General features: G+C 36.7%; 4 protein-coding genes and 5 long non-coding RNA genes across 15 annotated transcripts; 2 read left to right on the forward strand and 7 right to left on the reverse strand.

Moving 5' to 3' along the window:
• Window positions 1-4,472: 4,472 nt before the first annotated feature.
• LOC125276717 (eukaryotic translation initiation factor 3, subunit 6 interacting protein) lies at window positions 4,473-11,594 on the reverse strand. 2 transcript variants are annotated; one of them, XM_048204510.1, is made up of 15 exons: window positions 11,441-11,594; window positions 11,206-11,248; window positions 10,776-10,989; window positions 10,614-10,693; window positions 10,437-10,498; window positions 10,251-10,320; window positions 9,905-9,978; window positions 9,564-9,735; window positions 9,320-9,474; window positions 7,405-7,575; window positions 6,871-7,004; window positions 6,008-6,181; window positions 5,440-5,629; window positions 4,920-5,000; window positions 4,473-4,789 (listed from the first exon to the last, which is right to left on the reverse strand). In XM_048204510.1, the coding sequence occupies exons 1-15, from the start codon at window positions 11,465-11,467 to the stop codon at window positions 4,712-4,714; spliced, it is 1,725 nt and encodes a 574-aa protein (XP_048060467.1). In that variant the 5' UTR covers window positions 11,468-11,594; the 3' UTR covers window positions 4,473-4,711. The 2 variants fall into 2 exon arrangements, with proteins under 2 accessions (XP_048060467.1, XP_048060466.1); XM_048204509.1 differs by having other exon boundaries at window positions 11,435-11,594.
• A 10,966-nt stretch (window positions 11,595-22,560) lies between these two features.
• LOC125277624 (kelch-like protein 10) lies at window positions 22,561-27,964 on the reverse strand. 2 transcript variants are annotated; one of them, XM_048206105.1, is made up of 8 exons: window positions 27,627-27,930; window positions 27,000-27,492; window positions 25,126-25,545; window positions 24,675-24,872; window positions 24,427-24,576; window positions 23,572-23,688; window positions 23,218-23,309; window positions 22,561-23,098 (listed from the first exon to the last, which is right to left on the reverse strand). In XM_048206105.1, the coding sequence occupies exons 1-8, from the start codon at window positions 27,773-27,775 to the stop codon at window positions 22,966-22,968; spliced, it is 1,752 nt and encodes a 583-aa protein (XP_048062062.1). In that variant the 5' UTR covers window positions 27,776-27,930; the 3' UTR covers window positions 22,561-22,965. The 2 variants fall into 2 exon arrangements, 1 of the variants encoding a protein (XP_048062062.1); XR_007186946.1 differs by having other exon boundaries at window positions 23,051-23,098; window positions 23,567-23,688; window positions 27,627-27,964.
• Window positions 27,965-29,763: 1,799 nt separating this feature from the next.
• smoc2 (SPARC related modular calcium binding 2) lies at window positions 29,764-66,640 on the forward strand. 2 transcript variants are annotated; one of them, XM_048204511.1, is made up of 13 exons: window positions 29,764-30,099; window positions 39,856-40,018; window positions 42,880-42,986; window positions 43,351-43,450; window positions 44,270-44,314; window positions 49,486-49,569; window positions 49,901-49,975; window positions 54,313-54,499; window positions 58,239-58,321; window positions 64,061-64,160; window positions 64,802-65,049; window positions 65,845-65,882; window positions 66,090-66,640. In XM_048204511.1, exons 1-13 carry the CDS (start codon window positions 30,028-30,030, stop codon window positions 66,111-66,113), a joined length of 1,326 nt encoding a protein of 441 aa, XP_048060468.1. In that variant the 5' UTR covers window positions 29,764-30,027; the 3' UTR covers window positions 66,114-66,640. The 2 variants fall into 2 exon arrangements, with proteins under 2 accessions (XP_048060468.1, XP_048060469.1); XM_048204512.1 differs by having other exon boundaries at window positions 29,767-30,099; window positions 49,519-49,569.
• LOC125276719 lies at window positions 35,530-42,991 on the reverse strand. Of its 2 annotated transcripts, XR_007186718.1 has the most exons (5): window positions 42,863-42,991; window positions 40,824-41,863; window positions 40,396-40,466; window positions 39,001-39,094; window positions 35,530-36,912 (listed from the first exon to the last, which is right to left on the reverse strand). It is a non-coding gene; the product is annotated as an uncharacterized LOC125276719 (long non-coding RNA). The 2 variants fall into 2 exon arrangements; XR_007186717.1 differs by lacking the exons at window positions 35,530-36,912; window positions 39,001-39,094 and adding an exon at window positions 40,029-40,300.
• On the reverse strand, window positions 47,763-54,306 carry LOC125276720. Of its 3 annotated transcripts, XR_007186720.1 has the most exons (5): window positions 53,774-54,306; window positions 52,440-53,613; window positions 48,275-48,413; window positions 48,125-48,182; window positions 47,767-48,007 (listed from the first exon to the last, which is right to left on the reverse strand). It is a non-coding gene; the product is annotated as an uncharacterized LOC125276720 (long non-coding RNA). The 3 variants fall into 3 exon arrangements; XR_007186719.1 differs by having other exon boundaries at window positions 47,763-48,007; window positions 52,440-54,306; XR_007186721.1 differs by lacking the exon at window positions 48,275-48,413 and having other exon boundaries at window positions 47,763-48,007; window positions 52,440-54,306.
• A 4,709-nt stretch (window positions 66,641-71,349) lies between the features above and the next one.
• Window positions 71,350-79,826, reverse strand: LOC125277625. The gene is made up of 5 exons (XR_007186947.1): window positions 79,048-79,826; window positions 78,779-78,901; window positions 76,006-76,091; window positions 74,877-75,151; window positions 71,350-72,145 (listed from the first exon to the last, which is right to left on the reverse strand). It is a non-coding gene; the product is annotated as an uncharacterized LOC125277625 (long non-coding RNA).
• An 11,292-nt stretch (window positions 79,827-91,118) lies between these two features.
• LOC125276722 lies at window positions 91,119-112,707 on the reverse strand. The gene is made up of 6 exons (XR_007186722.1): window positions 112,595-112,707; window positions 110,275-110,414; window positions 110,021-110,166; window positions 102,701-103,029; window positions 91,940-92,075; window positions 91,119-91,189 (listed from the first exon to the last, which is right to left on the reverse strand). It is a non-coding gene; the product is annotated as an uncharacterized LOC125276722 (long non-coding RNA).
• dact2 (dishevelled-binding antagonist of beta-catenin 2) lies at window positions 110,119-116,952 on the forward strand. Its single transcript, XM_048204514.1, has 4 exons — window positions 110,119-110,510; window positions 112,601-112,733; window positions 113,978-114,271; window positions 114,442-116,952. The coding sequence occupies exons 1-4, from the start codon at window positions 110,256-110,258 to the stop codon at window positions 116,271-116,273; spliced, it is 2,514 nt and encodes an 837-aa protein (XP_048060471.1). The 5' UTR covers window positions 110,119-110,255; the 3' UTR covers window positions 116,274-116,952.
• A 9,504-nt stretch (window positions 116,953-126,456) lies between these two features.
• Window positions 126,457-137,958, reverse strand: LOC125277644. Its single transcript, XR_007186955.1, has 4 exons — window positions 137,775-137,958; window positions 132,333-132,445; window positions 126,770-126,992; window positions 126,457-126,662 (listed from the first exon to the last, which is right to left on the reverse strand). It is a non-coding gene; the product is annotated as an uncharacterized LOC125277644 (long non-coding RNA).
• Between the last annotated feature and the right edge of the window lie 6,221 nt (window positions 137,959-144,179).

Genomic DNA, 144,179 nt, shown 5'->3' on the forward strand with positions numbered 1-144,179 from the left:
GCATCCCATACAGTTCTCCTGTCCGCTATTGGCTGAAAAATGGATAGCCTCAACCCGAGCGCAAGCCGTTGGCTGATCCCAAGACAGCAACATAGTGTGGCCCAGATCCAGTCCACATCTGATACATGTGGACCAGATGTGGGCTGGATCTGGGCCGACACTATATTGCTGTCAGGGGACTTAATGGCTGCGTTCCACTCCAAATTTTTACGCCCTTCACTCGCTAATTTCCCTCCGTCTCGTGGACTCAGAAGTGGGTCATTGTTTATGTTGCAAGAGTGCCCACTACTGGCGGAACTTGGGCATAAGCAAAGACTATAGAATAACACAAGACGTGTCACTCGTATTGTTTTGAATGGGAGAAAGTGTAACACGCAATATGGCGGAATAAGTCCCGCCTTCTAAAGCCAAGAGCCAATCGCCGACTGGTAAAGTCATCGCGTCACCTCAGCGGCCGTTAGAATCACCGGTTTCTATAGAAACAGTCAGACGCGCGCCTCCAAAGAGACGCGCATTTAGGTCTGCGCATGCGCATTAGCTTGATCCAGCCTGAAAAAATAGTTTTTTTTTGTCATGATTCGACCGTTTAGAAACTAAATTTATGAGTCGGTTGTTGTTAGATTTCATTGGTGATTTCAAATATGAAATTTAATCGTAAGGTTGGCGAACAGTTTTGGAGAATCTGATGTTTCCCCATTCAAAGAGATAGGAGCTGCATGATGCCCAGGATGCCCGAGAGGCGTTTCAAAGATGGCCGCCGAGTGAAATGACTTGTCTTAAAGGGACTTTGGCATAAGGTTTAAATGAAACGCACTAAGCCCTTGATCACTTGGAATTCACTATGGAGCTGTTATTATTTAAACCCCTTCTCTTCTTATGAATTTTTTTATGCACCATTCTATATGCTTATAAGTTGTTGGAGAAAATATAGCTATAAAATCCTGTAGGTAAATGAGCTGTTGGAGAAAAATAAAATTACACAAATGAAACAAAATATCAATAGTATAAACTTTGACTGTGAATATTAGGTAGCTACAAATATTATGCGATTAAATATCAACATAATTAATATATTATACACGATTATGCGATTAATTCCCAAAATAATCAATATCTCATACACTTAAGTTAAGCATGATTTGCTATGATGTCACAGTCAAATTGTGCTTGAAGTGTACATCACTCCCTCCGTCAAAATTGAGGGGACGAGGGTCTGTCCATATAAACTTCCCTCATCCACTTCACGAAGTGGAACACACTTCAAAATGGCGGCAGGGATTCCCCCGAGGGGAAGTGCTTAGGGAAGTTTGCGAGTGCGTGTCTAAAATTGAAGTGGAACCCAACCTATATTGCCTTTTCGAGGGATCTAACCTACATATGGCTGACTGGCTCTGCTTCAGAATATCACTGTTCACATACTTCAAAATACTAGCGGTATCACAGTGTTTTCCAAGTAGTAGTTCTGTGATATAAATGAGCTTGTATTACGTGCATTAGGTGCCATTTATAAAGAGCGAAGCGGATTAGGACAGAACAGATTTTTTATTTTTTTCATTAATCAAAATAAATTCCCCTCCCTCTCGCATCAACATCTCTTCTCTTCTCTGAATACGTTTATTGGGGTGGGACAACCTGTCACTCACATGAGATCAACCAATTGCAAACCATAACCGTCCAATCAATTCCCCATGGACAAAATCAAGTCCCGCCCTATATTTTTTCTAGTTTGAGAGGCCGTTTCACTAGGATATACACATCACAATAGGGAAGAATTCTATCGCATCCTACATTTCATGCCATCTTTAAACTTTTTTTTTTTTTTTTTTTAAATGACACTTTAACTTTAAGACAGTGGATTTTAGATGGTGACTTTCCACAGATGTTTGTAAAGCAGGTTGCGTGCTATATTTGTCTGATCAATGTTATGAACAATGTGAAAACATGCATTGAAATTTTTTTTTTTTTTTAGCCTGGGTTAACAGATAAGTGTGAAAAGCCCATCTGATATAAAGAGGAAAAGACTACAAAATAGACTGTTCTGCAATGTCCTTTACAGACAGGATTTAAGACTTTACAGAAATGACCTAATGAACTCTATTTAAAAATGTGAACTGTCTTGAAAAAAAGTGGAATCTGCATTCAACAAAATGGACAAAAAGATGTTTCATGGACCAATGAGGAAACCCAGTCAGCTGACCAAACACTGTTTCCACTTGAACTTATTGAGGCCAGAGATTTGTGTCTGGTCAAGTGAACTACAACAACACTATTCATTTAGTTTTTGCTTGAACTGAGGGACTTGTCATGTGTGTCATGGTTTTAATAAAAACGGCAGTGAAACTCGTGCTTGTAAGGTTCATGAGATGCCATAACTCAATTTGAACTTTTAAAAAAGAAGAAAAGTCAACCTGTTAAAATATGACAGAACACTAACAGAACACTGCCACCTAAGAGGGGGGAAATGACATGTTTTTATTTTCTTTTACTTTTTTGATATATAAAAATAAAGAATACAAACGATATTTTTGGAAAAGAAAAATGCTGACCTACCAAACAGAGTTGAGTGTAAATGGTTGTATTTAAGTGTATTTATTTTTCAACATTTTATACCAGATTATTTAAGCGGTGTGTGTTGTATGGCATTATTTTTTTATATTCCTCTTTTTTGTAACTTTTCTTTGTCATTATTGTCTAGTCACCAGCGTTGAGGCTGTGGATGAAAAATCTTTGTGGATCTTGTTTGAATAAAGGAAATATGCAACGGTTTTGCCTCAAGGACCTGAAGATGATGATAACATACTGACCAAAGCAACAGTCGCCAAGAGGAGGGCATTCCTTTATGTATTGAAGCCCAGCAACAGGATATTAAAGAGCGTAAAGTGGCCCTTACAAGATACACGTACACGCTGCACTGACACAAAACATACATTTCTCAGACGTCACGTTACATATAGAATCATGTATTTATCAAAATCGAACTGAAAAAGATTAAAAACATCCTGAGCCCCATTAAAAAAACTACTGTTGTCAAAGTGCAAGACATATTTTGTTGTATACTAATCTATTGTAAACCCAAAGTTGTCTTGGTCCAAAATAAATGGAAAGAAAAGTTTAGTTTGGTATCGTGTCATATGCTCCTGCTCGATAATATAAGTGACTACATACAAAGATGCCACCTTCTGGCAGTTATAAAACACAGATGCTTGAAATCACCATAATCAAAACGGACAATTGTTCATTTTTCTTATGGAATTTTGCAGTGTATATTAAATGATTTTATCAGTGCACCTCTTGTTTTCTTTTGTGCCCTCATAACCTTTCATCAAAGTAATATCTGGTGCGTTCAAGTCCTCCTGGGAAGTTCGTGTTTACGACGTCAGGTGCGTTAAGATGGTGTACCTTCTCTTAACCAACTACACAAAAATACAGCAAGGTTCTTAAACTCTGATTGTAGAAAATAAAGAACAAAGAATGTGCATCGGCTGCGTTTTGCTTTTTATGTTTTACTTTATGAAGCCATTGTATCGTTAGTGCAATTCACTTATTTTGTTGTAAATAAAAAAAATTCTGATAAACTCATAAATTCGGGGCTTAAAGAAAAAATCCAAGCTTTCCACTCGCATTTACACTGTGCTGGCGCTCAACTCGTATATGATCTTTCTGACATGACTTGAACGCAGCGCACCCTCCCTCTTGCAGCGAGATCAGGGCGGGGCTAGCTGTCAATCAAGTTTCGTCAAACCACAACGATCCAATCAACACTCAATGGACAAAATTATGTCCCACCCTACTTTTTTTCCCTCGTTTGAGAAGCTGTTTCATTTGGATTATTAACACCTTACATTGACAGAATCGCATTTCCCGTTTCATGCATGTAAATTGTTTATAAAACCATTCTTATGTCAGTTGTCACAGAATTCAATGTGATAATTTATGCAATGGTTTGTGAATAATTACCAGAACTTTTTCAGGTCCACTATATTTAAAGCAGAACTAAGTAACTTTTTTTACCTTCATAAATAGTTTTCTAAGTCCTTGCGATGGTTAATTGACTTGTAGTGGTGTGTTTGAGGCGAGCACTAACCCCCTCTGGCACGTCTACGCCAGAAAACAGAACTTGCAAGTTGAGCTGCACGACCCGACACAATCTCGCCTCATGTTCACGCGAGAGTGACAAAATGCTTTACGGTAATTCAAAAACAATGTATATATTATGACTTTATAAGACAATTTCGAAAATTACCCACCTCTATCGAGTGTACTGTATTTGCAAATTCCCCACCTCCTCTTTCTTGTACTGTATTTGCAAAACTACTGCGCTGGTGAGCGTTGTAGACGTTGTAGTCCAGAGCTGCACTTGGAGTATTTACGACAGTGTGATTCACTGAAGGAAACTGTAGGGGGAGCTTCGCAAATCTTACCGAGTTCCGCTTTAATATGCATACTCAAAGAAAGACAACTCCAAACTAAAGTTCAGCCACATCAAACTTTATTGACTTAGAAAAAAAGCATTAGAAAGACTTCCAACAGCTTTGCTTGTTTTTGACAGACCAGAGCAAGTCAGTGAAACTGAACGGGATGACATTATAGTTCAGAAACAGTCTCCGACTGGTTCAGTTGAGAAGTCTGGGTTGGCCTGTGATCGATGGAGATCAAGGTAAGATCAATCAGGTTCTAATTAGTTGTTGAGAAACTTCTGGTAGGATCTGCATTATGTGGCACGTGATGTGGAGCTGGTCGAAGCCGAGGTGCCAGAAGTCAGAGGCATTTTCTTCAGCGTTCGGTTAAGCTAGAGAACATGAAAAAGGTACAATCAACATGTGACAGTGTAGATGTTAAATTCATAAATACATTTACATAAAGTTTAATTACACAAGGAAATGACTAGAATGTATGTTTGAAAAATAATTTAAGTGTACCTCCTCAAACTTGTGGATCTGTCGGATAAAGAAATCTCCATAGCGACGGGCAACCTTGGTGTCTGCGATATGGATCATATCCTGATGGAAGACAAAGTGATCTTTTTAGTCACTGCACTCACAAAGATCATCATTTCATCAGTGAAAATATTCAGAACTGGGTAAAACTTGGAAATAAACATATTTGCTATAGATCTTTAAGACTTAAAATATTAAATAATGTTCAAGACTTTAAAATTCACTAAAATTTCCAAAACATTTTCAGTTGTTTGTGATAATTTAAGATCATTTCATAGAGAAACATCCAGCCAATTAAATATTTACGAAAGTATAATATTTAAAAAAAAAAAAAAAAAAAAAAAAAAAAAATTACTGTATAAAATGTCCATTATGTAAAAGAAATAATTAAAAGCTAGAATTGAAATGAAATGTCCAAGTTTTCATGACTGTATTTAATCTCATAATTTAAAGTGTTAACTTTAGCAGTTCTAGTGTAAAGGAAAAAAAACTTGACACTCACCTTGTCGATGTAGAAGTCAACCTCAGATGCAGACTGAAACTCTCCGTCCAGAGCAGAGATGCCACTGGTCCACACCAGGTTCTTCATCTTGTGTTTGAAGACCAGCAGCTGGATCCGGAACTCCTGCTCAGTCATGTCCAGGAATCCGGCCAGCTTGGCCACAGGCATAGTTGTGTAAAGCTTCAGGAAACTGAGAGAAACAGGAGTCAGCTGAGGAGTTTTTCTAATAACCAATGCAACTGCACAAGCTGTAGGAATATAACAATCAGCTGCAAGTTGAGCTAAGTAACTAAGTAGATTTTTTTTTTTTTTTTAATGTAGGAACTAATGCATTTGAACTGATTTTAAGATTTTTACTGTTTACAGCATGCTTTCCACCTTTTTTCATTTAATTAAGTTTTAAATCACAAATATAACAAAACAGTATCAGGAAAACTAATTGTCAAATAAAATTTAAGTATCACACTATTCACAATGTTTCATATTTATAAATATATAATGAATATCTGATGATTCCATGACCAGAGCTCCAGTTCATCCAGACAGCTGAGACAGAAAACTGTTGTACCTGCGGATGGTGGAGAGCTGCGCCTGCTGCTGCACCTCCTCTGCAAACACTTTGAGCTGCTGCTGGAATGGCTCTTTGTGGTAATTTGGATGAACGTTATCATAGTTTGGAACTACAGGTGACAGGAACTTGGGGCAGGCAAAACTGAACAACTCCTCAAACACCTGAAGATCTCTGAACAAGAGGGGACATTTTTTTTTAGATGCTAGTTTGTGTGTGATTTTATATATATATATATATATATATATATATATATATATATATATATATATATATATATATATATATATATATATATATATATATATATATATACACACACACACACAAACATAAAAACACACACTTTTAATACTTTCATTCATTTCATTCATCAAAAAGTGTATCAATTGACAGTAAAGACATTGATAATGCTATGTTACAAATAATTTCTATATCAAACAAATGCTGATCTTTTGAACTTTCTATTTTTAAACAAAGAATCCTAAAAAAACAAAACAATTATCACTGTTTCCACAAAAATATTAAGCAGCCTGACTGTTTTCAATTTTGATAATAATCAGAAAAGTTTCTTGAGCAGCAAATCAGCATATTAGAATGATTTCTGAAGGATCATGTGATAATTAAGACTGGAGATGCTGAAAATCACAGGAATAAATTACATTTTAAAATTTATTTAAATAGAAAACAGTTCTTTGAAATTGTAAAAAAAAAAAAAAAAAAAAAAAATCCACAATATTACTGTTTTTACAGTAAACAAATCAAATAAATACAGCCATAGAGAGCATTAGAGACTTCTTTCAAAAACATGATTTTATTTTTTAACAATCCCAAATATGACTTATTTTTAAGCATATTCTCACCCTTTCTGCATGCGGAGCATCTTGTCTCCATATTTCTCGCGGAGCTGTGTGTGAATGCTCTCGTCGATGCGCATGGGGTACATGGTGAGAGCGATGGCCAGCAGCCCGTGCATCTGCTCGTTCTGTTTATTAATCTGAACATCACACGATACAACGTTTTGATTAAATATCACACCAATATGACAGCATATAATAGACAGTACAGCAGTATCTTCAAGTATAACACCAGGAATATTAATGCACAAATAACAGGACTGGTTGAATGTGCTCATGAGATTTTATTCAGTCTCACACCCCAAATTAAAAAAAAAAAAAAAAAAAAAAAAAAAGCAGCACCTTTAAGATGTTTTGCACTATTTTCATGTCAATGAAATTTGCATTATCCTTATTACTGTAAACCAGTAATTGTACAGTAAAAAATATATTATAATACACTGCTTTTTTATTTAATTTAAATAAGCATACAACATAACGCAGCAATACAACAAATATTACACAAATAGGACAAAGGCATTTGAATTTAGATTCACTGACCATCTCATATTTGTAGGTGGTTCTCTGGAACATGTTTCTGGTCCTCTGGATGTAGAGCAGGATGTTGGCGAAGACGCGGATGGCGTCCTGATAGCGTCGCATCATCAGATACGCAAAACCCACATAGTAGTAGGTGGTGATCTGACATTCAGGCACACGTGAATACATGCTCTGAAACACAATCACATCATGAATACAACATTAGCATCATGACAAAGCCTTGAGACATCGGTACATGGGGCAGGGTTATTACCATTAACTAAAACTACAACTATTAAAAACATTCTGATAATTGAAATAAATGTAATAAAAATATACAATATACAACCTACAGTTGAAACTTAAAAAAAAAAAAAAAGAAAGAAATGTTGCCTTTACAAACTAAAATAAGTTGAAGCTCTAAGGGTGTGTTCACACTTGTTGCATTTGGTTCGATTAAAACGAACCCTGGTGTGATTGCTGTTAGTGCGGTTCATTTGAGCAAGTGTGAAAGCTCCCATCTGAACCCTGGTGCGCACCAAACAAGTGGTTCCAAAATGAGCTCTAGTGCGGTTCGAATGATATATGAATGCAACACCCACCAAAGACATGTAAACGAACCAAAAACAGGAAGATGAGACCTAAAAAGGTCAGAATCCTCATGCATATCGATTTTCCTTGTCATAGTCGTGAGTTTGCCCATCACAGGCATCAGACGCGCGTCTCCATGCAGATCATTTGTGTGTGTGACGGATGGATTCCCGCCACTGTTTTGACACCTTTACACATTTTATAAGCTCTTCACGAGTTCCCAGCTGGTCAAAACACCATCATATGCAGGCTACGCACACACAACAAGCGCATTTACCTCAGCACACAGCATTGTTTTGAATGTTCGGTAAGTTCCGTCTCAAAATAGGCAATACGTCATAAAATCCGACCAATCAGGTTGTGAACGTATCCCTATGCCTTCAAGTTCAGTGTCTTTTGGTTCAGTGATAAAATTGCCAATCTGAACGCAAATCGGACCAGGACTAAATGTTTTTGTTTTGTTTTTTTTGGGTTCAGAAATAAACAAACCAAACGAACCAAACTACAAGTGTGAGCACACCCTAAAATAATTAACTGGAAATAAAACTGAAATAAAAATAAACAGCAATATTTAAAACAAAAAAAAGAGTCAAATTTTAAAAAAGCACATAACAAAATTGATCCAAATTAAACTAAAATTAACATGAAAACTAATAATATAAAAATAAGAGCTAATTCATATAGAGCCCCTAAAAGGGACATGGTCGTGGAACAAAAATATGTTTTAAAACGTTTGCGTTCGCAAAGTTTCTCAGGGGAAAGCAAAAGTTTTGCGAGCGAACACAAAAGCAGTGACATAATTTTTCCTCCCATGATCTCATACTTTTTCCCTATCACCATTTCCCTTTAGGGGCTCTATGAATTCAAAATATTACCAAACTATAATAAAACCAAGGATACATTTACACAACAACAATGTACTAAAAGCTGAAATTTTTCCTTTGTGTTTTCCGTGTAGATTACAACATTGTCAAAACTATCCCCGTACACATGGATCCACAAAAACGATTAAAAACGCTGTATTCTACCGGCAGGCCAGTAGTTGGCGATGTCACTTTGTAAAGAAAAACTACGGGCCTATAGACTGAACACGTAATATGCATGACGTCACCATTTTCACAAATTCGTGTTTTTGTAGTTTCCAGAGAGACGATAATGTCTCTAATAACTTGCACCTTGAAACCTGTTTTCATAAATTTGCATTTTCAGGCTCCCAAAACGCTATTGTCGTGTAAATGAACAGCTAAAACGCCTTAAAAGATTTCCATTTTTAGTTGAAAACTGTAAATGGCCCCTCAAATAAAAACAACAAAAAAAAAAAACTGGTACAAGGCTATTTTAATACCTTCTTGTTGAGTTCGATGTTCTCCAGGACTTTGATGGCCTGATAGTAATCTCCCAGCAGAGAGTGAAGCCTCAGCAAACCCACCAGACTGAAATAACCCAACATCTTATAGAGCGAGTGACGGCCGTATTCTCCAGCCACGGACTCAGGGTCACCTGTGACAGAAACACCAGCGTCATTCTGAGATCTGAACTGGATAAAGAAGAAGAAGGTCAGTGCGTGAGGGCCGGTTGATGTCTTTCACCTCCACTGGTGTAGACCTCCAGCTGACGGTTGATGTTGCTCTTGTCCACCAGAGAGTGCAGGACATTCAGCACACTGTGAACGTTCCAGATCTTGGGATTGTTCCTCAGGAATTCAATCTCTTCTTCTGATTTCTTGGCAGTCTTACAGCGATACTGACTGAATGACTGGAACTGCAGAACACAGAGAGAAAATACAGCACCTGAGATTCTGCTAAACAGGTGGATTTCATTTGAAACGTTAAGAGATATAGAGCTTTTCACTTCTACATGAACACATCAGTAACACAGAAGGACTCGTGAGGACCAAGAGTCTCCTTAACCTCACGCGGTTCGCTCTTACCTGATAAATGAACTCATCGATGATGTCCCAGAGCCACTGGTTCGGAAGCTCCAGAGGTGCCGGTCCATCGGCATCTGAGAAAAATAATCCACATTACATATTCTGATGTAAAACAAGTTCATATTTAAATCTACTCAAACTCAAGATCTACGACTGGGCGATATAAATAAAAAAAAAAACCTTTTGACAATATTCACTACTGTTCAAATGTTTGGGGTCTGTATGATTTTTTTTAACCAAGGCTGCATTTATTTGAACAATAACATTCAAAACAGTAATGTTGTGATCTATTATTCCAATTTAAAATAACAGATTTCTGTTATAAAATATTTTAAAGTGGACTCACTGAGGATGTAGTTGAAGAGGTTGCAGTAATTGTAGTAGGACTCAAACCTCTGGTCAAGAGTTGGACCTCCCTACAGATGAGAAGACAGGAAAAGAGCTGAGACTCAATCTAGTGATTAAATCTATTTTCACAAAAACTTCCTTGACTATAAAACGCATTCAACAAGACATGAGCAAACACACTCACGCTGACTTTGGCGTAGATGTGCCTGTAGTACAGCTCCTTGTAGAGGATCAAGAAAACTGCATCTGTACCAGACAAAAACAAACATGTGCAAGTCAGCAAAGAAAAACCTTACATCAAACTGTTCGGTTCAAAGCTTCAGATTCCTGAATGCGACAAAAGTTAAATAGACTCACTCACCATTACCAACCAGAGAAGCGATGGCTTCTGCCTCCGGCCATGGAGACGTTTTAAAGAAGCGATCTGTAAGCTTGTTCCAGCTAAAATGAAATAAAATACAAAGATACGTCAAGATTTCTATACATGCATCAGAAAAGTGTATGTAACCGTACGGCCGCACACCTGTTCTCATAAACATCCTGGATCTCGTAGATCTTCTGCTCAATGCTCTCGCTGGACACACGGTTGGCCTGCAGCTCGTAAACCTTCTGATCGATCAGGTCTGAGATGGTTTTATGAAAATATTGCAGGAAGTTCTTGATGACCTCAGGGATCACATGGTATGTCTGCTGGTGCTCATACTGACGTTCATAAGCCAGATCAGCTTTAGGGTCGCCTGCAAAAGATACACTTTATATAACTTTGGCCCCCTAATAGTACACAAATAGTGTATGAATATTTCATATATTTTATTGTATGAATTTATATATTATATACATATACACATATTTATTAATTTATTGTGTGTGTGTTTATGAGTATAAAGAAAGTGTCCTTTGTTAGTGTTTTTGTCTTTATCTGTCATCTAACGTTAGCAGATAACGTTACTCACCGGTATGATAGTCATAATCACTGGGGTAGGTATAAGGATCATACTGCAGAAAAATGAGAACATTTACAATGAACAATCTGACATGTTGACATTAAAATGCAGGGTGAGTTTTGTAATTAACAAAGGGAATTAAACTTTAGTCTGATCGTGATGCTCAATTGATTAAGAGCAATACACGCTACACGCTTCAATCTCTCACACACGCTCTCAAGTCAAAACTGTCACTCACGGTCACCTCTTCATCCTCAATCGGGTAAGACATGATGGGCGTTTATTCCTGTAGTTTGAGTTTAATCTGTTAATAAACCTTTAATAAACCCCACAGCTGCCGCAAAGCACGCGCGGAGGAGAGAGAGGAAGTCCACCGCACATACTTCCGGTGACGCAGCCGCACCGCACAAGGCATTGTGGGCCAGTGGCGGACTAATTTTCTAAATTATAGTAGCTCTTTCTACAGAAGACGTAATTCACCGTCTTTCTTTCTTTCTTTCTGGACATTACATACACATATATATATATATATATATATATATATATATATATATATATATATATATATATATATAGCTGGGTAGATTACTTATAAATAATAATCATTATATATATATATATATATTCCAAAAAAAAATATTCTATTCACCAACAAGAGCCTCAACAGATTCTTTTTACAGTGTTTCTGCTGATAGTAACACTGAATAAAACAAAATAACATCTTATGATTTTAAAACATATTTACTAAAAAAAATTTAAAATTTAGAAAACAGCAACATTATAAAAATAAATATTGAAAAACATGAAATTCACAGCAATATCGCTGCTACATCAAATATTTCATTTATATTTCATATACATTATTATTATTATTATTATTATTTAATATATATTTCATATATATTTAATCTATATTTCATATATATTCATCCATATTTAATTTATACTTCATATACATTATTATTATTATTGTTATTATTATTATTTCATAAATATTTCATATATATTTAATCTATATTTCATATATATTCATCCATATTTCATTTATATTTCATATACATTATTATTATTATTATTATTTCATATATATTTAATCTATATTTCATATACAGTACAGTCCAAAAGTTTGGAACCACTAAGATTTTTAATGTTTTTAAAAGAAGTTTCGTCTGCTCACCAAGGCTACATTTATTTAATTAAAAATACAGTAAAAAACAGTAATATTGTGAAATATTATTACAATTTAAAATAACTGTTTTCTATTTGAATATATTTCACAAAGTAATTTATACCTGTGATGCAATGCTGAATTTTCACCATCATTACTCCAGTCTTCAGTGTCACATGATCCTTCAGAAATCATTCTAATATGCTGATTTGCTGCTCAATAAACATTTATGATTATTATCAATGTTGAAAACAGTTGTGTACTTTTTTTTTCAGGATTCCTTGATGAATAGAAAGTTCAAAAGAACAGCATTTATCTGAAATACAAAGCTTCTGTAGCATTATACACTACCGTTCAAAAGTTTGGGGTCAGTAAGAATTTGTATTTTTATTTTTTTGAAAAGAAATTAAAGAAATGAATACTTTTATTAAGCAAGGATGCATTAAATCAATCAAAAGTGGCAGTAAATACATTTATAATGTTACAAAAGATTAGATTTCAGATAAACACTGTTCTTTTGAACTTTCTATTCATCAAATAATCCTGAAAAAAAATATTTTACACAAATATTTTGTACAATTGTAAACATTAAATGTTTCTTGAGCAGCAGATCAGCATATTAGAATGATTTCTGAAGGATCATGTGACACTGAAGACTGGAGTAATGATGCTGAAAATTCAGCTTTGCCATCACAAGAATAAATTACTTTGTGAAATATATTCAAATAGAAAACAGTTATTTTAAATTGTAATACTATTTCACAATATTACTGTTTTTACTGTATTTTTAATTAAATAAATGTAGCCTTGGTGAGCAGACGAAACTTCTTTTAAAAACATTAAAAATCTTAGTGGTTCCAAACTTTTGGACTGTACTGTATATTCATCCATATTTCATTTATATTTAATATACATTATTACTATTATTATTATTATTATTTCATATATATTTCATATATATTCATCCATATTTCATATATATTTTATATACATTATTATTATTTAGGGCTCAAGCCACTCAGGCACAGGGCCCTTTTGTTTTTCTAAGGAGAATTATTTTTTTTCCGTCATCTGGGGCTTTTTGGGGGCTTTAACGTGCTCAAAAACTCTTGAAAATTGGCACACACATTGGAATCTGCGGCCGCATGGCAGTGGGGCTCGACAGCGCCCCCTTGAATGGTGTCCGAAAACTTGGTCCATATATCAAACACGCTTGCATGTATTAGTATGAAACTCGGTACACATATAGACCTCATCGGGCCAAACAACTTTCATGCTCTAAGTTATATGCCAGCTCAACAGGAAGTCAGTTATTATGGGCAGATCAAACTTCAATACTTGTTTTGGATGGGTTTGAGACACTTAGCATGCTTCAAATTGCATGAAACTCGACTCATATGTCAGGATTGTCATCCAGTAGACATGGGCAAAGCCTCAGAAAAGGGCAGGAAGGAGGGCCTCTATAGCGCCACCTCTTGAAAAAAGTGGTGGTTAGTTTAACCTACAGTCACCAAACTCGGTACACACATTGTTCTCATTAAGCCGGACAACTTTTTATTTTACAGTCATTAGCTCTGACCAACAGGAAGTCTGATATTTTGGTTTGAATGTGGATTTTTTCACCCTCTCTCTCCCTCTCTATGTGGCACCCCCCTCCCCCCCACATCCTCCTCACTCCTCAGTCTGACTCTTTCTGTGTGTGCGTGAGTGTGTGTGTGTGTGTGTGTGTGTGTGTGTGTGTGTGGGTCTCTGTCTGTGTCCCTCTCTGTACTTGTTTTGACTATACTTGTGAGGACCAAATTTCCTCACTTATTTTGTGGAATACTTTCACAACCCACTAGTGAGGACCAGTCAATCCTCACTATTTTTAAAAGGCTTATAAATCAGCCAAAATATGTTTTTATTTAAATCTAGTGATGGTTACATGTTTCTGTGATGGTAGGTTTAAGACCCCAGTATACTTCAAACAAAATCGAAGAATGAGCTGATGTGATGTCATTTCGAACAAAATCAGGCCAAAACAAAGTTTGTTTTGCATTCTTTTTGGAAGTTCGAAACGGCTTGCCAAAGCGAACATTCAGGAAAAGTTCGCTCCAGCTGCAAAACACCTTCGTACTACCATTGGTCCGTAACGATAACGTAATAGGAGGTGTGTGCCGAGGCATCGCCTTCATTCGCGTGGGACGCGTCCTTGACTCATTTTGTGTGTTTGAGTTCGTCGAGGTAAGAGCTCCGCGGGTGAAAACATGAACACACTGGATAGCCACTTTATAGCACAAAATGAAGTTGTGCTTGTAAAAATAAGGGCACTAACACTGTTTTTCATGTTTGATACTGTAAAGCTGCTTGATTTTAAGCAATCTACTGAATAAAGTGCTATATGAAGACGTGACGTGACTGGAGTGCTACTCTTCTGCCCTCAGCTTGCGTTTTTCTTATTTTACTTTGGCAGCGAGCTAAACAAAGGCTCAGTAAAGGTCGCAGACGGAAATCAGGGTCAAACTTTCTTTACTGAAGACCAATTTGTGAAACTGTAACCAAAATGAACAAAGATATTGAAAAAATGCTATCTTTACAAAGCTATAGTTACCTCACATATCTCAAAACAGTATGTAAGATACATATGAATCACCTTTACATAATCTAGAATATAACAATGGTGAGATATACAATCAATCATAAACAGAATAAACAATAATATGTTACTGGATAGATTAAACTTACAGATTGTGCCTTTTCAAGAGTAAAACAACAAGGATGGACATGGATGCACCTCTACACTCTGCACCATGAGCTCTGAAATCCAATATGGCTGCTGTATTAATAAAATGACAGAGTTCTTAAAGGCACCACTAGGTGTCAGTATGTACAAAGTAAATTAAAATATTACCAGGGCCAGGATACTCCCCGCCTGACATCAATAGATGTCACACTAGACTTACGGAACAGTAATTAAATGTCAACATCGTACAGTCAAGATTGTTAGGCTACCAATCTAACTTGTTTCCTTGGAAACCAAAAGAACCACCTCTGTGACTGGTCTCAGGAAGAACCTTTGTTCACCTTTCTTTATGATTTTTACTTCAACCTTTCTAACTTTGCCGTCTTCACTAGGGTAGGTTTTAGTTATGATCCCAACTGGCCAGTCATTTCTTTTCTCCTGGGCATCTTTCAGAAGCACAACATCTCCATTCTGTAGGTTTGGCTTAGCTGTACGCCACTTGCGACGTCCTTGAAGTCCACTCAAATATTCATTCTTCCATCTTCCCCAGAAGACATTGGCTAAATACTGAACACGACGCCACAGAGCTCTGCATAGATCGTGATTTTCAATTTGACCAGGTGGTACTGGTGGGGCTCCAACTTTTTGCGTGAGCAACATTGCTGGCGTTAGTATCATCGGTTGTTCTGGATCAGTGGAGACTGCAGTTAAGGGACGAGCATTCACAATTGCGCTCACTTCTGCCATGAATGTTACCAAAACTTCATGTGTGAGCCTAGCAGGGCTATGTTGCAGGAGCATGGCATCAAGAATACGTCGGGCAACTCCAATCATGCGCTCCCAGGACCCTGCCATATGTGAAGCATGTGGAGGATTGAACTGCCAACAACATTGGTTATCCGATAGGTAAGCTTGGATGTTTGTGTTTTGGCAACCTCGCTTATCAATTTGTAGCTCTTTGCAGGCTCTCACAAAGTTGGTTCCACAATCAGACCTCAGGATCTTAGCGGGGCCTCTGATGGCAAAGAAACGCCGCAGAGAATTGATAAAACATGAAGCACTCATAGACTCGATCACTTCTATGTGAATCGCTCGTGTGGTCATGCAAGTAAATATGACTGCCCATCTTTTAGCTTCTGCTTGGCATCCTCGTGTTTTTCTGGCTGCGACTGGCCATGGACCGAAGACATCCAGACCCACAAATGTAAATGGTGGGTCTATGTGTAATCTGTCGGCTGGTAAATCTGCCATGATCTGCTGCTCTTGCTTGCCTCTCAGCTTGCGACAGGTGACACAGTTAAAAATGGAGCTGCTAACTGATCTCTTACCTCCAACAATCCAGTAGCCACCTGCCCTGATGGCACCTTCTGTGAGATGACGGCCTTGGTGACACACTTTCTCGTGGAAGTGTCGAATCAAAAGCTGGGTAACATGACATTTACCAGGTATGAGAGCTGGATTCAGTTCTTCAGATGGTAGTTGAGCTCTCCCCAGCCGACCTCCTACTCTGAGACACCCTTCTGTGTCAATGAATGGATAGAGTTTGTTGAGAGGACTTGACCTTTGCACAGATCGACCTTGTTCTAGGCGTTTAAAGTCATCTCTGTAGACTTCTGTCTGGACAGTTTGAATGATCGTAGCTTTAGCCTGTTTTAGCTGCTCTTCCTCCTTATGCTTGTTGCAAATGTGCCATCCGTGACAGACATTTCCTGTACCGGGCTTGAAAGATTTGGCTATGTGTTGCAGTCGTGCTACAGCCTTTAACAGGGAGCTCCATCTGGAGAATCTTTGGAACCTTGCACTTCCAAGGTTTCTTTGTGACAGGCTAGTAACACAGGTAACACACTCAGGACGAAGCTCTGCATCTGTTTCAGGACTGACAAGGATGTAAGGCCTTTTATCAAGTTCGTCTTGCCTTGTGTGAAGGAGAAATGGAGGCCCTGTAAGCCAATATGATGAAGTCAGTTGCTCGGAGGAAAGCCCTCTGCTAGCTGCATCAGCTGGATTAAGATGAGTGGGCACAAAGTTCCACTGATGAGGTTGTGTAGAGTGCCTAATGCGCTGCACTCGGTTGTGAACGTAAACATAGAAATGCCTTGTTTCATTGAAGATGTATCCAAGCACTACCTTGGAGTCAGTGTAGAATCTCAAATCATCCAGCTTTGTATCCAGCTGTTCTTGAAGCATTTCTGCTACTTCCACTGCTAGTACAGCCGCACATAACTCAAGTCGAGGGACAGTGACATCTGGCTTTGGGGCAAGTTTTGCTCTGCCGAAGAGGAAACCAACTTCACTAAAACCATCTGCGTCAGTAACTTTCAGGTAAGCTACTGTACCTACAGCCTTAGTGGAAGCATCGCAAAAAATGATGACCTCTTTCTTGTGTGCAGTAGATAATGAAGTAGAGGTATACATTCTTGGGATTTTCAGCCCTTGCACATGTTTGAGTGAATCTTTCCATTTTTGCCATCGCTCCTGTTTCTCTTCAGGCAGAATAACATCCCAATCATCTGCATTTCCAGAGATGTCTCTTAGGATGGAGCGACCCTCGATGCTTACAGGTACTATAAATCCTAGAGGATCGTACAAACTGTTGATGGTAGAGAGCACTCCTCGCTTAGTGTAAGGTTTGTCACTGATGGAAACTTGAAACACAAATGTATCTGTTGACAAGTCCCAGCACAATCCTAAGCTTCGCTGAATGGCTGGTGAGTTTACACCAAGATCAAGGCCCTGCAGAGTAGTTGCTAAATCCTCATTCGGAAAAGCTCTCATGACGACGTGGCTGTTGGATGAAATTTTGTGTAGGCGGAGGTTGGATCGTGCTAGCATCTTTTGAGCTCTGCTCAACACATCAACGGCCTCCGCTTCCGAACTGAATGATTTCAGCCCGTCGTCCACATAGAAATGGCGCTCAATGAAGAGCCTTGCATCACTTCCATACTCCTGTTCTCCCTCTACAGCTGTTCTCTTGAGCCCGTATACAGCTACTGATGGAGAGGGACAATTGCCAAAAACGTGGACCCTCATACGGTACTCCACAATGTCTCCATCAAGATTGTGACCCCGAAACCACAAGAAGCGCAGGTAATCTCGATGTTCTTCTTTGACCAGAAAGCTGTGAAACATTTGTTCAATATCCGCCATCACAGCATAGGAGTCTGATCTGAAGCGGATGATCACACCTATCAGGCTGTTGTTCAAGTCTGGACCTTTAAGGAGAACTTGATTTAAGGATATGTTGTTGTATTGGGCGCTTGAATCAAACACTATCCTGAGCTTCCCTGGCTTTTGTGGGTGATAAATACCAAAACTTGGGAGGTACCAACATTCCTTGTTGTCTTTAAGAGGGGGGGCAGTCTCGGCATGTCCTTTTTTGAACATTGTCTCCATGAATTCCACATAATGGTGCTTCATGTCTGTCTTCCTTTTCAGAGTACGACGAAGTGATAAGAGACGACTAACAGCCTGATCTCTATTGTTGGGCAAACGCGCTCTGGGACAGCGAAACGGGAGTGGAGCCACCCAACTATTTGCATCGTCTTTGGTGAATTCATTGTCCATAATGTCCAGGAAAGCCTCATCTTCTTTAGATAGTGCAAGCATATTATCTTCATTGGTTTGTTTGAAGATATGCTTTCCAATGTCATGAGATCGTTTTGTGCTCTTTATAAAGAGCCTGGGATCTTCACTAGTGAACCTTTCTTTAGAACAGATGCTGTTTTTGCAAGGCATGAGAAAGCTGGGCCTGCCGTTCTCAAGCACACTAGTTTTGAATGTGCTCACCATGGGTATGTGAGCTCCACTGAGGCACACATCTCCTACAATCACCCATCCCAAGTCGAGAAGTTGGGCATATGGAGCATTGTGGGGCCCATTGCGCTGCTTGCGGACCTTGTGTGCACGGATAAGATCTCTCCCTATGAGAATGAGAATATCCGCTGCAGGATCCAGTGAAGGTATCTGAGAGGCAATAGTTTGAAGATGAGGGTAGTAAGCAGCGGCTTCAGGAGTAGGAATTTCCATTCTATTGTCAGGGATCGAGTTGCACTCTATGAGTGTCGGAAGATTCATTGACACTTTCCCATCCAAGGACTCGACCACAAAGTCTTTTGCTCTCCTCCCACTAGTATCAACTGTGCCTGAACATGTTCTCATCGTGTAAGGGAAGACTTCACCTTGAACATTGAACATGCGAAAGAAGGCTGATCTCGCTAAAGAGAGGTTACTTTGATCATCTAGCATGACGTAAATGCGCTTCTTTTCCTCAGGACGACCGGCAGGGTAAACATTGACTAGGCAGATTTTTGAGCATGACTTTCCTTGTAGCCCTGTTCCACATATTTCTGTACAGACGGATGTGGTCACTGTGGAGGTTGGTTCCTCTTGCTCCCCGCCTTGAGCCTCTGTTGGTACAGTAGGTTCATTTTTGAGCCATGGAGCTGGACCATCATGAAGTGCAGAGACATGATCATTGCTATTGCATTCTGTACAGTGGATAATCATCCTGCAGTCTTTAGCCCTGTGATCTGAGGAAACGCAACACTTGTAGCAGATAGAGTTCTCCTTGAGAAACTTTTTTCTTTCAGCTAAGGACTTCATTCTGAAACCTCTGCATTTCACTAGTGAGTGATTCCTTTTATGGATGGGACAATGTCTTGTCAGGTCAACTGGACTGATGTCGGAACTTACAGACGTGTTTGATTGAACCTCCGTTTTGCTGGCAGAGATAGAAGATCTGAATCTTGACTGCTTTATTGGGATTTTTTCAGCTTTAAGAGGCAATGTGTTGGAAGATTGAAAATCGAAGCTGGGATCTGTTCTCATTTCAGCATACTCATTAACAAACTCAACAAAGAATGAAAAAGGTGGATAATGAAATAGATAGTCTTTCTTGTATTTTGTTCCCTTAACTATCCATGCTTCCTGAAGATTGTGAGGCAGTTTCTCAACAATAGAGTTTATACCCTTTGATGTGTCGAGGAATCCAAGACCAGGTAGATTGCCTTCTTCTTTCACTGCTAGCACTTCCAGGAGGAGATCTGCGAGTGCTTGCAACTGATTGAAGTCTTTGTGAGAAATCTTAGCAAAATTCTCTAAACGTTGGAATAAAGATGCTTCAATTACCTCAGGGGAACCATATTTTTTGTCTAAACGTTGCCACAAGTGCCTGAGGCCTGCTTCAGGATCATGTGCATGGGCTGCTCTTATTCTCAGAGCATGTCGAAGGGACTCACCTTCTAGCCATTTGGTAAGCAAATCAAGCTCTTCATTGCCTTTTAGATTCAGACCATCAATGGCATTCATAAACGCTGTTTTCCAGGGTATGTAATTCTCTGGCTTGTTGTCAAACACTTTAAAGCTGCTAGTGAGTAGATCACGGCGTGCAAGAAACACTGCAAGATCAGACACCTCACTGGATCGAGGTGCTGGCGTACTTGAGGAGCAGGGGTTCCTCACAGGAGAAGGAAAGTAATTCGGCTGTCCTTGTATGCTGATACCCCATTTGTTCATGTCTGCTCGTGTTATTTACAGCATCAGGAGTAATCTGGATGATTCCAGGAATGTCTTTGTGCTCAGCACTTGCTTGATCATCTTCTTTCTTCTCATTTTGATTCAGAGAAAAGTGCCTTCTAATGTATTCATCAGTACGTTCCACAGCAACGGAACTGCCCCTTTCAGTTTCATAATTTGAACAAACTGCTGCAGATTCCAACACCCTTGCTGCTGCGAGAGCTGCTTCAGCTTCACCCTCCTCTTTCAGAGCGTTCAGCGTTGCTTCGATCCTAGCCTTTTTCGATCTCCATGTCTATCTGACGCTTTGCAAACTCAGCTCTTGTGCGTGCGGCCTCTGCCTTTGCGCGTGCTTCAGCTGCAGCTTGGCTTGCATTAGATTTATGGGAGCGACGTGAGGATGAAGTGTTACTGGCTGAAGATTTAGCCTCTGACCTGGTTTCCAGCTTAGATGCCTGGCTGTGCTTCGACGAGTGTGACATTCTGGATCTTTCAGAAGATAGTGTGCATGTAGTCCACTATAAGGCTCTTGATACGAAGTCAATCTTTTCACTCTTCTGCCCTCAGCTTGCGTTTTTCTTATTTTACTTTGGCAGCGAGCTAAACAAAGGCTCAGTAAAGGTCGCAGACGGAAATCAGGGTCAAACTTTCTTTACTGAAGACCAATTTGTGAAACTGTAACCAAAATGAACAAAGATATTGAAAAAATGCTATCTTTACAAAGCTATAGTTACCTCACATATCTCAAAACAGTATGTAAGATACATATGAATCACCTTTACATAATCTAGAATATAACAATGGTGAGATATACAATCAATCATAAACAGAATAAACAATAATATGTTACTGGATAGATTAAACTTACAGATTGTGCCTTTTCAAGAGTAAAACAACAAGGATGGACATGGATGCACCTCTACACTCTGCACCATGAGCTCTGAAATCCAATATGGCTGCTGTATTAATAAAATGACAGAGTTCTTAAAGGCACCACTAGGTGTCAGTATGTACAAAGTAAATTAAAATATTACCAGGGCCAGGATAGCTACTTTGCAGAGCTTGTGCTAACATTCCCATGCTGTTATGATTCGACGTTTTTCTTATGCTTTCTATAATAAATGCTTGCTGTTTTCTCATTTTTGTTGTGTTTATTTTGTTACTGAACTTGAACTTCGTTTTACTCCTAATCGAAGAACGAAAAAGAACTTTGTTTGAAGTATACCCGGGCCTTTAGGAGTAGGGGTTGGGTTAGGTGATAGAAAATATCATTGACCTGATTTTTGGCCCTCTAGCGGTCAATAAACAGAACTGCACGTGTCTTGCGGAAGAACATTGTAGCCGGAGCTACTTTTCTCCGTGTATGTCTATGGCGAGTCACTCAGTTACTGTGATACTCTGAGTCCTACCAGTCTGGTCTGAAATAGTCCGAATATAAACACTTATTATAAGTGTACCATAATGATTCAGGATAAGACAAAAACACGGTTTGGAAAATGGATTCATGTTGTATATTCTCATTATATCATTTTTGTAAATTTTTAACACAAAAAAGTTGCAGACTGCAGCTTTAAGTAAATTTCACTTGATTTTATAAAAGTGGCTGTTTAAAATAAACTTGCATAAGTGAGCAGAAAAATTTAGACATGTAGCTTACTATTACCTGAGACTGATATTAAAATCGTCTTTGCAGGTTCTGTGATTTGGCTCTATTTATTAATTTCATAATTTTATTTTTTATACCACACATATTGAAATTTAATGAAAGCATGCTTTTGGAGCATAAGACTGTTGCACAAACGATAGTTCAGGGAGGTTTTAAATGCATATTGCCCACTGTGCACAGTTGCCCTGAAGCCACCGGGTTGGCAGTGCAACCGGGCTTGGGCCCGCCATCGCTGCTTGCAGCTATATTAATTATTATTATTTTCAGAAGTCAATAATGACACTGCAAAAATGATTGTAGGCTCAACTTTTTAATGTAACACAAAAGTTATATTTCCACGTGTAGATTATGCCTAAAACGCCACATAATCAATGCTTCTCACAGAGACTGTTTATGAGTTAAATCAATCATACACAATCTATAATCATAACACAGACCAAGACACATTCACCGGCCACCCTGAAAGACCAGTAATGACAGTAAAAGTTTAATAAAGCAATAAATAGTTTACTCAGTAAACAGAATTCTCAATATTAGATGTTGGTTTGTTGAGCTCCAGAGATCCCTTGCGAGATTTGAACAACACTACACCTGAGAGGAAGTTTAACATTTAGAATACATACTCTTTTTTTGAATGCATTTATTCAGGAAACGTGACACTCCTTTTGTAACCAGACTGTCAGATCTGCTAGAAGGAGATCATTCACTGTCAGACTCGTCTTGTGTCTGTACGGCGTCTCGTAGGGCAGCATACTCTGCCATGTTAGGCAATCCTGATACTACACAACAACTCAGGGCACTGCGGTAAATGGTCATTTCATTTGCATCAAACCTGTGGAGAAAACAGATGCAGTGAATGCAATGAAATATAGCCTACATAATACTTATAGACTTATAGATATCTAATGCAGTCTGAAATGAAATGTGAGATTTAGTGTTTCTGGAAGTTACCATTCATCTGTCTTCTCATCGTAGGACTCTACATCACAGGTGGTGCCAATTCCATTAAAGCCTCCGACAGCAAACAACTGACCATCAACTACCTGGATTTTGAGGAAGGTAAAAGGAAAATAAATCATGTTTAACTTTACATGAATAAATCTTAGTAAGATGCAACACTTCAATTAAACAGGGTTGAATTTTTTAACTGTTGGAATTAGGTAGATGTTTTCTTAGTCAAACACATTGATCTTTGAAGATTGCTACAATTTTACGGTGTAGTTAATATGGGATCCACCATATTCATTATCATAAAATCATTATTGTCATTTTACCAGATGCAGATATTAATTGTCCACACCTCACCTCAATGCCAAAGTTGCTGCGTGGGTTGTACATTGCTGCAACATCACGCCAGATGTCAGTCAGCGGGTTGTAGGCCTCCACACTCCGCAAACGACTGGCACCATCATAACCACCAACCTTTAAATAAATAATTTTTTTATTATGTATTCTGTGCATTTGTATGCACATCCATGCATGCTATTTACACATTTGCAACCTTTAAACTGTGATTGTTCCATATTTCTATATTTGTGTCAGGGTTATTATAAACTAAATTATTTTAAAAATTATTTTCATGATTTGTTGTCATAAAATCTTTTCCTTTGTCAAATCAACTTAGATAATTAATGTAGTTCAGATAACATAATATTCTGAGTTTCTGTACATTAACCCAATTGCTTTCGTTGTATGAAATCAAATTTTTATTTTAAATAAACTCAAAATCTTAATGCAACCAGGTAACTTACTTTTTTAAGTTAAACCAACAATTCTTTTTTACAGTGCAGTTAACTGAAATATAATAAACTTTAACTAATTAACTTTAATAAATTATTAAAATATTAAAAAAACTTATTTATTTTAAACTTTAAACATATTTTTAATCAATAAAAACTATATAACTAATGAAAATGACAAAACACAACAAAATTACAAACATTTTAAATATATATATATATATATAACTTTCACAGATTATAATATATAAAACTGACAGAAATTACAAAAACATAAAATTACATTAATACAAATATTATTTAAAATATAATTAAAAATATAAAATAAAACTAATCAAAAACATTAAATATATATTCAAATATAAAAACTATAATAGTATGTCAATGATACATAACACTGATATGCGTGTTTAATACTCACAGCATACACTAGATCTCCGTAAGCGATCACACCGACACCACTGCGGCGGCTTCTCATGGGAGAGATGAGAGTCCACTGATCTGTTTCCGGGTTATAACTCTCAGCCGAAGAGAGACACTCGATCCCAGTAAAACCACCACAGATATAAACCTGACAAACACACACAAACATAACATACATGATGTTTGTGCACAATTATCACAGAGTCTCCAGCAGAAGAGTGTGGAGTCATGGGTGAGTGTTCTTACCCTGCCCTGCAGTGAGGTGGCGCTGGCGTCACTCCTCCGTTCATTCATGGGTGCTGTCAGTGTCCACTGATTGGTGTTTGGATCATAACGCTCTGCTGTTTTAAGGCGTTGATATCTATAAAAACCACCAATTGCATATATGAGCCCGTCCAGAACAGCCACACTTACATAGCATCGGCGTTCATGCATGGGGGCCACCTGCAACACATCAGATACTTTACATCAATGTCCAAACACACATCAATAGACCATCACATTGGTTCTGCCCTATCAGTTGCAAAAATTACAATGGTATTTACACAATTTTTTTAATAGTATTTGGAGAACCATTATTCAGTACTAAGGTCCATGACAATATCAAAGTAAAATCTGACACCGTGACTGGACAATGGTACTTTTTTTGTAAAGGAAGCTGAATTAAAGTTACACGTTGACCTACAACATTACTCACCTCGTGAAAAGTGTGAGTGATGAGATTCCATTTCCTCACGCTGTTGAAATACTCCACACCATCATAACCACCAACACAATAAACAAACTCCTCCAGGACCGCTGTACCATGATAGGCTCTGGGACGCTCATCGTCTTGAGTTACATTGACCCAGCGGTCCGCCTTCACATCATATGCCTCAATCTCATTTGTGGGGTTGCCGCCGCTCCATCCTCCGACGGCCAATAGGATCTCTGAGGGCAGACGTGGGCGTGTCAGTTGATGTATGAGCTCTTGGTTGGTGGATTCATCCATGCTGAGGTCAAACATAGTCTTCATTGCATTGATGATAACAGGCTTGCAGGCTTCATTCTCCATCACCAGTGGATTGTTCTTCACATTATTGATGAAGTAGTCTGATGGCATCAACCCCAGTCGAACCTGAAGCACAGTGAAGGGAGAGTTTAGACTTTCAGAGCTGCTAGACTGTTGCAAGGCTGTTGCTAAGCAGTTCAAAGTTCAAAAATGAAAAATTATTTTCCAAAATTTCTTAAGATGTTAAGACTTGTGTTCTGTAAAATGTATTAAAATGTAAGGATTAGTTCACTTTAAAATGAAAATTATCCCAAGCTTTACTCACCCTCAAGCCATCCTAGGTGTATATGACTTTCTTCTTTCTGATGAACACAGTCAGAGTTATATTAATAAATATCCTGACGCGTCCAAGCTATAAGTTATGAAGTAAAATATCTAGCTTCTGCAAGACCACCTTCCATATTGAACTTATGAAAAAAGCTTTTTCTGTAAGTTGAATACAAAAGGTGTAGGACGTAGCGAAAGCATTTTGAACTGGAAGAGGCATTAAACTTTCTTTGTAAGTTGAATACGGAAGGTGGTCTGGCAGAGGCTAGATATTTTACTTTATAACCTGTTAAATATGCATATTTTTCGTACACAAACGCATCGCTTTGCTTTAGAAGGCCTTTATTAATCCCCCGGACGTATGTTTATGATGGATGGATGCACTTTCTTCAGCTCATACTCATTGGTCCCATTTACTGCCATTATAAAGCTCAGATGCGTCAGGATATTTATTAATATAACTCTGATTGTGTTCATCAGAAAGAAGAAAGTCACCTAGGATGGCTTGGGTGTGAGTAAATCTTGGGGTAATTTTCATTTTAAAGTGAACTAATCCTTTAAGCGAGTTTATGCTTAAAACAAGAAAAATATCTGTCAGAGGAGGAAGAAAAATAAACTTGTTTGCCATTTGAATTAAGAATATTTTCTTACCCCATGCCAGGATTATTGTAGTTAAACTAAAACTAAAACCCTAAAATGAAATGAGGATAAACTTTAACTTAAATAAAATATTAAAAAACGACACCATTTCTCATTTTCATTTAGTCTGATGTATACTAAAATAACTAAAACTGAAATAAAATGAGATAGCTACAAATTATAGACACACTTAAACAAAAAAAAAAAAAATATATGTTAACACTTTAGTATGGGGAACAATTCTCACTTTTAACTGGGTGCTTATTAGCATGCATTTTAGCTGTTTATTAGTACTTATAAAGCACATATTAATGCCTTATTCTGCATGACTTTATTCTACATCCCAAAATCCTACCCCATACCTAAACTTAAACACTACAACAACTACCTTACTAACTATTATTAAGCAGTAAATTAAGAGTTTATTGAGGCAAAAGTTGTAGTTAATAGAGAATATGTGTTCCCCATACCAAAGTGATACCAAATTAATATAAATGACAAAACGACAAAACAAAATTACTACAATTTTAAATAAAATTATAGCAGAAATGTATCTTGACTGAAGAGTTATTACATATTTGTAATGTAAAACAAGACAAAACTCTCTGTTTTACCTTTGGCAGAAGCATGGCAATGGTTTGCTTCCTGTTTTCAGGTGCATAATTAATCCATTGGAGGACTGCTTCAAAAACCACCTTCTCCTGTTTAACATTCAGCTCATCCTTTCCAATGATTTCTTCAAGTTGTTCCAGCAAGAGCTCCAGGAACTCCTCAGGTTTGAGCAGAACCTCCTCAAAGTTCTGCAGGATGTAGTGCATTGCTTTATGGTGGAGCTTTGAGCAGGAAAAAAAGTCCTCTGTAAACCTGCAGATGCCAATGCAGTTCTCTGGGCATAAATGTTCCTCCAGGAACTGGCAGCAAGCATCAACAAGACCCCACACCAAAAACTGATCAGCCGCCAACAAGAGCTCTGTCACATTTTCTTCTGTAATGAGTGAAGATCCTGTGTATGCAAACTGAATAATCTGAGACAGGGAGTCTTGGGACATTCCTGGAATTTCATAAAATTGTTTTTCTGTGCTGCTCCAGTTGTTGGAGAAAAGAGCCCTGTGAACAAAATTCATTATTTGGACCGCTTAGGCAATTTCAACAATATGATGCTGGCAGTGGAAATTATGTATGTAATTATAATTATTTCTTGGTAATTTGCACACAACTGCAGTTCAAATGCTTCTCCTCACCTAAAGTAAGGGCTGAAGGCAGACAAGATGATCTTGTGCGCTCGAAATTCTGTGCCATCTGCCCTGATGATAACGTCAGTGTGTTCGCCCTGGAAACGTGCTTCATCAAACAAATTAAACGCCGTTTCACTTATGTTAGTGTACTCCATGTTCTCTCTGATGTTGGTCTTTAAATGTATTGAGTCTTCTCACCTCAAAACTGAGATCAAAGTAATCTCAGGTTTGTGTCTTTGTGGCGACCCAATGCTCAGCAGAGTTCTAGAATGTCTTTGTGACATCATAGTTGCAGAGCTTGAATATCAGTTAGTGTTGGCTACATAATTATCATGGAGAAAATTCTTTTTGCATGAAACATTTTCACAGTCACAAAGATATTAAAATTCATCTAATAAATTATTTTATTAGATTACAGTGACCTAAGCATGGGATAATTATTCATTTGAATATGCGATCACCATTTTGATTGCACAAAACACACACAATTTTTGACAGCAGGAGTTTTCTTGCATAGTGTGACCCCAAACAAGTTTAACAGAGGCCTGTATGAAGAGGTCACACAAGGTCACACATAAATAATCATTTTCAATCAGTATCTAGGGCATGCTGTAGTCCAGATTAAAATGTTAAAATGTTTACATTTGAAAATAAATAGCCTATTATGTTTCTAAGTATTTAGTGCTGAGGTGAACACCATTGCAAAAACAAAAATCTGAATGGCTGTTTAAAACATTCAAATATTGTTCAGAAACAGATTAGCAACTGCTTTGTTTATGATATAATATGTAATCATGTAATCCATAAAAAAGTAACTGTAGTCTGATTACGAGTATTTTAAAAAGTAGTTTACATTAATTACAAGTACTTGAATTTTGGAATCTGATGATGTAATCCAGATTACATTACTACCCAGCTCTGTATATATATACACAGAGCTTTTATTCATATATGAATAAAATGTGATAAACAGTGTTATTTCTCGAAGTAAACTTTCAGATTTTAAGTGTGTGAATATGTAATCTTTCAAGCAAGGATTTTTAAATGACATACATGACATAAAAAATGAAAATTATTATTATTACTATTATTGGACCTGCATATTCGTATTTTAAAAGCCATTTTTCTATGGTGAATGCTCGCTGACACCGAGCTGCATTACCATCTGTGTCCAGTAGAGGTCCAGATGTTCCTATAATTGAGCAGCATTCACATCTACCCATCAGATTCACTTTAACACTTTGCATCTGATTTATTTCATGACGCTTTTTTGTGGCTTTTATAATGAGGTGTTTCGTCAGCTCACAAGATAAGTAATGAAACACCACGGGTTACTGCGATTTTGCCTACAACAAGACACTCAATCAATATCTAGTGTTGGCTACTGAAGATCTGATTATTTCAACGAGTGAATTCATGCTTCACTGAGCACCGCTGAGCACGCGAGGCAAAAATAGAGCGTGTGCCCTTTGAATTAACAATAAATAAGTGAGGTTTTAAAATCCCACATGTGTAGTTTTGTCTCTGCAGTCGTGGGAATGGAGGCTGTTATGAGTTTCAATAACTGCTGCCATATGTCTACTTATTTGGCTTGAAGAGAATAGGAGAAATGCGGTTCAAAGTGTTTGTTTTGAATTACTTTAAGCCACTCTGGCATGTCAGTGCAAACAAGCCAAAGTGTTTAAAACATTAAAAACACACGCATAATGAGATGTGAGACCAGAGGTATTTTAGTGATGATGATGATGATGATGATGGCTTTCAAGTCTGAGTCTGCAGTGATTATTAATTGAGGAGATGCTGCTGCTGCTGCTGCTGAGGGGGATGATTTTCTGTGGATGAAAAGTGTAAATGAACATGAAAAAGCGTCAAACATCATCACCTTACATATTTCTTAATAGATCGTGTGTTCATGCACATCCAAATAGTCAGAAATGCCATAATTTTATGTGTACCACCAGTATATCTTATCACCTTTTCCCAAACAAAGAGTGATTTACGTGTGTTGTTGAAAAGAAAGAACATAGGGAGGGAGAAGACAAAGTGTTTTCCCCCTCAGCTACCAGCATCTGTAAGAGATTCCACCCAAACTCACCTCCCGAATACAGCACGGGCATCCGATAAACACACACACACACACACACACACACACACACACACACACCCCGAGTGAAAGAGGGAGAGTCACAGACAGCAGAGGCACTTGAGCAGAGGAGAGGGTCAAGACAGTCCAAACCGAGCGCTTCACTTCATTACGCAGACAGAACTCAACTCACGGCAGCACTAGAACTGAGCACACTGCAAGAGCTGAGAGGGGACGGGATTTAAGGAATTAAGCTTCACTTTGGAAGATCGATCGTGTCTGAACAGAGTTTTGTGGATTTGGTGCGTCTGGAGATCTGTGAGGATGCGCGTCTCGGTCCTGCTGCTGCTCTGCGCTCTTTTCGCAGGAGACGCGCACAAACTCTCCGCGCTCACGGTGGGTCACCACACACAACACTTTACAGTCATCGATAGTTTGTGCACAAATATAAAATAGTCTGTATGTGAAAATATATGTTTTATAGCATTTCTGACTGTTTAATGTTATTTAACCGACCAAATGTTTTGTGTTGTCATCATATTAGTAACAGACCTGAAAATAGAACATTTATTATTAGTATGAGGTTCGTTTTCTATATCTTTCTTTATTTTTTTTCTCTTTATACACTGTAAAATCAGCTAGCTTTTATGTGGCACCAAGAAAATTAACTGTTAATTAACAAGAAAAATATATAATTTACCCAAGCAAACATTTATGAGTAAAATCAGGTAGAAACTTTTGGTAATTTTAACAGTGTGGTAAAATATAGTAATTCTAATTTTATCATCAGAATGTTTAGTGTTTTTCTCTAAATATGCCAGTTTCACATAGGGTTATTTCAGGTTTCACACTGTTAGTTTGGGTTCATACTCAGAGCATCTTTGTGCTTGTGCTTGTTTTGTAAAGCGAGAAGCTCAGATACTAGAGTAAGGTGAGATGAGTAATCATGGGAATCCTATTTAGGCTCAAGAGTAGTGATGTTTGTGCACTCGCAATTCAGGAGGGTAACCAGAGATCCACAAGCTTTCTTTCAAACAAACACACACACACACACACAGAGAGAGAGAGAGAGAGAGAGAGAGAGAGAGAGAGTCTTTGACACAATGCAATCTCTAGCTCCCTAACATACCCTTAACCTAATAACCTTATCCCTAAAATCAAGTCTTGACCTTCAAACAGGCCTATTAAGGGGTCTCAGCAGTCAAAATGTTCTCACTTTATTCTCTTTGTCCTCACTCTGATTGTCTAAAACTCAAATTGGTCCTCACAAAGATAGCTGAACAAGTACAAACATACACACACATATAGCGAAAGCTACAGGTGCACACCCACCTCATGCTTTCCCTTATACTGTATGTGACAGGCGCTCGGTTTTGCCCGCTAAGTGCTGGGAACAGGCGATTTTCTCCCCTCCCTGCGGCCGCTGGCCTCTACATGGACGCCTGCCTGTGTACACAAGGTTAGGGCTGCTGATTGCGGGAAGCCGCTCCCCATTAACTGAGTGAGAGAGTGAGTGTAGCTTGTCCCGGTGGGACATGACCACTAGAGAGAGAGAGAGATGCACAGGCACATTGGTCCATCCAGAGTCTGGACACAGAGCAGCTTTGACGGACCTCGAAGCCCAAGCATTTATATGTCCAACCTGCCCGGCCCTGCCGAATGCCAGAGAGGCTTTGCACTTTCAATAGTGAGACAGGAAACGGCCCACTTTCTAATCCATAAATGTTGGTAAATGGTCAATATTTGTGTACCTGTCAGGAATTGCAACAAATGTAGTATATAATCAAATGTGCTTTGCAGCTGTTTGAGACGATGATATTTACATTTGTGGACACATATTTTGTTCTTTAACAAATGCACTGATAATATGCAAAGAATATATGCAATATTTAATGCTATACTACTGGATTTTTGCTGAATGCACAAGTAAAAATCACATCAGCAGAGCAAAAAAAAAAAAAAGGAAAAAAGTGCTATATATGGAACTATGTTATTTTAGTGTCATTGGGATACTATCATATTTTTTGATTTTCATTTTGAATTAGTATTTTCATTTTAGTTAAAGTTTTAGCAAGTTTTATGTTTTTTTTGTGTGTTTTTTTTTTTTTAAATATGCCTGTATAGTTTTATTAATTTTTGTTTTAGATAGTACATCAAGTAAATGAAATGAAAATGAGAAATATTGCCTTGGCAACTAGCTTACATTTTTAATTTTTTTTTAATTTTTATTTTATTTCAGTTATAACATTTATTTAAATTTTAAGTTATGCCTTTTTTTGTGGGTTTTAGTTTTAGTTAACTAAAATAACCCTGATATGGAATCCCAGGAGTGTTATTTTCTCACTGTGTTGAAACCGCTCAGCGCTCTGCTGTGATTTTACGCCCCTTCTGGGCCATAAGCTGCTGAGTTTTCACCTGGCATAGTGTTCCTGGTGCTGATGGAGGCTGTTAGCACCACAGCCAGAGATACAGTTGCTGTCAATGTTTCTCTGCTGGCATCTGCTTTTGCTCGGCCTTCTGGGATGGCAGCTATGTGGCACAGGCATGAATCAGAGCCTGTGATGACGAGGTCTCCTGGGCACCTGCTGCAGTTCGTGCCGGAAAAGGAAGATATGCTGTTATTTGAGAGCGAGTAAACAGGGGAATTCATTTCACGCAAACTTCTAGGTACGAACCTCTCGTTCCAGAGCAGCAGGGCTCCGTTTAAATAAACTGGCCGTCCTGAGGTGTCAGATTCACCTGTACTAGTCTGACGTTAGACACAGTTCAGTCAGTTGCTAAAATTACCATCTTAATCCCAGCAGAAAATCTGCATCCTGAAGCAAAACAAAATGGATTAGAAGACAATATTTCAGTTAATTTTATTTGTGGGCAAAAACGGTCAATTGTCTATTGTCAAAGCAGGCCTCAAAGTGAAGGCGCTTTCAAAACAAGCAGATTTCAACGCAGCAAATTCGTTTGACCAATCCAAAGCGAAATCAGCATTAGGAAATATTACATCCTCGACATTCCCGATCACGTGGATTCCTATTGAAATGACGGAATTTTACCTGAGAAAAATTTGCGAACGACAATAAATGTGACCGCACCTTAAATCAATCCATGAAGTGGATTATGGGAAGGAATGCACAGTTGTCAGGGTCAGAGTGCTGTGATTTACGAAGAAAAGCTCTGGTTGACACCCCTTCGTTCATTATTTACAGGTTGAGTGGGGATGCCTCTACATCTAAACTTTAACAAATGTCTGTGCTAACCTGGAGGTCAGAGGTCATCCCATCTCACTCCTCTTACTCAGCTTGGCAGAGCGGAATGTGGGAGGCAGATCAGTGCAGAGCAAACCCTCATCTACTTTCTCACACATACACACACACAGAATCATTATGCCTTGGCTTCCTGCGGCACCTTTCAACATGGTTTGTGATGAAGGTTGCTAAAAGAGGCTGTAATTGAAGGATGGGACAGCAGTTATTAAACATAATTGACCCAAAAGCATTATAGAAAATAATACACACATAATATTCATTTCATATGCAAAGAAGCTTTTTAAATAGACTTAAAAGGACAGTAGTAAAAGCATAAGTTTAGCTGTAAGGGTCAGAGAGACAGGGTGGAAAATGGTCATAAAAACATGATTAAAAAAACATTACTAACATAGAATCCCCTTTTTGTGAAGCAGAGTTTAATAAACACATTCTCACCCTGTTTGCGCCAGTAAAACTGTTCTGCATGAATATCAGATGCACATTTGCATAGGAGACGACTCGTAACTCAGCTGTGCCAAATACCTTTGAAAATCATTAGGAACAGTTCTGTTTTCTGCACCAGTTCCACATATAGCAACACATTTTCCACATTTGCTTTCCTGAGTATGACAAGTTTTTTCATGAGGTGAATTTTGAGCTACTTAAAGCAAAATTGCACACTAAAAGGGACAGTTCACACATGAGTGAAAATTCTGTCATCATTTAATCATCCTCATGTCGTTCCAAACCTGTACGACTTTTTTTCTTCTGTGGAACATAAAAGAAGAAGCCTTTTTTATACATACAATGGAAGTCAATGGTAACCAAAAACTGAAAAAATACTGTAGGTCAAAATATTTTATTTTATGTTTCGAAGAAAAAAAAAAAAAGGCAATACAGGTTTCAAACATGAGGGTGAGTAAGTAATGGCAGAATTTTTTTCATTTTTTTGGGTGAACTGTCCCTTTAACAGACAGAGAAGGCCAGTAAAAACGAATGTTTTGGTGGCTTCAGACAGAATAAAAGACAAGCATTTTGTTTGTCGTTCCTCCGTGATTTTCCATTTTTAAACTGCTTGAACCCGTCTTTCCTTCCACACCTCCCTGCTGAAATCCATGTATATCAGTCACTTCATAACAGGGGCTGTTCAAATGGTGGCCGTTATTCATACGCAAAACTATGCACCTGCACGAGAAGAAAAAACATCTTTTTTCCCCCTCATCCTTCACATGACTAGCAGCAGGCTTTCCCTTTTCTTGCCGATTTTTCACAGCAATTAAAGGCTTTTCTCTTTGATTGAGTTAATAGCCTGGATCTAGGCTGTCACTTTCTTCCATTTCCACTATGCTGGAGACTAACGATGCCTAGCCAATCCCAGGAAGCCCCCGTCGGGACCCTTTCACACGTCTGCGGCCTCTCTCTCGCTCTCCGCCGGGCCCCCATTGACCCTTTGCGGCCAAGGTGTGAGGGGCCTCTCTGGGTCCGTGGTCGGAAGGCCCCCCCTATCCTTTCTGGGGCCCCTCGGCCCCCATGTGGCCCTCTGTGGGACACAATGCACTCTCTGCTGGAGGCTGGCCCCTGGATCACTGCTTTCAATCCCACAATGCCTCACTGCCAAAAGGGCGTAATAGGATTTGAGGTTTGTGAGCTGGTGGGTCTTCTGAAAAATGTCATTTTTCTCTCTCCTCATTTCTTTCGGTTCCTCCAGCTTAGCTTTTCATCTATATTGTTTTTTTCTTTGAGAGGGAATGATAAAAACGGAAGAAAAGGGAAAAACAAAGGGGCGGGGCTGCTGTGGAGGACTAGAAAAGCGGTTCAGGAAAAACAGACAGTGGTTCGCTTTGTTTGCCCTTCTCTGCAGTAGGTTAGAAAAGACATTATATGTCATGAAAGAGACATGTTAACATGATGGTGGTCATACATCAGTGCCACATACACCCACAAACACTGGTGATGGCTTTTCAATCTGGCTATATAAAGACTTCATCAAGGTCTTTCTGCCATTTATCAGTCTTCTCACAGGAATGTTATATGCATCACTGTCTTAACTCCTAAAATTAGCTCCAATTAGAACCAAAAAGTCCTTCTACAACCTGAAACCTTTTTAAGTTTCACAAAGGATTAGTTCTCGCCAAGTTCTTCAGAAATACTGGTTCTCAAAGGTATCTAGAAACCAAACTGACCTGAAGAACTTTTTACTCTCCAAAGAGCCATTTAGCAAACTTAAAGGGATAGTTCACCCAAAAATGAAAATCATCATCATTTACTCACCCTCAAGTTGTTCCAAACCTGTATGAATTTCTTTCTTCTGCTGAACACAAAAGAAGATATAACCAAACAGTTGATGGACGCCACTGACTTCCATAGTACTTTTCCCCCCATACCACGGGAGTCAATGGAGTCCATTAACTGTTTGGTTTCTGACATTTTTCAAAATGTCTTCATTTGTGTTCAGCAGAAGAAAGCAACATGTTCTCCAACCAATACGACCATATAGGTCGTTTGTCACTTCCCTGAAATACGACTCATAGGAGCGTTTACTAAAGTGGCGCCCCCATCGACAACAGGACACTTTCATGAAATACGACCCATAGGAGCATTTGCTTTCATTTTAATGCATTGTTCCCTTTTATCTGCATCATATTTCAATTTTGCGTAGCTCAGCTGGTAGAGCATTGCAAAAGCAATATGCAATCATGTGATCATGCGATCGTGGGTTCAATCCCAGGGAACGCATTTGCTCATAAAGTGTAAATGCACTATAAATCACTAGGTTTAGGGGTGAAGTCATTAATAAAATTTAATTTTTGTAAATGGAAATAGTAGAAATAGTGTAAAAAGTCCACGCATTTTAATTGGTAATGACAGTCATACGTAATTTCATGACGACAGACGTAACATGACACTGTCATTATTTTTACGCCCACTAGAGGGCGCATGACTTCAAAACGTAAATATAGGTCGTAATATGGTGCTTAAAAAACGACCTATAGGGTCGTTTTTCCTTTAATCAAGCTACACAGTGAAAAAATGTCTAGGAACATTTATCTTACTCATTAATTAGTGATGCTTGCTAAAGCAAACATTTCAATTGTTCATACTTAGGATTAGTGATTTGAACAAACTGCTCACATTATTAAACTTCAGAGCATAACTTGCCATGCACGTTTAAGCAAAATACTTAATGCAAAATATAAACCGTACAATGCTTTTTCTAGGAGACTGGAATTATGGTTTTCAAAATAGAGAAATTATAAAATTATCTTTAGGCTTTGGCCTGTATGCAACACCTAGCAACCGCATATATGCAACACACAACAAATACTATTTGAAAACATGAATACAAAATATATTAATAAATAACACTGCTAGTGGCACAGAAATCGCACAAGTCTGTAATGTTTGTTCCGAAACAGTCCTGAATGTGATCCTGTCAGTGTTCTCATGGTGCAGAAAGCATCTGAGGTCTGTTTGGACTGGTTCTGGTGGTCCTCTGGTGTCTCTGTGACCAGCTGTTGATGCTGCATACAGACAGCGGTCGTGGGTGGTTTCAGATTCCCCCGGAGATGTTCAATGGACGTGTCTCGGTTTGGCTGCGGCTGAATTGATTGGTGATTATTTGGCCGTGTCTGGTTTTGTGGGGTCTCGTTTGGGTCGATTTCAACTGTTAAAGTGTTGAATCGCTAAATGTGTCTTGGCTATGATGAGATCTCTGTGGTGGCCGTGTTGGTTTTGTCCATGTCTAGGACGCCGACTGTGACCGAATTGAACTGCGTTGGCTGCGATCGCTTGGCCTGGGTGTGAGGATTGTGAACTCTGTCTTGGCGGAGATCGAGAGATGACCATCGTGGCCGATTGTGGCGGCGCTCCGGGCAGAATCTGTTTCCTGACATCTCTGTCGGGCCTCCTGCGAGCTCACTGACAGCAGCGCTGAGAATGACGGAGCGGAAGGGGCACAGGGTCACAGCTGCAGAGACGAGAGGGAGAGGGCGAAGGGAAGATAAAGAAAGCGCATGTGTGTATGAGAGACACAAAGAAAACGCAAGAGAGCGAACAGGGTGAGAACAGAGAGAGAAAGACTGTGTGTTTGTCGAAGAAAGAGAGAGAGGGGAAGAAAGAGATTTTGTGGTGGGACTGAGAGTTTCGAGGGGGGTCAGTGTTAGCCATGATCTCAGACAGCGAGAGTCTGTCAGTCACAAACCGACACACAGACCCCAAACAACGAACTCCAGACATGAGACCCTCTTATTCACAACTTAATGTTCATTCATTCATAAATATTCTGAATTAAGAGTAAAAAGCGGCCCGTCGTGGCAGAGAAGAGGATGACGAAGAGGACTGTTGTCCTTTTGAAATGCATTTTCTGTCGCACACAGAGACAGGATGTACTGCAGCCAATCAAAACAAAATTGAAATCACTTTTGGCCAAGTGCAATAATTAAACCTCAAAAGGGGTGTGATTTAATGAAATAAATATATTGCCTTCATGCATGTGGCAAAAAATAACTGTGTGCGGACTGAGAGACTTCACTTTCAGTCCAATTTGAAGGTCAAGTAAAATGTGAAAATAAAGTAAAATAAAATAAATAGTGACACCCAAAAAAAAAAAAAATCAAAATAAGTTGGCAATTTTTAATAAAATAAAATATGAAATGAAATATAATAAAATAAAATAAAAGCAACACCAATATATTTATATATAAATTACAAAAATAACTGTGGACTGAGAGTTGAATACAATGTGAGGCAAAATTGGTTCCCTTTTCATTCAGTGCGATTTTGAAATAATAATGACATGCATTGACTAGAGACTGTTCTTATATAGCTCCAGAGATTTTAAGTTATGTTTCATTTAAGCATCACCTTTGTCTCACATATTTCTCCTAGAATGCCTGAGGAAAAATTAAAATAGTCATAAATTAGACAATTGTTAACATTGTTAACATTGGTAAATTGGTAAGAGTAGAGCGATAAAGGATCTGTAAAGCAGTTCAGATCATTTGGACTAGGGAAAGTTAAAACTCAGACCTAGTTTTTATTGACTAAAGTATTTTAGCAAATCTGAACATATTTTCAGACACTGTTGAGAATCTTTTCTCCTTTTGTGAAAATTTTGAAGAAAAAAAATAAAATAAATAAATAAATAAATATATATATATATATATATATATATATATATATATATATATATATATATATAAAATTTTACAAATGAAAATACATTATATATAATTTATAAAATATAACCTTAAGTCACCTGATCTGCTATCCACATTTATTCTACAGCAGAGACAAAGGTCATACTTTCACAAAACATCACCAAGATATTAATTTAGTCTCATAAGCTATGAAAGAGCAGCCTCTGAGCAATAACATTTTCCTGTACATACAAGGGCATTCAGAAGAGAAGGACTTAACCAATAACTCATGAACAAAACAAAGCAAGTAAAAAAGGTTAGTTTGGTCTCTGTACTCTCACAACACCTCTTCCGATATGCCTGAACCAGCTTTGTTCGTTGCCTCACATTCATCTCAAACACACACACACACACACACACACACACACACACACACACACACACACACACACACACACACACACACACACACACACTTCCTCAGCATTCATCAACTCTAGATTTACGATCAGAGATGACAGCAGAGCTGTCTCCTATCGCCAGGGGCAAAGGGCTGATCCTTAAACCCCCTCTGAAACCATCTTCCAGGTGCAGAGTCCCTCACACACACACACACACACACACACACACACACACACACACACACACACACACACACACACACACACACACACAGAAAATCATTTGTAGGATGCCAGACTGTGCTAATTTTTGAGTGGGTAATGATCCTACCCATCAGCTTTATATGAAGAATCTGTTTCCTTTCAACACCACTTTCATTTGCTGTTTTCCGGCGGCTGATTTATTGTCCACAGGTGAGTGTGCAAGTGTGTGCTCTGCGTGTCAGTCCCTTTTCAAGTTATTTTTGTATTTGCCAGGTTAACCGATTATAACTCATCCAAACATTAAACACACACCTGTGCAGATAATGTCCCAACACAAAGCAAGTCGATTTCCTGTCCACTCTTGAATTTGACGATGAGGTGATGTTTGCAGTGTCATTGAACATTCCTGTGGTGCACAAAGAGCAAAATACACAGTATTCAATCAATGCGAGTGCGCGACTTGTTTGTGGTCGTACCTGTGCAGGTGTGAGAGTGACAGACAGATAAAAGCGCTGCCCGAGAGGCCGTCAGTACCTCTGCCTTTCTCCCACAATCCCTCATTCACAAACAAGACGTGACATGGGATGGGAGTTGTACAGGGGTTTGTGAATGCCATTTGTCTCTGTGTGTTTTGTTTGCACTTGTGTGTGTGTATTATGTGATATATGTGACGGAACAATGGAACGGAGTGTCATGAGCTCAAAAGATGCCAAGCCCTTCACTGGCGACCAAAAACATCATAACATAATATAATACTTGGAATGTATTTGTTTGCACAAAAATGTTTATGCTGCTTTCTAAGACACTTTCTTTAGGACAGAGATGTATCCTTCCTGGAGATTACAATAATAATAATATCTGATAATAAATATATTTTATATTTTTATTAATGTATTATTATTAATATATTGAAATATAATTAAATGTTATATTAAAATTATATTATAAAATTCTATTTCTGTTTTTTTTAAAATATATAATAAAATATAATTATAAATTAAATCTAAATAGAATATCAGTTTGAACATTAAACTGAAATATATTTTTAAATATAAATAGGTTATTTGAATGACATTAATTATTTTATGCATTGTTTGTATTTTTATGCTTATTATGAAAGAATCACATTGTTAGCTTAGTAACATCTCTCTCTGTCTATCTCTACAGTTTCTGCGTGTGGAGCAGGATAAAGAATGCAATACGGATTGTTCCGGAGCTCCTCGCAAGCCGCTGTGCGCATCAGACGGACGGACCTTCAGTTCCCGTTGCGAGTTTCTCCGCGCAAAGTGCCGTGACCCTCAGCTGGAGGTTATCCGGGGGCCATGCAAAGGTCAGAGTTCACCAATCATGCGTGAGCTGCTGCTGGTTGGCCTGATGCCCTTTGTGGGTCAGGGTCGAGGCGAGCGGGGTTAAATCCATCCAGGGATAAATCATTCTTTGAGTGGGATTTTACAGAGTACAACACATTATCCTCTATGATGTTTTGAATTGTATTCTTAAGAGGCATTCACACTAACAGCGATTTAAAACCACAAAGCTAGTCATGCGACACGATTAATGCAGACCGTTGGTATAGCTCAGCTTTACTCCTTATTTTCCGTATCAATGCATCCTAAATTAGAAAAAAAAATTGTTAAAAAAAATTCAAATATTAAATAATAATAATATAAAATTTAAATAAAAATCCATTAAAATGCATTAACTTACTTTTTATGCCTCTGGAACAACTTTTCTTTTCTGATGGTGTAACCAAGGCCACATCGGCAAGGAAAAAAATCCTATGATCCAATAATATCAAAGCATAACATTCACTATCCAATCAAAACCTGATGGACCAAAGCAAGCTCTACAGTGTACTACTTCTTGTTGATTGCACATGCCATTTTATGTTGTCGATAAAATCACTATAATTGTACTGGGAATTAAGTAGGAAAAATCTAGCAGTACATAAAAATATACAATGACCGGTGCATTTTTACTAAATACTAAAAAAAAAAAGTAATTAGCTTGTGTGCTTTTTGAAAATCTGTGCTAAGATCAGGATGGAGATCTTGTCCATGTAAAAATAAATGTACAGTGGTGCATTCATATCTGTGAGAGATCAGTGGTCATTTGTATGAGAGGAGGGGCAGTACCCATTGAGGTCAAAGGTCAAACAGCTCACAGACACTCTCATTGTATTGGGCTCAGCCGGAAGACTCCCGTGCCCTGCATCTTTTCTTCTTCTTCTGCTCAGAGCTGTCTTTCTTTCTGTCTCCCGTACACTCTTTCTTTCCCTACTAGTAAGCACAATGTGTCATTCTTGCATTGGGATTAAAAAGGGTGTGAGAAAGAGGGAGAGAGGAAAAGTGGTATGAAAAGAGGATGAATTATGTTCTGCTAAAATAAAAAAAGAAAACCAAAAAGGAATGATTAGATTGGAACGGGAAGTATATAAATAATAAAAGCATAAATAATAATTGTTGCCGAGCATAAAATACAGCTATTGAACCTTTTCTTTTGCTCTGACCTATTTTTACATTTTTCCACTCTGGAAACACTCAGCGATCAGCGTCCTTGCTCTTTTATTTAACATATTTATTTAACACATTTTCCAACATCTATCCATGGCGATAAGCAAATGCCATGAGACTCTAATAAGCAATAAAATACATGATGCACACAAGTATTGTGTAAAATAGCCAAGTTTAAACAGACTGGAGTATATTTTTGTAATATTTTTCAGTACTGAATGATAAGGTATCCGCATATATATATATATATATATATATATATATATATATAGAGGCTATACCATCTTTTTTTTCCCTGCAATGCATTTTGGGATTGTCTTATTCACCTTTTTTCATTGCTTTTCTTTTGGTCCTCTCATGCCATCCCAGACAGAAAGTGTTTTAATGATTTGCCCAGTGGAGAGTGAGTTTACGTCTCCATTGAAATGAAATTTTGAGACAGATCAGTGACATACACAAATTCACAGATGCATTACAACCTGCTGGACACCATCACCTCACACAGACTCAACACAGAGATATCTGTGATCGTTTTACCACTGGACTGGCATAGAGATACTGATGACTCCAGTAGAACTTTTGGTCCAGTTCCCAACCACACACATGGATCCACCACTTCCGAAACATCTTGAATTATTCTGTGTCTAAGAAGTCACATGTCACTGCAAAAGAAACCAAGTCTTATTTCCTGCTTCATTTTCTTTCACAATTACCATTCTTTCCTTTCCTCTGAAATAATAAAAGAAAAAACACCAGTGCCACATCAGTCAGAGAGAGAGAACGCCAGAGGACTCGCCTGTCGGTTTGAATTTAATGCACTCGCTCTCTGTGGACTTTCTGTTTTCTATATTACACTGACACGATGAGCAGAATATTGACTGCGTGTTTAAAGTAAATGATGAGAAATAAAGGTTGAGGTTATATATAGAAAAGAAAATGGACAAATGAATCATCAAGTTTATAGTACTTTTCAAGATCTTGCTTTGGAGATCTTGAAAAGTACTATAAAGTTCAGGAGTCATGCATTTTTAAAGGGGCTCCAGTGGCAGGCCTGACAGATGATGATTGTATGAAAGTGGATAGATAATGGAGAATTTTCAGTTTACAACAAATTACCTAGAAATGTCCTGACTAAATTCAGACATGTGAATGCATTAATTCTGCCACCAAGTTTTAGACAAACACTTTTTATTTTTTTACTTACAATAATTTTGCACATTCATTTTCAGGTATACAAATAATTTATTTTGGAAGTTGCATTTAAAAATGTTTTAATGGTCATGTTTCGTAACACTTTATTTTAATGTGTTATAACTAGTTGTTTATTAGCATGCATATTACTAGAATATTGACTGTTTATTAGTAATTATTAAGCACATATTAATGCCTTATTCCGCATGACCTTATTCTACATTCTTAAGTTTAGGTATTGGGTAGGATTAACAACTAACTTACTAACTATTAATAAGCAGTAAATTAGGAATTTATTGAGGGAAAAGTCATAGTTAATAGTGAATACATGTTCCCTATACTAAAGTTTTACTGCTTGTTTCATACCTCACCTAATCCTAGTCCTGCACCACCTATGCGTGGGGAGGACAGTAACTGTTAATTATAATAACATGGATGGCTATAAAATTCATCTAACTTGCTGGATTTACCTGTGTTGTGTCTCCAGATACGTCCAGGTGTGTGGCAGAGAAGAAATACACAGAGCAGCAAGCTAAGAAACTCTTCCCACAGGTGTTCGTCCCTGTCTGCAACCCTGACGGAACCTACAGTGAGGTAAGAGATGGACGGATGGATGGATGGATGGATGGAACAGACAGACAAATAGAGGGATAGACAGACAGACAGATAAATGGACATACAGATAGATGGATAGACAGACAGACAAAAAGACAGACAGATGGATAGAGGAATAGACAGACAGACAGACAGACAGACAGATAGATAGATAGATAGATAGATAGATAGATAAATAGACAGATAGATAGATAGATAGATAGATAGATAGATAGATAGATAGATAGATAGATAGATAGACAGACAGACAAACAGATAGTTTACACCTTTAAGGATTTCTCTGTCAAATTTTTCTGCCTCTCTCTATCTTCTTTTCTATATTTCTGCTGTATTTGAATAACAGGTTCAGTGCCACAGCTACACTGGTTATTGCTGGTGTGTAACACCCAGTGGCAGACCCATCAGCGGCTCAGCAGTAGCCAATAAGAAACCCCAATGCCAAGGTACCATACTTCTACTTCTACTTTTTCCCCTTTATTCCAATGCATTCTTCAATCACGTTATCTTTCTTTGTTTGCAAAAGAGATTTTCACAACATAAATAATATTCCAAACTGATTCCAAACTGTAATCTCAACATTGTTTTGGCACAGGAAAGTTATGGAATATAAATCAAGATAGTAAGGCATCCAGAGCTCCTTGCACAGGCTGGAAACGTGGTGTCTAAGCCAGTGATAGCACTGAGCGACGCCAGAACAGAGCTAATCCTAATCTACAGAAACATTCCAGCATAACAATACCGCATAACCAAAGCCACATGCAGTAAACTACCATAGAACCATTGAACGCACAAAACTGAAACTCTATCACTGCAGGCCATGGGATCCTGGATCATAACGTTGTTGGCTTGGCTTTGTACAACAACCACAACTTCACTAGAAAAGGACCAATTAGATTTAATTGCACATGCAACAGCTTAATCAGTTAGGTCTGGGGGAGCATCACAAAACAAATGCACATTTGGCAAGCGAAGCGGCCGAGCTCAAACATTCTTGCTCTTTTACTCCAAGATAGTGTCATATGGCTTTTACCCCCTGCAGCCTCCATAACATTATCATGTTCCCCTTTAGAGGCTTAAAAGATAATTAAAAACGTAAGTCACTTTTCAAAAATAAAATCAACCATTCCTGGAACACTTGCTCTGATCTGCGGCACATATTTGAACATTCAAATTTATAGTCCAGTTAGAACGTACAAACTTCTAGGTGTAGGTTTGCTAAAATGTCAGCGTGAGTAACCTGTGATTGTCCTGTTGATTTTCAGGGTCCAAGAATGGTAAAGTTAATCCAAAGGAACCAGGAAAATCAGGTAAATAGCCTCAATGATTCCTTTTGATATGGTAAAGACTTTCATGAGGGACAGTCTGCTCTGGCAGCTACGTTTTAATGTGTGTGTGTGTGTGTGTGTGTGTGTGTGTGTGTGTCTGAACTGCAAGTTACGGCATGCCATTCTAATATTTTGTGAATTGAGAGTGCTGAAGTTGGTTCAGGGCTGAAAGTAAATGGTCGTATGTTGGAGTCGTTAAACAGAGAGACGCCATAATAACAGCCTTTTTGCCTTTCACAGTCGTTAAAACGAAATCGAAGGGCTTCACGGTTTTGTCATAGTACCGCAGTGAACATTAACCACTTCACCTGGATGTCATTTCTCTTCTTTCCAGATGAAGACCTTTCTCATGCACTACTAATGCCACTGATTTCCCTCCTTTCACAAAACAGAAGAGACTACCTGATCTTTAGATAATCACCTTGTTTTTTTGGTCTTTTTTTCCTTAGTTTTAAGAGGAATGTCCTTTTCATTTGAAACACTCAGATATGGGAGATGTGAAGGTTTTTGTTGAAGTTCATTCCTTAGATGTCTTACCTATTCCGAAGAGCTTATTGATTTTACTTACAAAAAAGGCACTGAAATATAATTAATAACTGAATTATGCTTAGAAACAGCAAGTTTGGTTTTGAATGATTCACCAGGCATTTTGCTTGAAGTTTTGTAATAAAATGCTAAAAATATGATAGAATCACTCTAATTCATTAACAACTTTCTAACAAACTTTCACATCAACAGAATCAGTTTTAAAACCTAGTGAACTGCCTCAAAAATCCTTACGAGATATATCATCAAAAAGTTGATTTATTTCACTAATTCCATTCAATAAGTGAAACTTGTATATTATATTCATTCATTACACACAGACTGATATATTTCAAATGTTTATTTCTTTTAATTTTGGTGATTATAACTGACAACTAAGGAAAATCCCAAGTTCAGTATCTCAGAAAATTAGAATATTGTGAAAAGGTTCAATATTGAAGACACCTGGTGCCACACTCTAATCAGCTAATTAACTCAAAACACCTGCAAAGGCCTTTAAATGGTCTCTCAGTCTAGTTCTGTAGGCTACACAATCATGGGGTAGACTGCTGACTTGACAGTTGTCGAAAAGACAACCATTGACACCTTGCACAAGGAGGGCAAGACACAAAAGGTCATTGCAAAAGAGGCTGGCTGTTCACAGAGCTCTGTGTCCAAGCACATTAATAGAGAGATGAAAGGAAGGAAAAGATGTGGTAGAAAAAAGTGTACAAGCAATAGGGATAACTGCACCCTGGAGAGGATTGTGAAACAAAACCCATTCAAAAATGTGGGGGAGATTCACAAAGAGTGGACTGCAGCTGGAGTCAGTGCTTCAAGAACCACTACGCACAGACGTATGCAAGACATGGGTTTCAGTTGTCGCATTCCTTGTGTCAAGCCACTCTTGAACAACAGACAGCGTCAGAAGCGTCTTGCTTGGGCTAAAGACAAAAAGGACTGGACTGCTGCTGAGTGGTCCAAAGTTATGTTCTCTGATGAAAGTAAATTTTGCATTTCCTAGAGTCTGGAGGAAGAGAGGAGAGGAACACAATCCACGTTGCTTGAGGTCCAGTGTAAAGTTTCCACAGTCAGTGATGGTTTGGGGTGCCATGTCATCTGCTGGTGTTGGTCCACTGTGTTTTCTGAGGTCCAAGGTCAACACAGCCGTATACCAGGAAGTTTTAGAGCACTTCATGCTTCCTGCTGCTGACCAACTTTATGGAGATGCAGATTTCATTTTCCAACAGCACTTGGCACCTGCACACAGTGCCAAAGCTACCAGTACCTGGTTTAAGGACCACGGTATCCCTGTTCTTAATTGGCCAGCAAACTCGCCTGACCTTAACCCCATAGAAAATCTATGGGTATTGTGAAGAGGAAGATGCGATATGCCAGACTCAACAATGCAGAAGAGCTGAAGGCCACTATCAGAGCAACCTGGGCTCTCATAACACCTGAGCAGTGCCACAGACTGATCGACTCCATGCCACGCCGCATTGCTGCAGTAATTCAGGCAAAAGGAGCCCCAACTAAGTATTGAGCGCTGTACATGCTCATACTTTTCATGTTCATACTTTTCAGTTGGCCAAGATTTCTAAAAATCCTTTCTTTGTATTGGTCTAAAGTAATATTTTAATTTTCTGAGATACTGAATTTGGGATTTTCCTTAGTTTTCAGTTATAATCATCAAAATTAAAAGAAATAAACATTTGAAATATATCAGTCTGTGTGTAATGAATGAATATAATATACAAGTTTCACTTTTTGAATGGAATTAGTGAAATAAATCAACTTTTTGATGATATTCTAATTATATGACCAGCACCTGTATATACACACACACATCATTAGATATTGTTATATATAAAACTAAAGTAAATTAAATGACTATTATCTAAAATTATTGTAAGCTTAAATATATATAAATTAAATACATATAACATTTAATAATTTTAATAAAGCATCAATAAAAACTATATGTGACCCTGGACCACAAAACCAGTCCTAAGTCACAGGGGTATATTTGTAGCAATAGCCAACAATACATTGTATGGGTCAAAATGATCAATTTTTCTTTTATGCCAAAAATCATTAGGATATTAAGCAAAGATCATGTTCCATGCAGATATTTTGTAAAATTTCCTACCATAAATATCAAAAAAAAAAATTTTTTTTGAGTGGATATGCATTGCTAAGGTCTTCATTTGGACAACTTTAAAGGCGATTTTCTCAATATTTTGATTTTTTTGCACCCTCAGATTCCAGATTTGCAAATAGTTGTATCTCGACCAAATATTATCCTATCCTAACAAACCATACATCAACTGAAAGCTTATTTAGTCATTTCAGATTGACCCAGAAAAAAATTGACCCTTCTAAATGGTTTTGTGGTCAAGGGTCACATTTTACCCAAATCTGTGTGTGATATTTATTTTAATGGTTACTAGAATACTACAGAAAACTAAAGGCTCATTCAATTGCTTGATCAATTACCTAGAGCATTCCAAATCAGTCACTCCTAAGGTTCCATGATTATTACTGTAACGTATGGGGAGCGGGACAACGGAGTTGGAGATCCAAGTGCAGGCTTTATTAATAAGAGCGTTGTCGTACAGGCAGTAGGTCATACACCAGCAAACAGATCCAGGAAAGGCAAGGCAAAAGAGTAATCCAAACACAGGCTATGGTCAAGGCAGGCAGCAAACAATCATCAAACAAGGAAACAGTCCAGGGTCAAAACACAGGCAAGGCTAGGCAAAGACAAGGAACACAGAGACAAGACAGAACAAAGGCTAAACACAATACTCAGCAATCTATGTGTGTTTGAGTGCAGCTTATAAAGGGTCACCGATGGGAAACAGGTGGGAGTGCATGATAGGTTCCTAGGTGAGGAATTGTGGGAAATGGAGTCCATATAATGAAAATAGAGCACGGACCCAGGGCACATGTAACAATTACTATAATACTGCATATATATCGTAACCATATGAGGCAGCTCACTAGGTTTCGGAACAGATCTATTGTCAGAGGTGCGGCCAGGTCAGTAGTGCACATAGCACGATGTTGACCGGGTTTCGTGTCTTGGGTCATTTCCCGATCCCACGCCTTCTCCTTCTTCCCACCATTTCCTGTTGCTGCTGGGCCGTCCTATGAAATAAAAAGGCAAAAAGCCACAAAAACATGGAAAATCACTGATGTGTTGAGCTACACTGAAATTTTAGAGTCATATAAATAACAGGGTCAGATCTCATAATACTTTATCACCTCATCAGAGTGCTGACAGTGGCTGTTCCCCAAGTTCCCCAACTGTTTCCCAAGGATGCTAGTAAAGAAACAAACACCAAAAGAGAGAAGGGGCAGTTTGTCTTCTGGCCTCTGATGAGTTAATGGTGACCCTGCTGAGGTTAACCACACCTGCGGCTCTCAGCATTTTAGATTCCTGTGGGCAAAGCGTCTAGTGGTCTTCCTTCATCCCTGTCTGATACATCCAATCTGTTTGTATGTGTTTGCATATTATTTTGCATGCCTGATGTCCAGATCGTTAAAGTCTGAACTAAACAAAAACATATTTTTAGTTAGTTTTTAACAGGGAATTAATGTTTTGCCAGAAACAGTTGACCAGCCATAAATATTTCTTATCAGTCATGAAAATGTATTTTGCATGACTGATTATATGACCTATATTATTGTATATCATTTTCCTTATGAATATAAGGTTAAGGAACATAATAGTTATTCTCACTATTAACTACAACTTTTGCCTCAATCAACTCCTAATTACTGCTTATTAATAATTAATAAGGTAGATGTTAAATTTAGATAGGACTAAGAGATGCAGAAAAGGGTCATGCAGAATAAGGCATTAATATGTGCTTTGTAAGTTCTTAAAAATAGCCAATATCCTAGTAATATGCATGCTAGTTAATAGTGAGAATTGAACCCTAAACTAAATTGTTACCCATTGTCTTGAATGAATGATTTTTTTACTACACTTGCAGCATCATATACAGTACAAACAAGTCTCCATCTCACAGTGAAAGGACACCAGTCACAAAAACATTATGACACAAAATTTGATCTTCAGATTTCAGTTTTGATGGCTTAATGTAAGGACATATCACCACAAAAGTTCAGAAGGGGAAAATACTTCCTAGATAAACAATATTCCAAAGCATATTTCTTAAAACGCCATGTATTATGTTGCAGGTCATTCTAAAGTTATACTGGCAAACTAGAGAGTAATGTTTTTTTACTCACTCTAGCAAATTTTTACTCATATTTGGTTCTTGGAGTGTCCATTTTGGGTGCGGTTTGCATATGTTTAACACCTTTGAGCATTTACAGAATTCTATATTTAAGCGCACTGCTTTTTGCCTTTATAAAGATGTTTCATGGTGTCAAGCAAAGAGATTAAATGTTTGAACTGTGTTTTTCTTTCAGCGAGTCAGTTATAACCACTAAACCTCTTTCCATCTCTCTGTATGTAGCCCTTTGTGTTCTACAGTTTGTCTTTCTTCTCTGTTTTATTCTGATTCTCCATCTCTCTAATCTGTCCTGGCCGGGCAATGTGCAAATGCGTTATGGCTCATGTGATGTGACTGTCTAGCTGACACTCGTAATTGTAGTTTCCTTGCAAATATTCTCCATTCTAAACGCAGATCCTTCAGCGGTTTTAGTAGTGGAAACCCAGCCGTCCACTGATGAGGAAGGTGAGTGTCACTGATGCATTTAAATACCGTTTAAGTCAAGCGTTCACTACACTCTTAGAAAAAGGGTTCTGTCAGGCATTTCATAGGCTATATAGAATCTTTCAGGGGTTCCCATCATGGGATCAACAGCTCATTAATATACTTAATCATCAGAAAAAAAATGGTAAACATGAAAGTATTAAGCAATCATTTAACACATTTCTCTTTATATAGAACCTTTTTGGCATAAAGCGTTCCTTAAAATTTAGTCAGGACCCCTATTGAACCTTTCTTTCTAAGAGTGTACGGTTTGGAACAGAACTAATGTTTTGTGCATTCGTGTGTGTTTTAGACATCATCTCTCAGTACCCTACACTCTGGACAGAACAGGTCCGCAGCCGAGAAAAAAACAGTACCAGAATACCACGTGAGTTACCGACAAACATCTGTTATCACTTTTCAACACAAAATGCTAACTGAGCTGGATTGGTTTTGGTATTTAGGGGAAGACAGAAAAATGTAACATCTGAAACATTCTCATTTATATATAGTTCTAAAACAAAAAATAGTGAGGTTGCACTTAAAGGTGCAGTGTGTAAATTGTAGCAGCATCTAGCGGTGAGGTTGCGAATTGCAATATAGAGAAGCAACACAGGACAAAGATGTAGTCATCTGAGACAGCAGAGAGTAGCCAGTCAAGCAAACACGCTCTGTAGAGCAGTTTGTCCGTTTAGGGCTACTGTAGAAACATCCCTGCGCAAAATGGCGATTTAACATGTAAGGGGACCCGCGGTGTATGAGATAGAAATCGCTCATTCTAAATGAATAAAAACATAACGGTTCGTTATATAAGGTCTTTATACACCACTGAAAACCTAGTTATGTATATTATATTGCATTTCTGTCAATAGATCCTCCTAAAATGTACACATTGCACCTTTAAGCCTGGTGCACACTGTACGATTTATAATAGTCCTTTACGACTGTTGTTTGTCAGACTGTACAGACATGATCCCCGCTGTAAGCCCTGTCACACTGTGGGATCTCAGTTGTCATTTAAGTCAAGACATTTTAAAAGCGGACACATGCAAGAAGACTCGTCCGGAGTTTTACATCATCAATCCGTGACACATTCAGTGATGTAAGCTGCATATACATGTGGGATAGAAATGGTGGCTAACAAACAAAAACAATCTCTAGAGTTAATTTTGATCATGGCTTCTCTTGAAAAGATCTGTAAGATCTTACCTCATGCTGTGGAAATACAAACCGGAAGACAGAACACAACGAGCGCAGAGCTGAAAAGGGGCGGGGCTACATATGGTCTATGGGCTATAACATTAATATGGATAGCTAAGATCATCTGATCTTGGAGGAAATGAATGAGAAATGACTGAGTGCTATTCTGAAACATTAAGAGAGAGACAGAAAATTACTAGGAGAAGCATCTGAGAAGCAGGAGACTGTCGGAGACAGTGTTATTTTTAGTATTATTTACGTACTGTACTATTATAGTATTTATTAATATTTTAAATTAGCTTTATATTGTAGCTTTATATATTTATATTTTTAGTTTTCTTAATTTTAGATTAAGTTTTACTTATTTTGTTATGTTCTTTTTAAATAATATTTCTAGCTTTAATTTATTTATTTTTTTGTCGGTTTCAGTTTTAGTCTTTTTAGTACTCATTTCAGTTAGTTGTCAAGGCTAATTTTTTTTTTTCTTCAGATTTTTTTGTTTGTTTTCCATCTATTATTTATATTTTACTTAATGTCAGCTTTGTTTCAGTTCCTGAAAATGGCTTTTAATAGTTTTAGTTAACAATAACAACACTGCTAGGAAACAACTGAGATCAAAAGCAAAAGAGACATATGCAGATTCTTATCTTTAACTTTGTATTATGAAACTCTGTTGCTATAGTGGCTCAAACACACACACACACACACACACACACACACACACACACACACACACACACACACACACACACAAGCACATATGTGAAGATCCAGCTCAGTGTGGCACTCAGCCATTGCCTGACATGTTGATCTAATGAAGGAATCATCAGAGATGTCATTAAAACCCATCTGGGAAAAAATGACGACATGAACTCAATAACAGATCTAATTCTGATGACATTATTACAGAGTTTGTGTGTTTCTAAATAGACTCATTTGTGTGTGTCAGTGTGTGCGTGAATAGCTTGACTGTAAAGTTCTCTTGATTTACAATCAATAAAACGTCAGCGCAGTGCAGTGAAAGCTGATGGTTTTGATTATGGCTGATTCGTTGAGGTCTAAAGGGTGATTATCACTATTCAAGCTCAGAATAGAACTGTAAGAAAGACAGAGACAAAGAAAAGATGTCTCTAGGTTTAAAAAAAAAAAAAAAAAAAAAGAAGCATTTTCTAAAACAATGCTCACATGAAGCCAAACACCTGACAACACCACAGAGAAAGAGAGAAAAAAGGGATAACTATAAAAGGATGTGGGCGAGAGAATACAGAACCTTAGAAAATGCATAGCAATGCACTAAATACCACTCAGAACAGCTTAGCAACACCCTGGTAACTAGGGCTGCACAATTTAAACCATTGTGTAAAATAACAGAGCCATGCCTGACTCTGCCCATGCATTCATTTAATTACATTGCATCCTTCCAGTCATATTGAAATTTTGGTTTTATTTCGATTAATCATGCAGCCCTACTGTTAACCACCTAAAACACCCTAGCAACCACCTTAGCAAATACACATTTAAAACCAGTCAAAACACCTTAGCAGCCACATAGGCCACGTACACACTGTAAGTTTCAGAAGTGACAACCGCATTTAAATGCGGGAGTGAATCCCCTAAATTATCGTTACGTGTGTGTACGGAACACGACTCACTCTCAAACTGCGATGATTGACAGCTTGGAAACCATAGCGACGTTCTGGCGTCTCTCATGTTTGGTATCCGTTATCGTGACCAAAGTAATATTAAAGTGACAAAACACTCGTTATTTTCAGCAATTTAAACACACTAACACTGTCGACGGAGGCGTCGTGTTTTATGCTTGGACAGCCTGTTTCACACAGCGCGCGCTCTTTCTGTGTTGCCATGGTCACTCACTATAAGCGTTTTTGGGCTTGTTGTTTAAGCTCGTCTCATAAAGCAAACGGGTTTATGGAGTTATTAAAGTGAGCAAACATGAATCGCGATTTTCAGCATAAAGCATTTGGATAGGCTTGTGCTTTCCCTGTGATTCGCCGCGCATACACGAGAGACAAACGTTACACCGGTGCACGTAAACGTCATTAACAACTAGTTGTTCAGTTCGGTTCCGTACACACTGCATAGAATTTCTGTTAATGCGGTTGTCACTACCTGTATTTTTCGGGAGTAAATACGGTTGTAGAATGCGGTTGTCACTCTCGTATTTTACTGAACTGTGTGTGTACAGAACGAGATTAAGCACTAAAAGGTGAACTGACAACCGAATTTAGCTGTAGTGTGTACGTGCTCATAGCAACACCCTGGCAAACACTTACAGGCTCTTTAACAGTCACTCCAAACAGCCTAGCAACGCATTAAAAATCACTCAAAACAAAAACAGCATAGCAATACCCTGATAACCACCCAGAACACCCTAAAAACATTGTGAATACCTTAAAAACCACATATCATATAGGCTATGCCCTGGCAACCAGTCACACCACCTTAGCACCCCTTTGACTTTTGAACTACACTCTCCCTCATTTCCTTTTTATCTTTCCTTCTTTTTTTTTAAACTCACATAATCTTGCTTGCATTAGATGAGGCGGCTCAAAGCGTTGCTGGAGAGCTGTGTTGTGGCACATGAGATGATTGGTTCCTGATGCAGAGAAATCTCACAGCTGTAAGGTTGCGCTCCATATGGATCATTCATGTGTTTCGAGCTGTCGTTGTGTGTGTATATCTGAGCTTCATGGCTAAGCTCATACTCAGGATTAAAAGAAAGCATTAAGATGCCATTGTTTTCCCAAAACGATGTGTTTTATGCAGCGATTCTCTGCCCAAGGTCACTGTCTTCATTCAAAGGCACTGCAAACACAGGCACACAGAGACAACGTGTAAATATTTATGCTGGTCGCAGGAGCCCCGTGCAGACGTTAACTTCTTAATGTCATAAACATTTCCACAGGCCCACCATAAAGCACAAGCTCTCACTTTCACTCTCTCTAACTGTATTTTCTTCTCTTACCCCCTCCAACATGCTGTCCATTCATCTCTCCATAGCTGAGGCATCACAGTCCAGTCAGTCACACAGACAACGTTCTTTAATCGGCAATTAAATTGTATTAATTTAATTAAAATGTGATTAAATTATATCAATTTAAATATAATTACATTTTAATTCTTTTAGCATCAAACAGCATTAACCAATACGTTCTTTTATCCAGCCCAAACACATGCACAGGATCATGTATATCACAAGCAAGTGAAGTATATAATCAAGGAATAATCAAGATGAAGACATATTAGTAGACAAGATATTAGTCAAACACTGGATTTTTTTGTATCCTTATTTTAGGTTGGAGCTTGTTCTATTTCATTCTATTCCTCTCAAGCTATTCAAAAAGATTTTTTTGAGGCTTGACAGCTCCTGGTCACTGTCTACTTTCATTGTACAGCAACACAGATGCTTGGCCTCTCTTCACCGCAGAGAACACTGACACTTACTCATTCAAATTGTGTCTCCCGCTGTATTTCACTCCTTTCTTCTGTCTACCTTTACCTCAGCAACCTCGTGTGATCAGGAGCAGCTGTCGGCACAGGAAGAAGCAAGACAACATAAAAACGAAGCAGTTTTTGTACCTGACTGCGCTAACGGAGGCCTCTACAAACCCGTCCAGTGCCATCCCTCCACCGGGTACTGCTGGTGTGTCCTGGTGGACACCGGACGGCCCATACCTGGCACATCCACAAGGTAATGTACTTTGCTTAAAAAAAGTATGTGTAGTGCAATTCTGCCATTTTAGCTCGGAATTCCTCTTTTTACATAAAAATCAGGTGGAAATTTCTCCAATACAACTACTAGGATGTTATTTCAGCATGTCTCTTTTACATCAGCTTTAACAAAATGGTATTATAAACAATTTAAAATACCTCTGGCGCCTCAAAGAAACAAATCCGTCCTTATTTAGTTGCCAAAATACAACTTAAGCAGTTTGTCTCTTTTGAAAGGAAAAACCCACCACTTGGCTTTTAAAATGGTAAGTGCCAGTCGACTTTCTCTTACAGTACATCTAATATACACCCGGGGCAGGTCTCTTTATTTGACTTACTATGGGGTACAAAATTGAGCTTTGGAGTCTCTCAGGGACCAATACTTGGCCCAATCTCATTTAGTCTCTTCTGACATTTCAAGAGCAACTTGATAAGAACAGCATCCTTTATGTTAAATAAACCATCAAATCATTTTGATTAACTGGTTGCACAACCAGCTCAAATCTGATCAAGAAACCTGGCAGAATGACAAAACATTGTGAGTGTGATTGTCAGGGGTCAGTGACACCCGCTGTATTCGGGGGCACCTTTAATGAGCTGCAGGAGTGTAATGGAGTGATGCTGTGGATTTCTGACCATCGCCAAATGTGGTATTGAGTTAACAAAGCCTCAGGCAATGTGCCAGACAGCGCATTAGAGCGCGCATGGAAGTGCTACCTTCCCATCATCCTCCTCTCTCTCTTTCTCTGTTCTTGGGGCAGGTCGCCTGGCAGTGATTGGAGCACATTTACTCTCCTAATGGGGCCATGAATGTTTCTCTTGTCTTACAATTCTTACTCACTATTTCTTTTACTCACTTGTCCACTTTTCTTTCAATCCATTCCTCTGTTTCTGGCATCTTGAGGCGAACTTCTAGTGATTGCATCCTAGTGCAGTCGTTGTATCTATGAAAAGATAAAGTGATCAAAAATTCTTCAACAGCAATATTTAGTCAGAATCACTGAATGATGACCCTGCACTGTATATATACAGTGCAATATATACTGTATACTGTGCACAAGTCTTAGGAACGTTAGTATTTTTAAACACACACACACACACAAAAAGGTTTTAAACCAGATATTTATATATTTATAAGCGTCTTGGAGACGTTGCCGAAGTTCTTCTGGATTTAGTCTGTCTCAGTTTTTTCTGTTTCTTTCTTTGTGTGTGTGTGTGAAAATACTAACATGGCTAAGACATTTGCACAGACAGACAGATAGATAAACTGAAAGACATACAGACAGACAGACAGACAGAGATATATAAAATAAAAATAATAATGAAAGTTCATTGTACTTAATATAGAAAAAAGTTGAGTGTACTCAAAATTTGATTGTATTAAGCTGAACTTAATATTACTGAGTTGTAGCAGATTTCTAATTCCCAGCCTATGTGCGTCAGACTGTATAAGGAAAATAAATGTTGCAATTAAGTGTTATTTTGTGTGGGGAGATTGTAACATAGTGTGACATAAATTAGTGTTTAATGTTTGTTATGTTGGGATTTACAGGGGGTTCTGTTATGTTAGTTTTGTAGGGTTACCATTGTGGTGAGGAGTAGAGCCTGTGGTTAGGTTGAGGATTGGCTGTAAAACTTTAAGACCATATATACTGTATGTTGTTTGATTATATACATGCAGGTATATAATAATAGTCTCTTTGATAGTTATAATAGCATGTGTTATTTGCTATCTAACATTTAACCATGAAGATCTGAATGTGATGTTTATGTAAATGAACTGTATGTAATTAACATTATGATGAGTTGGGCGAGGCTGAGAACTGTAAGAGCGAAGGGATGCCGGTGACGTGATTGTTAATGAGAGACACCTGTGCACCAAACTGGCCTTGCTCCGCTTCCATTGCTCTCAGTTCTACTAAGTTCTACTAACTTAACATAATGAGTTAATTTACTTAAATGTTTTGAACTTAAAGGTGCCCTAGATTCAAAAATTGAATTTACCCTGGCATAGTTAAATAACAAGAGTTCAGTACATGGAAAAGACATACAGTGAGTCTCAAACTCCATTGTTTCCTCCTTCTTACATAAATCTCATTTGTTTAAAAGACGTCAGAAGAACAGGCGAATCTCAACATAACACAGACTGTTACGTAACAGTCGGGGTGTACGCCCCCAATATTTGCATATGCCAGCCCATGTTCCCAACATTATGAAAGGCATTAGACAAGGGCAGAATGTCTGGATGTGCACAGCTGAATCAACAGACTAGGTAAACAAGCAAGGACAATAGCAAAAAATGGCAAATGGAGCAATAATAACTGACATGATCCATGATATCATGATATTTTTAGTGATATTTGTAAATTGTCTTTCTAAATGTTTTGTTAGCATTTTGCTAATGTAATGTTAAATGTGGTTAAAGTTACCATCGTTTCTTACTGTATTCACGGAGACAAGAGCCGTCGCTATTTTCATTTTTAAACACTTGCAGTCTGTATAATGCATAAACACAACTTCATTCTTTATAAATCTCTCCAACAGTGTAGTGTTAGCCAGTTAGCCACAGAGCATAACCTCAAACTCATTCAGAATCAATGTAAACATCAAAATAAATACTGTACTTACGCGATTAGACATGCTGCATGACGAACACTTTGCAAAGATACATTTTGAGGGTTATATTAGCTGTTTGAACTTTTTTTATGTTGTTTAAGGCAAGCGCGAGCTCTTGGGGCGTGGAGCACGAGATTTAAAGGGCCACACACCCTGAACCGGCTCATTTCTAATTATGCCCCAAAATAGGCAGTTAAAAAAATGAATTTAAAAAAAATCTATGGGGTATTTTGAGCTGAAACTTCACAGACACATTCAGGGGACACCTTAGACTTATATTACATCTTTTTAAAAAATGTTTTAGGGCACCTTTAATGAGTTTTACAGTGCTCCTGTTCTGTCATCATTTTATGCCAATGTTAAGTTTTGTTTAGTCTTATGTAACTTTATTACTTTGAGTTTGATGAACTTAAACCATTTACGGCAATCTGTTTCCTCAAACCATTTAAGTAACAATATAGTTGTTAAGACTTAGATTTGTTACCTGAATTCAAATTGAATGAATAAAATAAACTTAAAATCTTTAAGTCGAGTTAACTCTAATGATTGGCTAAACCACCACTAAAATATAAGTGAATTTAACTCAATGTAAATGAGTCTACAGTACTGGTTTTAAAACTTAAATGGTTTACAGCAATCGGTTCCATCAAATGTTTTGAGTTACCGTAACTTATCGGGTTTTACTGTGCATTACAAGACAGACAGACAGATCTATCTATCTATCTATCTATCTATCTATCTATCTATCTATCTATCTATCTATCTATCTATCTATCTATCTATCTATCTATCTATCTATCTATCTATCTATCTATCTATCTATCTATCTATCTGTCTGTCTGTCTGTCTGTCTGTCTGTCAGATAGATAGATAGATAGATAGATAGATAGATGACTCTTTACTTATTCAATATTATTATATTGTCTCCCTGTTATTTAAAACAAAACAAAAAATCTGAACATTTTTCTCAGCATTGGTGGAATATTTTAGCTGTTGGCCTTGCCTTTGTACAAACAATAATGCTTTGTATTTCACTGTTTCTCTCTCTCTCTCTCTCTCTCTCTCTCTCTCTCTCTCTCTCTCTCTCTCTCTCTCTACTGTAGATTTGAACAACCAAAATGTGATGGAAATGCCAGAGCCCATCCAAACAAACCAAAGGACCATTACAGGAGCAGACATCTGCAGGGTGAGCATAACTGTGTGCTTCTAAGCAGATGTGAAAATATTGTGCAAGGTTTGCTATGAGAGCGAGATACTTCACAACTCAAAACTAGCAAGTGGACAATTTATAGAAACAAAGCTGCAAAAAATGAGAAAAAACACCTTTTTACCAAACAACTTTACTAATATTATAAGAGGACCTAAAAGAAATAAATAACAAAAAATGTACATTTAATACATTACGTGTTATTTAGTAGGTGCACTACCAGTTTGTGTTTGATCTAAATTTTCATTCTTATTCATTTAGGAAAAATGCATGTAAACATAAAACACAAGGATGTATGTGTATCTATATGTTTGTGTTTGCATGTGAGCTCAAGTCTGCACAGGTATGTGTGTGACATCTAAAGTCTAAAACCATCTCCTGGTTTCCCACGACCCTGCGGTCCGCATAGACGACAGATGTTAACAGATCATCTCACTGTGGAAAGGGGAGGTAGAAAAGATAGATTACAATAGATAGCACGAGCCTAGGAGGATGACAAGGAGGGATGAGTGTGGGGGAGTGGCTGTGACGAAGAACAGAGGAAAAAGGAGTGGAGGGCAAAGATAAAAAAACAGCAAAAAGGAAACGAGGGAGTGACTTCCATTTCCAGCATGAATTAATTAATTGATTAGATTAGATTACATCTCTGTATGGGGACTGTGTGGTATATTTAAAATTTACAGATTCAATATCCTGTTGTTGAGAATATACACTATTATTCAAATACCTACCCTTACAAAAATGGTATCAGATGGACATGGTATCAGATGGACTAATACTGTTGCATTTTAATATCTACCATGATGCTGAATGATTTCCATTATAATGTGCCATGGTATTTACAGCACATTGTAAGTATAGTGGAAATGCCATGGTACTTTTTTTGTTAGTGTAAGTACATGAGAAATGCTTTTGTACTTTGTCTCAGTCCCAGATAACAGATTCTTGAATAACCCTGGCCAGACTTTGACTAATAGGATTATCTTCATATTTTAATTAAGATTAAGTCGTGAAATGGGCTTTTGAAACAGTATGAGGTGTGAGAATGTATGTGCGTTACTAATGTGTGCTATATATTTATATATCTTTTGGAATCAGCCAACACCTCCCTTTGGGAATGTCTTCAAAGGTAAAATGAAAAGTTCATTTTTATTCTTAAATTATTATACTTCAATTATTATAAATTCTAAAAATGTGAATAAGAAACTTATGCCGTCCAATTGAGACAGATACATTTTTATCAGATAAGAAGACATGTGCATAAACTAAGATGGAAACACATCCCTCGATACGCAACAAAAAATCCATGTGATTTTGCCTCAACAGAGGAAGTGATTGGATAACTGGACTGACCAATGGATTAGTTTCACTGCACAGCATCTCAAATGTTGTTTTAGTTATTCTGAAATGCCTGAGCCAAAGTCTGTCATCAAAATGATTTGGTTTAACACCCTCCCAGAAGTGTCTCACATGATTTCCGTATGTTCCCAAACACCAGGCATCTGAACGCAAGATAACATGACAGCGTTTATTGCGTTTCGTCTGTGCTCTCTGAGATGCATGTCATTTATGATGTAGGGAAAAAGTCAAAGTGGCTTCCACTAATTTCAGCAACTTCCATTTTAGGTAGTACACAGTAAAATCCCCAGAGTTAAATCAACTCTGTCCAGAGAACATTTGGTCCCTCTCTAAATACTGTTAAAGTAACACTAAAGCAGAGTTAAACTTAATGAGATAACTGATGATTGAACATTAATGATGAACACCTGCTGTTAACAAGCAGAATCACTGAAGAAAAGAGAAACACAAGAACTACAGCTGACTTCAGCCATAGCCTTAGATGAAATCAGCTAAAGATAAAAATTATTAAATCTCTGAAGACCTTATTAGAATGTATATAGAATGTCTTTTATCTTCAGTTGATTTCATCTAAGGCTGTGGCTAAAGTCAGCTGTAGTTCTTGTGTTTCTCTTTTCTTCACTTATTCTGCTTGTTAACAGCAGGTGTTCATCATTAATGTTCAATCATCACTTAATTAATTGCTTAATTATCTCATTAACTTGAACTCTGCTTTAGTGTTACTTTAACACTATTTAGAGAGGGACCAAATGTTCTCTGACCAGAGTTAATTTAACTCTGGGGATTTTACTGTGTAGGTCTCATTATTTCAAATGACCTTAATATTGAATTTAATATTGTATTGAATAATATTGAATCCCACTTATATGTTGGCAATATGAATCTGTACTGCATAGTAGAAATGACCAAGCTTAGTATGTCTGAGATGCAGATTAATTGCTGGTCTTAGTCTCCACTACTAGACTAGCTTTGTTATTGTGTGCTTTGGTAAACATTCTAATATCTCAATATGTTAACAAATAATCCTCTGTTCCTCAGGTGTGTGTGTGTGTGGACGTTCAGGCTGCCAGCAGCATGTGTACAGGTGCTGTTGTGTGAGCAGCTCTCTGGTCACGGCTGGTTAATTGTGGTGTAGAAGGGGGGCTGATGGGGGCCGGCGGCTGCTGGCAGCTAAACGTCCACGATCCACTGCCAATACCACAATTCTCATGATTTTGATGCAACTTGAGAGCTTTTATGTAAGATCCACAAGCTGCGGGATTCTGGGTAATGCTGAAATGTTGCAGGATCTGGATGGGTTTTGCTCAGTAAATTCTCACTCAGCATTTTAATCAGGTGATATATAAAGGACATTTTTTAGCTGGAGAGTTCAAAATTAATGGGATGTCATTTTCGTCTGTAATCTTGCTTGTTTAATAGAGTGCTGCATTGATGATGTATTTTTTTTATGCCAACTTGGAAGTTAGCATCACCCTCGTTCCCTCAACCAAAACCCAATAGGATTTTTCCACTGGCTTTTGGATTACTGCAGAAAATAAGCTCTGGGCCAACCAACAAAAGTTTATAAATCTTACACATTTTGAAGCCTCAATACAATCACCAGAAGTAAAAAAGCTAAAATTAGGCTATAAATGAACTACATCACGGTCACACGACTGTCAACATCACCAACAACTCTTTCAGTCTATACTTAAAAAAAAATTCCCTGAAAGTTTCAGTTAGAATAGTTTGCAAGAGTGAAAGTTGGATAGTGAGTATATGAGTTGTCCTGTTCGGCTGATGACGTTTAATGTCCAACAACCGCTGTGCCATTTAGACACTTATTAGCAACTGCAATTTTAAAAGACAAGTAAAAGCTTATATAAAACACAAGAGGATATTACTGATATATTTTATGCAATGGAATAAAATGTGAAAATATCTTGAGCTTGTTTTCACCACAGACCTTATTTCAAGCATTTAACCAAAAACCCATTGACTTCAGATGATGGAACCAGAAGTGCTAAATTGCAAACTCATGTCCGGGTTTTGGTCTACAAATATACTGTATGTCATCCCTGAAGCAACCTACTGGACTGCCTATGCTGCATTTTCTCTAATAACTCAAGCAATGCAGCTCAGTCAAAATTGAATGAATTCATATTAAAACCGAACCTGAAAATGCATTACAAATGATGTTTTCTGATTAATGTAAAATTCAAAAAGCATTCTCAAAAGGTCAGAAATGTTTGTTATTAAGCGTCTAGACTACACTAAAAGTTATGTAGTTTTTATTGAAAAAGAGAGAAGAATGCAGGCCCTCGTATGAACAGGTGGGACGGATATTTTACTGTGTCTGGTCTCAGTGAGCAGTGAACTCACACAGATCGTCAGCATAACACTCACTCACAAACTGTCAGCATTCTGTGCTCATCTTGTAAACCTGCATACGTTTAAATATCTTTTTTTTGCCCTCTTTCCTCTTGTTTGAGGACTGTTTACCTGAACACTCACACACACCTGTTCACAAGGACCTCTTACAACCAGAGAATCTGTTGCCCCCGGGCCTGACAATAAACAACCCAGCATGTGAAGACAAATGCGCGCACACACATGCACACGCACTTTCCCTTTCTTTATTTGAACTGACAAATGGATATGATAAAGAAGGCGTAGGAGTGTGTTAAACTCCCTAGGTTTTTCAACAGCCAACACTGATATCTAAAGAGCAGGTTGGCCAATATACATGTGCATTTACTTAACGCAAGCTACTGAAATTAGATGGACACATTTGCTGAAATAATAATAAAAAACTTATTGTATGCCAGATTTACTTAAAAAAATACAATTGCCATAAAAATAATGCCACAATCCAATAAAATCCTAAAAACAGGCTTCATTTTCAATATGCAAAATACAATTTCTCATTTTTGTGGTGAATTATGACATGGACATGTTTCTGACTGGTTTGTGGGTTTCACCCAAACATCAACAGACCACAGTTCCCACACACAGCAGACTTTTACCTGGGACCATAAACCTAAATCCTCTGATTGATTGGCAGCTGTCATCTTCCTCAGACAGGATAGGGGAGGTCTGATTTTTACGACAGGGCGGCAAAGAATCTCTGACGCCGTAACATGGTTTAACTCTCCTACTCTCCACCATCTTTAAGAGCAGTTGGTGTTAAAACAGTGAAACGTCTGTCAGCTTTACATCTTCCCAATGTTTATTGGGCCACCTATGGCGCCAGTACCCAAAATAGTCACTAGTAAGAGAAGCATGATATGCTAGCAGAACCATACACCATCGTATATCATCAATCATGTTGATTTGGTGCTCAAGAGTGATTTCTTAATATCAATGTTTAAAACAATTTTGCTGATTAATATTTTTGTGGAAACCGTGATAAACTGAGTTAATTAAAAAAACACAATAATGACAGAAATGCTCACTGAGTTTTTGTGACAAAATAACATATAGTTCAATAATTAGGACCAGAGCAGGAGAGTTACATGAGGTAATTCAGTCACAACAGCCGTTTATGAGGGTTCATAGCTGTTTATACTAATAACCTGAAGGTAAAATGTCACATGAAAGGACGCTTTGTTTGCTTTTAATCTTTTTCCCATGGGATTTTATAAAACAACTGCTTAATGACACTAAAATCCAATAAAGAAAGAAAATATAGAACAGTTTTGCCATCGAAAGTGAAGTACAATATAAAGGAATAGTTATTTCAAAATATGTAGTTCTATCAATAACTCTTGGAAGAGTTTATCATGGTAATGTTATTTAGTAGGAATGTCAATTGATTCAAATATTTAATCGTGATTAATCGCATGATTGTCATGAGTTAACTCGTGATTAATCGCAACTTAATCACACATTTTTATCTGTAATCTTTATTTTTTTTTTCCGTAACAAAACATTGAAAGCTCAGCCAAACAGCTGATCATAGCTGTACAGGGCGGGTTTTTATTTCTCATCTCCATAAATATATATAGTAGTAGAGCTAATGCAAGGGCTAGAAATCAATTGGGGTTATCCTTTGCTGAAACTTCCTCGTTGTTGTGGAGAGCGCAGTGCATAGCAACGACAGACACTCCAGCAGTGCAAATGCTTTGGAAAGAAGCATGCTCCAAACTGCTACAGCAAACACTGACCAGCTATTTAAATTCTGAGCAGCAAGCTCATTTGCCACAGATGCAGCAGGAACCAATCAGCTTGTGCCGTGTAGTTAATGTGATTGTCAGCAGGTTGCATTAAGGACCCATCAGCCTGCGCCATCTAGAGTTTCATGACAGAACTTGGTATTTATTCCAAAGTTGTACAAAGTTATTTTAAAGACCATGGTTCTTTTCTGTCCCACTTTTTCAGGATGTCCTGGGGAGAAGAAGACAGAATTCCTGACGAGCGTGTTGGATGCATTGTCCACGGACATGGTTCACGCAGTAACTGACCCGGCCTCTGCTGGCAGGTAAACAAGTGTCTGAGAATTGAGAAATGCAGATGTAATGGGCCAGTTCATGAAATGAACTGACCCTGCCTGCTGTGTGGTGCACAAATATTTTCTTAGTTAATTAGCTGACTGACTGGAATAATTCCCATGCAGCTAACAGGAAAAGTTCTGAGAACTGAGAACTCATCATCTGGTCTTTAGTAATGTTCTTAAAACATTAACATAAAAATATTATTTGTACATCATTATTTTTTTCTGGATGTTCAACTAAAAAAAAAAAAAAAAAAACGTTTCAACTTTTCAGAATGTTAAAGAACAAAGTTTAACAGTAACATTCTCATAATGTTTGCAAAATGATAAAATGGAATGTTCCCTCAATGTTCGCATAACCAAGAAAAACTTGGACGCTTTGAGCGTTCAGAGAACATTCAGAAAAAAAATGTTTACCTAATGGGAACGTTAGCAAAACGTTCTTAGAACATTTTTTTATTAGCTGGGTTGATGCTACTATTTAGGTCATTTACTAAAGAAAGGCAGGAAAAGAAAAAACTTCATCTTATATTTTAATACATTGTGAGTTTCACAGACATTTAACCAGAAAACCATGTGCATTAAAACATGTTTGGTGTTTGCCTAATTGTGATTTTTCCTTCATTCAGAATGTTAGAGCCAGACCCCAGTCATACTCTGGAAGAGCGAGTTGTTCACTGGTATTTCAGTCAGCTTGACAAGAATTCCAGCGGCGATATCGGAAAGAAAGAAATCAAACCATTCAAGCGTTTGCTGCGTAAGAAATCCAAACCCAAGAAGTGTGTGAAGAAGTTTGTGGAGTACTGCGACATCAGCAACGATAAGGCCCTGTCTCTACAGGAACTGATGGGCTGTCTGGGTGTCACTAAGGAAGAGGGTGAGTCTCACTGTTTCCTCATAGATGACCCAGATATATGGGTATTTCCACACTAGACTTTACACTGCATCAGAGAACACTGTGGATACTTTGATTTGAAATGGTAGTGGAAAACACAATAGTTTTGCAAAAAAAAGTGATGCTCTGATGTTGAATGCACTGTTTAATGCAATTACACTACAGAATTACACAACTGCACCATACACTACAGATTAAGCAGTAATATTGTGAAATAGTATTACAATTATAGACCGCTGTCTACTTGAATATATTTTAATATGCATTAATGCATTTTTAAACTCTATGCATTTTGCGAAAGAAGATTGTTTTGGTTGTGCTTCTCGGAATTCAGAATTTCTGCAAGATCCAATTTGTACAGAAGCCAGGAAAAAAGTATTTTTTCCCCCCTCATAATTATAGAAAATAAATTATGAGAATAACTGAGAATTATAATTATGAGAAATAAAAGTTTATTTCTCTGAATCATGACTTTATTTCTATTAATGTTTTTTTTTTTTTTTCTTATTTTAAAATATCTCATTAGAATTAGAACCTGTTTTACAAATCAGTGGATTCACAGAATAAACTCTAGTATGCAAGCATTTGCAGTCTATTTTCTGATTGGATGAGGGAGATATTGACAGTGAGCTCTAAAAGATTGTTCGAAGACTGTGTGGTCGTTTTAATTGACTATGAGTGTTTGCATTTGTTTAATAACTTTCTCAGAAACAAGCCGTATTTCTGTCATGTAATGGGGAACAGGCTTGTAAAACGTTCTCATTGCTTTTTCCTCAGGGGCAAAAACAGGTGAAGGCACAACATCTAGTAAACTGGTGAGTTAATGTAGGTGGCTGTTAACATTCACAACATGCATTCCAGCTTTCTCTCTCACCCTTTTTTACCAAGCAGTATACTGAAACCAATTACCAATATACAAATGGACAATTGCATTTATAACTGATGACAACAGCGAGCCATTGCTTTAAAATGGCATTTTCCTCATTCTTTGACTTTAATATTCACATTTGACTATATTGCAGAACCTCTCAAAGAAACAAGGCTAAAGTGGCCGCCATGATTGTTCCCGCTCCCGCCCCCCCACCAAAACGACAACGGAAACCATAGTCTTTGCACTTTGTACTTTAAAACAATGTAAATTCACTTTGTAGAAAAAATAAGGTATTTAAACAGACTGCTGAATATGTGAATGATGTAGTTAGCATTTTTATGTCCTTACAAAAACAACAAAAAGAATAATAATAATTTAACACATACAATGTATGTGTCATTTGTGAGTCTAAAATAAGTATACTTTTCTGAGTTGTACAAGTATTACATGTTGCATTTGTCAAGGCCATCTTTTTTTTTGTTACGTATTTTGTTGACTAATTTCTGGATAGTTTGTAATGCATCTAAACTGATTTTTTTTTAGAAGCCTCAACTCACACAAGTTTTTATACCAAATCCCAACTACTGCCTGAGCTTGGAATTATTACAGATCATAAACCTGTACCACACATGGAATGGAAGACAGATTAATTTTGTTGAAAGTGCTTCATGATGATTAGAAATAAAGAAGTCTTTTATAATATTTTGTATTCTTGTGAATGTGTAAGAGTGGGGAAAAACACTTTCATTATAAGATGATGTCTTAAATGACGTCTGACAACTAAATTGAGATGCACATGTAAACGCACCATTATTCTGTAGACAACATTGTATTCGGCTAGAGCTCCGTACTTCCATCAGTGACCTCAAACTGACCTCTTTCCTTTATCTCTGGGTGTAAATTATGATGATAAGCAGATCTGGTGCTGGATCTGTGAGATTAGGAGGCACAATCACTGGTTTTAACACTGCAGGGAACATAAAGAAGGGGATTAGTTATTGACACTTCAAAGATGCGAAATTCAGGATTTTAAAAAGCCCAGCTACTACCCCAACCCTCCTCCATTATATATAGTGCTTCTCACTTCTGCAAAACAGATAAAACAGATAAGAGACTGAACATAAAAACAGGGATTTTGATATTCTCTCACACATTAATATAAATAATAAAATGGGAACACTTTACAATAAGGTTTATTTGTTAACATTATGTATTAATTAACATGAACCATGAGCAATACATTTGTTAATCTTTGTTAACATTAGTTAAGTGTTATATACAGCAGTTCATTGTTTGTTCATGTTAGTTCACAGTGCATAAGCTAATGTTAACAAATACAACTCTTGATTTTAATAATGTATTAGTAAATGCTGAAATTAACATGAACAAAGATTAATAAATGCTGTGTAAATGCAGTTCATTATTAGTTCATGTTAACTAATGTAGCTAATCAATATTAACTAATGAACCTTACTGTAAAGTGTTACCAAAAAATAAATAAATAGATTGGATAATAAATTACTTTTATATGGTATGGAGATTGCAATAAATAAATACATAAATAAATGTTACATACATTCATACGCACACACACACACACACACACACACACACACACACACACACACACACACATATATATATATATATATATATATATATATGTGTGTGTGTGTGTGTGTGTGTGTGCAATATAAGCTAAATCCAAAGTCACTTCCTATATATTGCATATTGCTCCAAAGCAATGATCAAAGCAATGATCAGCATAAAGTATGTCAAGTATGACAATACCCCAACACTAGCTGAACATGGTGTATTTTTTACGTATCTGCTTTCATGTATTTTATTTAGCCAGTAGCAAGATCTGAGCCTAGTAAATGTGTGTGTGTGTGTGTGTGTGTGTGTGTGTTTGTCGACAATGTGTTTCTCATTAATCCAGCACCTGTGCTAGACTCTACATTCCCATCCTGCAGTCAATACTCAGTTAATCTTCCAACAACAAACAAATCTACAGCTGCCATAGCAAATTTCCTTTCCTGTTAGAACTAAGACTTTATAGTGACAAGAACTCCTATCTATCTATCTATCTATCTATCTATCTATCTATCTATCTATCTATCTATCTATCTATCTATCTATCTATCTATCTATCTATCTATCTATCTATCTATCTATCTATCTATCTATCTATCTATCTATCTATCCATCCATCCATCCATCCATCTATCAGGCCTATAAACTTATGTCTGTCTGATGCAGCAGTTCTGTGTGTCGAATTGTGAGATCAAGGTAGTCTGTGTGTGTGTGAACAGGTTTGAGGTCAGGTGACCCCTCCAAGCACACCTGTGGCTGTTTTTAAGGCCCGCCGTTTGTTGTGACATATCGGACAAATGCCGTAGTGTCTCTGTCAACATAACCAGCATCCCTCAGAGTCAATGGCATGACTCTCTCCAACACAGATCAGGTTACTGTCAGGTGCATCACAGGCTCCTCTGTCTTAGTTCATGGGTCATTCTATGGTAAGTTGCAAACCATGTCTGAACAATTCCACATTCTATAAGGAAAAATTAAAAAATTGTGAAGGATTAATAAAATATAGATTATTATTAATATTGATGCTTTTTAATTAGTTGAAAATAAAAAAAATATAAGAGCACATACTTTAAATATAATACAATAAAATAATATATAATCACATACAAATGAAGAGATTTTTCAAAGAAAATAAAAAATATGTTTTCATTTACACACCACTATTTTTTATTTTTTATTTTTTTTGGAAACCTCATTTGATTTGATTTTTTCTGTGAAACACAAAATGAGATGTTAGGCAGAATATCCAACCTGTTTGTTTCTATTCATGGAAAGTGAAAGGAGATTTACAGTATACTGGAAAGGTCTAAAGAAGAAAAAAAAAAAAGACCATAAAATTAGTCTTTGTCTATTATATTCCAAGTCTTCTGAACTCCTATGATAGCTTTGCATGAGGAACAGACCAATATTTAAGTCATTATTTATGGATAATGTTTTCCTGGCTCTCAATAATCATTTGTGAACATTTAATTTTGCCCCTGTAATTGGTCATTGGATCACTCAATGTCACATGTCTAAAAAGGCACTTGTTTCAGAAATGATCAAAATAACAAATAAGATTTTGAGCTCTGGCAAAGGGGATGCTTATTAGTGACTTCAGACAGGCTGTTTAGTGTTTCATAAGTCTTCAAATATAGGACAAAAATATGAACATGCTTATACCATATGTTTATGTTTGTGGCATGGAGATAATAATGGTAAAATGCTGCTGTACACTACTCTAAAGCTTGGGGTCAGTAAATTTCAAATAAATGCTGTTCTTTTGAACGTTCTGTTTATTAAAGAATCCTGAAGGAAAATATATCACAATTTCCACAAAAATATTAACTGTTTTCAAAAATGATAAATGATAATAATTAGTAAAGTTTTCTTGAGCATCAGATCAGCATATTAGAATGATCAGCATAATTCTGAAGGATCATGTGACACCGAAGTCACATACTTTCACATCAGTATTGTTTTACTGTGTTTTTGATCAAATAAATGCAGCCTTGGCATGAATAAGAGACTTCTAAAACAAACAAAAAAAATCTTTTTAATGTTAATTTATGAACTAAAATCTCCAATTCTCTCATATGGTGTGTAACAGTTGCACAATCACCCCTACTCTTAGAAGAAAAGTTCAAAAACCATAAAGGGTTTTTCAAGAGCTTCATATATGGAACCTTTTAGGGGTTCCCACTTTATGGATTTAGTTTTAGTTAATTAAATTTGTATTAATTTACTTTTTTATGAATTAAACAGCTCATAATCAAACGTCATCAAATAATTCAATTCAAAAAGTATTATGCAATCGTTTAAGACATTTCTCCTTATAGAAACTTTTTGGCATAAAGTGTTTTTATTTTTTTAAAACTGAGTCAAGAACTCTAGGGTTCTATATAGAGCCCCATTCAACCTTTTTTTCCCTAAGCGTGTAGCCTCACCCATCATTTTACCCACCCTACACTCTCTCTCTCTCTCTCTCTGGTTGTGTGTCAGTAGCTCAGGACTGATGCCCAGCTCTTGTCCAGCTCTCTCTGCAGTGGCTCTTTTGTGTGTCTTGGATCGGGTCAGTTCTCCCGACACACGGCGGGCCTTTGTGTCTGCCCCGCTGCTCCTCATTCCCACACTTTCCACATTCTTCTTTCTCATTTAAATCTTTTTTCATTCTCACCAACTTCAAGCCACGCTAAGACTTTGATAGGAGTGGCTGATGTGGAGATGAAGGATGAGTGTTTCGCTGTGTGAACGCATGGCCGCTTTCAATGGATGTCACAAAAGCTGCTGCATTAAACATTTTTCTGAATGAGATCTTTGTGATTTAGTCTTTATGAAATGAATTATAATAGTATAAACATAACACTTCTACAAGTCCAAAAGTCACACAGTATCATACACACTCAGGGGTTCGTGAAGACGGGGCCACAGTAGCCCTTTGAGAGTGAGAGGGGGCAGATTACTGGGGCAGCTGCTGTCTGTTCTCACGCTAATGCCATATGATTTGTGGCTTTGCTGCATTTTTGCAGATCTAATAATTCTTCAGCTCACCTTATTTAACACCAGAAGGAGAGCAAGATCAGAGAAGCATGAGAATGAAGGATTGGAGAAGAAAGGTGGTGATGGTGGGGGGGGGGGGGTCCCTACTTTGGCCCCTCCTATAATGTAGATCTTTAGCTTGATGATGTAAAGTAATAGCACACCTCTTATTGCATGATTTGAAGTATCATTTCTGTGGTGAGTTACACACTCTTAAAAATAAAGCATCTATGATTCAGTGAAGAACCTTTAACATCCATGGAATCTTTCCATTGGACTAAAGGTTCTTTATAGTGGAAAAAGGTTCTTTGGTGTTTTAAAATGTTCATCACACTAAGAAATAACGGTTATTTTAAGAACTGTTCACTGAAAGATTGTTTGGGGGGAACAAAAATGATTCTTCTATGGCATCACTATGGAAACTCCCTTTTGAAACCTTTATTTTTAAGAGCGCAACAAAGTTTGATAACTTAGTGTGAGGGGTTTGTTCTAATCTTTAACCCTAAACATGAACGATAGTGATGCTAGTCTTCCTTATTCAGTTCTTCAAAATTAGCATTAGCATGATACAACTTGCAATTGCGAGTTCATATCACACAATTCTTGTTTTTTTCTCACAATTGTGAGTTTATTTCACGCAATTCTCAGAAAAGAACAAGCTTCCATAGAACAGTGTTATTACAAACTAAATTAACTAAAAAAAACTTAACTAAAAGTTAACAAAAATGAACACTAAAATTAAAAACATTTACATTAATTGAATTAACTAAAATTCAATAAATGAATAAATATTCCAGATATTCTCATGGCAACATTTCTGATTTTTGTTTAATTTACTTAAGTACTAAAATTATAATTTAAAAAAATGAAAACTGAAATTAAAAATAAAAACTAAGACATTTAAAATAAATAAAAAACTGAAAAAAGCCACATCATATTTCAATTTAATCTAAAAAGAAAATTGCAAATTTTAAAAATAAATACTAATACAAAATTATACAAAAATAACTGTGGGAATCGAACCCATGATCTTGGTATTGCTAACGGCCTGCTCTGTTTGAGCTACAGGAATGCTGGTTAGTTGTTTGCTGGCCCAAGTCAAAATATTCCACTGTCTCATTCTGCTCCCTAGATTAGGACTCACTCTACTATCAATATATATATATATATAAATAACATGAAAACTGAAACAAAAATGGTATTGTTCTGATAATGAAACACCTCTTACCAAACCAAGACCTTTGAAATATGAATCCTGAAGACTTTGATGACTCATTTATTCACACTGACTGAAGGAGCACTGTTTATAGACAACAGTAACTCTAGTAGCAGCATCTTTGTTGATAAAGTGTGGCAGTTCTCTAATTAAAAGAGGGAGAGTTTGTGTCTGTTATGTTCCCAGACGAAGAACAAAGTCTTTCTTGGTGGTCCTGAGGCACATCGACTGATCCAGAGCGCATGGCGGTAAAACACTCCTACCTGTAGTTTACTGCAGCTGTGTGAAGAGGTGTGTGGGAAGAGATTTGGGCCGATCTTCACGCTGAGAGCCATTCCTGTTCTGTATCACCCAGCAGAACTTCTTGAAACCATCTCCTCCTATTGATATAAGAAAAAGAAAGCTCTTATAAATGTAGGAGGTTTTCTTCAAATAAAGCTGTGAAACTTCTGCAAATTCCCATAACTGATTTAAATAAAAACAAGGGAGTGTCAACCAAGATAAACTGCACATAACCCGAGGCCTCTGACTCCTCCAGAGGTGCATGTGGACATTAAAGTTGATAAGGTAAAGCCGACCCTTGGGGGTCAGAGGGAAAACTATTTGGTCCGATCAAGATATGTCACACTGCGACTGATAAGAACCTTTGGACCAAAGAAAGTGTTGATGGATTTCGAGATGGATCTGCACCCACTTCAGCCTGAGGCCATCTTCTCGGCCATCTTTAATCTGATATCAAATCTGCTCATGGAGTTTACAGATAGTAATTAAACCATCAATACTATCTGATGGCCCAATAGAAATGAGTTTAAATTCACACTAACCCCTCCTTTTCCCTCAAACAGCAGGATAATAGGACTATTCACACAAGAAGAGTTGAATCCAAAAACAAAGAGTCCCATTTTACAGGTTTCTTATCAAGAAAACGCTCCCCCAAACAATCTGTTATCTTCCCCAAATGAGGACCTTGAGATTAAAAAGAAAGCCATTCTGGAAGAGAATTTAGATCCATAGCTGTTTTATGAGCTAAAATAACTTGAAATACTTATATCTTTATCTTTCATTAGTAGAAATACTAAGACATCTGTGAAGATGTTGTCTGCCTGCAAGGTCATGACTGTGACTTAATTTATCTCCTATTTGTTTGCAATGCAATGCTTGAAATTTAGCACAAGCACAGGCAAGCCACAGCATTCCCAACCTTAAATTATGGGCAGAGAAATGTCCTTTCCTCTGTTCTTGTTACCATAATAACTATGTGTTCTTTAGATTGTATTAAGACATTACGGATCATATAGAGTTCACTCAAAATGATTTATCGGGTAGGACAGATGCTGATCATTATGTTGTTATTGGGGTCTTTGTCGGCTGGGATGGAATACCTAAAGAAAGCAGCCCATTAGCATTCCCATTCATCTTTATGGTAGTTACTCGGCTGGTGCAGGAACTCCCGGAAGTATGCAATTTGAAATCTACATCCTTAGCTCATGGGAACATTTTAATTCAGTCACCTGAGTTGAGTAAACACCATGTGATTAATCGCCCTGGAGCTGCAAGAAAATGACTTTGTGACAATCTAAGGCTCTGATTGAGATATGAATTAAAAGTTTGTGTGTGTGTGTGTACTTCATAATTTAATAATAATAATTTCATTTAATAATATTTTAAATTAGTTTTTATTTTATAAATTTTTAGTTATTTTATCATATTGTTTTATTTTTTATTTATATTTATAATATTTTATATATATTTTTCAGATTTAATTTTAGATTTCTAAGTTTTAGTTAGTCTATAATACGGAAGAGGATTAGGGCCAAGCAATAATAAAAAAATAAAACCATCTCGAGATTAAAGTTGTTAAATTTCGAGAAAAAAGTCAAAATAAAATGTTGAGAATAAACTTGTTAAATTACGAGAAAAAACTTTAATGACTTTATTCTCAACATTTTATCTCGACTTTTTTCTCGAAATTTAACAACATTTTTCTCATAATTTAAGAAATTTGTTCTTGTAATTTAACGACTTTTTTCTTGTAATTTAATGACTTTATTCTCAACATTTTATCTCGACTTTTTTTTCGAAATTTAACAACATTTTTCTCATAATTTAACAAATTTGTTCTCGTAATTTAACGACTTTTTTCTCGTAATTTAATGACTTTATTCTCAACATTTTATCTCAACTTTTTTCTCTAAATTTAATGAGTTTTTTTCTCGTAATTTAACGAGTTTATTCTCAACATTTTATCTCGACTTTTTTCTTGAAATTTAACGAGTTTTTTCTCGAAATTTAACAACTTTAATCTCGAGATGGTTTTATTTTTGATTATTGCTAGGCCCTAATCCTCTTCCGTACAATTGGGTGTTTGTTGTTTTTATAAATTTTAAAAAAAAAAGTCTTTGTTTAGTATAATGTTTCAGTTTACTCATTTTATTTTAGTTAACACTAATTTAAAATTAAAAACGTACACACAAACACAATATATATATATATATATATATATATATATATATATATGTGTGTGTGTGTGTGTGTGTGTGTGTTTATAGCTAGCTTCATAACATCGCCCCCTTGAGTACTAATGCTTATTAGCACCACAGTGTAATGCAAGAATGCACATTAAGTGCACATTAAGTATCAAATCTTCTAGCATACAATTAAGAGTCATAAAAGTTGAATAAACATAGCTTTACAGTTTTTGGCACTGTATGTATCCAAATGATGACAACCAGATGATTTGTCAGATAATTACTAACAGGACACAACACTTACCTCCTCACAGTATATTATCAAACTGTTTCCACCTATAATGACAGTTCATCATACTGACCTCATTTTCATTCAAGCATTGTATATTTGAGGCAAAGACAGAAAAAATAAAGCTGCTTTGAGAGATTTAATCTCTCCGTTTTCACCAATAAACAAAATTAATGTTTCGTTCTGTATTTGAAAGCTCTGATCAGCTCAGTCAAAACAGCTCTGTTTGATTTTAAATGGTTGACAGCTATTGAAAGATAAGTGTTTAGCGAAGCACTCATCAGAGCGTAACATTATTTTCCCCTTTTGAATTTTCTTCTTTCACTCTTATCATTTTTTGGGTCTGTCATGCACCTGTCTGACAGAGTGGGAGGGTCTTGGCTGTCGGCTGAACATTCCAGAAGAGAAGTCACCCCGTTAATCCTCAAAAATTCAGCCTGGGACGTCCCACATGCACCCCTTTACACCTCCCCTCTGGCCATTCCTCTGTCCTCTCCTTTTTGCCCTCCATCTATCCATCCATCCATTGACCCGCTGCCCTCTTCAATCAGACCTGGCTCAAACGTAGCAGCGCTACACCAAAGGTAGAGACTGTGTGAACCAGATTAAGGGAGCCCCTTTCACCCCTCCTGGAAAAAAAAAAAGTCCTAAAGGTTTTAATCCTCACAAAAATTTCCAAATGAAAGCAAATATTGTTCATTCCATGTCTGAGGAGGACCTAAAAGAAACCATGGCAAAGTAAAAGAGAGAAAGACTACTTAGTGCAGGAATTAACAATAAGAAAGGAACAGTTCACCCAGAAATTTAAGTTTTATCATAAAAAAAACTCACTCTCATGACGTTATAAACCCATATGACTTGCTTTTTTGTGAAACACAAAGGGAGATTTTTTTGGGGAAAATGTCCAAGCTGCACTTTTACATATGAAAAGTAGATTTTGGGCTTTAAAAAAAAAAATCAATCGATCAATCAATCAATTGATCAATCTATCGTTAAGACCTATTATGCCCTTTTATAAAGTCTTGATTTTGTTTTTGGGATCTATTAGAATAGGTTTTCATGCTTGAATGTTAAAAAAAACATATTTGACATTGTTGCAGTCCCTCTCTTCCCAGTCTGTCTGTAACACTCTATTTATTTCCTGTCTGTATGAAGCCCCTCCTTCCAAAAGTGCAATGTGCTCTGATTGGTTGGCTTTCTGTTCACGTTTCTAATCTTTAAAAACAAATGTCAAAAAAATCACCATTGTCTGTTGCTGTATGGAAAAGAGCTGCTTAAGCATTCAATCAATCATCTCCTTTTGCATTTCAAATGAGCAAAATAATACTGGGTTTGAGCAGATTTGCTAAAGCGTCTCTTCACAATTATGTCTATGTTAACTTGCTGAAGACTATAGTTCACAGTGTTTCAGTTTCTCTCTCTGTATTTCTCTATCTTTCTTGCTCTGTCCCATCTTTCCCCTCATCCTTAAAATATTACTCACACAAAAAGCTCATTATCTCTCTGGGAAATTCTAATGTCCGGGTAGATTTTGCTCTTGGCATCCTCCTCACTCTGCTGGATATGACACTGGAAAAAAGAGAAGTTTGAATATACATGACAAACTCTTGTTTGCTTCAACATGGTATTTTAATCTCAGACTCTGGAAGCGATTCAGTAACTTCTCAGTCTGGGCCAAAATAGTGAATAGCTTCCAAAGTGATTTTTTTTTTGGTGGATTTACATCAGCAAATATGTGACAACATTCAGCTGTAGCAAAGTCATGTTTTATATCTTTATTTGGAATTTAAAATTATTTATTACACTTATACAAACACATACAAACTCCATTCCAACTTTTATAAACTTTATGCTTTTGAATAAAAAAGTTTAAAAATTCAATATTCATTTATTCTGATTAGCCCTGTCCCAAATGGCACACTCCGGACTTGTGGACTTCCTTAGAGTCCACACTTTGGTGACTTCATGTAGTGCAGACCTATAGGGCTCTTGGCGCGAGTCCACGAGGGCGCATTGAGAGGTATTTTTGGGACAGACTCGATCGGCACGCCAGAAATAATGGTCTGGCCTGTGCGTGAGTTTCAGATAAATTTACAGGTTTAAATATAAATACTAGGTTTACATATGACTCAGTAAAGCCCTGACATTTGGTTCTATTTATTTAATGAATCATAATGCGATCGTATTATTGAACGCGCTATTATTATGTTTGAAATATCAACCACTGGTCGGTGACCATAATGTTTGTATAAACTGTAGGTAACAACTGGTAAAATGTACACATAGGTCATAAAAACTGTAATGAAACCTACACTTAAATATTTTGCCATGTCATCAATTGCTCTTGAGCGAAATCTCCTCCCATCCTTTGTCTGATTGGCATTTCGCAAGGATTCCTGGGTAGTTAAAGTGTGCGGAGCCTGCATCTATGCGGGCTTCGCGGAAGACCGCTTCAAGGGTACAAAGGGGGCGCTGCTGAGCACACTTCAGAGCGTTAAAATGCTGAATGGGACGGCCTACGGACTCGTAGACTTGGCGAGTACGCGCAGTTTATGTCCACGAGACCGAAAGTCCACATGAAGTGCGGCATTTGGGACAGGGCCATTGAATGTTCACCACTGAAAATGAAACAGCAGTGATGACATCACCATAATATTTGCATACAGGTTTGTGACTGGTCTTTATTTTATTTGATCTATTTATTTATTTAGCATATATAGAGTGCAACAGTCGGGTTCCAAAAGTAAAACGCCATTAATTTTCTCCATTGAGAAATTGATTTTTAAAGATAATTTATGAACCGTTAAAGACAGACTACTGTGAACTCAGAGGTTGTTAATCGATTGTATATGCTGAAGCAGCAAGCCTGCAACATTTCAACTTATTTTTAAAATGATTGTGTTTAACAGTTGAATATGTGGTGAAAAACTACATTACCCATGATGCTGTAGAAAAAATTCCATCAATCACAGTCCCAACAAGCTCCCTATGGTCTCAAAATACTTAAATATTTGCGTATATGTATGCATATTCTGCAATAAAATAAATAAATAAATTAATTAATTAATTTAAAAAAAAAAAAAATATATATATATATATATATATATATATATATATATATATGAAATATTTAATGAGAAAAATGAATGGAAAAAATACTTTTGGAACCAACCAACGCAGCTGAAAATGAGGGTGGGATTAATGCAGTATATTAAACCATATGGTTCTGTTCCAAAACCTAGTGAGCTCCCTACATAGGCAACAGCTACAGATTTAACAATATCTTTAATGGAACACTGAGCAGATTGCCATACATTAGTTTTTATTGATATGTTTTGGAAGCAAAACCCCCTCTCTTGCTTTCTTTTCTGCTCTGTGCTTGTTCAGACCTGCTTTACAGATGATCAAAATATCTCTGCAGGTTTCAACCATCCTTAACGGTCCACAATAAAGTGTTTACTAGTGAGTAACTCTGGTTTAGGCAGGGACTTGTTTGTTTATGGCTGACCTTTACATTCAAAGCCCTTGTTATCAGTAATTAGTGCAGGTGAATGAAACAGCAAAGTGGGATATCAAACCTAGAAAAAACAGTGCTGTGTCCACTTGATCAACTCAGTTACATAAAAGCAGTGTGTGGGATGTGCTGTAGTTTTCATTTTCTAAAGACCATTGTTTCATCTCACAGTCACAGATACAATCAGCAACACTTCAGGAACCTCAGGAATTCACTAGAAGGCTAAAAAGAAATCATATGGAAGTGCTGTTATATCTTAAATGTGTTTATAGGCACATTTGCCCTTAAAAGTCTGGATAAAATAAGAATAAAGGGTCACTCTTAAAAATAAATGTTCCAAAAGGAGGACTTTGCAGAACCTTTCAGTGAACAGTTATTAAAATAACCGTTATTTCTTAGTGTGGAGAACATTTTAAATATCTATAGAACTTTATTTTGCACTATAAAGAACCTTTTGTGGAATGGAAAGGTTTCATGGATGTTAAAGGTTCTTCATGGAACCATCAATGCAAATAAGGAATCTTTATTTTTAAGAGCGGGTACAAGAACGCTCATTTTGTTGAACTTATGTGCATATTTGCTGCAGGTGAAGTGACACCAGCATATGACTCCAAATCATTCTGTAACAAGACACTAAATAGAAAAAATGTAATGTTTGTGCAAAAGACCATGTGGTACAGAAAAACACTCACAAACATGTAACCTCAGCAGAGCAGGCACGGTAATCAGTGTGTTTGCTCACCTATTAGCTCTCTCATCAGATGTGTGAGGAGCCTGGGTCACACACTCTCAGGAGAGTCTTTCACTGATGGAGGGGGAACAGGAGAGTGATAGAGATGAGGGATGCTCTTTGAAATCCCTTGCACTATGGGATGAAACACAGAAAAATGAGAAAGGAAGAGTTTACATACAAAAAAAATGAAAATAGTGTCATAATTCACTCATCCTCAAGCTTTTCCAAACTCAAATACAAAAGGAAATGATCTGCAGAATGTTCATTTGCTTGAATACCTGAACTGTACTGGAGTTCACATGAAATGTACTGCTGACTCACTATGGTTTCCTTCAAAGTAAAAGCAAGAAAATACTGAAATGACATTTTATTATCAAAAAAATCATAAAAAAAAAGCTTGGAATATATTCTTTACACTGTAGCACTGTATAACAGAATACAGCCACATTAAAATTTCACATGATTAGTAAAAGTTTGCATTGTGGAATTTGTCAAAATGTGAGTGACTGACTATGAAAATGGCAGAGGGGAAAAATTGCTTGTGGAAAAGTGTTGCTCTTAATTATTAAAGCTAATATTTGTACAGCAAACATACACGATGTCCGTCCACAAACTCTCCCTTGTGAGGAGCTTTTTTGTTTCGTTTAGCCCTTCACCTAAACTTGCTTTGCAATATATACACAGATTGCAATATTTGAACAACTTCAGCCATTAACCGTGCAGTATGATGCATAGCAAAAGTCAAGTCTGTTGGTTATTGCAATGAGGAAAAGTCAAATTTTGAGGACAGATACATATGTTCTAATTAGCAGGTCAACATGTTGGGACTTCTGTTTGATTTTGAACCTCCAGTTGTCACCAACACAAGACAGAAAACATACATACGTGATAATCTTGATAATAGGGTGTTTTCACACTTGGGTCCTCTTTAAAAGAACCAAACTCTGACCCCTTTAAGTGGACCAAGTGAAAAAGGACACAGTTCTCTTTATGTTCATACTGCACTTGAGGACTCTTGAGGATCCTTTTTGGTCCACTTAAAGCCAGACCTCTTTGTGTTCATACTGTTTCCTTTTGGGACCTCTTGCAATACTGTGCAAGATGGCTGACACTATACACATGCTAATTTTCCTGTACAACATGCTTTTTTTTGTTTGTTTTTTTCAATGAACAGCATTTAAAGCATCATGTTTAAACAAATTAGTTGTTTAAGTCGAAACGATCGGTCATTTTCTACAAAAATACAAATGTATATGCTTTATAAACAAAAATTATCACCTTGCACATGCGTCCGCTTTCTGTATTCTTCAAAAAGCTTACGCTGTATGCAAGGGCGTAGATTTGGTTTCAACATTGGGGGGGTTGAACGTTGGTATGCTGCCTGTTATTTTTTTTTTTTTAAATAAAAATAATCTGTTTTATGTTTAGCATTATTGGATAATTTATTTATTTTCTTTTCTATCTATCTATCTATCTATCTATCTATCTATCTATCTATCTATCTATCTATCTATCTATCTATCTATCTATCTATCTATCTATCTATCTATCTATCTATCATAACTTAAGGAAATTTATGTATAATCATTCATTAAATTCTAACATAACTGAGTGATTCTAAAAAGAAAGAAATTATGTTAAATATTGAAACCGCCAGTAGGCGGCAGCCGTTCGCTTTTTTATTGAGTGAGTCACTTAAATCGTTCATTCAGCCAATTCGTTCAAAAGTAAGATTAATTTAGGAAGAAACCAAACACCGATGTGAATACTTTAGTCATTGATAATTGCAGACACTATTGAAAAATGAACTAACAAAACAGACGGCTGTTTTTGGTAACTGGTTACAGTTACACTGATAGTTATGCAATTGGATTAGCTAACTAAAATATATGTGGAGTGTATTACACAATATTCTCATACCTCCTTCTCAGTACATGCTTTATTCTTTTTAACATCCCTCTTTGACCAGCAGTTTAATATAGATGGCTGGGCAGCGGTTCTCTTCACTTTTGGTACTACCCGTGCTTTCTCATTCAAACAGTAGAGCGCCACTCACGTTGTTTTGGTGAAAGTGCGGCGCGCATTGGTTGGGCGTTACCAATCGGTTCAATGGAGGGGGAATATTTTTTTGTCTAATTTATTATGACAAACTCATATTTGATTAGAAACAAAATTAGTGTTACAAAATAAATGAATTCTACATAATTTTCATTTGATCTACTGTGATTTTCATGTTGAAATTTTGGGGGGGGGGGGTTGAAACTGATGGATTTGAATATTGGGGGGGGGGGGGGGTTGCCTCCCCCCATCCCCCCCGCAAACTACGCCCCTGGCTGTATGTCCTACGCCTTTCCTATTCTACTTACAGAACGAACGCAGCGCCAGTTCCATTTTTTCCGTAAGTAGAATAGGGAAGGCGTAGGACATACAGCGTAAGTATTTTGAAGAATACGGAAGGCGGAATGGCAGAACCACTTGTCCCGATCATTTGTGTTTATAAAGCATATACAGTTGTATTTTTTTTCGAAAATGACCGATTGTTTCGCTAGATAAAACCCTTATTCCTCGTCTGGTATTGTTTAAAGCCCTTTGAAGCTGCACTGAAACTGCAATTTTGACCTTCAACAGTGGAGTCCATTGAAGTCCACTATAAGGAGAATAATCCTGGAATGTTTTCATCAAAAACCTTAATTTCTTTTCAACTGAAGAAAAAAGGAAATGGGCATCTTGGATGACATGGGGGTGAGTAAATTATGAGGAAAATTTTATTTGAAAGTGGACTAATCCTTTAAGTTTGGTCTCATTTTAGGACTTTTTTTTTGTACTTTATGGATAAGCGTCACATGTTATCTTGTTATCACATGTTATACAACTCACCTTGATACAATAAGGTTTGGGGGACCATAATTCAAGGTTAACACTGCAAAAGCATAGTTTCCATAGGTTAAATGGGTGCTAACCAGAGTTTAAAAGTAGGGTAAGAACAGTGTGAAAAAGCCACAAAACTGATTTAACTTGGTATAAGATGCCGTTTTTATATTGTCATGAAAAACGTAATAACAAATCAAAAAGCTTTGTTTGAAGGACATCCTATTTTAAATGTGACATCCTATGTTTGTAACAGTGTATTTCAGCAGAAACTATGGTAAACAGTTAAGGCATCAAAACAAATCTAAAAAGGAAAAATAACATGCAAAAATCTTTCAATTTTTAAAAAAAGACGTTAAAATGTCTTTGAACCAGCATTGGGAGGGAATCGCTGCGAATCAGCGCATGCGCACTTTAAGTGCACGCGATATTAATTCCGCGCAGGTCTCCTCGCGCTTCCCGCTCATCAATCACGCACACTGGTCTCTCGGGCCAGCGGAGCTGACGGCTTGACACGAGTTGGCCATCGATGCCGCTTCGCATTCCAGGTGTCCGTCGTCTGTACGGATTACTTGCACAGCCTAATATTTCGTGGCACAAGACAGCATTCATACTCGTTCTGCTGCGGTTTATTGGCTTCTCCATATGATTTATTTGTGTGTGACAACCTCCCTCCCCTACCTTCTGCTCCCCAAACACGCTTGATATTTGTCTTTGGTTATTAGTTTTCACTCTTCATTTGCATTTTGATTATGTTTTTGCATGAGACTTATGACCACTAACTCTGCAAGAAAGAACAGGATTCATTAAGAACATGATGAATAAATGATAAACTATAAAAATAAAAAACAAATACGTATTTACACAAGTTGTTGCTGATTACATGTGAGGAAATATGACTGACATAAAATATTGCTGTAGCTTTGCAGTAGCCTACTATAATTGGGTTTGACAGAAGGATGGAACTAAAGCACAGTACTGTCATTGAGTACAGACTTAAATGTGATGGAAGTCTTTGGTCATTGAACTTCTATAGTATTTAATCAACCAACAAATAGTCTACTTAGTTGGTTATGGGTGTGTAAGGGCTGCAGAATTAATTGGAAACCTCAACCGATCTAACGTTACTCCCGTCACAGCTAAGTCGTCTATTTGAAAATACGTGACAACAATGTCCTAAAATGTCCTTTGCATTTTTCCGCATACAGAAGACAACATTGTCAAAACGATCTCCGTTCACATGGATCTGCGAAAACGTTTAAAAACGCTGTATTATGCATACAGGCCAGTAGTTGGCGATGGCACTTTGTAAAGAAAAACTACGCGCCTATAGATTGAACACGTAATACGCATGCGCATGATCCGCGTGATGTCACCGTTTTCAGAAATTCGCGTTTTTGTAGTTTACACGGAGATAAAACTTTTTTTGGGGTATGTACAACAATGTACTAAAAACGGATTTTTGCATTTTTTGTGTACAGACTAGGCTACCATTGTCAAAAATGATCCCTGAAAACGAGTTTGACCGTTTTCACAAATTTGCATTTTTGTAGTTTACACAGAAGATAAAGGCATAATTTTCAAAAACCGGCACTGAAACCCATTTTCAAAAGTTTGTGTTTTTTAGGTCCCCAAAACGCTATTGTCGTATAAATAAACGGCCAAAAGGCATAAAATGTTTTACGCTTTTAGTTAACAGCCCCTAAATTTCCTATTTGCAAAAACTTTGAATAAACAGTATGGGATTGTAGTATTGTCATATTGATCGCTTTCTGAGTAAAATGTACTTAAAAAAATAAATATATTTTAAATGTTATATGCTAAGTGTTTTGGATGTGCGGCTACAAAAAGAAAATGGCATTGAGTTGCCCCACACAAAATAGGATTTTTATTGTAAAATGAATATAATAGCATTTAAAACAATGGGAAATAATCAACAATTAAGATTTTTGTCATAATTTTGAAGCCCTATAGGAATCTTTTGTTTCGAATCAGTGAAATCAAATCGGAGCACCAAAGTCACGTGATTTCAGAAGCTAAACGAGGCTTCATTTACACGATCCGAACCACTGATTCGAAACAAAAGATTTGTAAAACTTCGAAGCAGTGTTTTGAAATCGGCCGTCACTAGATATTGTTGAAAAGTCGTTATTTTGTTTTTTTGGCGCGCAAAAAGTATTCTCGTTGCTTTATAATATTAAGGTAGAACATCACATTAACTGTTTTAAATACGTCTTTAGTACCTTTCTGGATCTTGAGAGATTCAGTGACATTGCTGGCAATAGAGGCCTCACTGAGCCATCGAATTTCATCAAAAATATCCTAATTTGTGTTCGGAAGATGAACGAAGGTCTTATAGATGTAGAACGACATGAGGGTGAGTAATTAATGAAAGAATTTTCATTTTTGGATGAACTAACACTTTAACATGAGATTGGCCAAAACTGTGTGTGTTATGTACCCTTTAAGGATGCATTAAATTGATCAAAAGTGACAGTGAAGACAATTATAATTTTACAAAAATATTTCTGTTTATTCAATGCTTTAAAAAAATGTAATTAATAAATGTAATGAATGCAAATAAATGCTGTTCATTAAACTTTCTATTCATATATATATATATATACATATATATATATATATATATATGCAGCCATTTGCTAAAATCATTTAAGTTCATTTTTTTTCCTCATTAATGTACACACAGCACCCCATATTGACAGAAAAACACAGAATTGTTGACATTTTTGCAGATTTATTAAAAAAGAAAAACTGAAATATCACATGGTCCTGAGTATTCAGACCCTTTGCTCAGTATTTAGTAGAAGCACCCTTTTGATCTAATACAGCCATGAGTCTTTTTAGGAAAGATGCAACAAGTTTTTCACACCTGGATTTAGGGATCCTCTGCCATTCCTCCTTGCAGATCCTCTCCAGTTCTGTCATGTTGGATGGTAAACGTTGGTGGACAGCCATTTTTAGGTCTCTCCAGAGATGCTCAATTGGGTTTAAATCAGGGCTCTGGCTGGGCCATTCAAGAACAGTCACAGAGTTGTTGTGAAGCCAGTCCTTCGTTATTTTAGCTGTGTGCTTAGGGTCATTGTCTTGTTGGAAGGTAAACCTTCGGCCCAGTCTGAGGTCCTGAGCACTCTGGAGAAGGTTTTCGTCCAGGATATCCCTGTACTTGGCCGCATTCATCTTTCCCTCGATTGCAACTAGTCGTCCTGTCCCTGCAGCTGAAACACACCCCCACAGCATGATGCTGCCACCACCATGCTTCACTTTTGGGACTGTAGTGGATGAGCAGTGCCTGGTTTTCTCCACACATATCGCTTAGAATTAAGGCAAAAAAGTTCTATCTTGGTCTCATCAGACCAGAGAATCTTATTTCTCACCATCTTGGAGTCCTTCAGGTGTTTTTTAGCAAACTCCATGCGGGCTTTCATGTGTCTTGCACTGAGGAGAGGCTTCCGTCGGGCCACTCTGCCATAAAGCCCCGACTGATGGAGGGCTGCAGTGATGGTTGACTTTCTACAGCTTTCTCCCATCTCCCGACTGCATCTCTGGAGCTCAGCCACAATGATCTTTGGGCTCTTCTTTACCTCTCTCACCAAGGCTCTTATCCCCCGATAGCTCAGTTTGGCCGGACGGCCAGCTCTAGGAAGGGTTCTGGTCATCCCAAACATCTTCCATTTAAGGATTATGGAGGCCACTGTGCTCTTAGGAACCTTAAGTGCAGCAGAATTTTTTTTGTAACCTTGGCCAGATCTGTGCCTTGCCACAATTCTATCTCTGAGCTCTTTAAGCAGTTCCTTTGACCTCAGGATTCTCATTTGCTCTGACATGCACTGTGAGCTGTAAGGTCTTATATAGACAGGTGTGTGGCTTTCCTAATCAAGTCCAATCAGTATAATCAAACACAGCTGGACTCAAATGAAGGTGTAGAACCATCTCAAGGATGATCAGAAGAAATGGACAGCATCTGAGTTAAATATATGAGTGTCACAGCAAAAGGTCTGAATACTTAGGACCATGTGATATTTCAGTTTTTCTTTTTTAATAAATCTGCAAAAATGTCAACAATTCTGTGTTTTTCTGTCAATATGGGGTGCTGTGTGTACATTAATGAGGAAAAAAAAAAAGAACATAAATGATTTTAGCAAATGGCTGCAATATAACAAAGAGTGAAAAATTTAAGGGGGTCTGAATACTTTCCGTACCCACTGTATATATACAGTAACTGCGTTTTGTTTCGCTTTTTTATTCACTGCCAGGCAATGTTCTAAAAATGACGATAAATTTGACTGACTAATGGGTGTCATTTATTTTGCTGGGCTTTATTCATTATTTTAACTGAAGTGTTATGCCTATTTCAAATTTCAAATGAATTCATACAATCTCATTCTTCCATTTTTGTATGATCTGCTTATACTCCACTGTCAATTAGGTTTAGACCTAATAGGTTTTTGAGCTTTATGCTTACTTAGAAAAAGTTGTAGGCCTATGTTTTTGTACAAATCAAATCATCCAAATTCATACGAAATCACCACCACATTTTCTCATGAGATTGGGTTGATAAATAAAGGAAGGCCACACAAAATGAGTCACCTAGCAACCCTACAGTAGTCAAAACAAACAGTCACCCATCTGACATTAACTATGTGAGATTTTCATTGACACTAAGGAACATAATCAATGCTTCTACAAATGACTAGAGAAGGAGATCCAGCTGGCTTATTTTTATGAGCTCCTAAATAAACATCAAAAAAATTCCCTAAAAATGTGTAATGAAGCCCACAACCACATAATCATCCCAAAAAGCCTGTCATGACATCACTAACAGAGCATGAGTGGATCTATCTGATTATGACGGGATATCGCTAACACATTCCTGAGGCTGATGGGAGAACAATGCCCATTCTTACTTTCCAAGAGATTTTTCCATTCAATCAGTCATTAGTCAGCCTTGGCATCCATACTGCCTGTTCGCAAAAGCCTTGTTTAGCGCTTGGCACCTGTGCCCAGACACAAGACAGGGCACTGTATGTGAAGTCTTGCGTAACGGCCCACAGAGGTAAGTTTACACAACTCAAATGACTGAGGAGATACCCAGCTCACAGAATCCGCCCTTATCACAAAACATCTGATAGTACCGAATCAGCGGAGGTGGGTAAGTCTTCAATGAGGGACAGACCTCACAAGAATTCCTTGTGGAAAAGGAAACCTGCCTGAGCATGGAGGAGGAGAAGGGAGAATCCGTCAGAGCTTTCATGCCTAAATCTTTGTATTCATGTCGTCCTGGAGATGGCCCTTTGTATATGTGTCGTTGTTCATATTTGGGAGGATTTTATTTGCTTGTCTGCTTAAAATATAGCTATGAAGAAACTACCTTTATGTTTTTAGCAGATGCTCTCTTACCACAATGTCTTCATGAATGACTGAAGGCCACTGACAGCAGTGTAAGCCTTGAACTGAACTATAACATGCAATGACAGCCAATGGGAACCTAAAGAGTAACATGAGAGAATATTCAGAGGTTTAAAAAAAGCAGCAGTATTTGCATGCAAAGAGCATATAGAGTGCAACAGTCGGGTTCTGGAAGTGGAAACTCCATTTTTTTTCTCCATATGTAACTTACAAACCTTTAAAGATAGGCCTGTTTTGAGCTCAAAGATGCTATTTCTAATTATTATATATATATATAAAAAACAGCTGAATTCAAGGTGAAAAACTACATTACCCATGATGCTGTATAGAAACTTCCACCAATCAGAGAGTTGCGTCAGGTTTTAATTACTTATTAATAATTTAATTAATTTAATTACTTAAAACCTAGATGGAGAATGCAAAGTGAAACCATTAAAGATTAAGGTTAAAAAGATTATTCAGAGCTGGAATGCAGCTCAAATTTATCAGCGTTTTTATCAATTTCAATTCAGGGGTGTGTTTCCCATAAAACGACCTTGATTAACTAACATAGTGCAATGCATCGTTGGAGAAACTAACCAACTAGTCACGACTGTTTCCCGAAATCATACATGGTTGCACCTCTGTCGTTTAAACCACATTGGTTCAACATTATAAGACTGTTGTTAATGACATCACATGCAGGTTGAGAAGTAACTTCTGCTAATTAATCCAGTCGAGATCTTTGAGATGCTGCTGTAACGAACATGGCACATGACTAATTCACTGTTTTTGTTTCATGTCATTTTGCTTGATTTGATGTTTGATTCATCACGGGTTCCCTCATATGTCATACAGTGTTGCCTAGTGCATATTACGCACACATTTCAAAAAAGGCTGATTGTTAACACACTAAAATATTAAAGTGTATATATATTTAAATAGAATAAAATATAGAGAATATACTCAATGTCAGCTTTATTGTGCCAAGAGCATGATCTATTTAAGTCCACATGTCATTTAACTAGACATTTACCACAACTCGAGAGCTGTAGTTCCAACCGATTAAGTTTGCAATGCTGTTTGCGAATGTTAGATGGAACTATAGTTTTGGGAAATGTCAAATCATTCAACTTTGTTGGTAATGACAGAACTTGCGACCATAGTTGCGATCAAGCTAATGATGCTTTTTTTGCACTTCTGAAACCAAAAATGAAAAGCTACGGTCTCATGGACTTAACGGACATTGTAAGTCCACAAGACTGTGAGTGCATATGAAGTGTGCCATTTGGGACAGGGCCTTAGACCAAAGCACTTAACCTCAGGTCACTCCCAAGAGGTGAAGTATCAATGCAGTAAGCATATTGAGTTTACTTCATTTTAAATGAATTTGACAGCAACACTCAGTCAAAATTAAGCAGTAGACGCTGGTAACACTCTTTAACGGGTATGCTGCGTGCTCTTACTTTTGTGTCAACAGCTTTTTTCAACAGCTTAAAGTCAGATGGACGTCTTTGGGGTCGGTGTGCATGATGACAAATGTAGCATGCATGCTAATGCTGCATGCCTGCAGTTTTCTCTCTGACTGTCAGCGTTAATTGTAGACTGTTACAAGAACTGAATCTTATTCCACAAATAACACCAGCCCTCAATTAATCAACCAAATTGCTGGCTAACAGCATTAGCAAGCAGACGCTGACCAGCAGAGGCCATTTGGGGGTTAAAGAGAGGTTTCCACTGCCTGCTGAGGTGACAGAGTTCTGTGGTTGGCTCTGCACACAGTGGACGGCACTGTACTGGGCAACGGAGCCCTTAGTGCTCTGCGTCACAAGTGAAGCAGTTGAAAAGAGATGCATTATGGTCAGGTACTTGCCTGTCCTACTGCTGCCCTCTCTCTCTTTTGCTCCTCCTTACCACTCAACCATTTTTCCTCACTTGAAATGTTGTACTGCTCTTCATGAAAGTCCCTCTCACTGCTCGAGCTGTTTGGCGTCTGGCTGTGGGCAATCAGCACCTCATCATGTCCAGCCACACGTTCAGATGATTTAAGCACTATATCAAATTCTCTCCACCTGCCAAATACCTAAAAATGCATGGCTCTTCTTCTAGAACAATAAAAACTTGTTTGAATGCACTTTAGAAATCAGTTGTGCAAATAGCTGTTACTTAGTCAACTATAATGTCATTTTTTTAAATTGGTTGATTTGTAAGCATTTAGCAGCCACTTTATCCAAGTAAATAAAAATAAGAAAATTTGTTACTCGGTACAAAACGAACCTGATGCTAAATTAAACTGCACAATTCCCCACTAAAATCTGGCATCAAATCACAGGTTTAATGTTTGTATGGGAAACCATCCCTATCGATCCCATTTAATTTGCTGGATTTTCAATTATTTTTCATTCAAATTATTTATTTTTCTATGGAATAAGCACATATAGCAACTTTGTCTTTGCTATTGTGCTTGTCCATTCTTATGGAGATCAAAAGCAAAATCCATTGTGCTTCTCTAAAGTGCTAAAGCAATCCTCTAAAGCTATATATATTATGTTATGTTCCTGTGAGGAGTAGGTTTAGGGATAGTGTAGGGAAGGACAATAGTATATTGAGTCAACATTTAGTCTCATAAAAAAGATTTTGTCCTTGTCTAGTCAAAGATTCCATATCTTTCGTACTTTGTGGGGTCATCTATACCCCCAAAAAGGGTAATAAATACAAGTACACAGACACACACACACATGTTGAGTTTCCATGTTTTACGGGGACTTTCCATAGACATGATTTTTATACTGTACAAACTGTATATTCTATCCCATAAACCTACCAATTACAGAAAACTTTCTGCATTTTTACATTTAAAATAAATATATAAATAAATAAACAGAAAAAAAAACATAATTTTGTATGATTTATAAACTGTGGATATCTAGTGTAAATCTGGCATGATTTTACTGTAGGATTTAGGGGTTTCATACCCACATTTCTCCCCATTAAGTCTAAGTCATTATATTAACAAACAAGAATTTTAAATAGGATCACTGTTGATGGAGGACTTTATTCCAGGAACAGGCTTAATCTCTGCCTGGAACACGGTCCTTGCAGGAGTTACACTCTTGTTTTGTGAAGCATATGAGTCAGTAGTGTGCAGCAGGCAGGATGGGTGTCTGCAGGTTCTGTGTGCTTTCTTAAGCCTCAGCTCAGAAGCAGTGCTGTCGGCCCAATGCATTTGTGATCCACACAGACTTTAGCTCTATTGTTGTGCATCTCTCATAGTTTTGATACTAAGGTAAAAATATTTATATCCTACCCTATAAATCTAACAATCATGACATGTATATTTTGCAAAACATGTTTTACTCTAAAACTGAGAGAAAACCAAAGTCATAAATCTAAACAAGTTGTGTTCCAAATTTGAGTTTGATATCTCAAAAAATTAGCTTTCAGTAAGATTTTGTTTGGGCGCAGCACCAAACATTTCCATTAGATCAAATTAGCTTCCCATTCATTTCCAATGCGATCATTTTTGACCATGAACAGTACAAGTGTGAGTATTTTTTTCAGGAACATTAACCTTTTCAAGTCATGTCCATGATTTGTGTGGTGTTTTTTTTTTTTTTTACATTGATACCATGGGGAAATCCTTTTGATGGATGACAGTCCAGCCAGGGCTGCTGTCAAACAAAACTCTCGCCCTGGAGCTACCTGAGGTCACTGAATGCAGGTGCTCAAGCCCCTGGCTAGGAAAACTCAGGTTCTTCAGAAAGAAATGAACACACACACACACACACACACACACACACACACACACACACACACACGCAAGCACACACACACACACACACACACACACACACACACACACACACACACACACACACACACACACACACACACACTATGTTTGAAGCATACTAGACAACTTCAAAAATAAAAGAGCCATGAAGTCCTGACTATTTCCTAAACCCATTCATGAAATATGAAATTTGATTTAGAGCGCATTTAGATTGCTTTATCACTTTAATCAACAAAACCTTTGTCATTTATTCACCCTCATGTCATTTTAAACCTGTACTACTTACTTTCTTCCATGCAGAGGGAGAGAGTTTGTCCATGTTGCTTTTTTCTTTCAGTGAAGGTGACCTGCGGCTGTCAAAAGACAAAAATGCATAATGTAAGTATATGAATAGACCTGAGAAAGTGAGACACTCTCACACACAATAGACAGCAGCACTTTGTTGGTAGCAATGCATTATGGGATTGTCCTCTCCAATTAAAATGTCTGTTGGGGGCCATCAAAATAAAATGTTAGCAAATATTAAACAGACAGTCTACTGATACTACTCTAAGGACTGCTATTTGACATGTAGTTGCAAAGTTACTTATAGTGAGTAGAATGTCTAAAAGGGATTATCAAAATAACATGTTACTTACATCTCTCGCAAATCTTTGCTTTTTCCTCTATGTTCTTGAATTTAAATTAAAATAAAATGAATGGATTCACAGCGTTCTCAGATGCAGCACACACTATAAAGTCGCCTTTAGTCAAAGGTTTACTTTTACATTAGAGTTGCTGTAAATCAAGTCTATCTGTGCACCTCTCCTGTCTCTGTTATTGTAGATGGCTGCAAGTCAAACTTTCCTGAGCAGTGTGGTCACTTGTGGGATACTCCATCATTAAAAAATGAATTAACATTAATTTGGTGACTGTTTTACGATGGCAACGTGTGGAATTCAACTTGGACCAACACTTTACACGTTCTTAAAGCACTCTAGCTCTCTCCGCTCCTGGAGAAAGAGTGCTTCTCTTTTCGCAGAGAGCCTGTGTCTGAATACAAGCCACTGGAGGTTGGTCTGGATAACTCATTCTCGAATGGACCTTGACGTTTTTATACTCACCCTTAAAACATAATCTCCCAGAGCTAAATGGAGTCTTTCAGGTAAAACCCTTCTGTCCACTGCACACAGGCATCTATCCACTTGAGTTATATGACAGTCCCATGAAATGAACATGTGTGAGAGGAGATGAGTAAACCTATAAATAAAAAATAAATAAAAAAATAAAAAAATATGAGTGTCACAGTGTATGTGTAACTACACACATACATTTGGAATCAACATCTTTTATTTCACTACATCCACATCTCTCATCGTGGGACTGTTTGCCGTCGGATTCTGTTCCCCCATGGTTCTCATTCAATGAGGCTAGAGAGAGGGGGACGAGATCAGGAAAAGTCCACAAGCCAGGACTTGAACTTGGGTCGCCAAAAGCACAATCGTACTTGTATGTCAGCATGCTGCCCACTAGGCTATATGTTTGATGAATCAGTTGGATAAATGTTAAAACCTCATTGTGTGAGAACCATGGGGGGAACAGAATCCGACGGCAAACAGTCCAGCTGTCAGAATCAGGATCAGGAAATGTCTACAAGAGAGACCTGAACTTGGGTCGCCCCAAAGCACAATGGTGCTATATATATGTGTGCTGCCCACTAGGCTATTGGATTGATAATACAGCCTGATAAATTTTAGAACCTCGTTGTGTGAGAACCATGGGGGAACAGAATCCGACAGCAAAAAGTCCAGCTGTCTGAATCCCTTCCCTTTCCCCCACCCCCATGATGAGAGATGTGGATGTAGTGTGGATGTGTGTGGATGGATCTTAACCAGCATCAGCTTGATAAATATTAGAATCTTACTGTGTGAGAAACATTGAGGGAACATATTCTGGCGGAAAACAATTCAGCTGTCAGAATCTGTTACCCCACCTCCATGATGAGAGATGTTGTAAGATGCTGATTCTATTCTATGTGTGGAAGGAGCTTAACCAGCATCAGTTTAAAGATTTTTTTTTTTTTGTAAGACCCATGACTTTTTAGCTGTTGGTGATTTTATAATCATTATGAGATAGCTTGATGTCATTTGAATGTAATAATTGTGTTGTGCCATTAATATATTTGAATTATAAACTCTGTTTTACTGCAACATGAGATAACACAGTATTGCTGTTTGTTCCTTTACAAGATTTCAATGACAGTCGATTTTGTTCCTTTACAAGATTTTAGTGACGGTTGGATTTGTTGGGTTGCGAGATTTTAATGACTGTCAGTTTTAAATGACAGTCGTTATCATCTGTTACAAGATTTCAAAGACAGTCAGTTTTGTTTTGTTATGAGATCTCATTAACAGTCAGTTTTGTTCCTTTATGAGATTTCAATGACGGTTGGTTTTGTTCCTTTACGAGAATTCAATGACAGCCTGTTTTGTTCCACTACAACATTTCAATAATGGCCTTTTTTTTTTCCTTTACAAGATTTTAATGACGGTCAGTTTTTGGTGTTAGTTAGCTTAGTTTGGTTACAAGATTTCAATGACAGGTTTTTTGTTTTGTTTTTTTTTTGTTATGAGATTTCAATTAAGATCAGCCTTCTTCCATCACAAAAATTTAAATGTTGGCCTGTTTCGTTTCATTATGAGATTTCAATTATGAGATCTCCATGATAGTTGTTATTTTTTCCATTACGAGATTTCAAAGAAGGTCAGTTTTGTTTCGTTACGAGAGTTCAGTGATGGTCGGTTTTATCTCTTTACGAAATCTCAATGACGGTAGGTTTTGTTCTTTTATGAGATTTCAAAGATGGCTGTTTTGTTCCGTTACGAGATTTCAATGATGGTCAGTTGTATTTGGTTACTAGATTTCCATGATGTCTGTTTTATTTGGTTATGATATTTCAGTGATGGCTGGTTCAGTTTGGTTACAAGATCTCAATGATGGTCAGTTTTGTTCCTTTACGAGATTTCAATGACAGTCAGTTTTCATTGTCAGTCTGTTTTGTTCAGTTATGAGATTTCAATACAGTATGTTTTGTTCTTTTATGAGATTTTAATGACAGTTAGTTTTGTTCCATTATGAGATTTCAATGATGGTCGAATTAGTTCGTTTACGAGATCTCAATGATGGTGGAATTTGTTCGTTTACAAGATCTCAATGATAGTGGAATTTGTTCGTTTACAAGATCATAATGATGGTCGATTTTGTTTGTTTATGAGATCTCAATGATGGTCGGTTTTTTTCAATTGCCAGATCTCAATGACGGTCGGTTTTGTTCCATTAAGAGATCTCAATGATGGTCAGTGTTATTCCGTTTTGAGATTTCAATGAGAGTTGAGTTTGAACGGATTCAAACTGTTGGTTTTATTTTGTGACAAGATTTCAAGGACGGTCGTTATTGATGGTCAGTTTTGCTGGGTTATGAGATTTTAATGACGGTCAGTTTTGTTCCATTCTAAGATTTCAATGACAGTCGATTTTGTTCACAGAAATAAATAATATTTTAAAGTATATTAAAATAGAAAACCATTATTTTAAATTGTAATACACAATATTACTGTTTTTCTGTATTTTTGAAATAAATTTTTATTTCAAATAAATGCAGATTTGATGAGCATATGAGACTTTCAAAAACATTAAAAATAGTAATGAAAAAATTAGAGTGCTTCCATGTAAGTTGTAAGAAATAAATAAAGTACTATATCATTTGTGATGTGAAACTAACAAACTAATTACCTGGTATGTGATGTAATGTAGGAATTATTTTTACCCCAGGGTCACACCCCTTATTTTCTGGGGTTTATTTTAATACTTTATTCAGTACAGTTTATGGCAACTGTACTGGGGCGTTGGGCAGTATGTGATGTGCTATACGGGCTATTTTACACCAGGGTTGCACCCTTAATACAGTACAGCTTATGGCAACTGTAATGGGGCGTTAGGACCCACTCAAGCCACAGGTTGATCAGACCTGCCAGCCTCTCTAACACCTCTTCCCGCAGCCACCCGGTCTTCCAGAAGATCTCCCATCTAGATATAGACTGGGCTTAACCCTGCTCAGCTTCAGTGGGTGTGCAAGTGAAAGCTTCAGGTTGAATGCTGTATAGGGCTACCCCATATTTAAGCGTGAATATATTTAACACATTTAACACGTGTAACACATTCACGGTATGAGTTACAGCAGATTTCTAGTTCCCAGCATGCTTTGCTTCTGACTGTTAAAGGAAGGGTCAATGTTGAAATTAGTTGAGTTATTTCATGTGTTTTACTCAATATTAATACAGGGGGAGACCTGTTAGTGTTTAATGTTCTATTATTTTGGAATTTAAAATGATTTCTGGTATGTCTGAGATTTTGGGGTTACCATCGTGCTAAAGAGTAGAGCCTGTGGTTAGGCTAAAGTACTTACAAACATATGTTAAAAGTCATGAAAGATGCTGATTGGTGAATAGTTTAGTACATGTAGGTGGGATTGTGCTATTGTTAATTAAATACATAAAACATATATAATGTTAACATTTGCAACATTTAAAAGGTATAGTTCCTTATGTAGTGCTGTGTGTGTATGTACTGCTTATATCAGTGTTCTCAAATTCAATTTCTGGAGAGCCACAGCTCTGCACAGTTTTGTTCCAATCCTAATCAAACACACCTGATCCATCTTATTCAGGATCTTCAGGTCTTCATGATTACTAGAAACTTCTAAGCAGGTGTGAGTTGGAGCTGGTTGGAGCTAAACTTTGCAGGACTGTGACCCTCCATAAACATGCGTCATGCCACAATGCATTCTATAACAGACTATTATTAAGTTTAAATTAACTGCATTACATCTACAAGATAAAAAAACAAACACACACTCTGTGTACGATTAGACCACTAGATGATGACAACCTCTTTATCATCAAGTTGTCAACATCACCTGACCACATTTTCCCTTGCTATAGAGGGCATTCGTCGACGTCACTTTCCCACCAAAAACGCGCTCCCTCAGCTGGACTGAGTGGCAAAAGAACCTGCTGCGTGACTGGATTTAGTAGAGTAAACTGCGAAAACGTGAGTAAAACTAACGAATTACACTAAAGGTTGGAATTGAATGTGTTCCTTACAACTTGTCAAATAAAACTAATCCATGGATATCGACATGCAGCCAGGAGTCGCGTTTCATGACATTTATATGTGCCTGATTTCGACGGTGGGGAAATATAAAGCAAATCTGCCTGTGAATATTTTATGTAACTACAGTATAGGTAGGTTTAAATCCACGTAATCACTTATATCAATGTTATATTGTCATATTGTCCAGCCCTAAAACATATATATAGTTTTATAGTAGTTTTTGTCAGTGTTGTTTATTTAAAAACACACAATTATGCAGAATATAAAATCGAAGATATTTAATTGATGAGTTGTCAACATAATATATAACAATACAATATATACGGTATGATTTTACCTCAAAATCCAACATTTTGACACAAAATGATAACTGCAAATCCATGTTTCTCTGCCTGGAGTTCAGATGTTTCTGTGAATTGCAGTGATCCATTTGCTTTTTTTCTGTTGCTTTCTGATTTTTTTTTTAATATATGCCTCAGGTTTTGTGTCAAAGCTATTTGTACAGTCAATCACAAAGCTCTTTCCCATTTTGGATGCGTTTTGTGTGTTTTTCGCGACATACACGCTGAAAACCAATGCTGCCGCTCAGTCTTTTGCCTCTCAGTGGACGTGACTGCAGTCGTAACGGTCGACGGTGACGTCACTTGCATACCCTCTATTTTTGCCACAGCTAACACAATTTCAGCAGCAACAGATTCACTAATATTTTTTTCTAAGACACGTTTATAGAAGTTACTTAAATGCCCTAATTGAACTAAGGCCTAATCCCGGTTTAGGCTAAGCCCTGTCTGTGAAACAGGGCCTAAATCTCTCAAAATCTGATTAAACAATCCCGCAAACAGCATTACCAGCTTAACTTATTACTAATCACTGACTTTATTTCTGTTAGAAATCTACAGAAGTTCTTATTGAGGTTTAAATGTAACGTTTTTTTTTTTTTTTCATTTGAAGTTACCATAATGGTGATTAGTGTTTCAATTAGTTGGGCTCTTAACTCTTATGAGTTCACTTTCTCTGCTAGTGTGTTTGGCAAACACATTTGCAGTAGCAAAGAAAGACAAAGTGAGATCAGATGATGATCGTTAGCTGTTAATGGTTTTATAATCCTCATGAAATAGCTTGAGTCACTGTTGGACTTTGTATCTAATAATTATGTTCTGCAGTTAATACATGTACATTATAAACCCTGTGCTATTGCAACGTGGGATCACGTTATATAGAATAAATCAGTTAAAATATATAAAAAAAGTTATCCAAAGATGACACACAAAGACATCAAGAATCAGCACATGAATCTCAATAATGGTGACAATCAAAAGTGTTGTGCCGCAACGCCAACGTGCATCACAGAATGAATAAATTATGCAGCTGAATTATCCTATTATTTTCTTTCATTCTAACTATTTGTTTTTATTTTTTGCTGTGGAATCTGTTCTGTCTTTTAGTAGCTTTTTGTGATGTCCAGATTTTATCTGATTGTCTGAAGATTTTGTTGTCACCATTGTTGAGATTCATACGCTTATTGCTCATATCTGTGTTTGTCATTGAAGCTATTTCTTTTTTGCTCATGGTTTTTATCTTCAATCTTCTGTTTGAATACAGTGTGAACTCATATTGCAGTAGAACAGGGTTTGTAAATTAAATGCATTAATGGCATAGTACAGTTATTACATTCAAATGACGTCAGTGATTCAGGCTGTCTCACAATGATTATAAAACCATCAATAGCAGAAAATCATTGTCTGATTTCATCTCAGCTTTCATTGCTATTGCAAATGTGTTTGACAAACACACTGTCACAGCAGCCAGAGAAGACAAACATATTATAAGAGCCCAACTACTGGAAACACCAATCACCATTACTGTTTTCTGCTCATGTTTTTTTTTCTTTTTTTCTTCAATCTTCGAACTGATTTCTGCTATACAGTGTGATCTCATGTTGCAGTAAAACACGGTTTGTAATTCAAAGGTATTAATGGCACAACATAATCATTACATTCAAATGACATCAGTGATTAAGTAGATAAAGAAGATAGATAAGAGTTAAGAGCCCAACTAATGGAAACGCCAGTCACCATTATGGTGACTTCAAATGAAACAAACATGAGCACTAAACTTCTGTTAATTCTCAATAAGAACTTCTGTACATGAATGAAGTCAATCTGGTTAGTAATATATGAAGCTGTAATGCTGTTTGTGGAGTTGTTTAATCCTCCTCTGCTGAGATCTGGAGAGATTTAATGTCATCTTTTCAGTTGATTTCATCTAAGGCTGTGGCTGAAGTCAATTGTACCTCTTGTGTTGCTGTTTGTTTCTTTTTTTCTGTTCTCTTCTTTCCTTTAGTGATTCTGTTTGTTAATGCTAAGATGATTCTAAAAAAATATATAAAGATTTTGTGGCATATATAAGGTCCAGTTCTGGTTTATTTCTTTGCTCTTGGCTGACATGTGGCATTGCTATGGCCTGCTTGTAGCTCAGATCTGGCAAACAGGAGCGGTCATTCCATGCCACATGTGGCCCAGATCATCATACTACGCATCATACAGATGTGGGCCGGATATGGGCCGGCACGAAGTTGTGAAGTTATGTGGGATATATTAGATGTTGAACATATACACTACCGATCTAAATTTTTGGGTTACATTTTTTATTCATCAAATGATTCTGCAAATTTAATTGCAAATATTGTGTCCAATTCTGTGGAAACAAATGATCCTTCTCCTGCATTAAACAAACTTTTTGATTCTGCAAAATCATGAATAAACTAATGCAAAATTTCATCTAAAAATACACTCAAAAAAATGTAAGCCTTTTTATAAGATTTATGCAATTAAATTAATAGTAAAATTAAATCAAATTGAATTCAATGAATATTTAATGAAAATACATAATGCTTTTAATACAATTTGATGGAATTTTACTATTAATTAAATTGTATAAATCTTTAAAAAAGGCTTATTTTTTTTAATACCTCCTATACATTTTCATAACCAGTAAAAAATAGCAGTCAAACCCAAATTGTTTTCTATGTGAAGTCACCAAAAAAATGGAAATTCTATTATCATTTACTCACCATAATGTTGTTTCAGTCACATAAGATTTCTTCCTTCTGTTCAACAGATGGCACTCTTTGAAAATGAAATAATTTTTCGCTGATAATATATCCTTTTTAAATCAGCTAGTCAAGCATTGTCAAATATGCAACATAAAGACACACTGTGCAAGCTTTGACGACAACGATACCACAAATCACTGGTCTCATGTCATGTGACCAAATGTGACGCTGCAGGATTGACTAAACAAAAGTACAAATGAGATTTTAATGCTACAGCTAGGTGTAAGGAAGAGCCTAACATTTATCATATGGTTTCAGGGGAATATGTCACATGCACTATATTTACAATGCTTTTATGGTGCCTTTTTTATAGCTTGATTGCCCTGGTCAGACATTCTGCTTAAATCTTTGTTTGTCTTCTACTAAAGAAAGAAAGTCATGCAGGTTTGGAACAGGGTGAGTAAATGATGACAGACTTTTCATTTTTGGGTGAACTATCATCACTTTAAGCTTTAATAAAGCACAGCACTCATCAGTCACCCTCTAAATATCTACTCTAACAATGCTGATACTGTATAGCATATAACAGCCCCAAAAACTCACTTAAAAGATAAACAAAAGGGAAATAACTTATTAGTGGTGACTAGCTGAGAAACATGTTCAGACATGTTCCTCCACACACAGAAACACACACATTTATATATTAACAATCTGCATTGCACACTGTGTTGATGCCCGTGGCTTGTGTAGACATCTCATTGATATATCAGAGATGCTTGGCTTTGTTCTTGCTCAGATGTGGTTTAGAACAAAGAGGATTGTGGGTAATGCCGAGCCTAATCACAGGAACGGATGGACAGGTTTACAGATAGATGGTTTTATGGCATGCCTTACTTTTCACTGAATCACACTTACAGCACTTATAAAATCAGACAAATCGTGTCCACATGATAGTAACATAACATCAGAGTAAATCAATACTTCTCACCTCTTCAAAAAAAGAAGAAGAAAAAAACATTGTCTGTGTTGGTGGCCACACCTGCACACATGTCTTACATCACTGTGGAAAAGGGAGAGCTGTAAGGGTTTGCCCTTTTAATATCAAAACTTTCTTAATGTGCATTATTTCAAAAGAAAGAAAAATGCTTGTGTTTGTAATATCTCAAAATGTAGCCTAGATGAAAACGTGCTCCACCTCTGACCGACTTCTCAAACCCTCTTATCCAACCACCCGCCTCCATTCTCATGTAATGCCCACTTTTCACAATCCAATGAATTCCTGATGGATAAAATCAAGTGCTGGCCTACATTTTATTTTCTTGAAAAATAAAATATCTTGTTTCACTGAGAAATACGTCAAATTAAGGAGGTTAAATTAGTTGCACAGTGCTGCAGTCCTGACATCAAAACTAGGAAGACTAATTCGCCAGAGGTTCCCTCAAGATTTTCCTATGGGATTTTATAATGAGGTTTTTCAATTCATAAAGGTCTCTGTGGTAAATATAAGTTGATGATACTTGAACGTTCTCAAGGGAACCACTGGCGAATTAGTCGAATTAGCCAGGTCTTGATGTCAACCCTGCACCACTCTGTTGGCAAAAACTGGAATAAAGTGCACAATAAAACCAGGAATGCATTTTCATTTTGACGTTAAAGGATTAGTTGACTTTCAAATGAAAATTAGCCCAAACTTCAATCCTCAAGCCATCCTAGGTGTATATGACGTTCTTCTTTCTGATGAACACAGTCAGAGATATTTTAATAAATATCCTGATGCACCCGAGCTTTATAATGGCAGTGAACGAGTGGAACGAGTATGAGCTGAAGAAAGTGCCTCCATCCATTATAAACATGTACTCCACACGGCTCCGGGTGTGTTAATTAAGGCCTTCTGAAGCGAAGCAATGCGTTTGTGCAAAAAAATATCCATATTTAAAGGGTTAGTTCACCCAAAAATGAAAATTCTGTCATTTATTACTTACCCGCATGCCGTTCCACACCCGGTAGACCTTTGTTAATCTTCAGAACACAAATTAAGATATTTTAGTTGAAATCCGATGGCTCCGTGAGGCCTCCATAGGGAGCAATGGACACTTCCTCTCTCAAGATCCATAAAGGTACTAAAAACATATTTAAATCAGTTCATGTGAGTACAGTGGTTCAGTATTAATATTATAAAGCGACGAGAATATTTTTCGAGCTCCAAAAAAAACTAAATAACGATTTCAAAACAATGCTTCAGGAAGCATCGGAGCATAAATTAATCAGTGTATCGAATCAGCTGTTTGGAGCGCCAAAGACACGTGATTTCAGCCGTTGGCAGTTTGACACGTGATCTGAATCATGATTCGATACGCTGATTCATTGTGCTCCGATGCTTCATGAAGCAGTGTTTTGAAATCGGCCATCACTATATAAGTCATTATTTTGTTTTTTTGGTGCTCCAAAAATATTCTCGTTGCTTTATAATATTAATATTGAACCACTGTACTCACATGAACTGATTTAAATATGTTTTTAGTACCTTTATGGATCTTGAGAGAGGAAGTGTCCATTGCTCCCTATGGAGGCCTCACGGAGCCATCGGATTTCAACTAAAATATCTTAATTTGTGTTCTGAAGATGAACGAAGGTCTTACGGGTGTGGAACGGCATGAGGGTAAGTAATAAATGACAGAATTTTCATTTTTGGGTGAACTAACCCTTTAACAAGTTATGAAGTAAAATATCTAGCTTCCTCCAGACCGCCTTCCGTATTCAACCAATATTTGGTTTTATATTCTCAGACATTTGAAGTGTGACAATGCATTTAATAAATATATACAAGTGCATTGAAAGAAAGATGAATTAAGTGCTATAGTGAGTAAAGAAGTGATTTTCTGTGGGAAAGTGTTTGTGTGAGTCTCTCAGAGGTGCTGAAGGGATTCAGGAATGTTTTTAGGTAAAGAGAAAATGTTCTTTGATGTCTGAAATCCCATATCTGTGGTTTTGTTAGTGAATAAAGCTCCGAGACTCAATCAGACAACCAGCATGGGAAACCCCTCATGACAGGAGACCATACACACACACACACACACACACACTCATGTCACGTGTACACATACTTATGACAACTCCCACACACATACCAACTGTAGGCCTATACATATTTATACAAATTCTTTCTTTCTTTCTTTAACACGACAAACAACTAGCATAAAAATTCCCAAAGGAAAGAGAAAACATGTAAGATCTCAATGTTTCTGCTAGATATTTCTTATTAAATTGAATATTTCTTAATAAAATGACGTATGACTGTCATTACCAATCAAAATGCGTGTTCATTTAAATGCAGTGTGTAGACTTTTTACACCATTTCTCCTAATTCCATTTAGCAAAACTCATTTTTTATTAACGACTACATTCAATATGTCGAATTTTCCCTTTATTGAACTCTTAATCAATATCCTTACTGTATGTTAACAACTAGCTCATTTGGAATTTAAAGAGAAACTTCTGAAACAAAGTTGATACCTAACTAAATGATCAAACAGCAATAAAGTTTTGCTCTGTGGTTGCAGCAACTGTATATTTTCAAGGACAATCCACACTACACACACACACACACACACAAAACTTCATTCAAAATAACACACACATAGTATACACAGGAAAATACCTTGTGCATGATATCAGATGCTGGTGACTTGAAGGCCGTGAGGCTTGTGAACTTGTTTGTTTTCTTGAGTTCATCACTCACTGTCTCAGCTTCACATATGACAACAGATTCCTGTTTACCTTTCACTCCCCCTGCTGCACTTCCTCTTGTTTGTGTCAACCTGTCCTTTATTGCCTCACAAATACAGGTACACCTTATCACCGAACACTCCTTTCTTCTGCCCTCTCACATTTTCCGATCCTTTTAAAGCTCTGCGTGGCATCTCCGTCTGTCGCTATGGTTGTGTTTGGAGGCCTTTGTGTCTCATTTGGACGGTTGCATTCATGAAGCTGGATGAGAGAGAATGAGAGATAGATAAACAATAAGAAAAAAAAAATGACATGGAAAAATTGAGAAACATATTGAAGATAAAACCACTGCATTAAGGAGTAGAGATGAAAACAGAACTGTTATCAAGATCTGTTACTTAAAGGTGCATTGCTGTGCGACACGCCATGAGCAAAATCTTTTGGTGTCATTTGTTTTCACTCTTGATAAAATGCTTATACCACACACTGCAAAAATGATGTTCTTGTTTTCCAGTACAAATATCTATGCATTCTTAAATTAACCCTTTCATGTGTGAATTATGATAACATCAGTCAGGATTTTTTCCAGAATCTAAAACCAGATTTGAAATTTTTTTTTTTTTAACACATATTTTCAGATGTCCACTTGAGTGGACAGTATGCGCTTTTGGTTTTAAACATAATACAGTAGTACTGTGTGTATTTAACAAACCAATGAATAAAATGATATAAAATCAAGTGAAAACTATAAAATATATACAGAAATATACTACAGCTTCAATTATTGCAAACGCAGTTGAGTTTGTTCCCGTTCGACCAGCAAGTGGACTTTGTACATCTTTGATGTCAGAACATGAGGATGTGATTCTATCAAGGAACTGGTGGAGATACAATTCTGTGGAAGCCCAACTCAGACTATGTAGATAATGCTCATGCTCCCTCTAGTCAACCAGAGTATGTAGATTTACCCTTATTAGCTGATAATTTTGATTATTTTCAAAAACGAAAAATTTCTATCATATAGTTCCCCTCTCTGTGAAAACCTCAGACAGAAATCTACATTGATCTATTGATGCTTTCAGACTGTGGAAAAACTAGCGATCAGGTGTTTTCTCAAATGAGCAGTGTTGGGGGTAACGCATTACAAGTAACATAATCAGATTACTTTTTGATGTAAAGAGTAAAGTAACGCATTAAAAGTAACGTGCATTAAGTAATCAGACTACTTTTTTGATGTAACAAGTAACCCACGTAGAAGGCGACATTCTCGTGACCTTACGCCACATTCCCTAAAAGGTCTCTAAAGGTGACAAAAATTCCAAACCTTTACAGAACATTAGGGACGTTTCTAAAACATGTTCTTTTGATAATGAAAGTGTTGCAGTTCAAGGTTCCTTATATGACTTTAGGGGGACATTCCATTTTGGTTATTTTATGGTCACATAAGAACGATACAAAGAGGACATTTGGGACATTAACAGAACATTCCCACATGGTCCTCTGTTGGTCACTTAATAACGTTCCCTATGTGACTTTAGGGGGACGTTCTATTTTGGTTATTTTTATGGTCGCGCGAGAACATTTGGGAAGTCAACAGAATGTCCTATAGTAATAATCCCTTAAAGGTGCCGTAGAACGTCTTTTTAAAATATGTAATATAAGTCTAAGGTGTCCCCTGAATGTGTCTGTGAAGTTTCAGCTCAAAATACCCCATAGATTTTTTTTAATTATTTTTTTAACTGCCTATTTTGGGGCATCATTAACTATGCGCCGTTTCAGGCTGCGTGACCCCTTTAAATTCTCTCCCCGCCCATGGAGCTTGCGCTTGCCTTAAACAGAATAAACAAAGTTCACACAGCTAATATAACCCTCAAAATGGATCTTTACAAAGTGTTCGTCATGCAGCATGTCTAATCGTGTAAGTATGGTATTTATTTGGATGTTTACATTTGATTCTGAATGAGTTTGATAGTGCTCCGTGGCTAAAGCTAACATTACACACTGTTGGAGAGATTTATAAAGAATGAAGTTGTGTTTATGAATTATACAGACTGCAAGTGTTTAAAAAATGAAAATAACGACAGTCTTGTCTCCGTGAATACAGTAAGAAACGATGGTAACTTTAAACACATTTAACAGTACATTAGCAACATGCTAACGAAACATTTAGAAAGACAATTTACAAATATCACTAAAAATATCATGATATCATGGACCTGTGAATCAGCGTATGAACCTCAACAATGGTGACAATAAACAAAAATCTTTTTTGTTACTTTAGTAGCTTGTTTTGTGATGCTCAGAGCTGTTTATTTGAAAATTCTGTCACCATTGTTGAGGTTCATACGCTGAATCCTGATATCTGTGAGTGTCTACATGATCCTGTTTGAATCATTTCTGCAAAATATCAAAGCAGGACAGGATTTTATGGAGCAGTAGCACTACGGTAACATGAAATGAATATTATATTCTGAGATCATTGAATCAGGCCACTGTGATGAGAAAGAATAATTAAAAATAAGCAACCAAATTAATCTGATCACATTTTTATTTCTACACAATTCTTGTTATAACACATGCGCTTTATAAACACACAGTTACAACAACTGAAGAAAAGCTACTTTTAGAGTTAGGACCCCAACTAAAGCAAGTGCCAACTAAAGCCAGTGCTTTTTCCATATAAATCCAACTTGGTTTATATCAGGCTCAATGGGCTCACAACGCTCGGTAGAAACATTCTCTGTCAACTCAGGTTTAATCCAGAGTTTTGAGATTAACTCTGAATCGTGTGCACCTGAAAGTGACACATGCGGCAAACAGCCAGCGTCCGTTTCTCGCGAGAGAATACATATAAGCTTAAGCTATTATATTTATTTTAATTTAAAAGCAATGTTTAATAATTATATGAATTATACATAATTATAATAAATAATTAGCAGCAAAAGATGAGCAATCTAAAGCTAAAATGTTTTCACTAACATTTAATTTGGAGCGAGAGATACAGGGGGAGTGGCTTGCATCAGAGAGGCTACAGGTCACTTTAGTCACAGCTGATTGGTCCAGTTTGGGTTTGTTTGCGATCTCTAACTAACTAATAAAACCTGCCCTGGAGCAGGTTAGCCGTGTAGTGTAAGTTACCATAGCAATGAAACCCGCTAAAAACCAATCCACCTTCATAAACCCCAAAAAACTGAGTTTGCTCAAACTAATCTTGAACTTACCTGAGTAGAAACTGAAACTGGCTTTGTGCAATAGGCCACAGGTTTGTTTAAAGTGAAGATGCTGAGATCTAGAGATATCTGTTAGTGTTTAATGTTCTGTTTCTGTTTTGAGTTTTGTGAAGCTACCATTGTGCTGGAGAGTAGAGCCTGTGCTTCAGTCAATGATGAGCTGAAAAACATTGATTTTATTATGCTGCATGTTGTTTTATTTAAAGGCAGTAATTGTGTAGTTGCTGCTGCAATAATACAGTAATTACATTAGCTAATGCATGTGCTGTTGTCAGCTAATGATTTACTGTAAGAGATCTGCATTTTACAGAAAATGTTTAATAATAATAATTCAGGAAATACCTGTAAAGTGCATTTTTGTAAGACAGTAAAAAAAAAATAGAATTTTTTTATATTCATTTTATAGTTTTTGTTTGAACAGTTGGTTTTGTTAGTCAATTTAGCTCTAATTTTCGATTAAATTTTTTAACAAGGTTAGCATGGATGTTCTAAAAACGTTCTGGGAACATCACATTTGAGAACGTCGTTCTGTGAAGGTCCGCCAAATAACATCCCCCAACCCTTTAAAAGAACTCCAAATTATGACCATCTCAGAATGTACTGGGAACCTTACTAGGCAACGTCCTTAACACCAGTGGGGACGTTCTGAGAACGTAAAATTTCTAGCGGGGAGAGCATTACATGTAACATACATTACGTAATAACGGTACTTTTTTGATGCAACTGCAAATTACATTCTAATAACGCAAATACATGTATTTACAGCCATAAAAATTACTACAGATGAAGTATTTTGAAGAACAACAGTCGTAGTAATAGTATGAATTAGCTGAAATATAGCTAGTGATGCAGATGATTAGAAAACTAATTTCCTCCCAATCCAAAATCAATACTTGGAAATTTTAACAATGATATGACTCCTTAGATGTTACTTGTTGTTACAAAATGTTTATACCTGCAAGAGTCTCCTAGAAGGAATGGATGGATATTCTGGAGCAACTTGGCATTTTTGACTGGCCTTCAGCCATTTTTGTTTGGAGAATACAAATTCCACATACAACGGATTGCCACTTAGTGGCAGTGTACAGGATGATGCACTAGTGTCCTGTAGTTGTGATGTGCACTATGATATCAAAACCTGTGCATATGCAAGAAAATGGCTTTTTTTGTGACCTCTATGAGTGAAATAGTTAAGACTGATTTACTTAAGGAAGCAAAATTACTTTGAAAAAAACGATCAAAATTAAATATTTTTGTCTAAAAAATTCAAATGGAAAACAAGATATTTTTCTTACTCCACTGGCAGATATTTTTTCTTGTTTTCAGCAACTTAATTCTGATTATTATTATTATTTTTTTTTTTTCAGAAAATAAGACTAATATCATGTAATTTAGCATCTCAAAAAAAAAAATAATTTAAGAATATTTACATATTTGTACTGGAAAACAAGACAAAAAGAATGAGAAAGAACATTATTATTAACATTATTATTATTATTATTATTTTGCAGTGGTTCTAGGCTATGTAGAACGTAGACAGCAAAGCAGCTCACTATGTTTGCAACAGAGCTTGCGTGTTTGTTTATTACATTACATCAGCATGTAGCCATTTATTCACACCCTCATTGGTATGCATAAAGGGCCGAGGAGGACACTGGGGGCTCAAAACCGTTGTGACATCACTATATGGAAGTGCTTTGAAGGGGATAAGGGCATAGGGACGACCAGAGAGGACAATGTTAGTATTATTATATCCACTGGACCTGTATCTACTGCATTCAAGATTCAAGGCAAGACAAGATAAGCATCACTTTCCTCTTACGCGCTGGTTTACAGTCCGAGACCTCCGCCTCACACTGATCAAAGCAAACGGCTGAGATACTGGACCCTCACGGCACTGCAGCATGACATTTTCCCTCAGCCAACATCACACATACGTCACGTACGTACAATACGGTGTTTTAGTAAACATCCTTATCGAAAACTCACAGATCATGTATATAGTTCAAAGTCTTGGGCAGCAATCTTATATTTGTAACAAGTATTTGATTTTGATTTTGTTTAACATGACACTCTGATGTTTCACTCTGTGCAATTTCGTGAAATCTGTCAATAACACACCCTCGTCATATTTCACCCCAAAATGAAAAGGTCTCCTACCCATTACTGTAATGCAATAAATAAATAAATGTATATATTTTGATTTAAATTTACAAAATCATTTTTAAAACAGTTTTAAAATATTTAAAATATTTTTTTAAATATTTTATCTAATGAAAATCACCATTAGGAATCATGAGATTTATGATAATTTTTTTTTTTGGAATTTTTGTTTTGTTTTTACTTATGTTTTACTTGGTAGTTTTAATTATATATATATATATATATATATATATATATATATATATATATATATATATATGTGTGTGTGTGTGTGTGTGTACACATAAATATAATTTAAACTAAGTCAAATAAAAGTAAAATACCCAGAGAAAAGTAAACAAGAAAATTAAACCAATATCTTTTCCACTTTAGGGTTAGGTGTGCCTTTGTTTTTGTAATATTCACACAGGGGCCAAATACTGCACTTACTGCTTGGGTTATAGCGCCACCTGCTGGTAACTGCACACCTCTTCTTCGTAACACAGTACAGTGTCTCCCTGTGGTAAGTTTATTTAAATCACAATAGCAGTCACTGTCTGACACAAGACATCTCTGGGTCATGTTATAGCCACAATAAACTAACTAAATGAGAAAATTATATTTTACATAATTAAAAATTAAGCCTGTATTTTGTTATTTTCAATTATGATTCTCATTAGAATTAGATAACTGTAAAAAAAAAAAAAAAAATTATTTTAATGCAAAATATAATTCATTCTTTCTTTCTTTCTTTCTTCTGATTTTGTGGCCCGGACAGGATTTACGAGATTCATTTCTTTTAGAAGGATGACTCTAAAACCTAATCAAACCATCTCACATTTTATAACATAGATAAAACATTGTATTTAAGCTAATCTTGATCAGATTTGGCATCCTCTGTCTTACTCATGAGGTCTGTTTGTTGTATTTGTTTTTGTATCTCTCCCTGTATCTCACTTCCTCTCCCTCATCCTGTGGCTGACAGAGGTAAACTTATCCAAGCTGTAGGGGAAAGACAGTGTGGTACAGTCTTTACCTCACAGCGCCACTACCAGCGATGAGGGCTCGAACCCTGATGCTATCTGATGCCCTGTTCTCATCAACACACGTTTCCTGTGTAGGCCTACATCACAGAAAATGCACATGGATTCCAGATACTCTCAGCGTAATTAACTCTGTTTGATGCGTAGCATGTTTAACATTTAAAAAATATACTATTTCAAAAGATAAATATTATTGTCTTATTTATTTATTTTTTATATCTAAGAAACATTAACCAAACTAGACATGCACCATGTTATGCCTAAATGTCCAAAACCACGATATTAGCATGGCAATTTTGGGTACTCTTTGTTAGTGTTAAAATGTTTACATTGTACTTGTGTTGATCATAATATAATTTTGAGGTTTTCAGGTTTTCTGTAAGTCAGTCATTGTACGCGTGAGGGCGCTAGTGGCTAATTGTTCAAGCGAATTTTTATTGTGCATTTACGTGGATAAAAGTAGGCTATAAAGCATACAGTATATAAATGGTATACAGTTTAATGCGGATTAAAATATAACAATTTATGGCCTGGTTTCACAGACAGGGCTTAGATTAAGTCAGGAGTAGGCCTTAGTTCAATTAGGACATTTAAGTAGCTTTTATAAATGTGCCTTAGAAAAAACATTACTGATGTGCATCTTGACACAAAAATATTTTAAGATGTCAGTGCAAGTTGCTTTCAGTTAAAAAGGCTCAAACACTAGGCTTAAGCCTTGGCAGTGTCACACTCACTTTTTGGTTTCTTGATTTACTGCTTCCGAGCGTTTGATCACGTAACCTCATTAAGATTAATGTCCCAGATATTTACCAAAGAAGGATTGGCAAATTCACTGACCAGCCTAAGTCATTGTCCGCCAATCAGCCAACGAGGGGCGGGGTTTTCCGCGGTCAGCGCGGAGGTGGGCGGGGTTGCTTTGTACGCCGCCCCGTACAGGTACTGTACACTCGTGCGCTTCGTCCAAACACAGGAGTTGTTTCACACTGAAACGCACATTGGACAAGACCAGTCACATAGCGGATCTCATTGTTTCCCTCGCTTCCCTGGATATGTCTAAACAGCACGTCTGATAATGTTGGGGAGAAAAATACCTGGATCAGGTGTGCTGAGCGCAGCTGCAGGAATGGACCGGGGAAGGACAGGAGAGAGGCTGCACGCAGCGCTGGCCGGACTGCAGGAGCTGCATTTCCTCCGGGACAAACAGAGTGCCATGGTGCACTGGGCTCTGACCCTGAACAGAGAGGAGTCTGATAGATCAAATCATGAGAACGTGAGCACAGAAGAGCTGAGACTGGAGGCAACACTTACTCTGCTAAAACAACAGCTGGTGAGACATCATATTATTACAGACATACACACACAAAAAGTGCCAATAAGTTTTTTGTTTTTTTTTTGCTAACAGGCAATTGTGGGGAATAAAAATGTAAAAGTATAAGTGCATATTTATTTTTACTTTTCATTCAATTAATATTAATAATAAAAAAAAATCACCCAGTTACTTTTTCAAAATTGGGCTTTGTGTTTTCCAGCTGGCTCACAATTGTGAATATTGACATGTTCATATGTGAGCAATCTTATTAATATGAATTAATATTATATGCATCATATAGTATCTGTATAATGCTTTTACAACTTTTGTTTGGCTTTTATGGAGCATTGACAATGACATCATCTTAGAGAAGCACACTGGATTAAACAGCTTTAGTCATATGACTATTTACACAAGCCAAGTAAAAAATGTTCACGTCATCACATTTATAGCTGACAAAATCATGTAAAATACATTAACTGATGTGATCATTTTGAATAAATAGATAGATCTACCAGATGTTTTAGTCAGTTCTTTTACATTATTTTGTGGATTTTCCAAGAGCAAACGAGAATCTTTGCATAAAACCTACATTCTAATGTGCTCTTACTGTAGGGGGGGGGGGGGGGGGGTTTGTTGGTGTATTTTGTGCATGGTTTGGCTGTGCTCTTGATGACTGAATCACAGGCTCAGCTGGGGGTCATAGTGAGGGGTCATAAATCAAGGGCTCTGAGGGGGGCCAGTCCGTTTCTGATGATTAACCCAATTTAATGAGAATGGCAACAGAGGAACTGTGGCCCGGTCGGCGACACAGATTTGACCCCACAGCCGATGCATGTTTGAACCTTTTGGACTTTTGTTGAACCCTTCTAATACTCAATGGTCAAAGTGACTCTGGTCTATAGACATATAAGAGACTGGCAGTAGTGCTCTTATATCATTTAAATCAATCGCAAAATGGCATCTTTTTTCCAAAGCACAAGGAAATTGAGCAGTTGATATCATCTGCAATAAGTGCTCTGCCAATGTGGATGTATGTGTGCACTAAGATTGAGATATGCTGTTTGTAAATCCACTTCCTAAAATGAACTGAAAACTAAACAAAATAGCAGTTAATTTGATTTCAAGGAATTCATAGAAATATTTATTGTGAATTACATTGTTCCATTGTTGCTCATTGTGCACTCTCTAATAAGAAGTCAAAATGTCTAGGAACCCTGAGAAAACATCTGGCAGATCTACCTTCATATTTATCCAAATATCAGTTCCCAGGTTTCTTCAGTTAAGAAAACCATTCGTTATAATATTAAAGGTATTATCACTAAGGATTTTCTTTATTTGAGTGGTTTGTTGCAACCGGTTGCATTATCCACACAACCATAGTTTACAGTGATATCCTCAGATAAAATTGGATTAGTGTTCCTCATTGTTCTCTTTCACTAACTGGCAAGCGCAAAGACGATAGATTAAAGTATTGCTTTGTCAGAGTTTGGCACAGGTGTGACTCTTTACTTTGCAAAGCTGGTTTACAGTCAACCATTATACAGTAGATGTTCTGTATTTGGCATGTCATTTCCTTTTGGACCTATCTATACATTTGGTTTACACAATAGTTTGTGCTCCTCTGCAGGAGAGAGTTTAGTAATCTTACAGCACTTCCCCCAGGCTACCCTTTATCCTTGCCTAGTTAATAGTCAACCGCTCTCCTTCTTTATTTGCTTCCTCCTCCTGTTTTTTTCTCCTCTTGTCTACATCGTATAACAGCAGGAGTCATATCAGCCATTAAATGTCTGGAAGCATCCAGTTTTCAATGTTCTTCTGTGGTTAGTTTGGAATGAGAATGAATAGAAGCTTAACAAAGAACGCTTTAGATAATTCTGTTGTGCTCGATTGACTAGTATTTGTTACATGATTAAATATTGAATTTATATACAAATCTGCTTATTTGGTTCATAGATGTACTAAGATTGCATGATGCATCAGATACCTTGTATGTAATATTGTATATGTGATGTATTTGCAGTTGCAATCAGGATGCAGTTGCAGCAGTTGTGCATGCTTGCTAACATGTGGAGACTGATATATGTGAATGTATGTTATACCTGCAGACACGTTTACGCAGACAGGATGTGGGATTGAAGACTCATCTCCAGCAGCTAGATCAGCAGATCAATGAGCTGAAACTGGATGTGTCTAAAGCATCCACTGAACACCTAGAGAGTGACAGCAGACCAAGCTCAGGTGACTAAACATAGATTACATACTTCATTTTTCATTTAAAGGTGCCCTAGAATCAAAAATTGAATTTACCTTGGCATAGTTGAATAACAAGAGTTCAGTACATGGAAATGACATACAGTGAGTCTCAAACACCATTGTTTCCTCCTTCTTGTGTAAATCTAATTTGTTTAAAAGACCGCAGAAGAACAGGCAAATCTCAACATAACACCGACTGTTATGTAACAGTCGGGATCATTAATATGTACGCCCCCAATATTTGCATATGCCAGCCCATGTTCAAGGCATTACACAAGGGCAGCCAGTATTAACGTCTGGATCTGTGCACAGCTGAATCATCAGACTAGGTAAGCAAGCAAAATGGCAGATGGAGCGATAATAACTGACATGATCCATGATTACATGATATTTTTAGTGATATTTGTAAACTGTCTTTATAAATGTTTCGTTAGCATGTTGCTAATGTACTGTTAAATGTGGTTAAAGTTACCATCGTTTCTTACTGTATTCACGGAGACAAGAGAGCCATCGCTATTTTCATTTTTAAACACTTGCAGTCTGTATAATGCATAAACACAACTTCATTCTTTATAAATCTCTCCAACAGTGTGTAATGTTAGCTTTAGCCACGGAGCACAGCCTCAAACTCATTCAGAATCAAATGTAAACATCCAAATAAATACTATACTCACATGATCCGACGCATACATGCAGTATGCATGACAAACATTTTGTAAAGATCCATTTGAGGGTTATGTTAGCTGTGTGAACTTTGTAAATGCACTGTATTATAGTCCAGAGCTCGGGGGGCAGGGAGTGCGTGATTTAAAGGGGCCGCAGCCTGAATCGGTGCATAGTTAATGATGCCCCAAAATAGGCAGTTAAAAAAATTATTTAAAAAAAAATCTATGGGGTATTTTGAGCTGAAACTTCACAGACACATTCAGGGGACACTTTAGACTTATATTACATCTTGTAAAAACTGGTTCTAGGGCACCTTTAAAGATGAAGAGTCAGTGTAATTTCTGCTCTGTTTATGACACCAAACAGAAATGTAAACTGATTGTTTGAATGGCCTGAATGAGCTGGACATACTAATATTGAAAAATGACATGCTTCTCCTTTTAAAGACTTAAAGTTTACACCAGCTTCCAACGTTTTATTTCAAATCTAAAGGATAACATTAAGCATTTTTGTACAGAAATTAACTCTGCATCACATCTAACAGTGCTAATTTCTACTTCCAGGGTTCTATGAGCTCAGTGATGGAGGTTCAGGCTCACTGTCCAACTCTTGCACCTCTGTCTACAGCGAGAGTCTCTCCTCCTCATCTCAAACCAGTCTGCTTCCACTTCTCTCTAACTCATATGTGCCACATGGCCGTAATGGTTCCAGACAGACCGGCGTGTCACGCCGTTGTTCTGCTGATGAGAGCACTGGCCAGTCTGATACACCACGTTCAGGAGTGAAGCTCGGTAGCAGTTGTATCCGAACAGCAACTGCTCGAGCAGAAAAGGCGAGACAAAGACCAGTTTCCACAGGTGAGCATAAAAAAATGTGTTTTTAGGTCAAGTTTGTGCAAAGTACTATGGCATGTATTATCAGAATATATTGTCTCTTGTTGTTGTCACTACCAGTCATATAACCAGCTTAACTTCTTAAATGTAAAGTACATCATCTTGATGCTGTTTTTCTTGGGTTCTTCTTTTAGGGGACCTCGACCGAATGATCGCACCTGGTTTTGGCTCCTTTAAATCCACTGATGTGAAGAGCTCCAAACCCTGTGCTAGCCCCCAAAACCCCTCAGTAGACCCCAAATACCAGAGTAACCTGGTGTCTAGCAATGGGACAGAGGTGTACTGTTACCCCAGTCCACTGCATGCTGTGGCCTTACAAAGCCCCATCTTCAGCTGCACCGGTGATCAGGGAAGTCCAGTAGCACTTGATGGAACACCTGAAGTGGGTCTTGAAGAGGAAACCCAAAACCCAAACGAAGGGTTCACAAACTCCAGATCTGCCGGATACATCAATAAGCTACTACAGAGAAGCTCTAGTAAGATAAGCCTGTTAAACAGCATAAGAAGAAATGATACTGGTAGCAGCACACAGGAGCAAAGACCCAGATCTCAGGAAATGATCTACAGACAACTGAGCGTTCCTCAGCTGCTGGGATCCCTTCAACAAATAACAATGCCCTTAGAAAATGCACTGGAGACTGGAAAAACATCTTCAGCACTAAACAGCAATCAGCAGCAGAGGACTGCACCTGGTTTGGAACCCAATTTCAAAGCAATTGAGGTCCAGACAGTGTGCCATGGCACACACCCAGCACCCATGGATCTCCAAAACAATGACTTTCCCATAAGGAATGCCACAGGCAAGGCTGGTGCCGAGTCTAACATTGGACATTCAGAAAAGGGGAGTGGACATTTTTCCAAGGAGTCATCTATGGTCCTAAAGCCAGTAGAGAGGAGATCAAGTTTTACCTTCAAAAGAGAGGACGGGAGAGCTTCTCTTGGTGATAAGGGTGGTCCACCTCCATCAGAGTTTGTCCATGCACAGTTTGTTCCTGCAGGGTCTCAGAGGGTGAAAGTGCGTCAGGCAGACAAGAAAACTAAATCTGTGAAACTGAGAAAGAAGAGCTCTGAAAAATCTTCAAAGAAACAGCAGCAAAAACACTTGTCTCGAGAGTTCTGCACCAAAACCCGAGCTGACTTGAAGCAGTCCAGCTCATGCAAAGGGAAAGTGACAAATCTGGAAGAGTCCCAGATACATTCTTGCTCAGATTGCAGTTGTAATGGACATTTCAACTCACACTGCACTCACCTTCAACAGAGCCAAACCTCCAAGTCCTCAAAATCCCGTAAAGCCCCTGAATCTGCGCACCTTCCTCTGGATCAAGCCAAAAAGAAACAGAGTTCTCGGAAATGGCCTTCCGCCTCTGAGATCCCATTGCCCCCAACTCTCCACACCCACAGATCCAAAGAAATATTGAACTCTCGAAAGGTGTCCATGGTAAGGAGTGTTAGTGCCAGACCTCGCTCAGGTCAATGGGGCTGTCCTCCACGAGCCCTTCCTCACTCACTCTCCACCTCCTCTTACTTCAGTTACTTAGAATCTAGATATCCGGCAGCGCCAATCTCTAGCCGCTACACTCCCCGTTGTGAGTCAGAGTTTTCTGAGTATTCTGCAGAATGTGCGTCGCTCTTTCACTCTACTATTGCAGCAAGCAGTGATGGAGAGATGAGTGACTACACCACAAACCGTTTTGGGGACAGCGAGTCCAGTCAGGGCTCTCAGACAGCCTCAGACTCGGACAGCAGTCTCTCGCTGGATGAGGAGGACCTGTTGGAGGAAGAAGAGGAAGATGAAGGTGGATTAGTCTGGGCTCAGGCTGCGATGGGGACCACGGCAGCAGGCTTTTCTCTTCAGCAACACCATCGCTCAGAACCAGCGGCCTGCCGCATCAAAGCTTCCAGAGCACTGAAGAAGAAGATCCGCCGCTTTCAGCCAGCGTCACTCAAGGTTATGACTTTGGTGTAGCTTCACTAAGGCTTCAGGTAGATCTTGTCAAGTAAACCTTTAGCCTTCACCTGAAATTTGGGACTCACATGGAGCCCCCTTTTTCTTTTTTCTTTTTTTACCAAACTTAAAACTGGTCATGGTTCACTTGTACCAGTAATCAAAACAACCTGTAACTCTTATGAGTATTTGGTGGTTTTAAATCCAAAAATGTCACATGCTGTAATGGCCACAACTGATCACTGAGCTCCAGCTAACTTTACCCAAAACATGACTGTGACAAAAGTTTCATTGAAATGGCAACTCACTGTTCAACTCACCATCACAAGACTTGAGCGATTCCATCATATTTTGTGCTAAAAATGGACTTCTCAACAACAGCAACATCCTCTGTTGATATGTATAGAAACTGTACACTGTAAATAAGGTCTTTGAATATCTTGCAATCAAATGTGAAAACTGCTTTTGGTACAAAACTGTACTTCATGTAATTCAATAAAAATCTGTTGCTTTTTCACGTTAATTTCAGCTATGCATCTTATTTTTCTCTCAAAATAAATATTAATTAACTGAGTTTCCTTTTACTTTCTTATACATGTTGTCCATTTTAAAATTATAGCACAAGTAAAACATAGGAACAGAACTTTCAGCATTAAGTGGTCATACCATAAGAATTCAAGAGCCCATTGTCCCACCTCAATGTCTGCTTGTATCTGTGCAGGCTTTTTATCCATGCAAGATCGGATCCATATACACCAGACAGGAGAAAAAAAAACAACTTTAAAGCAACAAGCAATGAAAGATGAGCATTAAAACTAAGAGAAGAATAGATGACAGACATCAAAGAGTGGACAAAATCTCAAAATCTCATTCTTTTACTCTGTCTTAGAATCTCTATTAAAATTCCTGTAGTGTCAGAGGTTGGAATGAGGTTTTGGTTTCTTAATAGATTCAACGCAGGTGAAGACCAGATGTTTCTTGGCCCCCTGGATGCGTTTTATCTTTGCTAGTCTGGGTTGAAAGGAGATTAACTTTCTAACAGACTCTAGAATTTCATCAACTTTTACTTACAATTTACTGCACTGCTTGGTCTTATCACCATGGCAATGCACACACACCCCTTCATCACAATTGACCATGTATTTTAAGGCTGTTTCTAGCTCTGGAAAGTGGATTTATATAAGAAACATAATTTACAACCGCTGTTAAGCGAGCACTGTTTTGAAATTCCTCAATTTCTTGCAATTGGCATTCTTTGTTGCATTTATTTGCACACTAAATTGTCTCCATTGTATATTTTCATTTCTGCATCTATTTAACCATAAACAGCCCACTAGATGCAGCTTAATGTGTAATGTTTATTTTCTAGGGGACAGCCAAGAGGAAAAAGTTTGTTAACAGATCAACTTTAATCAAGTTGAACTATTAACTTATGGCTCAAAATACTGAAACATTAATGATAGTTCTAGCTAAAGTTTTATTTTAAGATAACACTACACTTGAGTTGTTTCAACTGAAATTTGGGTCAAATATGGACAAACCCAAACATTGGATTAAATTATTATCCCAACATTTGGGTTTGTCCATATTTGACCCAAATTTTGGTTGATACAATCCAGAATTTTTTAGAATGTAATTTCCTCTAAGTGCATAGTGCATAAAACACCAAAATCACATGTCATAACCATGCTTGTCTCAGAGTTGCATCTCTGACTGAGGACATCAAGCAAATCATGAGATTAAAGAGAGAGCATAGGTCACTCTGTTTTTCTTTGACGCAGGGTCAAGGCCAGCAAGCCTGACCCTGTGTTTGCATTCACCTTCACCAGCTGTCTAGCTGGATCATCTCACACTCCCTGATGCCTTACAATGGAGCTAGTCAACAGGTTCAACTTAGAGGTCATGACCACACACTCCCAAACCTTTCTTTCCTAGCTTGGCCTCAAGCCTTGACCTTCCTTCGCTTTTAGTTGATTAAATAAATTGCATTGTATTGGCTGCATTTAACCCTCATTTATCTAAAGCATAATTTATTAAAGTAAAGCTATTAAATGATTCAGAGATGTTATTATCAACAGTGGCCCAAAAAGCATTTAGCTTGTCATAGTATGTCAAAAATGTCCAAATATTTTTGGGGCAATTGTATATGACAAACCCTAATTTTACATCTCTGTATGCATGCATGTTGTAATATTTAGCTTATCAGTTCTTTTTAAAAAATATTTTTAAAATATATTTTTTTCTATCTATTTGAATTTTTTTTTTAATTGTTTGAATAAACCATGACTTAAAAACACATCTTGACCCTTTTCCCAAATATGAAGAAGTCTACAAATTCACATCACTTATAGCTACTATCCCTGCATGACTTTGCGCTTTTCACCTTTAACATACCCATTTAATCACGTAAGATCTTATGAAGCAGCCCTATTCAAGTAGAACAAAAGCATGGTTAAACAGCTTTGAAATCTTGTTGTTTCAGAAGGTTTACATGCATGATCTTATACATCAATTATGTTGAATTACTTGAGAATGAATGTGAATTTCATGTAAACGCCTTTAACATTGTTCTTTTATCATTAAACTGTCTAAGCAAAACCTGACTGACACACCTAGATTTTTGTGTACCGCAAATTCGCTCTGCATATTTGTGTACGTTTTAACATCAAAACCAGAGAGAAAGAACCTCAAATTCATCTTGCTTCTGACATATAAAACAATCATTAAAAGGTTGTTTAATGTAGCAAACTTGGATGAATGTCAATAAAAACCCAACATATGACCACTCTACTGTTAATGAATATATCCTGGGGATTTTACAGAGGATGATAAAGAAAGGGAAGAGAAGCAAGAATAAAGACAGGAGTATGCTATGAAAAACAAACCTAAAGGAAGATAGACATACAGGACAAAAAAAAAAAAAAAAAAAAAAATGAAGAAACAGACAGACGGCTGGAGTAGTTGTGAATTTTGGTTATCCACAGGAGGCATATTACTCTGAAGGGTTACTGCTGTTATTAGGGATCTCATTATGGCTCAAGTCTTCCATGCACAGTCAACACCCACTGGGACTGCAGCCTCCACTGACCTGGACAGCCTTTGAAAGATTTATCCACATGGATGACTCTGTGGTTTAAACATGAAAAAATGATCCCTTAGAGGTGATTTTGATACTCATGTTTAAATTAACTCATGCATTTGACCATACAAATCTTGTATGCAACATGTAGCACAAATCTGTTTCCTGTAGAACTGTACCACTGGACTATTTGCTGATACTACTGTGTTGTGTTTAGTTTAAAAGTGTGCTTCTAACTGCTCTTTGTCAATGTCACATCTCTAATACAATGTTAACGTGACAGACAAGTGAAACAGGGTTTTTAATGGGGGATGAGAGATAGAGAGAAACCACAAAGGAACAGTGGCCATCCAACAGACGGGTGATAATTAAAGCCAGGATGGAGGGAGGGAGAAAAGCAGAGAGGATAGGGGGATGCAAGGCTCTCTGCTTTCTTTTAGTGATGAGGTAATCCTCAGTCCAAACACACGGCTGCCCACTGTCATCTGTGTCACAATTCACTGAGCTTTCCCCCTGTTCAACAGATGTCCCCTCTAGCAATGCTACAAGTCTCTTTCCATTCACTCAGCCTGTAATTTTGTGAATGCACAGAGCATGAAACTTGGTCATTGTCGTACTGCACCGAAGCTTAACAAGACATTTTCATACAGTTCTGAAAACCTTTTCATACTTAGATGCATTTCGAGAAAGAGGGGTCTGATATAAGGTTTGTATTGAATGTGTTGACAAGCCCCCGCTTTACCACCATGATGAGAACGCTTTAGGTGATCTCTCTGAAAACCAACATACATACACATGCTAAACCTGTCAAAGCCTTTCTGTCACGTTTTAAACCTAATAGTTTAGCCAAACATATCATGAATTCAATATCTTGAGAATGCATCATCCTGTGAATAAAACTGATTGTATTTACCCAAATAAACATACATCTCCAGTCAAAAGCTTGGACACACCTACTCATTTACATTTATGCATTTGAAAGTCTACATTAAATCCTCTTATGCATTATTCAAACCTATGCCTTTTAGCATTGCTAGCATCATGTACTAACCATTTTTCACATAAAGTAATAGTAAAGTCATCAAAACTATGAAATAATTTTGAAATAGTTTCTGAAGGATCATGTGACACTGAAGACTGGAGTAATGATGCTGAAAAATCAGCTTTGCACAAATCATATATATATATATATATATATATATATATATATATATATATATATATAAACATTTATAAAACCATGATCATGAAACATAATTTCAGTCAAGTGTGTTCAAGCTTCTGTCTGTTCAATGTAACGTAATCATTGTAGAAATCTGACCACAGAGTGCTCATTTCCTTACTACACAGACGCACACTTCTAATAACCAGTGAGACCTGCTCGTCAGGCTGGTGTCCTGACTCCATTCACATTCATGAGTTCAGGGGTTCCTGTCCCTGCCAGCGTCCATTCATATGTACAGTAACCAGAAGGACAAAGGGTACGACCGCCCCTCCCCCCGAGTGTGTGTTTGTGTGTGGGATTGTGTGTATGCTAGAGAATGGGGGCTGAGGTTAGGGAGACACTGACAAAACAAGAAAGGACACTGTGAGAAAAATGTTACTACAAGATTTAAATATGAGGTCTGTGTTTGTGTATGAAGAGCAATAATGGTAAATGCAACTAAATTCTCTCAGGCTCTTATAGGAATGATTCAGGTACAAGTTAAGATCTACTGACAGCATTTGATCAATTCACAGATAAACTGCCTCTTTCAAAGCAAAAATCAAGGCTATATTATGGTACAATGGAAGTTAACAGGGATCAGCATTATAGTGGGGTTTAAAAGCAGAAATGTGAAGTTTATTATTTGAGCTGCAAAGTTGTATAAATTTCTTAGAGGTGTGGCTACTTTTGTAAGTGGATGAACTTCTGGTTATGCTTTACTTTTGTTTTAGCCATGTAAAGTATTTTATTTCAAAACTCTCCCTGTCCACATTAGCATTTTTTAAATGTTTTTTTCCAAAAGTTGCTCACCCACACTGAAACATCTGAAAATGCTTAATGCGTATGTGTAAAACATAATAAAAGCTCACGAGAGAGAGAAACACATCATAAAATTCTAACGTTATTCTTCTTGCACAATTGTTTTATTAGCAAACTACCCACCACTCACTAATACGTCCACGTTGCATTCAAAATCATGTAAAAGAAATTGCGAGTAAATTTTCTGTCAACTTTGCAGGAATGCAATATGAAGATTCTACAAATGAATATTTCTCTTTAGCAACACTATGAAAGTAAATAGAAGGTACAACAATGCCGGTAAAACCATAGATATCTATGGGTACGGTATGTGTCACATGACTAATCATGTGCCATCGTATTCGAATACCTCCAATTTCACAGTTCACACTACAATGTGAAAATGTCGTTTTAAAAAGCTCTGTCTCCGTTGACAAAAACAATGTATCAGTGTGGATGGAAGGTCAAAATGGAGAGAAGAAGATGCGTTTTCAAATGAAACGTATTAGTGTTAGACCTAAGACTATAAAGAACCTTTTGTGAAGTGGAAAGATTGCAATCAATAAATCACCTTTATTTTTAAGAGTGTAGTATAGTCTCAAAACACATTTAACGTTTAATCATAATTTCTACACTTTTGAAACTGTGAATATTTCAGTGTTCATTGTGGCCCTGTACATACATTGTAAGTGCCTTACTGTAAAAACTGTGGGTTGACGCAACATTATTTTCTTTGGTAATCATTACGCCACAAATGCAGGGAATAAAGTTCACAGTGTTGCACACGGAACACAAACACATCCATATCAGCAGTAACTCTCACCAACAGGGTATTGTTAAATTAAAGATGCAATATTTATGTGCATGAATGGAAGTGTGTTGTCTTCCTCTTTGCTTGCCTGTAACTGTGGCGTTTAATAGCGAGGAAGTTGAGTATTATGTCAGAGTACATCCTCCGTTGTCAACAGCTCCAGACAGGTGGTGTTCTCCCCCCGACAGCAGTCGTCCAAGGCTCCTAACCCTCTTACTGCCCTGGAAGGAGCTCCAAACAACCTCCAGATGTTTCTCCACCACTTCCTTTAAGCCTTTTAAGAATAACAGGAAATGGATTAACTAACCAGCTCTATTCTCATGCCAATGTTCAGTAGTGGTCAGATTACTTCCCAGGATCACCCATAATCCCAGCTCACTGTCTAGTCAGGAATCCATATATGTAACATATATAATAATAAATGTAATACTGTCCCAATTTTCTAGTTAAGCTCACAAATAAAAAAACTACAAGATACAAGATTGGTGTGCATTGCATTTTTCCATTTAAACACATGATGTGCTTAAACTAAAACTTCAAAATGTCTTAAATTTTATGTTACATGTTGTTTTATGTTTACTTTTGTTCAAAATTTTGGAGTCAATTTAATACTCTCAGCAAGGTTGCACTAAATAGATCAAAAGCAACAGTAAAGACATGCTGTTCTTATGAATTTATTCATCAAAGAATCCTGAAAACTAACTCAGAGAGACTGTAACTGAACTCAAGACATGGATTAGAAGCCACAAAACTCCAATTGTCATATCATGGGGTCTTGAAATAACTACATATTTACATTTTCTTAAGAGAATGTGATTAGTGCCAATGCACTAATCACAAACCATCTCGAGATTAAAGTTGTTAAATTTCGAGAAAAAACTCATTACATTTTGAGAAAAAGGTCGAGATAAAATGTTGAGAATAAACTCATTAAATTACGAGAAAAAAGTAATTAAATTTCGAGAAAAAAGTCGAGATAAAATGTTGAGAATAAAGTCATTAAATTACGAGAAAAAGTCGTTAAATTTCGAGAAAAAAGTCGAGATAAAATGTTGAGAATAAAGTCATTAAATTACGAGAAAAAAGTCGTTAAATTACGAGAACAAATTCATTAAATTATGAGAAAAATGTCGTTAAATTTCGAGAAAAAAAGTTGAGATAAAATGTTGAGAATAACCTCATTAAATTATGAGGAAAAAAGTCGTTAAATTTCGAGAAAAAAGTCGAGATAAAATGTTGAGAATAAACTCATTAAATTATGAGAAAAAAGTCGCTAAATTACAAGAACAAATTCTTTAAATTACGAATTTGTTCTCATAATTTAATGACTTTTTTCTCGTAATTTATTGACTTTTTTCTCATAATTTAACAAATTTGTTCTCGAAATCTAACGACTTTTTTCTCGTAATTTAATGACTTTATTCTCAACATTTTATCTCGACTTTTTTCTCGAAATTTAACGACTTTAATCTCGAGATGCTTTTATTTTTTTATTATTGCTTGGCCCTAATCCTCTTCCGTATGTTTTAGTCCTTAACCTTTAGTATGTGCAATAATAATAGTAATTCTTGCCTTGAGTTCAGAAAGCCTTTTCCACTGCTGTTGTGGGAAACCGAAAAAGGCTCGTCTCCTAGTGTTAAAATGAGGTTCATGTGCTGGTGTTGACCACATCAAAGACCCTGCAGAAGAACAGATGGTCTTTCCTGTCCTCCAAACCACCTAAGGTCTCAAGGTAACAGAATACTCAGAGGAAATAAAGGATATGCCTCAGAGAGCTGTGGTTTAACCAAATCATTCTGCTCCACACCGGTTGATGAATTCAAACCACGTCTCTGAGGTAACATTGGGAATTGAAGAGGAACAATTAGGATTTCCTCCCAAGCTTCAATCAGGATTTCCTCTGAAACTTCCTACCACTAATGAATGTGCCACAGAAGTAGCAATTCTTCTGAAAAAGATAAAACAGTTCAGGTTAGGTTGTTGCTCTGCCAGGAGTGATAACTAAGGAGATTTTTTTGTTTTTGTTTTTAAAAGCATCTTAAAAGCCATGCCTGACAAAGAGAGACACTGTTTTTATTGGAGCCTCAACACTCCTGGTTACATCCATAACACTTCAGCAGACAATAAGCCCAGACTCAGCAGGAGGTGTCTTTTCATCTCTCTTGAGGAGAACTGCCTCAGTCAGACACCTCTCTCCTCCCTTCCTGTATCTCCTCCTGCACGTGTGAGAGCGTTTGCCCGGGCAGAAGTCATAAAACCATTGGAAGTGCTGTTATGATGACTGCATGAAAGACAACTCAAGTCCTAAAGGACGTTGGAGCTTGTCACCTATGAATGACACTTTTCTAGTAAAAATAAAGTGTCTGAATTAAATTTTGACATATTTTATTTGATTGCGTTCTCTGTGTCAGTCCAAAAAACCTTTCACAAGATAATGTGAATTTGGAACAACAGCAAAGGTAATAGGATAATGCACAGTCAGTCAGTCATTATCACAAAATAAAATAATACAAGACCCCTGCACCTGTCTTAGGGTCTTTATCGCCCTGTTTGGGTTTAATTTGAGGGTTAATGACTGATAACATTATATCACTTACACAGCTACTTATAAAAAAAAAAAAATTTGCTTTTATAAAATAATTATATAATTAAATTTTTTATTTTATGAGAGGAGGGCAGGGGGACAAAAGAGACATGAAAGGCACAGGTAGAAAATTATAGGGTTTAGTGTCGTTATACAAAAATATTTGGCTGCAGAATGCTGCAATTATCCAATCAGATTTAAGCATTCATTAGAGCCATGTCAGCAGTGTAATCATCCTCTTTCTTGATGTTTATAAATTATATATGCCTATTATAATACAACAGAAAACATGTCTAAAGTAAGCCGTGACTAGCTGGTACTGCGCTCCACAGGTAATATACCTTCAGGTTAGATGCCATGAATGAAAAATAGGCTGTGAGAGATAGACTTACAGTCTTTACAACGGAAAGCACTGTGAAAAGGTCCTAGATCACAATGTAACAAATTTTTAAAACTGTTTTATAGATTTTTTTGTCTATTTTTTTTTTCAGAAATATGTTTCGTCAGCTGAACAATCGGTATGTTGTTAACCTGACTGAGTTCGGGGATGGATAGTACGGACATATCTCTACAAATGCCAAGGAACCCTTATTTTTGCCCCTTTCGATGGAACATTAACACTCAATATCTTATCGCTGGTGTCTGATGAATAAACGTGAGAGAGCAAATCTTAATTAACATGCATTCTAGACAAGATGTTGAGAGTTTCATATGCCAGTGAGGTGAACAACCGATACCAGGAATCTTATCATTCTTGATCATCTGCCCAGGTTGAGAAACCAGGCTACTCGAAGACCTTAAGCAATTACTGATAAGCCTCATAATTACCCACACATTATATTTTGTGTTTATACAGATACCACCAGGCGTACTTGTAAAGGATGCCAAAGTGACAAGATCATAAAATGATGTGCAATTTACTGGTATAGTGCGCAGTGCTGTTCAGCATAAAATACAATGTACGTGACAAACATGAGGCCAATAAAACACAATAGATACATACACTGGGTGTAAAGAAGCACATTTATAAACACAATTATTAAATACAAATGTAGACATGGACATATTTAATTTAAATTGAATGATGTGACATTTTACTGTTATCGTCTAAAATTAATGCTTTTATTCATCAAGGACAATTGAATTGAATTATTCATCAAGTAAATTGATCAAAAGTGACAGTAAACACTATTCTATTTCAAATAAATGCTGTTCTTTTAAATGTTCTATTCATCAAAGAATCCTGAAAAAAATATTAAGAATATTAAGAATCACACAAAAAATATTAAGCAGCACAGTTAATAATAATAATAATAATAATAATAATAATAATAATAATAATAATAATAATAATAATAATAATAATAATAAATGTTTCTTCTGAAAGATCATGAAGATTGGAGTAATGATGCTGAAAATTCAGCTTTGTTATCACAGGAATAAATTACATTTTAAAATATATTAAAATTGAAAATTGATATTTAAAATTGTAATAATATTTCACAATATTTTTGATCAAAAACTGCAGCCTTGGTGAGCATAGCAGAATTCTTTCAATTAAAAAAAATATTATATGAATGTAATATGTAAAACATATGTATATAAGTATGTAATATATATATATATATATATATATATATATATATATATATATATATATATATATATATAAATATATATATTATCATACTTTCTTTTGTTTATTTGGACACCCTTTATGGAGTTTAGGATTTTAAGGGTTAAAAAACATACACACAGCAAAAACAAAACTTTATCCTTATCAATGATGAAATCAAACTTATGCCATCCTCACAAGCTGTCAGAGCAAATACTGTTTCAGTGGCGCTGACCTTTAATTTGTTTACCGTCTCGGTTTGAGATGAATCTGAGTTCTCCTCCCACTCCTTCAGACACCACTGAGCATCATTACTCTGTTTACTCGAAAAAAAGCACATTCTATTTATCACCTTCAAGAAATAAGTGAACCAAAACAGCTTCATTGCTCAAACTTTAGGGAATATCCAATTAAATTTTATACCTAGTGTTCAGTGTTTAGTGCTTGTTATAGAGGAAAACATCATCTCCTCTGGGTCACAGGTCTCTCTCTAGAATTGTTTTTCAGCGTCTCACTGGAGGAGTGCAGCATGAGTGGGCATCTTCTTACCAAAATTGGGACATGTTGGTACATGCCCTGATTTTGGGCTCTTGTTCACTTTAGGATCCCACTTCTGTCATAACCTCATCTCCCCAAAACAGAAGCACTGTGAAAGAGTGAAAAAGGAAAGGCTGCTGCTCATCCTGTTAACAATCATCCTGACATGTCTTTTCTATAATTGATTAAATTACATATTTTCCCCTGTTAATTGTAGATGACAGTTGGACATGTCATGGTTGACAAACAAATTATATTGTGCTAATGTGAGCTTGTTAATGATGTCACTTCCTCTTCAATATGTCATTTAAAGTGACAGTTCACTATTGTTAAATAAGTGGTGTGACAGGGAAATCAATAAATTCAAGAATCTAATTATTTTTATATAAATTATATTTATCTTGCAAAAAAAAAAAAAAAAAAAAATATATATATATATATATAGGCAAAATATTTGTGTTTCTATACTGTTTTTAAGAAATATTTTAAATAGAATTTCTATGACTGATTATACAGAAGTGCATAGTCTTATATTTTACACCATATGTTTTATTTCAATAAGTTTATAGTTAATTTTGAATTAATACATTATTTAAGCTTGCAAAAAAACGTATCAGTTGTGATCAAAAGTGATGTGGCCTCAGAAAATTGACATTTTCACACTTTATTTAAATACTATAAAATATTTGTTAAAGATTAAGTAAGTATTTTGTATAGTTGTGTTTGGAGTCAACAGTTTTATTTGTGATAACACAAAGAAATTTGTGGATTTGCCAAATTGTGGATCTACAAAGGGTTATTAACAGAACAGTCATTGTAAGAGTAGGTTTATCACTGGAAACTGTATTGCACTTTGTCTACTCTTTAAACAGCATTATGATAAAAATGGAACACTATGGCAACAGCTTTCTTATCTGTACACTGTGTTTCTGGTCATCAAGTTTGAAATGTTGACTACAAACAGGGTGGTTTTTCAGATTTTTTATCACGGCGTTCTCTCCACATTTACGAATTTTTGCTACCTTTAGCTACTGCCAACAACGCGCTGGATCCTTCATTGGAAACTGAAAGTAACACTCCCGCTAAATGTTAACTCTTTGAATTCTTGCACCTGGGAACAATACAAGTTGACACCATTATGACTAAAAGTTTGCTAAGAAGTATTTCCTACTAAAGCAAGGCAGTATTTGACTCTTGTAAGCATATCCATAGTAAACTGGTGGGAGTGGCCTTGGATGACGACATGCACAGTGCATTATGGGTGTTGAAGTTTTCCTACCTATTTGGCAAAAGGGAAGACAACCGCCTTTTTTCTCTAGTCAGGTAGCAACGATTTCATTTTTTAGCCCTGCCTTTCTACTGTATAAGCAGCCAAGTTTTATTGGAAGCCCATTTTGCCAGCGGTGAAGTACCCATATAAGGAATATAATAGTTTATATGTTATCATTGACTCACCTTCATGTAATTCCAAAACTCTATGACTTTCTTTCTTTTGTGGAAAGAAAAATTCAACACAGCTCTTTTCCATATAACGACAATTAGTTCTTATAGTGACAGTAGATAATGACTGAATGTTAATTTTGGCTAAAAACTTTCTTAAAACAAATTGAAAAACTGCAGGTATGATGGGCAGCTCAGAGACCCGCAAGCTTAATGAGTTTATTGTATGTGTTTCTATCCTCCACTATATCTATTCATCTTTTCTCTTTGTTAATGTCCTTTTGCTCTAAAGTGAGTGTTTGAAGACAGATTGCTAAGTATGCATTTGACTTTTTCATTATGTCCCATAAATACCTGAGAAGATAACATTTTGTGGATACTTTGCTCTGGCCATAAAATCCCAAGACATTGCCATTAGCACAGTGTTGACATGAGGCATGCGACAGCTGATTGATGGATGTTAAAAGCACGACACACTGCAGCAGTTGCAAAACGAGGACGGCGAGAAAGAGAGACAGAGAGAGTTAAAGACAGACAATCCACACTCTCTTAGCAGCAGATAAGACTTCTTTGTTCTCTGTTGTCAGTAATACACGTGAAAGACTTTAGAAAGAGCTGCATGGGTGGGAAATTCAAAACATACCGGCAAATCTCCCCTCATCCCCTCAAAACAAAACCCTTTTATTAGCATTATGCATAACATCTGCTGCTACACATTAATCCAGCTCAGACGGGCTTCTCTCACAAACCTTGGTTGTGAATTATATGCGAGTGGTGCTTGCCTGTGCAATCCTAAGGTGCTCTGAGTTGTTGTTAACATGTTGAGAGGTGGTTGCTAGGTGCATGTTTTACTGTCTTCCAGGATAAAATTGGAAGTTTGATCATTTAAAGAGTAGCAACCTTTCACACAAGCCACAATTTAAGGTATTGTTCATGTCTAGCAAAAAAAAAAAAAAAAAAAAAATATATATATATATATATATATATATATATATATATATATATATATATATATATATATATATATATATATATATATATATATATATAGAGAGAGAGAGAGAGAGAGAGAGAGAGATTTTACTATGCAAAAAATGCATAGAAAAACAAAAAGATCACAGGAAAAAGCATATATTGGCTATAACAACATAATCAGTTAATAAACCATTCATTGGTCCTCTCTTGTTTTTGAATGTGTTCATGTTCACACAATTTGACATGTTTCATTGCTTTATCACAATTAAAACAACTAACTCCAAAACTTACAAAATCTTTAACATATTAATAATATTTGAATAAGGGGTGAAGATGTCAATTTTCCTAGGCAGGACATCACATTTGGTCACTACTGTACATGCCAAAGTTTACAACTTAGCAATGGTGGACAGTAACAAAGAAGTTTTTCAAGTATTTGTACTTTATCAGAGTATTTTTATTTTGGGAAATCTTTATTTTTACTTCACTCCATTCCAAAGCATAATATCATACATTTTATTACATATGTACCATACATATGTAAATCTGCTGTAAAAGTGTTTAATAAGTAATATATGATAAGTTTTGATAATAAAATTAACCAGGTTAGATTATTTGCAGATCAATACATATTAAATGTCAGCACTAATCTTTCTTATTATTGCTGACTAATGACTATTATATAATAAACATGCTTCATTGATCAGGGGTGTATTCCAGAAAGCAGGGTTAACTTACGGTTGATTAACCCAAACATTGCTTACTCGTGGTATGCTGGTTCCAAAAATGCGTCCGGGAGTAAGTTCAGCCAACCCAGAGTATGTTCCTGGTTAACACACAAGACATTCTCAACAGAGCGACGAATCTACTTCATTCTTCCTCTTTTGTAATAGCGATTTACATAACCTACTTGGTGCACATCACCACCTATTGGGTGGTTATGCAATCATTTTTTATTCTTAATATTGTTTGATGCTAATTATTAAATAAGATATCACATATATGATATGTATTTTATTATAGTAATTATAGCATAGAAAATGTCCTGTTATAAAGGATAAAAAGCAGATCCATGTGTGAGATGACAATAAAATACATTCATATATTAGAATTGAATAAACAGTTATATATTGTACAATATAACATTGTGTATATAACTGTAACTATATAACAAATTTAGATTATACATTAATATAACCATATTGATAATATAACATGCATCTGAATTCCTCTTAAACTAACTAACCCTTTAACCTGCTCCGGAGCAGGTTATGTTCAGAGAGCAAGTTGCTATGGTTACTTACATACCCTAAAAGTTACCTCCGTTTTTGGAACCGAAAGTTGAGGTTATCCGCTTACTTACTCTTAAACATACCCAGGTATGTCACATAACCTGCTTTCTGGAATACCCCCCAGTGCTTTTTACTTTTACTTAAAGGTGCTCTAAGCGATGTCACGCGTTTTTAGGCCAAAACATTTTTTGTCGCATACAGCAAACATCTCCTCACTATCCGCTAGCTGCCTGTCCCCTGAACACACTGTAAAAAAACGCGGTCTCTGTAGTCGCCACAAGCTCCGAAAACGGCAATAAAAACAAACTGGTGCTGCCTGGACCACGAATCATAATAAACATGCTCCAGCCAATAACCGACAAGAATGATTTTAAATGCGCGTTCATGACTGTTTCAGGAAGCACGGAGGGGAGGAGGAGGAGGAGGAGGAGAGAGGGTCTAGCTAGCCTCTGTTTTGTTTGACAATACTTCGAACGTCAACAGGAAGTTACTCTGCTCAGGATCGCTTTTAAATCAATTACTTTCGTACTTTTACTCAAAATGAGTACTTATACTTTTATACTTATTTTTTATACTTTTATACAGGAGTATCTGTACATTTACTTAATTAATTAGTAATTTGTCCACACAGCTGCAACTAAGGGTTATTGGCTGTTTAACCATGCTGAAGCCTTCTCTTCGTAGTCAATGAAACTGATGCTCCCAAGGGAACAATATACATGACTTCCCTTTTCCGATCGTTTGCTTTCATGTAGCTTTCTATGCTTGCAGGTTGACTTTTATTTCCACAACAAATCCTCATGCCGTATCATATGTCTTTAAGGGCAGTTAAACGTTTTTATTGCTCTATCTATGATACAGTGAAATCCTCAAAGGTTATAAGAAAGGTTTATTGAGGAGCCTGAACAGGTGCAGAACAGCTGTGGAATAGGTTCTCTTAAACTCAGATAAGGTTCTAAAACACATAAGGAGATGCTATGAAATTAGCAGACCATAAAACATAAAATATTTCTGCACACAACACAATGCCCTCAGCTAAGACATTCATAGACAAGACCTTCATTATCAAAGGCATTTCCATTCATATAGATATTTACTTTTATATAAATATTAGCAATGGTATAATATACATACACTAGTTTGATTAGAAGGCTTGTCCCTTGTGTATTTATGAATTTTAAAGATTATTTACAGTGGCCTCAAAAAAGTATTACACTTGGAGGGATAATTTGCAGAAAAAAAATTAAAATAATATTTTAATATTAAATGTTTTACTAGAAAAGTTGAATTGTGTTACATTTAATTCCAAAATGCCACAATTATATTTGGTCATATAATTCAATGATATTCAAAAACATTTAAATAAGATCATCGCGCACAAGTGCTTTTTTTGTGGAAACTACTGTCTGCATAAAACGGTTTATTTGAATATTGTTGAATTCAGGTGTCATCAAAATAATTATGCAACAATGTCCTCAATCTACCCAGAATGCAATGCATCAGGAGCTTTATTGCTATTGTTCTTTGTGTATTGTGTTTGTGTGAGTGAGCCATTAGTAAACACACCGGATGAGTCACACATCTGGAGTCAATTATGCTTCATTAGACAGAGTCTATCCATCATCACATGCAGCGGTTAATGGCTCTGGGATTACAGTGTGTGCGTATGACTTAGCACTGTAGCTCACACACCCTCAATGAAAGCCATTTCCCATGGAGCTCAATGTAAACAGTAATCCTACCGGATCTCAGCAGGATGGCGTCAGAGCGTCTCCCCTGAACGGACTCCCAGCATGCCCTGGCATCAGGCCAGCGGCCTCCTTTAAACTCTGGTACCAGTCTGCTATAGTGTAATCTAAAATAAATATCAATGGACATGATCAATAGCATTAACAATAAATCAGTCATTTAAAATAGATGTTGCTATTCATCTACAAATCAACTTGAGCTTATCATCCAGCGAATGTAAATTCACCCAAAATTGATTTCATCACCTGGTGGGGACGCCGATTAATATGAACCACATGTGGTTCTGCTTACAGGCACTTTATCATTAAGATTCAACAATGAACACATTGCAGAAATGTATTATTACTCTTATCATGTGGTCTTTAATGGACAGAATAGCATAGCAAATTATTGAATATATGTATTAGAAAGCACAATACAATGCACTTCAATGCTGTCATAATTTGTTACTTTTACAATAATTTCAGTAAAAGTAACAGGGTTACCACAGTTATTTTTACAATTGTAAAATGATGTTCATCAACCAATCAGCTGTTAGTTTAACTAGATGTCAACTAACTAGTCAACTAATCCTCTTAAGGAAGCCCTGTATAATTATGCTTCAAACACAGCTTAATGGAGTACAAAGGAATGAATCAGAATGCAATGGTTGTTGACCGTTAGACAGTTTTCAAATCGACTTTTTAAAGCCATCTTAACATAACGCTTCGGAAGGCGCTAGACACAATGGACACATTTTTTTAAAGGGATGTATTTTAACACAGACGTTTTCTATGGAAGCCTACGGAAGAGGATTAGGGCCAAGCAATAATAAACAAATAAAACCATCTCGAGAATAAACTCATTAAATTACGAGAAAATACTCGTTAAATTTCAAGAAAAAAGTCGAGATAAAATGTTGAGAATAAAGTCGTTAAATTACGAGAAAAAAGTCATTAGATTATGAGAACAAATTCGTTAAATTATGAGAAACAAAGTCATTAAATTTCGAGAAAAAAAGTCGACATAAAATGTTGAGAATAAAGTCATTAAATTATGAGAAAAAAGTCGTTAGATTATGAGAACAAATTCATTAAATTATGAGAAAAAAAGTCGTAAAATTTCGAGAAAAAAAGTCAAGATAAAACGTTGAGAATAAACTCATTAAATTACGAGAAAAAAGTCGTTAAATTATGAGAACAAATTCGTTAAATTATGAGAAAAACAGTCGTTAAATTTCGAGAAAAAAAGTCGACATAAAATGTTGAGAATAAACTCATTAAATTATGAGAAAAAAGTCGTTAAATTATGAGAACAAATTCGTAATTTAACGAATTTTTAAATAAACAGTAATTTCGACTTTTTATCTCAGAATTCTTAATATTTTTTCTCACAATTGTGAGATATAAACTCACAATTGTGTGAAACTTTTTTCTCGTAATTCTTACTTTTTTTCTCACAATTGCGAGTTTATATCTTAGAATTGTGACTTTATATAACGCATTTGCGAGTTTATATCTTTAGAATTGTGACTTTATAACTCGCAATTGTGAGAAAAAAAGTCAGAATTGTGAGATATAAATTTGCAATTGCATGATATAAAGTCACAATTCTGACTTTTTTTTCCTCGCAATTCTGACTTTTTTTCTCACAATTGTGACTTTATATCACGCAATTGTGAATTTATGTCTCAGAATTGTGACTTTATATCACGCAATTGCGAGTTTGTATCTCAGAATTGTGACTTTATATCACGCAATTGTGAATTTATGTCTCAGAATTGTGACTTTATATCACGCAATTGCGAGTTTGTATCTCGCAATTCAGACTTTATATCACGCAATTGCGAGTTTGTATCTCGCAATTCAGACTTTATATCACACAATTGCGAGTTTATATCTCAGAATTGTGACTTTATATCACGGAATTGTGAATTTATGTCTCATAATTGTGACTTTATATCACGCAATTGCGAGTTTGTATCTCGCAATTCAGACTTTATATCACACAATTGCGAGTTTGTATCTCAGAATTGTGACTTTATATCACGCAATTGCGAGTTTGTATCTCGCAATTCAGACTTTATATCACGCAATTGCGAGTTTGTATCTCAGAATTGTGACTTTATATCACGGAATTGTGAATTTATGTCTCATAATTGTGACTTTATATCACGCAATTGCGAGTTTGTATCTCAGAATTGTGACTTTATATCACGCAATTGCGAGTTTGTATCTCAGAATTGTGACTTTATATCACGGAATTGTGAATTTATGTTTCATAATTGTGACTTTATATCACGCAATTGCAAGTTTGTATCTTGCAATTCAGACTTTATATCACACAATTGCGAGTTTATATCTCGCAATTCAGACTTTATATCACACAATTGCGAGTTTATATCTCAGAATTGTGACTATATCACGGAATTGTGAATTTATGTCTCAGAATTGTGACTATATCACGCAATTGTGAATTTATGTCTCAGAATTGTGACTTTATATCACGCAATTGTGAATTTATGTCTGATAATTGTGACTTTATATCACGCAATTGCGAGTTTGTATCTCGCAATTCAGACTTTATATCACGCAATTGCGAGTTTGTATCTCAGAATTGTGACTTTATATCACGGAATTGTGAATTTATGTCTCATAATTGTGACTTTATATCACGCAATTGCGAGTTTGTATCTCAGAATTGTGACTTTATATCACGCAATTGTGAATTTATGTCTCATAATTGTGACTTTATATCACGCAATTGCGAGTTTGTATCTCAGAATTGTGACTTTATATCACGGAATTGTGAATTTATGTCTCATAATTGTGACTTTATATCACGCAATTGCGAGTTTGTATCTCGCAATTCAGACTTTATATCACACAATTGCGAGTTTATATCTCGCAATTCAGACTTTATATCACACAATTGCGAGTTTATATCTCAGAATTGTGACTATATCACGGAATTGTGAATTTATGTCTCAGAATTGTGACTATATCACGCAATTGTGAATTTATGTCTCAGAATTGTGACTTTATATCACGCAATTGCGAGTTTGTATCTCGCAATTCAGACTTTATATCACACAATTGCGAGTTTATATCTCAGAATTGTGACTTTATATCACGGAATTGTGAATTTATGTCTCAGAATTGTGACTATATCACGCAATTGTGAATTTATGTCTCAGAATTGTGACTTTATATCACGCAATTGCGAGTTTGTATCTCAGAATTGTGACTTTATATCATGGAATTGTGAATTTATGTCTCATAATTGTGACTTTATATCACGCAATTGCGAGTTTATATCTCAGAATTGTGACTTTATATCACGCAATTGCGAGTTTGTATCTCACAATTCAGACTTTATATCACGCAATTGCGAGTTTGTATCTCGCAATTCAGACTTTATATATCACACAATTGCGAGTTTATATCTCGCAATTCAGACTTTATATCACACAATTGCGAGTTTATATCTCAGAATTGTGACTTTATATCACGGAATTGTGAATTTATGTCTCAGAATTGTGACTATATCACGCAATTGTGAATTTATGTCTCAGAATTGTGACTTTATATCACGCAATTGCGAGCTTGTATCTCGCAATTCAGACTTTATATCACGCAATTGCGAGTTTGTATCTCGCAATTCAGACTTTATATCACACAATTGCGAGTTTATATCTCAGAATTGTGACTTTATATCACGGAATTGTGAATTTATGTCTCAGAATTGTGACTATATCACGCAATTGTGAATTTATGTCTCAGAATTGTGACTTTATATCACGCAATTGCGAGTTTGTATCTCGCAATTCAGACTTTATATCACCCAATTGCGAGTTTGTATCTCAGAATTGTGACTTTATATCATGGAATTGTGAATTTATGTCTCATAATTGTGACTTTATATCACGCAATTGCGAGTTTATATCTCAGAATTGTGACTTTATATCACGCAATTGCGAGTTTGTATCTCAAAATTGTGACTTTATATCACGCCACTGCGAGTTTATGTCTCAGAATTGTGACTTTATATCACGCAATTGCGAGTTTATATCTCAAAATTGTGACTTTATATCACGCCACTGCGAGTTTATGTCTCAGAATTGTGACTTTATATCACGCAATTGCGAGTTTATATCTCAAAATTGTGACTTTATATCACGCCACTGCGAGTTTATATCTCAAAATTGTGACTTTATATCACGCCACTGCGAGTTTATATCTCAGAATTGTGACTTTATATCACGCCACTGCGAGTTTATGTCTCAGAATTGTGACTTCATATCACGCAATTGCGAGTTTATATCTCAAAATTGTGACTTTATATCACGCCGCTGCGAGTTTATATCTCAAAATTGTGACTTTATATCACGCCACTGTGAGTTTATGTCTCAGAATTCTGACTTTATATCACGCCACTGCGAGTTTATGTCTCAGAATTGTGACTTTATATCACGCAATTGCGAGTTTATGTCTCAGAATTGTGACTTTATATCACGCAATTTCGAGTTTATATCTCAGAATTGTGACTTTATATCACGCAATTTCGAGTTTATATCTCAGAATTGTGACTTTATATCACACAATTGCGAGTTTGTCTCAGAATTGTGACTTTATATCACGCAATTGCGAGTTTGTATCTCAGAATTGTGACTTTATATCACGCAATTGCGAGTTTGTCTCAGAATTGTGACTTTATATCACGCAATTGCGAGTTTATGTCTCAGAATTGTGACTTTATATCACGCAACTGCGAGTTTATGTCTCAGAATTGTGACTCTATATCACGCAATTGCGAGTTTATATCTCAGAATTGTGACTTTATATCACGCAATTGCGAGTTTATATCTCAGAATTGTGACTTTATATCACGCAATTGCGAGTTTATGTCTCAGAATTGTGACTTTATATCACGCAATTTTGAGTTTATGTCTCAGAATTGTGACTTTATATCACGCAATTTCGAGTTTATGTCTCAGAATTGTGACTTTATATCACGCAACTGCGAGTTTATGTCTCAGAATTGTGACTTTATATCAGGCAATTGTGAGAAAAATAGTCTGAATTGCGAGCTAAAAAGTCTGAATTCTGAGATAATCAAGTCGCAATTACTGCTTTTATTTTGTTATTAAGTGGCGGAAACAGGCTTCCATAGTTTTCAGAGAAGGAAAGTAAAATAAAAATAGATTTATTAAAACAACTAGTTTACCTTACTATTTGACTTTAAAAGATTAGTTGACCGTCATGACCCATCCCTAATTGGTATAAAAGTGGACTTTGCGTAGGTTATTTCAGAAAAGTTTTAAATTAAAGATTTAAATTAAATTAGATTAAAGAAGGCACTCCTGGTTATTTTGCAGAACACTATAGCATTACCATGTAAAATGTTCGTAAGAGTAGTAATTTCCTCCACAGTTTTACTGCATTTCCTGTTCTCACCTGTACTCACAATCCATTAGTCTTTAGTGGTCTACGGTCCAGACAGCAGGTGACTCATCTGAGTAAACTACCTCAGAGAGTAATATAAACCAGACAGAGGTCAAAACTGTGGCACATCCTGAGGGCGAAGAGCACATCAGGTCAGGTATACTTCAGTGTTTCAGAGACTGGTCAGTCTGGCTGCTGGTCATCCTTACCACACACACACGCACACACACACACGCATACACGTGTTTAATTATGTTAAAACTGATTGTTAGAAACTTCATCAGCACTTACTGAACAGTCTCGCAGCATCATTTGCTTCAAATTAATCATGGTATATCGATCTTGACTGACGTGTGCACTGTGCAGTGAGGCGTGAGCAGGTGTAGGCCTATTAAATTGAGCTGATTCTGCCTGTCTGTATCTGAAATTCCACATCCAGTGAATTACAGACTCGTTCTACCTTACACCTGCCCTGCGGTAGGGAACTTACTCAACGGTAAAGACCACTGACCTCATAGGGTGGGGTTTGGCTGTAAAATCCTGTGATGACCTCAGACTAGGTACCTGCAGGGTGTAGCGGGAGTTCAGGTCACGGGGTCATGAGGGAAGAGCTCTCATTCATCAGCTTCCTGCAGTCTTTCTCAACATGTGTTTTCATTGTAGGGTCACAGCCTATCACACACACATGTGGATACAAGCACTCAAGCACTGATGGATGGATAACAAAAATGATTTGATTGATAAGGCAAACGTCAGTCAATGCATATTGATGTCTACACAACATAAAAGCTCTCTATACTTGTAAGTGTTTCATCTGTGACATGGAAGTTGTGTGCAGCCAACAGAAAATGTCTTGTTTAACTAAAGTGGCTCTAATGTGGTGTGTAAAGACACAGAAAGAGCAGACAGGTGTTAGAGTAAAAGCAACTATATAGTGCAGAAATTAAGACATTGGTCTGAATCTTAACTACACCATTCTATAATACCTGCACTGTAAAAAAAGAATTGTTGGTTTAACTTAAAAAAAGTAAGTTACATGGTTGCCTTAAAATTTTATCAAAATATTATGTTATCTGAACCACATGAATTACTAAAGTTGATTTGACAAAAGAAAAAATGTGATAACAAATCATGAAAATGATTTTTTACAGTGTGCAAGGTTTTGGCCCTGGGGACTTAAACTCTGCTCCCAACACTTTTCATACTCTAATTAGCTTGTTTATTTTGTAGAGTCTGACAATGTTTATTTATTTTTTTGTCCAAATTTTTTGTTTTGTTTTCCCCTAACCGTCATGAACAAATGTTCAGCCACATCTCAAATCAACATTTATTTTGTGATGAAAATGACAGGGGTAAAACAACATTAATAAAATGATCAAATTTTGTCTTGCTAAGTCTAATTTCAAAGCTAGTATTTTTATGTAAACTAATTCAAATTAAACAAATACATTTTCTCTTTTTTGCTAAATTTTACATACTTCACATAATTTGACAAAATTACTTTTTGAGATCATCACATTTTAAACATTGTAATCATTGATGATCTTTGAGATGATGATTTTCATTTTTTTAAGCTAGAAAAGTCTCTAGGTCAAGGGTAAAATAATAAAATCTACACATAGAAAGAAAAAAAGCAAAATAAATGATGAGGCATGATAAAAAAATCTAATTTGCAATATGTTTGCTTAAATAAAAACAAATACAATTAAACAAATTAAAAAATATTAACAAATTAAAACAAACTTTAAAATTAATGTTTTAATATTTTTGCATAGTTTACATTATTTTACAAAATTATAGTTATAGTTTAGATCATCATTATCCATATTATTATGATGGATTTTCATATTTTAAGCTAGAAACAAATGGTAATTTACTAATGGTATTAGTAAATGCTGAAATTAACATTAACTTAGATTAGTAAATGCTGTAGAAGTATTGTTCATTCTTAGTGGCTAACTAAAGAAGTTCACTAATATTAACTAATGAAACATTATTGTGAAGTGTTATCTAAAAAGTAAATGAAGACATGATTTAAAAAAAATGAAATATTTATTCCCTGTGACAAAAAATAAAAAAATAAATAAATAATAAAAAAAATAAAAAAATCAACCCCTGTGATATAAAAGTCTCCAGTAATATTATGAATAATAATAATTTTTTATTTGCTATATTCACACGCGGGGGTCAGTGCCCCAAAACTGTTATGTCCATTTTGTGCTGATCTTACACATTCTTGCGTAATGATACAGTAACAGTAATGGGAGAACATGGGTTTCTTCTTCTGTAAAACTCATTATGGCTAGAGTAAAAACAGGCCAGAAAGAGACTGACAGCTGATTAACCTCAGCTTACCCGCTGTTATTACAATTCCATCTGCTGGATGTTGGTGTATAACAGAAACCGTGCTACTACATGCTAAAATCTCACACTTCCTTTCTGTAATATTCAAAGGAGGTTTAAATAAGTCAGACACCTTGTAAGAAGGGAGACATAAAGGAACCAATACCAGGATTTTGTTCATCCAGTTTGTGTAGAAATCCGTATTCATATGAACAGCTTTGTTCTCACATGCGTACGAAGCGCAGTAGTTCACATTAGGTTACAAAGTCGTTCACAGAGACATTGGGCATTCATAAATTTCGAATGAACAAAGAATGGCCCTGCATTTTCATGTTACAGTGAATCTAAACATGGTACTGCGCTTCAACTCTCGCCTTTGTAAGTGCACTGAAGCTTTTATTCAAAAGGTGTTTGGAATCACAGCTTGTCCCCTCAGCAGGAACCCCTGTCCAAACAGTCAGAGGACAAATCCCCTCACTTCCTGCACCATAAGGCACATTCTCCACGGCAACCCACAATGGAGGCTTTAGAAGAACACATTTACAGAGTGCTAAAGCCTATAGTACAGTCGAGCCTAAAAGTAAAAAGAATGCTGAGAATTGGGTGTGAGCAGTATGACAAAACGGTACATTGACTGATTTAGGACACATATTTTCCCATTACTGGATATCTTCACTCTCTATAAATTAAAAAAAAAAAAATAATAAATTAATTAATTAATATAAAAACAAAAATAAATATATTTTAATTATTAATGTAATATATTAATCTTTAATGAAATTATCAAAAAATCCTTGAAACAAATACAAATAAATGAAACAAAAAATTACTTGAGAAGAAACATTGCCTAAGATATTAGGACTTTAAAATAAATACATTTAATTTTAGTTCATAAAAACAGAATATAATCGAATTTAATTTAATTTAATTTAATTTAATTTAATTTAATTTAATTTAATTTAATTTAATTTAATTTAATTTAATTTAATTTAATTTAATTTAAGTGTACACTGAAAATAATTAGTGTAGGATTTACTTTGAAACAATTTCACTCAGAAATTGCTAGTAAATTTCACAAATAATTACAAAGAAACAGCATGAAACACATTGAATTAAATGAAATGAAAGCATTTTCTTGTAAAATGTCCTCCAATAATCTGTTTTATTTCCAACTTTTAAAAATAATTTGTAGAGTATTTTGTCTTAGTGCAACAGCAGATTCTTTCTTGTTTTAAGAAAAAAACATTCCAGTGCAGTAAGACAAAATGCACAATACAATCCATGAAAACTATGCTGTTGCTTCTAAAGTATATTTATCTTGTTTTAACTGAAAAACAAGTAAAAAAAGTGTTTTAAGGTTTTGATTTTATGTTTTCTTCACTGAAAAAGTTTACATGGTAATCAGTGCACCAAGCTCTCATTAGTCAGGCGTCAGCAGCTCAGCTAGTAATAGTTTTAGTGGATTTGGTCACTATAGTACAGTTTATTTTGATCCGACTATGCACAATCCTGTACATGCTTGCTGTAATCTGGCCTGATTTAGAATATATGCTCTGAGACAGCAAAAGCTTGAGGTGAGATATCCTGTAGCCCAACGTGTCAGGGGTATTTAGCTATACCATACATAGGCAACATACAGTTAATGAGCTCAGTCTTAAATGGCAACATGAGGTCAGTGTTGTAGACACAAGCAAAAACATTCATTAAATCATCCACAGCTCTTTATCGCCTTAAGTTTAGCATACACCTCTCACCTGGCTATAAAACGGGCGCTAACTGGCTGCTAACAGTGTCTTCCAGGAAAGATAAACAGATATAATTGTAGAGGTGAATACCAGAGGAAATGGAGTTCAGTCACCGGTAAACAGTGTTGCCAACTGCTTTCAATTGAATGTAGCCAAATCTAGTGGCAAAATCGCTAAATTGGCAACACTTCTGCATTTTGAAAAAATTTCTCAGTTGATTGATTATCTGAGCTTTTCATTGATCTCTTCAATTATTGATGCTTGTTAATGCTTGTTAATGCAAAAATCAGCCAATCACATGTCAGCAACTCAATGTATTTATGCATATGGCCAAGATGATCTGCTAAAGTTCAAACAGCATCAAAATGGGGAAGAAAGGTGATTTAAGTGATTTGTTATTGATGCCAACAATCATTGCTAGAGTTTACAAGGAATGGTCAGAAAAAGAGAAAATATCCAGTGAGCGGCAGTTCTGTGGGCAAAAATGCCTTGTTGATGCCAGAGGTCAGATGAGAATGGCCAGACTTGTTTGAGCTGATAAAAAGGCAACAGTAACTCAAATAAGCACTTGTTACAACCAAGGTCTGAAGAGGAGCATCTCTGAATGCACAACACGTCAAACCTTGAAGCAGATGAACTACAGCAGCAGAAGACACACCGGTGTCACTCCTGTCAGCTAAGAGCAGGAAACTGAGGCTACAATTCACACGGGCTCACCAAAATCAGACAATTCGGAAAATCGTCTGATGAGTCTTGATTCCTTCTGCAAAATTCAGATGGTAGGATCAGAATTTGGCATAACAAAATGAAAGCATGGAACCTGCCTTATTTCAATGGTTCAGGCTGGTTGTGTATTGGTGTGGGGGATATTTTCTTGGCACGCTCTGGGCCGCCTTTGTACTAATTGAGAATCGTTTAAACCCAACAGCCTACCTGAGTATTGTTGCTGACCATGTCCATCCCTTTATGATCACAGTGTCATCATCTTCTGATGGCTACTTCCAGCAGAATAATGCGCCACAAAGCTCAAATCATCTCGAACTGGTTTCTTGGACATGAGTGAGTTCACTATACTCAAATGGCCTCCACAGTCACCAGATCTCAATCCAATAGAGCAGCTTTTGGATGGGGCTGGAACTGGGGATTCACATCATGGATGTGCAGCTGACAAATCTGCAGCAACTGCGTGATGTAATCATGTCAATATGGACCAAAATCTCTGAGGAATGTTTCCCGCACCTTATTGAATCTGTGCCACAAAGAAATAAGGCAGTTCTGAAGGCAAAAGGGGGTCCAACCCGATACTAGCAAGGTGTTCCTAATAAAGTGACTGGTACGTGTGTTAAAAAGCAAAAATCAGATAAAGTGAACTCAGATTATTTGTGTGATTTATTTGTATTAGTGCTGGCCTTGTGCTAGTACACGCTGGCTTTTTTAGCAGGGAAAAATCAATTCCAAGATAATAAAGAGGCAAGGATTGTTGAGCTCAAGTAGGCTTGAGATATGAACCCAAAGATGTGATCCCATCTGGCTGAAGGAGGTATCATTGTCAGCGGTCTTAGTCATGTGATATAGAGGCTTAACCATATTTGGGTTACTAGGGAAACCTTCTCTCATGTCATAATGTAAGCCTCTTATTTTACCAGTGACCCTTGATCCCATCTCACTAATTAAAGATGCCTTCATTTAAAACAGCAATAAAAGTCCAATCCGTGTTTGAGTTTAATTTGTGTTAGCAGCTGTTTGTCTGTGGTCATCATCCACATTCAGAATAATCAATAGTACTCAACAGACTTCAGGAGTACTTCAGTTAAAAGTTGCTTGGAAAGACATTCAACAAGGTTCCAGTTTCATCTATTCAAATGACGCAGTATGCCTAATATTTGCCTAATGTGGTATTGAATATTTTACTTGTTCCAACTATTTAATGAAGTGTTGTTTCCACCTTTCAATAGATGCTGCACAGCAAAACCTGCAATCATCCAGAGAACACAGTATACCTCTCTTCATTATCTGTACAGAAATATACTGTATTAGTTTTTTATTTTTTTATTTTAAACTATTTAATGCCTTATTCACAGTAATTGTTAAATGTTATTGTCAGAGTGTATTGCAAAATGTAAGCCAGCTTCACAGTCACAATATGGGAAAGAAAGTGAAAATGCAAAACAAAGTTATATGAAATACAATCAAAATAGTTATATATATACAGACTACCATTCAAAAGTTTGGGGTTGGAAATATTTTATGCTCTCCAAGGCTGCATATTTGATAAAAATACAGTAAAAACAGTACTATTGTGAAATATTATTACAATTTAAAATGACTA

The sequence above is a fragment of the Megalobrama amblycephala genome, linkage group LG10 (genome assembly GCF_018812025.1).
Source record: "Megalobrama amblycephala isolate DHTTF-2021 linkage group LG10, ASM1881202v1, whole genome shotgun sequence".
Lineage (NCBI taxonomy): Eukaryota > Metazoa > Chordata > Actinopteri > Cypriniformes > Xenocyprididae > Megalobrama > Megalobrama amblycephala.

Bases quoted from the DNA above. Each gene is read 5' to 3' on its own strand.
- LOC125276717 (XM_048204509.1), bottom strand. From the start codon at position 11,467: ATGTCTTACCCGATTGAGGATGAAGAGGTGACC. The intron at 10,499-10,613 runs GTGAGTGAGTCT...TGTCTGGTACAG, and splicing joins CGCTTCTCTGGTTGGTAATG to ATGCAGTTTTCTTGATCCTC. The intron at 9,979-10,250 runs GTGAGTCCACTT...TATTTTTCTCAG, and splicing joins CCTCTTCAACTACATCCTCA to ATGCCGATGGACCGGCACCT.
- LOC125277624 (XM_048206105.1), bottom strand. From the start codon at position 27,775: ATGGAGTACACTAACATAAGTGAAACGGCGTTTAATTTGTTTGATGAA. The intron at 25,546-26,999 runs GTAAAACAGAGA...ACTGTGCTTCAG, and splicing joins TTGCCATGCTTCTGCCAAAG to GTTCGACTGGGGTTGATGCC. The intron at 23,689-24,426 runs GTGAGTATTAAA...ATTTATTTAAAG, and splicing joins ACGGAGATCTAGTGTATGCT to GTTGGTGGTTATGATGGTGC.
- smoc2 (XM_048204511.1), top strand. From the start codon at position 30,028: ATGCGCGTCTCGGTCCTGCTGCTGCTCTGCGCTCTTTTCGCAGGAGAC. The intron at 30,100-39,855 runs GTGGGTCACCAC...CTATCTCTACAG, and splicing joins ACAAACTCTCCGCGCTCACG to TTTCTGCGTGTGGAGCAGGA. The intron at 65,883-66,089 runs GTGAGTTAATGT...ACTATATTGCAG, and splicing joins GCACAACATCTAGTAAACTG to AACCTCTCAAAGAAACAAGG.
- dact2 (XM_048204514.1), top strand. From the start codon at position 110,256: ATGTTGGGGAGAAAAATACCTGGATCAGGTGTGCTGAGCGCAGCTGCA. The intron at 112,734-113,977 runs GTGACTAAACAT...TTCTACTTCCAG, and splicing joins TGACAGCAGACCAAGCTCAG to GGTTCTATGAGCTCAGTGAT. The intron at 114,272-114,441 runs GTGAGCATAAAA...TTCTTCTTTTAG, and splicing joins ACAAAGACCAGTTTCCACAG to GGGACCTCGACCGAATGATC.